Source organism: Orcinus orca, chromosome 1, assembly GCF_937001465.1.
Source record: "Orcinus orca chromosome 1, mOrcOrc1.1, whole genome shotgun sequence".
In the NCBI taxonomy this organism is placed as follows: Eukaryota; Metazoa; Chordata; class Mammalia; order Artiodactyla; family Delphinidae; genus Orcinus; species Orcinus orca.
In genome coordinates this window covers 23,275,913-23,420,091 of record NC_064559.1, presented here as the reverse complement: position 1 = coordinate 23,420,091, position 144,179 = coordinate 23,275,913, and the positions used below count along the sequence as shown (strand labels likewise).

General features: G+C 36.2%; 1 protein-coding gene and 1 pseudogene across 1 annotated transcript; both read right to left on the bottom strand.

The window, feature by feature from the left end:
• Positions 1-33,502: 33,502 nt before the first annotated feature.
• On the bottom strand, positions 33,503-60,790 carry RGS18 (regulator of G protein signaling 18). Its single transcript, XM_004275846.3, has 5 exons — positions 60,443-60,790; positions 59,851-59,952; positions 58,760-58,821; positions 36,853-37,019; positions 33,503-34,893 (listed from the first exon to the last, which is right to left on the bottom strand). Exons 1-5 carry the CDS (start codon positions 60,559-60,561, stop codon positions 34,636-34,638), a joined length of 708 nt encoding a protein of 235 aa, XP_004275894.1. The 5' UTR covers positions 60,562-60,790; the 3' UTR covers positions 33,503-34,635.
• Positions 60,791-73,666: 12,876 nt separating this feature from the next.
• Positions 73,667-138,243, bottom strand: LOC101284934 (BCL2/adenovirus E1B 19 kDa protein-interacting protein 3-like; annotated as a pseudogene).
• Between the last annotated feature and the right edge of the window lie 5,936 nt (positions 138,244-144,179).

The window sequence follows — 144,179 nt, the reverse complement described above, 5'->3', positions numbered from 1 at the left end:
TAGTGGATGTCCCCTTCCTCCCTAAAATCATTAGACCGCTATCATTGGACCGCTGTCATTGGACTCTGATTATTGTATAGTTTCTCTCTCACCCTCTGGCATATGTGTGTCTTACCAGGGGATCCATTATGTTCTTGATACTTCTGTTCACTAGGTTCACTTAGCATAAAGTCATCAACATGGTAGACCAGTGAGCTATTTTACAAAGGGTCAAGATTGTTAATTTTTCTAATAGAGAGTACGGGAGTTAAAATAGCCCTGGGAAAGTCAGTGAATATGATTTGATTTCTTTCTCAAGCGAATATGAACATCTTTCCTGATGAGGAAACCACATTCTCTGCATCAGGGTTTGGCAAACTATGGCCCATGGGCCAAATCTGACCTATAATCCATTTTTATAAGTAAAGTTGTATTGGAACACAGTCTCATCCACTCATCCACTTATTTATGTAATTGTCTATGCCTGATTTTGTGCTGCAATGAGATATATGAATAACTGAAACACAGAATATACGACCTGCAAGTCTAAAGTATTTCCTAAGTGGCCCTTTACAAAAAAAGATTGCTAACTCCAGCTGTAGTTGAAAAACTGCATTAACAAGTGCCAGAAGCAGTGTTGACCTCTGACAAAAGATACCATCATATGTAGCACAACAGCTGCTGCTGGTCCACTGTTTGCTTAAGTTCATGATAACTTATTATCACCCTCATGATCGATTTTTTGGAAGCCATATTGATGTGATGAATGAGGATCTGGTGGGGACATCACTCCTACTACTTTTAAAACTAATATTTATAACTCCACCATGATGCAGTATTGTCTCTTATTTACTATCATGGTTAATGGGGATGGTTCTAGAAACTTTGGCTCGACTTTTTGTATCATAATGACTGTTTTTCCACTGACCAGAGAGGTTTAGCTATCTGATAAGTTTATCGAGTTCAATGGCATGCTCTGAGAACAGGGAAGCAAATGCAGCATGGATCCACAGACTCATAGTACCCCTTGCCAGCTGGACAGGAGCTAGGACTTCATTTCTCACTGGCATCCCTAAGTCCCCACACTAATAGGAGTGGTGATGACATCTGTGTTGACGTTTGTCTTAGCTTAGAGCTATGTCCATTAACTCTCAAAACACTAGGTAATTCCCTTTCCCACTGTTCTGTTTCTCTATTAAATAGTAAATATTGGGGATACATTTACCGTATATACTTGTGATGGAATTTCATGGCCCTCCCTCAGTGGAGCTCAGTTTTTGATTTAATTGTGGACTCTGGATCTGAGGTTTGACTCGGTTTTGGAAACTGGTAGAGGGTTTGTGTTTTTCTGTTGTGGGGTCTGACTTCAGTCTTCTGCTCACCCATTCTTGGTTTATTTTGTGCTTGTTAAAAACCAAACAATATCCTTACTGAATGGCTCCTGAATTATGTTGCCCTTAGGAGCATCATATTCTATAAGTCATTGATGTAGATCCTTCAAGTTTAGGATCCTAATTGCTGCTTAGACACTGTTGCTTATTAGGGTACTAAAGCCCACGTTACCTCTGACACGACCTGGTCCCTGCTATTCTAGAATACTGTCATGCATAGAAATACTATAGAGCCCAGTTCCACGGCAGCATCTCATAGCATTGAGCCTTCCTACACAGAACCACCACCATTTTCTAAACTATGTCGCCATCTACCTCGTTAGCACATTCTTTGCTGCTTTAGTGGAGGAAGTGTCTTGGGCCCTCCCAGGGGACACAGCTACCTAGTGGGATCTCTAGTAACAGGTAATAAATCCACTAAGACGTGCTCATCTCTCCGGGCCTCCTGGTCTCTACCTGAGTAATTTCTCAAGGCTGTTCCAGCATCTCCAACAAATTTACCACAGGCAACCATCATGCCCAAGATTCTGAGAACCATCTCAGCAAACTGATAAAACTGTCTACAGATATCTTTGCCAGGAAATTAAATATTGAGTCATTGGAGACTCAGGAGAGACCCCTCCCATATCGATCATTTCTTCCTGTGTCCAGTCTTATACTTTACCACCCTGCTGGCTGAGAGGGCTCAGGGGAAACAGGATCCATCTGAGCTTCTCAAGCATTCAACTAAATGCTCCCAGCCTTGGTCTCACTCCTTCTCCATCAGGGCCTTCACTTTAGCGTAGGTGACCTGCCAAAGTGTGTATTCAGTCTCCTTTGTTCCTCCAAGATCTTTAAGATCTAATTCTAGACAAACTTAATCAGTTCAACGTGTCCTCAAGCTGCTCAAGAAAAAAATCTTTTCAAATGTTGCTACTTGATCATTGGCTGCCTTGAGCCTCTCGTTGTTCTGTAATGAAGGTTTCTAGAGCAGGGAACTTCACAAGTCTTAGAGTAACCTTTGCCCTCACATCATGAAGTGCTACCTCTACCTCATCCCCATCCAGAAGAAATGAGAGTTTAAAGAAGTGTGATGCTACAGCATGCCAGGCCTTGCTATGTCCCCAGTAATGTGGTCTCTGTTGTTGTCTGACAGCAAGAGGACTGATTCCAGAATATTTTCTTTAGGGGCCAGTTCAAGAACTAACTTTCTTAGATTTGTTCCCTCAAAAGCAGACCTAAGAGAAAGACATGCTTGTAAGTATTTCATATGGGAGATGATCCCAGGAAACACACCTGAAGAAGTAAGGACTGTGAATTAAGGGTGGAAAGCCGGGCTTCCCTGGTGGCGCAGTGGTTGAGAGTCCGCCTGCCGATGCAGGGGACACGGGTTCGTGCCCCGGTCCGGGAAGATCCCACATGCCGCGGAGCGGCTGGGCCCGTGAGCCATGGCCGCTGAGCCTGCGCGTCTGGAGCCTGTGCTCCATGAGTGGAAAGCCAATAATGGAGTTGCTATTAAGTGCGTTACCTTTGTGGGAAGCTGGGGTTCAATACCACTGGGAACTTTCTGAGCAGTACTGGTCCCCCCTGTCCCACCAGAGGATGAGGAGGCTGAGTCGTTTATTCATTGTCCCACTTTCTCCATTGTTTGAAGATCACCCCCAGGAGATAATTCCTGGATGAAGTGCAACAATTTTCTCCAGTGCCAGGGAAAGCCCTAAGTCAGAGAAGGGTGAGGCAGACACTTAAGGTGAGAAGCTGTCACTGTGTCTGGAGTTGCAGCAAGAGATAAACATAAAGAGGATGTCCTGAAATGAGGTGGGACTTCACCAATGTTCTGTGTATTTATTGAAATGATGTTGCCACTGCTCAAAGCTTTTTGCAAATCTTCATTTACACCTGCCCTTAGTGTCTTTGGAATGGGCTGTGCTCAAGGGACCAGAAAGTGCCTCTCATCCGCTGGGAAGAATGGATCTCATTATACCTGAGTTACGAACTTTTACTTGTATAAAAAGTAAAGGTTTTCCTCCCAAAGCCTCTTCCTAAGTCCATTTGTTTAAAGTGGCCAAGTGACTATTGTCAGGAATATGTAACTCACTTTTACACTGGTGTATGATTGTGTTTTTCACTCTGGAAGCTTTTAAGTTGAAAGTTTACAAGCAGAGAAGTCTGTCTACCTATTTTTTTTAATGTGCTTTTCATGTGTGAAGTGGGCTTTCAAGGGATCAACTTGAATCAAAAAGAAAAAAATGGGAACCCTAAAGTCCCTGGAATATTTCTTACCTTTTAAAAAGGGTTAACTGAGAAAAGTAGGAAAAAGGAAAAATCACAGATATTGATCAATATTCTGTATAAAAAAGTAAAAGAAATAATAAGCCAATTAAAATATAAAACCTATCTTTTCTGATTTTTAAAAATTTCCTCCTAACATGAAAAAAATAAGTTTGCCCACCTTTTTAAGCTCACAGCCTTGTACCCATCACTGAAGTGTTTATTATAGGTAGAGAAAACTACACTTTTGAAAGCTTCTTCCTGTCTCTTAAAATGTCACTCCCTAGAAATACAGTTTCAGGAGTTGCTTTGAGGAGGGAATAGGTGTGCAAGAGCATTACCATCCCGAGTATTTACCGCCATGTTGCCACTTGCAATAATCTCCCAGCTAGATGCTCTGTTGTGACTTCTGAACTGAATATAGCCTCTTCACAACAGCAAAAATTATATTCCTCAAATAACTCCCATGTTGGAAGCCTGTTTTAACATCCTGTTGCTTCTTCCTTTCAGTATAAAACTGTAACATGGGCACATTAATATTTTCTATTATCAGTGCATCTTTGATTTCATTGTGAGTTTTTAATTAATAGGTCATTAAAATCAATGCTTCTCTGCCTTAGATTGCCATAAACTTTTTAAAGCAATGAGTCTTATCTCTCACTAGAGTTCATAATGATATCTCTATTCTAGATAAGTTAATCTTCCTACGTTTTCGTTATGGCTCTCAGTCAGGCAAACTTTCCTCCCACTGGCAATGTCTTTTTCCCTTCTCTCTGTTTATTTAAGCCCTATATATCCTTTAATATCCAATTAAAGTGCCATTTTTTTAAAGAAAGTCTTCCCAAATGAAGGGCGTCATCTGGTAACATGGCCTTTACCTGAAGTCAAAGCTTTTGGAAATACCCCTCGGAGATTAACTCTATGGCTGCCTTGTTTTACTCTTAAACTCTTGCATTATTTAATGCCACAGTCAAAAAATTCAACAAGCACACATATGAATATATGCCTGGTAGTTTCATGTATATTTTATTTAGTCCTCACAAAATACACACAAGAAATGTGTGATTATTTTTATCTTTCAAGGGAATAAATTATTCATTAATAGAATAAATAATGTCCCCAAGCCACACAACTGATTGATTTCAGAGAGTTTAAGAGATTCCCAGATCTCTGACTCTAACTATAATGTGCTCTTTTTATATGAAGGCTACCATTTTTTTCCCAATAGATTCTAAGTTACTAAAAAACAGGCCTATGTCTGATGCATTTTTATGATCCACTACACTTTCCCCGAGTACCTTGCAAACAACAGAAACAAAGTACATACTTGTTGACTGAAATTCATCAGGCAGCCCTCTCTCCTAGAATATCCACCTTTCTGAATAACCCTTAACTAGCTCCTATGCGCCAGCCAGAAGAGTTGGCTGAGAAGAGGGGCTGGAGTTGGGTGTTTTTCTACACCCAGGTCAGTGGGTTAGACTCTGGTAAAATACCTTCCTTTCACAACAGGCCTTGTGAAGGAGAACAGAAAGGAGGAGAACAGAAAGCTCTGGGCATATTTCAAAATGGTTACATTTCCCCACTCCCTGCTGGAAGTGCTAGGGAATTATTCTGTGATCTTCACAGTAAGAACCTTGTAAGGCAAGGTTCAATTTGGGAGCTCCTCTAAGACTGGTCTCCTTTGGAGTTTTTAACTCTCGAGCTAGTCTACACTGAGCCTCCAGCCATCAGTCAATTATGGTTTAAAATGTTCTTATTGGTATTGGCTCCAGCTATGGGCTTCTGCTTCTGGGCTTCTGCTCCTGGTAAGCTGTGATTGTCTGTATACATCTGTCTGTCTAGTTTTCAGGGCAGCAGTTTGCCCTGTCACCTCAATTCTGATGGATCTAAGAATAGTTGTTGACTTCAGTTTGCTCAGTTTTTTTATTGTTATGAGTGGAAGTGATGACTTGCAGGCTCTTTGTATGTCAGACTGGAAACCAGAAGTCATATTTATAAATATTTTGCCAAGTTATTGGATCTTCATTGCTTTCTCATTCACCTCCTATGGCTCTGGAGCAACCAAGACTAAAATGATATGAGTCACATAATCTCAAAAAAAAAAAAAAAAGGTGGTGGGGGGGAGAGGGGAATTTCTGAGAACTAAAGAGGGAAGAAAAAGAGGTGAAATTTGAAAAAGTTAACCTCCTCATTATTCTACTTGAATTGTTAAATTCTATTTTCAGGGCGATAAGTTTAAGATATGGCGTCTGACATCATGCAATTTGTCCAGTACACCCCAAAACTTAGAGGCCTTGCTCTCAAGAAATGTGTTTAAAAGTTATTTCGTAGAATAGAACAGTGGATACTCTTCTGCCCCTTGAATGAAGGGAATCTACATTTTTTTTATCATTAACGTTATCTTCTTTACTTAATCACACAATTACTCATAAAAATAATCTCACAATTTATTGTACTTTTTTATATTTCTGATACTTTTTTAGTAACAACAACTAGTAGATAAATAAATGAAATTATTTTTATTGAGCAAAGAGAATAATATGTAAATTTTGATTTTCCATTTTACTGGTGCAAAACAAAATATCAGAACAGTCGGGGTAAATGTCACCATGCTTTTGGCTTTAGTATCTCTTTCCCCTACATCATCTTTAGGAATGACAGTCTGCTTCCAGTGAATTCCCCCTTATATCTGTAAATATGATCACTGTTTTTGAAATTGAAAAAGGAGAGTAAAATCAACCAGAGAACTGACATATAACCTTCCACTAGGGAGAAGTTAGTAGCTATATCTGGGAAATTTTTCTTCAGAAAAAAAAAAATTACACCACAAGAGATGATTTATATAACTAAATTAGATTAAACACAAATATACCATAATGAAAAGAAAAATGTGTAAACATATCTGAATGAGGGAAAAGAAATTTTTATTTAACCCAGATGGTCTGGGGGATTTTCTGAACCAATTGAGAAGCTCCTATAAGCAGTTTAGCCTTTCTTATAACATGTATTTTATGCCCTAGCACTGCTGTTCACATTCTCCAAACACACCCTGACTCTATTCTAGGTGATAAATGCTGCTCATTGTATTTGCAGTGTTTGACATTGTGAACATTTTTCTCCTCTTTGCTTCAGTCCCTTGAGGACCAGGCAAAGACTCCACTATTTCTATATATCATATTCTTTTCACCTTCATGTGACAACTGAGTTTTGTTCCACACATATCCTACCAAATGGGAAGGTCGTTACAGTTATGGAATGGCACTTTTAAAGTCTGTTTCCACTAGATGCAAAGACATCTACCTACTTATTTTTCCAATCGAGGTTTTCATTTATCACATTTTTTTTGTTTTGCTTGGATGGAATTTAGATCTCTATAAATGAAGTTAAAAAAATGTTCCCAAAGGAGTAATTATTTTAACCTGTGAGAAGAAACATATCCTATTAGATACAACTCGATCAATTTCTTGAGCCAAAGAGAATCTAGAATGAACTGTAACTAGCTAACTATATTTATCTAATAGAGTGATGAGTGTGATAACCCCATTATTTTAATGGGGTTAGAGCTTTTTTAAAAATAAAAAAATCTAAATAGTTTCTTAACATTTGGGAAAAGATAATATGTGTAATATTTGAATTTGTAGACTTCACTGCTGGAGGAAATTAGAAACCAGAAATCTTATCTGTCCACTTAATATTTTCCTGGGTTTCTGGGGAATATTAAACATAATAAAATGCATCTTTTTGAAATGTACTTAGGTAATTTACGTTTTAAGTTGTTAACAAGTTAAGACAATCTGATGACTTTTTCCAAATAGTATATAATGCACAAAAGGACATTTAAAATGAAAGAAAAAGAAACAGAAAGAAGGAAGGGTGAAGAAAAAACCTTCTACTGGAATAAACCTAAGGGTTACGATTGGGAGACATACTTCTGGTTGTATTTCCGCACTAAATTGACCTATCAGTTTCAAATTTTTTGTAATAAACCAAAGGCATCTTGAGAGACGTTGAAAGTAAAGCTTGAAAAAGTATGGAGGAAAGAAAATATATTTTAAAAACTATAAATAACATTTTAAAAGCTATAAATGACAAATGGCAGTTAAGTGTCAAACATGGCTATCTTTTTGATTAATTTGAACTTAGGAACTTATTTATCAAAGCTAAATGTATAAATTATTCCTTCTTTCATAACTGCTGTAGCCACAAATTATAGACAATGCCAATGACAGAGATATTCAAGTTAGTGATGGTATTTGAACTAAGTTGTCCAAATAGGGTGAAGGTATCAGAAGGTGTGATTTATTTGCTACCAAACTTGTTCTTCAAGCACCTTTATCCTGGGTGAAAGAGAAAGAAAACAAAACAAAACAAAAACAAAAACAGTACATAAAATAGCAATAATAATAATTTTTTAAAAAGAAAGAAGACATTCAAATCCACTGAAAACAAAGAATAAGAAGTATCTATGAGATAGAAACCAGAGGCAACTATTCCTATATCAGAGCTCTTTGGCATAGCTGTAGGAAATACAATGACCACCAATAGTGGTCATTATATTCGCTGCCAATCTGAAATAAAACACCCTAACTGGAGGTCCACCACTGGAGGCTTACCCCCATTCACCAGTGGTGTGGCATGGCTGAAATGAATACTGCACTAACCAACATTTGATAAGCCAGATTGATTTATCCATGGAAATTTCTTTCTGAAATGGTGCTTCTCTGTTCATTTGGCACCTCTATTTCTGTGTTTGTTAGCAGACTACAAATACAAGGTGTACTTTTACCAGCACTGTGTGAAATTTCCCGTTGTTCTTTACCTACACAGTTTGTTGAGTCTTTATTTTTAGCCTTATTTCAAGGGATGCACACATGTATATGGCATTGCATTTTTAATTTGCATTTTGCTGATGACAAATGACCTTGAACTTTTCTTATATGTTTACTGATCATTTGGGTACCGTCTACCGTGTTTGTATGTTCATGATGCTTGTCTTTTTTTTTTTTGGTATTGGGTTTTTAATCATATAGACCTATAGAGTTCTTCTTTTCTTTTTTTTAAAAAAAGTATATTCTGGATGTTAGCACATTAGTCTTTATGTATGAAAAGTGTTTTCCCTACACGTTGGCTTGCCTTTTCACTCTCATATAGGTTCTTAGGATGATCAGAATTTTAATTTTAATTTCCACCAATATATCAATATTTATTTTGATTAATCCTGCTTCTGTCATGCTTAAAGTATATTTCCTTATCCCAAGGCCATGAGGATATTCTCCTTCCTATATTATGTCTAGGAGCTTTATGGTTTTACCTGTCACATTTAGATGTACAATGAAGCTGGCATTGATTTTTGTTTATAGTTGAATGTTGAACTTTTTTTGGAAATTGATATTCAATAAAAAGGACTTTTTATCGTCTTTTTAGTCTGTAACTTTAGACTACTTGTGTCTGTGTTAATACTATGATATTTTATTTATTATAGCTCTTTAATAAGTTAATATCTGGTAGATATTTTCCACCTAACTTGTTTTCTTTCGGAGTGTCTTGACTCTTGGCTTTTCATATTTCCATACAAAGGTTACGAGCTCCTTGTTAATTATCATAAAAATATTTCTCTGGGGCTTCAGTTGTGAGTGTTTGTTTGTTTTTTTGCGGTACGCGGGCCTCCCACTGTTGTGGCCCCTCCCGTTGCGGACCACAGGCTCCGGACGCGCAGGCTCAGCAGCCATGGCTCACGGGCCCAGCCGCTCCGCGGCATGTGGGATCTTCCCGGACCGGGGCACGAACCCGTGTCCCCTGCATCGGCAGGCGGACTCTCAACCACTGCGCCACCAGGGAAGCCCTGTGAGTGTTTTTTTAACCTTTGGACTAATTTGGGGAAAAATTATATTTTCAGGATAGTAAATCTTATAATCCATAAACATGATGTGTCTCTATTCATTTAGGATTTTTCAATTTCTCACTGCAGTGTTTTGTAGTCTTTGGTGTGTAAGTCCTGAACTTTTTTCAATTGATTTATAGCTAGATATTTGATATATTGATGTATTATTAAATTGTACCTTTGAAATTTTTATGTTCCTAATGATTGATTCTAAAAAATACAAAAATTTATCTTTATAAATTGAAGTTATATCAAGAACACTCCTGAACCCTCTTATAAATAATAATTAATCCTTATTTGGAAGGTATATTACAGTATTTCACTGTGATTGTGTTTTGTCTGTAGCTCTTTTATTCAGTCTCTATTTCTTTATACTTTCTGAGGCTGAGTTATTAACAGCATAAGAAGTTAGGATTTTCATAATACACTGGTGAATTAAAACTCTCACCCACCACTATAAAATATCTCTCTGTATTCTGTGTTTTCTTTGAAGTCTGTTTTATGAAATAGTAATATAGCTACTGCATCTTTATTTTGGTTAGTTTTTGTCAGTTGTTTTTTTCTCATCCTTTTACACTTTACATTTCTCTGCTTTATATTTAAGGTGTATCTCTTCAAAGCAGCATATATTTGGTTTTTTTAAAAATTCCAATCTAGCATTCTTAATTGCAATATTTAATTTGTTCTCATTTATTTACATTTAATATAATTATTGATATATTTGGATTTAAATTTACCATGTTACTATTTTTTTCTATTTGTATTGCCTTTTTTATATTTTCTTTTTTTCTTTTCAGCTTTTTGTTTAAACTATGTATTTTTAACAATTTTGTTTTCCCCTTCCATTACCATAGTTATTACATATTTCTTTACCATGTTAATAGTGAGTAGACTTGAATCATATTTCATATCCAATAGCACCTATGCTACTATAGTATAGTGAGGCTTTGATCTCAGTATGGGGAGGAGTGTCTCTTACTTGCTACTCTATAGTGGCTGCTCCTTATATCTGCTCTGTCTTTTTAAAAATTCTCTTTACTTCTTCTTAGCCAACTTCTCGTTTCCCCAATCCCCATTGCCATTAATTATTACTTATATTTAATGTTCTCTATTCAAATTATTATGTAGTTTCTGTGTCTCCAAACTGATTTATAACTGACTTTCTGTGATCTTTCTTTAAAATATTTTTAAAAACAAGAGTTTTGGTTTTTAGAGCAGTTTTAGGTTCACAGCAAAATTGAGCAGTAAGTACAGAGCTTTCCCATGCACTGCCCCCTCTCACACATGCATAGCCTTCCACATTAATCTCCCACACTAGTACATTTGTTACAGTGGATGAACTGACATTGACACACTGTTATCACCTGAAGTCAACAGTTTACATCTGGGTTCACTCTTGATGTTGTACATTCTGTGGGTTTTGACAAACACGTGAGGACATGTATCTGACTCTGTAGAGTCACACAGGATAGTTTAACTGTCCTAAAAATTTCCTGTGCTCTGCCTATTTATTCTTACCTTCCCCCAAATCCCTGGTAACCACTGATCTCTTTACTGTCTCCATAGTTTTGCCTTTTCCAGAATGTCATATAGTTGGAATCATACTGTATGTAGCCTTCTCAGATTGGCTTCTTCCACTTGGCCATATAAATTTAAGATTCCTCCACATCTTTTTGTAGTTTGATAGCTCATTTCTTTTTAGTACTAAATACAATTCCATGTCTGGATTTACCATAGTTTATTTATCCTTACCTACTCTCCTATAAACATCTGTATATAGGTTTTTGTGTGAACATAAGTTTTCAGTTCCTTTGGGTAAATACCAAGGAGATGATTGCTGAATAGTAGGTAAGAGAATGTTTAGTTTTGTAAGATAATGGCAAACTGTGTCTTCCAAAGTGGGAGTACCATTTTTCATTCCCACCAAAAGTTACTGATGGTTTCTCTTGCTCCACATCCTCGCTAACATTTGGTGTCATCAATGTTTTGGATTTTATTTAGCCTTTGTAATAGGTGTGTAGTAGTATCTTGTATTTTGCAAATCCTTGATGACATATGATGTTGAATATCTTTCCATATGCTTATTTGTCATCTGTATTTGGTGAGTTGTCTGTTGAGAACTTTTGCTCATTTTTTAATTGGGTTGTTCTTTTTTTTTTTTTTTTTTTTTTTTGCGGTACGCGGGCCTCTCACTGTTGTGGCTTCTCCCGTTGAGGAGCACAAGCTCCGGACGCACAGGCTCAGCGGCCATGGCTTACAGGCCCAGCCGCTCCGCAGCATGTGGGATCTTCCCGGACCGGGGCACGAACCCATGTCCCCTGCATCGGCAGGCGGACCCTCAACCACTGCGCCACCAGGGAAGCCCTCCTTTTTTTTATTGTTGAATTTTGTGAGTTATTTGCATGGTTTGGGTAACAATCTTTTATCAGACATGTCTTTTGCAAACATTTCCTCTCAGTCAGTGCCTTTTCTTCTCATTCTTTTGATAGTGCCTTACAGAGCAGAAATTCTAAATTTTAATGAAGTCCAACTTAATTATTTCTTTCATGGATTATGCCTTTGGGGTTCTATCTGAAAGTCATAGCCAATCTTAATATCGTCTAGTTTTTCCCTGTGTTATCTTTTAAGCTTTAATATTTCTGCATTTTATGTTTAATTCTGTGATCCATTTTGATCTACTTTTTGTGAAAGGAATATTTGAGATCATTTTTCATCTCTCTGAAGAATATTTATTAGTTTTTATATTACATTTGATTTGCTACTGTTGGTTTGTCTCAGTTTTTGTTTGCCCAAATATGTTTGTATCTCAATTTTATCCTTGATGGATCTATTTCCTGAGGATAGCTTTCTATATACAGTTATTTAACGTTAAGACTTTGAGAATATTGCTCCTCTTTAACTTCTGGTTTCCCTTATTTCTGTTTAGTAGTTAGCTGCCAGTCTGATGCTTTACTGAAGGAAATGTGGGGTTTCTTTTCAACTTAGTTTTTTTTAGACTTTTTTTTTCTTTGTCTTTGATTTTCAACTGTTCTACTATGACACAATTAGATTGACTTTTCAAATGATTCTGGCTTGAGATGTACAGAACTATCAGCTTTTCCTTAGCTTTGGAAAATTCTCAGTTATTATTGCTTCACATATTTTGTATCTCCTGTTTTCTCTCTCCCCTGCTTTTGGTCCTTCAATTAAAATAAGCATTAGAACATGTTACTGTATTCTTTACTCTCAAGTTTTTTAAAAAAATTTCCATTATTTTTATCTCTTCAACTTTCAATCTGGGTATTTTCTTCTGATTCAACTTTCAGGTTAATAATTTTGTCTTCATCTCTGTTTAATCTGCTGTTAAATCTACCCATGAATGTTTACTTTTTTCCATTTTTTTTCAGTCCTAGAATTTCCATTTGATATCTGTAATTTTCAGTTTTCTGCCAATACAATTTTTTATCTTTTGGAGCATGTTGAATATAATTAGTAAAGTTTATGTCCAGTATTGTAATTTTCTGTGTCATTTGTTTGTTTATTTCTATTGACTTTTTTTCTGCTATCTATTGATCCTATTATTATCATAACTTTTCAAGTGTCTAGTTATTTTTAATTGAGTTATGGAAAGTTTATATCAAAAATTGTCAAGATAATTTGAGAGTTAAGATACTGTTTTCTGCTCCTAGGGAGGGTTTATTTTTCCTCTAATCTGAGGCTAAAGAGCTGGTAATTTCAGATGTTCTTAGTTCAGTTTCTGGGATTGAGATATCTAGAAGCTAGGGTTCACTTTATTTCTAGCTCACCCTTACCCCTTACTACTGGATATATGCCTTCAGAGTGCAAACTGTGAGATTGGTTTATCAAGCATCTCCTCCATTACTGTCCTACATTCCATTTCTGTCCCTACAGCTCCTTAAAGGTATGACAAATGCTACTTAGTATTTGAGCAAAGCCAGGCTTGAAGTTCAAACAGGAAGAGACCCCAAAATGTCAAATTTCTCTCTCTAGGATTTCTTTTTTTTATGAATCTTAGTCACATAATATTTTACTGCCTTGTAGCCTTTTCCATGACTTCAGGCAGATGATTTCTATACTATTTATGTCTTTTCTAAATGTTCTCAGAGGTTTTCTGAATTACCTAGTCCATCATTATTGCATAATGGACCTATTTTTCTTCCTAAGAATAAACAAACAAACAAAAACTCTAGAAGTAAAAAGAAAAAAAAAACCAAAATAAGATTGACCTTGGATTTCTCTTTTACAACATTAAAATCCAGCAGATAAGCAAGCAACATCTCCACAGAATTAAATATAAGATTAAATAAATGTAAATAAGCTTATGACAATTTTAAAAGAAAAAAGCTTTAGAAAACATTAAAAGACAGTTATTTTTTAAAAATTTATTTATTTTATTGACGTATAGTTGATTTACAATGTTGTGTTAATTTCTCCTGTACACCCAAGTGATTCAGTTATATATATATATATATATATATATATATACATATATACATTTTTTTTCATATTCTTTTCCATTATGGTTTATCACAGGATATTGAATATAGTTCCCTATGCTATACAATGGGAACTTGTTGTTTATCCATTCTATATACACTAGTTTGCATCTTTTGGCACTTAAATTTATATTGTCTTAATTTTAGCAAATCACTATCTAATATAATTAATCGTGTTTTTAAAATATAATCTTTTGTATAGTTTTATTTGAATGTCAATCATCTAATAAAAAAATCCCATTCTTAAAATTTTATTTTTATTCAAAGACTCTTTTCTTTTCTAAAACACCATATTCCATAGTGATTATACATAACTATCAGGAGAGTAGAATCAATATTTCAATGTCAAATGCACTGGCTCTGAGATCAAGTACAACTTACTGATTTAAATCTAAACATGGAAAAATTTTCCACTATTATTTTGTTATTTATAAAATTGGCCAAGATCTTAATGAGACAGGATTTTATCATTATGTCTCACTAAAATTTTACACTCAATATTTTACTTGAGTAAGTGGAAATAAACAAGGTTTTCATATTATTTTAGGTGACTAAAAAGCTTGACAGACATATGTTAGATTTATAGAAAAACGAATGGTATTAAAAATGCATATGGGTATCAAATATTGAATATTTACTTCTGCCTTATTTGTACATGTTGATGTTAACTTGTGATGTGATTTACAGCATATTGTATACCCAACAAAAATAATTTTTAAATTTTCATTTACAATATGCTTTCAAACCAGAAGAAAAAGTTTTACTGATTCTATGATTTATCTGTAAAGAATAATACAAGATGCTATTGAGAACTGTAAAAGAAAACTTTAATACATTTGTTCTTGTGAAAAGTGAAATTGTAAAGACATGATTTTTTATAAGTATTTTATAAGTTTAATGCACTTTGAATCAATATGCTCTGGATCCATACAGAGCATACATTTCTCACTCCACCTATACACTTGCCTAGCTAATGGGCGTTTGAAAGTTAGTATGTGCAATGTTGTAGCTTCCTTTTACCTAGCCTCACAAAACCTTAACCTTCTCAATTTATTATATTAATATCTATCCAACTAGCCACACCAACTCCCAAAGCACAGTCTGTATCTGTTTTGTGTTCCTCACTGTGCCTTCTAAGGAATCACCAAGTTTCATTGTATCTGATTCTAAGTTATTCTCCAACGCATCCATTTCTTTCTGTCTGCACTGCCAATACACCATCATTTTTCCTGGATTACTGCTACAGCATTTTGATGATCTCTTTGCCTCTTGTCTTATTTTTCTCTAATTTCTTTTCTTTAATGCCAGCCTTAATGACCTCTCTAGAAAAAGAAGATGATTGTGTCATTCTCCTAGTTCATAAAACTTTGTTTTCTTTGAGTGTTAAAATAAAACCCAAAGTTCTTAACATGTTTTGTAAGTCTAGAAATATCTGACCCTTGTTTACATCTCTAGTATAATCACTTAGATTCTTCTCTATATAGTCTAGTTTTAACTCTACAGGGTTTTTCTGTTTCTTGGAGGACTAATGCTTTTTCCTGCACCCTAGGCTTTGCAATAGTTTCAGTACTTTACTGAGATATAATTCACATATCATACAATTCACCCATTTAAATTGTACAATTCAATGGCTTTTAGTGTATTCACCGAATTGTGCAATCATCAACATAATTAATTTAAGAACATTTTCATCACTCTTAAAAGAAACCCCATAGCCATTAGCAGCCATTCCCTACCTCAGTCTGGTCCTCTCCTCTCCACCCTACCCTCCTGCAACCCTAGGCAACCACTAATCTACTTTCTGTCAACTTGGATTTGCCTCCTGTGGCCATGTCATAATGGGATCTTACACTTATGATTTGTGTCTGTGTTCTTTTACCTAACATAATAGTTTCAATACTCATCTATGTTGTAGCATGAATAAGTACTTCATTTCTTTTTGTTGCCAAATAATAATCCATTGTATGGATATTACAGCAATTTTATTTATCTGTTTATCAGTTGATGGACTTCTGGATTGTTTCTACTTTTTCACTGTTACAAGTAGTGCTCCTATGAACATCTGTGCATATGTTTTTGTGTGGACATACATTTTCAGTTCTCTTGAATGTATAATTTTCAGTGGAACTACTGAGTCATATGGTAACTATTTCACCTTTTAAAAAACTGCCAGGCGCTTTTCCAAAGCCGCTGCACCATTTTACATTTCCACCAGTAGTGTAGAAGTGTTCCAGTTTCTCCATATCCTTGTCAGTACTGATTATTTTTTATCTTTGCAATAGTTTCTTTTTATGTTTTCCTGGAACACATCTCCTTTTATGCTAGCCTCCTTCTCTCTTTTCCAGAGGGCAGCGATTCATCCTTTAATTCTTAGTTTAATGTTACTTCCTCAGGAATTTGTCCCTGACACCCTCAAACATTAGGTGTCTTTATATTGCTGATTGGCATGGCACCATATATTTATCAAAACTTATTATAATTAATAGTCTGATCATCTGTCATGCCAGTCACACTCTAGCCTCTTTGAAGCACTATGACTTTTTTTGCCATTAATCCGAGCATCTTGAACAATACCTAATACCTAATAGAAGCCCCAAATATTTGTTAAATGATTGACGATATGAAAATCTGACTCTAAAATCTACTTTTCAAAAAAACGTTTTTTAACCAAACTTTTAAGCTTTAGTTTATTAAAGAGGATCACAATTCCTTCCCCCAGTTACTAACACCCAGATTATTTTAAATTCCCTAAAGGGAGGTCCAAAATACCATGCTGTAGAATTTCTTATGCATTAGCTTCTACAGTATTTTTCTGCAAAGGAGCCAGGATAACCCCAACATTCCTCTCTTCACTCTCGGAGCTATACAAAGTATGCTTTTCGATATATTCTTGGACAAGATCTGGTACCAAGTAGCGAATGCTCTGGTCCCTACTGAGGGCTCACCAGATCTTTGTGCTTGAAATGTCATTGGTGATTCATTCCTTCACCAGGTGAATGTTGTTCTGGTGTTTCCACAGCACATTGGCTTCATAGATGAAACCATTGAATCCATTTACAATCTGTCCCTGAGTCCCTTTCCAGCCACATTGTCTTCAAAGCGCCCCTCATAAATTCACATCTCCATCTCCTGCTTCATGTGCCATTATCATCCAAAGTACTAGCTAGCCATTTTCAGAAGAGGAGAAGCATTTTCATACATCTAGACTTTGGCTGTCTTTTCCTTACATGTCTGAAATGCCCCTTTCCATTTCTCTTATATTCTGCTCATTATACAAGGTGTGTCTCAATGCCACCTTGCTTTTGAAACAGACTTGAAAGGAAATTTCTTATACCTCCAGTATTCAAGCAATGTTGCTGTTGACGGTGTACCGTAATATCCAGAGGCTGTTCAAGATAGATTTTAAAATATCACTTTGTACAAGCATATTATAGAGGATTTTCACGTTACTGTGTCAAGGATTAGTTGTGATTACCATAATAAAGAGAGATTCCAAGGGCAGATACTGTGAACCTAGAATAAGGAAGGCAGGAGACGTAACGATGATCTGCATCCGCCCAATAATAACTTGTACCTTTATTTTTTGTTGTTGTCACAAAGCCTTATATCCATGATGATTATCTAAAAACTGAAGGTAGTAGCCTGTCTTCATCAGTTTTCCTTGACTCTCCTCTGTTATGCATCCTATTATCCTCTTGGTAGTTTTCATTTATAATGGTTTTCCACATTTACCTTGGTTTGGAATATTGAAACTTTTATGGTAGAAATAGAATATAATTGTTCTCAATGCACATAGTAAACAGTAAGAATAGAGAATGATACAAAATAGTCCATAGATGAAAGAAGACAGAAACAAAACGAAGACTGCCACCTCAAATCCCGAGGGCAGATACGGTCCTACCTTTGTAATATATGCTACCCAATACCTTGAGCATGTTTCGTGAATTTTGTTATGACAATAACCTCCTAAGTGCACAGGGCCTATGTTTTATGTATTCTTTGTTTAGTTATTCTTATCATATTTTATGGCTAAACTCACTTCCTCTTATATTAAAAATAAATCTTCTTCAAGTGAAAGAGTATTAAATCTTTATTTTTCAGCAGTTTGTACCTATTAGCATATTTGAAATGAAAGAAAACAGTGAGTTCCTTCCTTAGCTTATGTAAAAGGTAATTAGATTATTTGCTAAGAAATTACTTTTCAGAATTAACTCTCTTCATGGTTATTATTTTTCTCTTCGGCAGGACTTAAGTGATTTAATGCACTTCCCGATACCTTTGGCAACCATATAAAAATTCCATGGTGGGATGAGTCAATGTTTGCACAAGTAGAACTTTGGAAACTACAGAGACAGAATAGATGAATTACTGAAAATTGAAATTCTAGGAAAAATCTTCCTCTTAACTTATCTTTCTTATTCATATAAGAAAGTGCTACAATTTTCTGCTGCAGTGCAACAGGAAGTAGATTTCCATTAGCTTTCTAAACTGCAAGTGTGTTGCCCTGTGTATGCGGACAGTGACAGAACGGTATCGGTGTGTTTGTAGTGAAGCTGAATCAGGGCAGCCACTGTGTGCTGCACCATCTTGCTCTTCCCCTGCTGCCAAAGTGTGAATATAAGTATAAAATTTATTCTTATAAAAATAAAATTCTTATAAAATTTATTCTTATAAAAATCTCAAACTTATGTACACTGTGTGTGTGTGTGTGTGTGTGTGTGTGTGTGTGTGGTTGTTAAAATAAATTGCCACTGTGTCTTTCACACGGAGCCTTTTTGACCCGGCCATCTTTTGTCCTTTTTGTCTCCCAGACATATAAGTCCCTTGAAGAGGTGCCAGTGTCATAAGCACTGGCACCTCTTTGTTTGAATCTGACTCTTAATCCCGTTTCAACCACTATCCCCTTAAAGTAGTTAAAACAGGAGTGGATGGGCTTCCCTGGAGGCGCAGTGGTTGAGAGTCCACCTGCCGATGCAGGGGACACGGGTTCGTGCCCTGGTCCGGGAAGATCCCACATGCCGCCGAGCGGCTGGGCCCGTGAGCCATGGCCGCTGAGCCTGCGCGTCCGGAGCCTGTGCTCCACAACAGGAGAGGCCACAACAGTGAGAGGCCTGCATACCGCAAAAAAACAAACAAAAAAAAAAAACAGGAGTGGATGTTTAAAATAATTTTTAGTGTAAAATTGACTTGAAAAAGTCAATTTCTGCTTTTCAGCTCAGACATTCATTGAAACTTTTTTCAATTTCTACTGTGTATAAGACCCTATGTTGGATACAAAGGTAAATAAACCATAGTTAGAATCTTCAATGAGACTCTTACGAAGGGAGGATAACAGAATGTAATATAACTAATCATAAATTTGTACAGAGGATAATTGCATCAAAATGTGATCTATGTGTTTTTAGAATTTAGAGCATTTCCAACATTCAAGATTTGAAATGTGAGAAGTGGAGAGATCACTGTATTTACCTTGACAAATGTCTAATATTTCTACAAAAGAAAAGAGATTGGGAGGCTCGAAGAGGACTACACAATTTTCAGTTCAGAGTCAGGGAGTATTTAGCAAAGAGTAGTGTTGAGATATGGCTGGAAAAGAATTCTGCCACTACACAGAAAGACAAAAATCAAGAGGTGTTGAGTACGCCAGACAAAAAAATTTTCTTGGCAATAAAATAAAAGAGCCTCCCTGTTCTAAGTAAGTACTAGGAACCTTGAGCATAGTGGATTTTAAGCAAATATTGTATTAATTGGATAAATGTCTTATTTAGTTTCCCAAGCAATTAAATCAATTAAGAATATTCCTCGGGCTTCCCTGGTGGCACAGTGGTTGAGAGTCTGCCTGCCGATGCAGGGGACACGGGTTCGTGCCCCGGTCCGGGAAGATCCCACATGCCGCCGAGTGGCTAGGCCCGTGAGCCATGGCCGCTGAGCCTGCATGTCCGGAGCCTGTGCTCCGCAACGGGAGGGGCCACAACAGTGAGAGGCCCGCGTACAGCAAAAAAAAAAAAAAAGAATATTCCTCAAAAACTAAAAAATAGAACTATCATATGACCCAGCGACTCCACTCCTGGGTGTATATTAGAAGAAAACAAAAACAGTAATACAAAAAGATACATGTACCCTAATGTTCATAACAGCATTATTTACAATTGCCAAGGTATGGAAGCAACCTAAGTGTCCCATCAACAGATGAATGGATAAAGAAGATGTGGTATGTGTGTGTGTGTGTGTATACACAGACACACACAGACACATACACACAATGGAATATTAGCCATAAAAAAGAATAAAATTTTGCCATTTGCAACAACATGGACGGAATGGGATGGTTTTATGCTTAGTGAAATAAGTCAGACAGAGAAAGACAAATACTCTATGTTATCACCTATATGTGCAATCTAAAAAAATGACACCAAGAATGTATCTAACAAAACAGAAACAGACTCACAAATACAGAGAACAAACTAGTGGTTATCGGTAGGGGGAGGGATGGGAGGAGGAGAAATATAGGGGTAAGGAATTAAGAGGTACAACTACTAGGTATAAAATAAATAAGATACAAGGACATATTGTATAGCACAGGGAGTATAGCCAATATTTTATAATAACTTTAAATGGAGTATAATGTATAAAAATACTAAATCACTATGTTGTATATCTGAAACTAATGTAGTATTGTAAATCAACTATGCTTGAAATTTTAAAATCTAAAAAATAAATGAAGTAGGAATAACTATTTTCATTTTACAAATGAGATTTATTTGTAAATAAATAAATTTATTTGTAAATAAATAAAAAAACGCACAGCAACGAAGACCCAACGCAGCCAAAAATAAATTAAAAAAAACAAAAAACAAAAAAAAACGATACTTCAGTAAATAATATTTTTTAAATTTCTAAATAAATATATTCTATGTATTCATTCATGCAATTGATATTCACTTAGTGTGAGTCAGGCAGTATGACAGGCTTTTCATGTATATTATATCATTTAAATGTCATTCACTTTAAAATTATAAAATTGAAATTGCAGTATCCCCACACTACCTGTGGCCAGGGAACACAGCTGATGTGATTAGTCCTTGGGGAGGGTGTCCTTCCAGAAAGGAGGTGGTATTTCATTGGGAGGGAGCCCTTTGCACTCTTCCCTTCATCCTCTTCTTTCGGTTGGGCAAGTAGACATCAGGCCTATGGTGGCGGCAGTACGTTGCAACCATGGGGACAAAGGCATACGAGAAGAAAATCAAGCAAAAAGATAAAAGGAGCCTAGCCTACAGATGTCCTGTTCAGCCTCCAGACCAGCCCTCGCCTGCTTATTAAGACAGAAAAAGGAAGTTGACTTAGCCACTGCTGATTTTTGACAAATAAGATTACACAGAGAGAAGGTGAAAGGCTAGGACAAAACATAGGGGTGAGCAACTCCCAACACTAGTTATGTTTTTCCATTTTGCCAAACTGTGTTCATATCCTTCAGGAACTCAGATTTCATGGAAAGAGAGGCAAGTAAACAGCTAGAGTGATGGTGGCTAGGATATTACTACTAGAATTACTATAAGCAGAGTTTCATAAACACTCTTTTCCGACATATGATTCTTCTTTACAGGCTCCTGGATTTTGCAGAACTAACCTTAGAAGAATTCCTTTACTCTTCCACCATCTCTTAACCCCTTACTTATCCTCCTAGAATGTGTGTCTCATACTGGATGAGACCAAATTTTGGTCACAGGGTAAAGAAAGAAAATGTTCAAAAAGGTCAGAAAAAACATAGGCCTTTACATGAAAGATATTTGCTTACTAAGTTCATGTTTGTTTGTTTTTTATATTTGTTTTCAGAGATCATAGAATTATTTTAAAAGTTAATAATTTTAGTGTACATTAAGTAGTTCAGAAGTTCAGATAGTATCATGAAGCTGCTTATAAAACAGTTTTTACTATGTGTTAATCTCCAAATGACAGTTACAGTAGATGTTTCTAGAAATGTCCACTGCTTTCTGGTTTAGGTTCATTCCATAGCACCAACAGTAGCTTCTAATTGACATTTTACTTTTCTGCTTCAAGCTAAAGATGGGTGTGTATATGTGTGATATGAAAAGCAAGTGTTTTCCCAGTATTATTTTTCAAATCAAATCAGAGTTGGGTTCCACCCTGAAAAGGTGTGTGTCTATTCTTTATTTGTGGTGGTTTTGTTCTGTCTCTAACTGCAACCTGACCTAAAGGTTTTGCATCCTGGAGTCATTAAGCATGGCAGCAGGCAATTGGCAATTGGAATTTCAATATATCAGTGGTCTTGTCTGGAGGCTTACAGGAATTGTTGGTAAAAAAATAGTAAAGTGATTAGGTTAGACAGCACTTTACACTGACATCTGTCTTGGGAATTCTAAATGTAAATATTAAAATGAGGGTCACATATAAGATTGTATTTTAATTTACTGTACTACTTGAAATTATGAAACCATAATCAACTGTGAGTCTGATGCCTGTTGAAATTATGGTTTAAAAGATGCTTATAAAAATGCCCTTTAATATTCATTTCTAGCACTAATCATTGCCTAACAGATTTTAAAACATGGCGGAAGATACTTGATCTGATGAAGTAACTAAAAATTAAGTCTGTTCTTAAATAAATAGGACACTATGGCAATATATTTGGATAAGGGTGATTCTATAGATAAGATCATTAAACTGTCTTTTATTAATAGTAAACTTCTTTAGCATTTGCAAAGTATGCTTCCTTCAAGAGGCTTAAAATGCTTTTTAAAAATCTTTGTAGTGTTTCACAGTAACTCCGTGAAAAATGAAACAGATCTCCTCTCTAAAAATGTCATTGCCAAAAAGAATTTTCTCTTTGGGAATAAATGACCTAACATTGAATAAATAGCCCCCAAAAATCTATTGCTTCCTTTGTCTGCAGCAAAGTGTACAGTCAGATCAATGTCCCATTGAACTTTGCACTGGTGTGAAATCATCTGATGTATTTGGTCAATTTGGGGCATAACATTTTAAAAATAAGTAGTCGATCATGTCTAATTTATCAGTTTATGTATCCCCAACACTTCTTATATGTTCATGATATATAATAGTTGTTCAATAAATATTTAATAGCTGGATTAGTATCAGCTGATGACTATATAAATATCATGAAAGGTGTGCACATAAAGGGGTTTAGAGGTTTAAAGACATTTATTCGTGTTTTCATTGTTGTGTAACAAACTACCACAAACTTATCAGTGGGTCTGGATTCTGGGTAGGGTTCACCTGAGTTCTCTGCTGAGGGTCTCATGGCTGAAATCAAGGTATTGGCCTGGTTGTGTAATACTGGAGTGACTATTCCATCATAGTTTGCTATATAACATAACCCAACCAAGGGAGTGAGTACCCATCATATGCACAGGTTACACCCACGTTCAAGGGTTCATGGTTTTATAAGACGTGTACACCAGGGGCAAGCGTCTTGGGGGCCATCTTAGAATTCTGGCTTCCTCAATAAATAAGGACACACACACATACACACACCACACACACGGAGGAAAAATCAAGGAAAACCGTCATTTAAATATTACGCTTTCTTCACTGTTATCTGCTTTTAGGAATGGGAGTAAGGAAAGAGGATGGACGGTTCTTTTCTACCTATAGTTCAGCTATTTGGAAGTCGGCCTGTTTCATGGATCAAGAGCTAACATGTATTGAGTGCTTTTCTTTTGTTTGTTTGTTTTGTTTTTTTTTTGCGGTACGCGGGCCTCTCAACTGCTGCGGCCTCTCCCGTTGTGGAGCACAGGCTCCGGACGCGCAGGCTCAGCGGCCATGGCTCACGGGCCCAGCCGCTCCGCGGCATGTGGGATCTTCCCGGACCGGGGCACGAACCCGTGTCCCCTGCATCGGCAGGCGGACTCTCAACCACTGCGCCACCAGGGAAGCCCTACTGAGTGCTTATTGTGTATCAAACATTTGTCTAAATTCTTTTGATTCATTAGCTCATTTAGTCCTCCAGAAACTGTAAGGGAGGGACATTATTATCGCCTCCTATATAGTTGGAAAACAGTCACGAAGCGGTTGTCAGAGTCAAAACACCGGTAAGTGGCAAGGATAGAATACTATGCTTAACACATATTATACCCTCAATAAATGTAGTTAGTGGGACTTCCCCGGCGTCCAGTGGTTAGAACTTCGTGCTTCCACTGCAGGGAGCCCTGGTTGGGGAACTAAGATCCCCACAAGCCGCATAGCACAGCCAAAAAAAAATGTAGTTAGTAATTTGATTATTATTTAGGATTATTAGAGAAGAAAATAGTATAGAAAAACCAAAAGGACATGAATACATATATTTACTTAACTAGCATTGTTACCTTTTTCTGTTAGAACCTCTTTGGAAGAGTACCCATCCTAGAGAAGTGTAAAATCAAATTAGGAAAGAACTTCTAATTCACAGTAACTTCTGTTTAGCAGTTCTTGCAGTAGTGCTGTCCAACTTCTCAGTATATTGACTAAGAAAACCCAGGAAAGAAAAAAAGACAAAATCTTAAAATGACCATACAAACTAAAACAGAAGCAAACTACCACTGGGTAAAATCTCCACAACAAACTACCAAGAATCTGGACTCCATGTTGGGATTGCTCTCTCAGGTCAGGGTGGCTGTGAAAGAGAGGAAGCTTCGGGAGACATAGAGGGATTGTAAGAGGTTTCACACCCAAATGCTCCAGGAAGAAATCTGGGAGCAGGATATGCCATGCAATGTGCTTTTTTTTTAGGCATTATAGCAACTCAGCTCAGCAGAGAAACAAGATCATGTCTCTGAATTAATATTTTGCAGGATCCATCATAAAATTTCAAAAAACTCTCTTACATGCTCAATAGGGTTCAGGAAAAGCAGACTTCCTTATCAAGAAATGTAGAGAGTTATTAGTTATTTTGATTTAAAGGGAACAGGGTAGGGATCAGTTGATTGACCCTGAGAGAGATCATAATTCTATGACACTTTTATTTAAAAAATTTGATTTTTAGATAAACAACAGATCAACAGATGTCTGCCACACTATTGTGAATAAGAGTACAATTTGAATAAGAATCCTGTTCAAATTGATAAACATGGAGCATAGCCAATGAATAAACACGTGTTGGTTGCCATGGTTAAAAAAATGCTAGTGTAAGTTTGGTGAGATGCAAAGAGGTAATCAGCGTAAAGATAAAACTGGCTTAGAATTACTTGACTAGTAGAACTGCACAGAGAATTGTATTAAGAGTTGACAAACTTAGCACTAATAAGCATATTCTAAAGCCAATGAACAGATGAAGGAGGCAATACAAAGTATTGCTAATTCTAAGAATTTGTTACTCTACAGGATTGTCTCTTTCTGTCTCTCAGGATGAGAGTGTGTTAGTTGACATCATCAAAAAAAGTGTGTTGTAATTGTTGAGCTATTTTCTCTGATAATTACTCTTTTAGCCCTGAGGTTGGTTTTAAAAGCTTGATTTAGGAATATTTCATGTTGTATTATTTTCATATTCCTTATGCATACCTCATGCAAATTAACTTTCTTATAGCCTCATACTGACCTTTACCTCACTGAAGGAAATTAAATTGTAAAATGAATCTGCTTAGGAAAATCATTTTCAGAAAGTATTTCTTCCTCTATATTGTTGAAGTTTGAGACGCTTTTAGCATGCCAAGTCATCGATCTTATTATATAATGAAATAAAAATCTAGACAATTGGCAAAAAATTAAAATATTTTGTCTCAGGATGAAAATGAAATAACAACTCTTAAAATATTGGAATATAGTAGAAAAGAAAAAAGTGCTGGCAACAATTAGCTCTGAATATTCTCAGAATTTGAGGGTGCTTTTCATACCATATATTGGCATATTTGACATTTTTCTCAGGCTGCTTGAAATCGGTGAAACACATATAAAGACAAAGACATTTTGATTCTGTAAATATCTGAAAATCCTCAATTTGTACTTCCAAAATATATTCACATATTAAGAAACAAAAATACCTTAAATACCTAGAAATGAAAGATGTGCTTTTGCATGTAGTAGTTACAAATAATAAACTATTTTCAGTTTTATCTAAGAGTGCTTTTGGATTAGTTTTTTAATCTCTGATGATTTCTGAGAAAAATAAAACTGCAAGTTGTGTATTTTCTGTTCACAAAGTCTCAGCTGCCTCCTAAAATTCACAAATATAACCTTATGATGCCTAGTGGCACTAATGTCTTGTATACTAAAGAAGAAGGAGAAAAACTTTGGGTTTCCCATGACCATTTATTTTAAATTCACATTGCATCTTATTTTCAAACTCTGAAATCATATTACATGGACTTTACTTCCTTTATCTAAACATCCTGATTCAATTTTCAATTTAAAGTGCTTTTGAATGTAATGTCATGCATGGAATCAAAAATAGAATTATTGGTGTTTTATTTTCATACCCAGGAATAGTTTTGTTTTTAAGCCAGGTTTAAAGGAAACAGACCTATAAAGAGAGCTTATAGATTTCAGAATAATCTCAATAACCAATTACTTAGTTGAAGAAGATGAAATCTAGGAGATAAAATAGCCAATCTATAAAACCCCGTGAGTCCCAATTTTTTTTTTTTAGAAATTTTAATTTTAAAAAAGTAGAAGAAAGAATCATAACATATAAAGTAGTAAGATTGTCAAGCTGTTGACCTCGGTGTTTGTAAAACAAAAACTATAAGTAGATTCGATGGTTGTTTAATAAAGTCTATGATTCAGTTACATATAACACGTTAACACATGCACAAAAGTCTTTCCTGTTTGAGAATGTTTTCATGGAGATTAATTATCTGGTTCTCCCAGAACCTCCTTCTTTCCCATTTCTGTCTAAGCCTACTTTTCCTTCGGTGTGATTCATTGTTTTTCTATGATGTTAAACATTCCTTTACTTTATGTAACATGATTAGAAGTTTTAAAAGGATATATTCATCAAAAACTTACAAATGTATGATTGTGATTTTACATTTGGTATCTTGAGACTTTTATTTTTTTTTCTTGTTAATGTGAAGTCTGGTCTGAAGCATCCTTTGAAGAGAGTTGAACAAACAACTCATTTTATATCTTTGCTAAAGACTCAGTCTTATGACATGGAAGAGAAAAATTAATCTCTGTGATCAAAGTTTATAATTTAAATTTTTACTTTTTATACTATTAATTTTAACCAGTAGTAGTCATTCCAGCATTTATTCTATAGATCTATTGGAATCTTGGAAGCAAACCTGCATGGCATATATAAAGTAGTAAAAAGAAACAATGGACATTTAAAAATAAAACACAAGAATAAACCAGTAGCTCTAATTAGGTTTTATAAAAATTACTCAACCAAATATCTAAAAATTAAGTTAGTTCTATTTAAAAGTGAATTTAAGAGATCAACTCATTTACTACATGACACATATCCTAAGTATTAAAGCCAAAGACAGAAGTACGTAAACTTAGTATTTTACAATTGAGTAGTTATTAGATTAAATATGCAATTTTAATATGAAAATTATTAAGTATCTCAATACTTCCAAAAATCAGGAAGTCAAGAAATGACTAGAATTTAAATACTGATAAGAAATATCACTAACAAATTCAGATACTATGCCAATAAACATAATTAATTTACTTCATTTCTTCCATAAAATAAAATTCTTTGAATTTTTATTGCTTTGAAAATTATCATTCAATTAAATTGTAATATCTTTAGCATTTTACAAGTAAAATTAAATAAAAAATAATTGAATTTAATATAATTTGCATTTCTTTGAACAATTATGGCTGTGTATATGTATATTCACTAACACATATTTATAATATCAGCAAAAATAAATTTGAAGGAAAGAATCTAGTTTCATGTTGAGTTCTGATTAAGGTTTAATCTCCAGTAAAACAAACAAGATGACTTTTTGACAGTTTGTGTTTTATCAGAAGAGAATCCTGATACTTAGGAGGCATTAAGGAATTATTATTGATGAGATGAATAAATAAACAATAATGGTTGATATCTGAGTCATTTTTCACTCAAATTCTTTATTATTGCTCTAAATTATTCTAGAGATGACTTCATTATTCTGACTTTTAAAATGTGAAAGGTTGATGGAACATGATCTCTAAATCTCCTTTCAGCACTAGTGTTCAGTGATGAACTAAAATTTAAGAAATCTGCTGTCTAAAGCAGGTTCCCAGTAATGAACTGGATTCCCCTTTTCAGAACAATGTCATGCTTTGAATAGAAAATTTCAAATCTTGCTAATTTTTTCTTATTCAAGAGAATCCCACAGTGTTTTACTTGTAATAAAATACTGTCTTTTAGGAGCCATTATTACATTCATCGTGTCTTTGTCTTAATGCAGGTTAAATGATATCTTTTATTTTTTTAGGGAGATACAGTTGCTGGGATAAACAATCAGTATTTGCAATATTCAGGGATTAAAAATTCTTTTCACACACTTTTTTAAAGCCCTCAAATTACTATTTTATTGATTTTTCTCTAATACTTTTTATTTGATGTTTATAACCTTAATTTTTTAATCAAAATCCTTTGCAAAGTGTAAATATTGTCATACTATATTACCCCAAACATTTGCCTAAGGACTTTCTTCAGTGAGGGAAAAATAGTGAAACTGAGTGACAGAGAAAATACACTTAACCCAGTAGACTGAAGAATAATTATAATTATTATTTATCTTTTAAAATATCTTTAAAATTTATCTTTTAAAAATCAAACTATGTGTGTATATATCTATATATCTATACACATATCTATCTATATATTTATCTATCTATATCACCCTGAAATCTTATTTTACAAATTCTTGGCAAAATAGCCACCTAGAGGAAAAAAACAAAGAAAAAACAGAATAGAAGAAAATATACCTGAAATTGGCTAGCAAAAATAAGTTAATGGATCAAGTTGCAAAGTTACTGTTTCCTTCATGATCCTATGATTTTTTAGAGAATGTGTATATTACATTTCATAATAGATATGCTTATGAATAATATAGATAAATAAAATTTTATGGATTGAACCATGATTTTTCAATGAATTTACTTCATAGTTTGAGGTATCATATATCTGGTTTTGGGGTGATATTCATTTATCTGTGTCTTTTAACACTCTGCTTTTCAGTTTTCTACCAAAAATTTACTTCCAAAGACTCTATGTGAAATAGTTTTCTGTGAATAATGCCTAAATACATTTCTGGGAGCTCCTACTTAAAGGGAGCCTGTAATGAATCACATTATGATGTGAATAATGCCCATTTATCTATTCTATGAGATCAGTTCAGGTTTCCAGAGATTGGCATTTTAAAGTAAAGTAAAGCATTTTAAAGTATTTCATTGGAAAGAGCAATTCAGTACATAACCTTATACCATAAAATATACTCAGACATATTGTGAAGACACAAAGGTATAACTCTGGTATTTTACTACATCATTGTGAAACTGTCTTGCCATTTTTTAGAGATAGGTGAAGCAAGATATATGTGAATGTTTTGCATGTTATATTGAAATGACTGATTTATGTGTTTGCCTACACGGGAACACCATGGGGTGTAATATCCTCAGTGATAAACTTTATACTGTGTTATTCATCTTTGCCTTCCTACCATACAGTACAGTGACTTGAACTGAGGTGAAGCTGTAGCAAATGTTTATTGAACTGCAGCAGCTCTGTATGATTAAATAAGGATAAATTAGGCATGAGGTATTCCAAACTATGGGTTATTAAATACATGTATCACTGGTATCATTAATACAGATATCCCTCATTCGAGTTCATGTTTAAATATTCCATTTTCTCTGCGGGTCACAATAGTTTAATGTTCAGAAAATAATTTGGAGATTTCACATACTGATGGCAATCTTTTCAAATGTTTTTACTCAGTTCTTTGCTCTAGTAAATAGGGTCTATTACGCACAATTTTGATATTTTTAGTAGCTCCAGATTTAACAGTTTTAATCATCATCTTCCCCACAATTATTACTTATTTCCTCCCAGTAGGTAAAGATACCAGAGATGAGACTGTAAACAGACTATCTAAAGATAATGCTGTTGTTTTTATGAAATCTATGATAAAGAATTTCCCTTGGTTATTAATTCTAAAAGTTGCATTTCTACTATAGAAAACTTAATTAGAAGGCTAAATTCCACATGTGATTTTCTGTAGAATGATTATATTCTTTAAAATCACAGTTAATACTGTCTTTTAATTTGTTTGTTTGTTTTGTTTTTTTGTTTGTTTTTGTGGTACGCGGGCCTCTCACTGTTGTGGCCTCTCCCGTTGCGGAGCACAGGCTCCGGACGCGCAGGCTCAGCGGCCATGGCTCACGGGCCCAGCCGCTCCGCGGCATGTGGGATCTTCCCGGACCGGGGCACGAACTCGTGTCCCCTGCATTGGCAGGCGGACTCTCAACCACTGCGCTACCAGGGAAGCCCTGTCTTTTAATTTTATTAAATGCAATATTTTACCACTTATGCTGTTAATTTCTCTCTACTGTTTCTCAAGTGATACTACTTTTTTAAATGTAGCTTACAGTTATGTGGGTGTTTTTTTTTTCTTTAACCGTTTGAAGGACCTTTTTTTACTCTTTGGAGGCCCTTTCTACAATTTGTTGACTTATAAGGCAAAAACAGTGAAATGAAGTTAACAACAAAAAAAACCTTAAATATAATGTGTTTATATATGTGTGTATGCTTTTGGTTAGTTTTGCATTCGTTTTATAAGATAAGCAAAGTTTGTGCAAGTTAGTGGGTCTACTGTTTTTCTCTTAAATGAAATTAGCTACTCAACTCCTAGCTTCAAAAGATAAATGATACCTGCATCATCAGTCACAGATGGATTTGCGATTTGGGATAAATTTGAAGGATTGTCTTGTTTAAGTGTGGCTTTCAGCTGCATATTGTAGCATGCAAAATTTATCAGAGAACATCCAGGAAGAAAGTTTCTTTCTTTCTCCCTGCCTTTCACTCCTGTTTGATTCATATCTGCATGTCCAACAGCTAACAGTACCAATCAAATACACAGTGTTCAATAAATATTTGTTCATTCAACCAACATGTTACAGAAAATGGATTTGGATGTGTTATCTTACCTTTTATTTTCATTGTTGAAAATACTTTAGGTGATGTAGATGAACAAATTTGTCAAATTATCAAGGGTTTTCAGTTTTGTTTTCATTTTAAGACAGATGATAATTAAAGAGCGAGACAATCAAATATAAGGCCAGTTAATATGACACAGTGAAAGTAAATTTAATGTGTTTAAATTTAGTTAATGCTATATAGTTAAGTCTGTGAGCATTTCAGCGTTTGTGTATCTTCAATATTCTTTGTCCCCTTTTTTTCTCTTAAAGAAGGGCTACACTGCACATAACCAAAAAGTTAAGCTTTTTCAGCTTTGTCTTTAAAAACAATTTAAGGTTTTAATGTTCCAGTATTTTTCATTTAGCTAAAAGTCATTATTTACTCTTGTTTGCAGTGCAAAATTATAAAAGATTTCATGAGAGTAATAGCTGCCTGCATATGTTATTCTGGAAATCTCATTTTTCTCAAAGGGTATTTGTTTGATTTGTAACCTAGACATTATTAGAAATTTTATATTATAATTAAAATATGGTACTTAAGGGACTTCCCTGGTGGTGCAGTGGTTAAGAATCTGCCTGCCAATGCAGGGGACACGAGTTCAAGCCCTGGTCCAGGAAGATCCCACATGCCGTGGAGCAACTAAGCCTGTTTGCCACAACTACTGAGCCTGCGCTCTAGAGCCTGCGAGCCACAATTACTGAGCCCATGTGCCACAACTACTGAAGCCCACGCGCCTAGAGCCCGTGCTCCGCAGTAAGAGAAGCCACCTCAGTGAAAAGCCCGCGCACCGCAATGAAGAGTAGCCCCCGCTTGCCGTAATTAGAGAAAGCCCACGTGCAGCAACAAAGACCCAACGCAGCCAAAAATAAATAACTTTATAACAACACCAAAAAAAAATCAGAAAAGTATTTTAAAAATAAATAAATAAAATGTGGTACTTAAATACAGGGAATACTTTTCATAATCCTGTCCATGCACTAAAGTAAATTAATCTATACTTGGCACTTCACAAATATTTTAAAATTTAATCGTCTTAAGAACACTGTAAATGTTTTATTCCAATATTACAAATGAAAAAGTGAAGTTCAGAATATTTAAGTAGTTTTCCCAACATATTGCTTTTGATAAGTGGCAGAGCCAGGATTTAAATAAAAATATGCCACATTGGAAAGCCTTTACCTTTTGCTGAAATATGTACTACTTTCCTCATAGGGCCTCCTATTGCTTCCATTTAATTCCAAGGTCATTTATTGAGCTTCTGTTATGTACAAAATATGACAGTCTGGGTATTGACTTTTGTCTGTGGGCTTTATGACACCTCAGATGATTTAATTCAACCCAAGTCTCTCTTTAAAGACATTCTGTATTTATACACGTGACTGGTCAAAAAAATGTAAGCTATATTTCCTGTGATTTTTTTTTTTCCTTTCATGTACTTCTAATTTTTTTTACAGAATTGCTCCCTATTCTTGGACCAATATCCCATATTAACGTTTAGTCTGAAAATTTCCTTCATTAACCATAATTATTTGCCTCTTTTTCTTGTTCGGGCATCAACCAAGAGGTGCTTTGGAGAATATCAGGTCAATACATCAATAGAATCCATAAATGTCAGGGCCATAAAGAAAATTAGAAATTAGAAATCATGAGTCCTCATCTTGAAAAGAATGTGTGGAGGAAGGATGCTTAGAAATTAAATGAATTTCTGAGAATCGGGCATCTGATAAGGAGCCCAGACGTTAAGACTCTCAGGCTTTCATTGTATATTTCTGCAATTCCTTCAGCCAGCGTTCAGTACTGTCTGCACATTTTTACTTGATTTCTTTCACTTCTACAATTGTTTATTTTGTTTTCTGTATTTGACTCCTTATCCCCCCTACAGACACAAACTCCTTGAAGTCAAGGTTTAACTTCATCAAGAAGTCCTGTTATGTTTTTGAAGGGTCTCATGGAATATTTCATAATTTAAACAAGATATTGGGTGCTTCTAAAGAGTATTAACAAGTGAAAAAGCTATTATACTAGCTATCTGCGGTCCTAGAAAAATGCTGTTAAAATCAGTCCATGATTTTTTTCTGATGAGATCAGACAGCTTGTATAAAGTCTTAACTCTGTGTATAAAGCTATCAAACTCTTTGAAAAGAGACTACCACAAAAAAAGAAAATACAAATCAGCCAAAGAAAAAAGAAAAATAATTTTCTTAGTTGATCTTTGAAATGCATAATGCCTTGTTTTCATATTCACAACAGTATTGGGAGTTGATTTAGCATTAAGATCAGTGACAAAATAACTCGATTAATACTTTCTACTCCAATATCATTCTAAAATAAGAAAATATGTCTGTCTCATTTGATGACAGGAAGGATAATCAATAATCGGTGAGAGCATTAAGTGGTCAGATAAACATTAACTGTATGAATGAAGAAATTAAAAATATTTATTACTATAGGTGATCTACAGTTTTATACTTTACAGTTCAACTAAAATAACATTTGCCAAAGCCAAACGTATGACATTTTAAATACAGACATTTACATATAATGCAACACACATCTAAAAGTAAATATTTCCCTATAGTTAGAGACATACATACTTATTAGCATCATCATATTTGAATAATATAGTATTAAATGATTCAGTGAGATTTGGAATAAGAACATGATCCATGGAGGAACACTATCTGAATATGAGCCAGTGTGGCATGTGCCTGAGTTTCCAGGGCCTTGGACTCCTTGCCTCTTTATTTCCTCTCATTCCAAAAATAAAGGTTTATGACTCTGGGGATAAACCTCCTCTGGTCATCATTCAGATGACTGACTGCCCACTCTTTTAGTGGAAAGTTTTTCTCACAGATGAGAAGATGCTCCACTCAGTCCCAACCTGGAGCTATTGCAGCATCTGGTCATGTTTCTTTGACCAGCAGAAGTGGTTCCGTATAACTGAGTAAGTCCATGCTCACTTAGGAATGAGCACAAATGTGGATCCCATTCTTGGTTATCAACCTAGGTTCTGTATGACCTGGAAGTTCTGTAGAGATGAATGTGTCCTCCCAAAAGTTCCTGTTGCTGGCTTATAACTAGAAGTGATATATTGCTATTCTTGAGCCAGGGTTCTATACTCTCTATAACTGAACCAGAGAAAAGCTTCATCATTATAGAAAATGTTGTCCAAATACATGGCTATCTGAGCATCATATAGTTTACATCTAGAAAAAAAAGTCCAAACTAGGTATTTGGCCAAACTGTTGAAATTTTGCAAAAGTTTAACCTTTACAATCTTATACAACATAATTATTACTTCTTTTCTGCCTTTTAATTAAGCAATAAGTTTTTCTGACTGAATGAAATGAAGTCAGATGGAAGCTTTTACAGAATATCTTGGCAGATAGAGTATATATTGTCAGAATAAAAATTTTGATTTGCATTTTTTAAATCATTTTGAATGATGCACTTTATTTTAAAAGACTTACCAATTTGTTAACATAAACACGCTATATCTTAGAAGCAGATATACAAACTTGCCAGCAAAATGAGCAAAATTAATTTTCTTTATAACCAAATGGCAACATCTGACTTTACATCCTGGAATTCATTGTAGGTAAATGAACGTGATCGTCTTCTAAGATTTGTTGGTCTCTGAGGTCTTCCTTCTATCAAGTCTAAATAGATGTCAGATTTCAGAAAACGTGTGTAACTGTCTTGCTCCATGAGCTGATACACTCTGCTTTGTGCAGCATCAAAACTGTGGAGGGTGGGTTGGGTGATGCTCCTGGTGATGATTTCTTTGGTGTGAAAATCAAGGTTAACCTGGATAATAAAAACAATAATAAAAGTGTAATTATCGTCAATCTACTTAAGTAAACACCTTTGAGAAACAGAAGTAAAGGACTGACTCCACGTTGGAGGGGGCATACGGCACTCGGATGCTTGGTGCTTTTCCTGTTGTGGGTCCAGGGATCCAGTGATTCACTCTGGGCTGGCATGTTACCTGGCTCTTCTCTCCCTTTGCACCCGGTCCTTATCAGTCTCTGCCAGTGTAGGATCATGGAACAATGTAATGTTAGGTGTCCTAGAGATCATTAAATTCAACTCATTTTCAAAGTGAAAACTAAACTTTGTAGAAATTCAGTTATTTTGAGTGAGGGCAAGCAGTGTGTTTGGGGCATATTTGGGATTTCAATGTGAGGCTTTTGCTATATCCCAGTGCTCTTTTCAGTATATTATGATGTTTTCCTACAAGCAAACATGTGCTGAAAATGCCTATATGCATATATACGTGTGTGTGTATATATATATAAAGATGTAAAATCCTTTAACGCTTTTTATCAAAACATTGATGATATATTCGGCTTTGATGGTGCTCAGTTTTCAGTTTTCACGTAGGTTTCTTTTCCTTTGTGGGTAACACCACATAACCAGCTGCCTTTGTTTACTTGTGTGTAAGGGGAAGACAGGATAATACGTTGAAACACAAAACAGATTGAGACATACTGAAACAAGGAAAATAACTGTCATTTCATGTGCGACAGTATCTACATAAGCAGTGCTACCTCGTGGACAGCAACAATTTATAGTCAAACAGAACTCTTAACAGTGACAGATTATCAGTTCTACACTTCAGTGAAAAGACACTATTTATTGAGCACGTACTAAAAATACAGAAACTGTAATTCATATTCAAGGATAGTGAAGTAATATTTGCTGGTTTAATAGCCATTTTAGCAGTTGTTTCATACAGTTACCTCATACTGAGCTTGCAGTAAAAAAAAAATCACAATTGTTTTTTCACTTGAACCGTTGCCAAATTAGGTTTTCCTCATCTTTCTATTATGAAATTTTCTTTTAGTCCATCTTAATGTGTAGGGATAATAATTACAGGGCAAATGAAACTTTGTACAGGTAGATGAGCTAACATTAAAATAGTACATAATACAAACTTCTTGATTTCTCTTACCTTCATCACATACAAAAATCTTTAGTTTCTACAAGCAGTTACTTGTGCTAAGGTGATTAACATGATAATGAATCTAAATGTTGCAATTAATTGTGTTCACTCTTAGTCTAGAATAAAATACCCTGAGGAGTAACTTCAGTTATACCTTTCCATAGCAATATCTTATAATGCATTCTGTTTGTAAATAGAAATCTATATACAGGCAGACCTCGGAGATACTGCGGGTTCCCTTCCAGACCACCTCAGTAAAGGGGATATCGCAATAAAGTGAGTCACACAAAGTTTTTGGTTTCCCAGTGCATAAAAATGTTATGTTTACATGATAATCCATTAAGTGTGTGATAGCATTATGACTAAAAAAACAACATACATCCCTTAATTAAAAAATACTTCATTGCGAAAAAAGGCTAACCATCATCTGAGCCTTCAATGAGTCACAGTAGAAACATCAAAGATCACTGATCACAGATCACCATAGCAAGTATAATAATAATGGAAAAAGTAAGAATTATTGTGAGAACTACCTAAATGTTACATAGAGATATGAAGTGAACCAATGCTGTTGGGAGAATGGCACCGATAGACTTGTTCAAGGCAGGGCTGTCACAAACCTTCAATTTGTAAAAAACAAAATATATGTGAAGTGCAATAAAGTGAAGGGAATAACATGAGGCATGCTTGTAAATAACCACCATTTTTGTTTCAACAAAATTCTGACCTTTCTGTTAGAATGTATGGCAGTACCGATTTGATGAAGACATATTCTCTCAAAAAATTTTCAAACAGATGTAAATTTTTACAATCATCTTTACCTCTTGTGGAGCATCATTCTGTATAAATTTCTCATATATTGCTTTTGCTTTATGAATTATTTGTTGAGGGTCTTTGCTTTTCTTGAAATCTTCACAGGCTATCCAAAATTCAATGTTTTCCTCACTGAATTCAGTTTTAAGAAATCTGGTAAAAGTCTCCAGTCCATCTACCAAGGAAAGAAGTGATATATTTTAACTAAAAAATATTGATACTGAGAATATATGCTACTTGATATTGAAGTACAACTGAGTGTTAGCAGAAGCGTCTTCCCTCTAATTCAGGGCAGTAGCACACATCTTGCTCATGAGGAACCATGTTAACAATTAGCTGAAATCTTCACAACTATGAAAGATAAGTACCATTTCTGTTGAAATGAGGCTGGTATCATACTTAGACCTGAGTAACAGGGACCTTAAATCTGGACCTCACTTTGGGTCTCTCTCAGCTGTGCCTTTCCTTGGGGTGAGTGTCGTAGGGTTATTCTACAGAGCCAAAGAGCCATTCCAGCTGGAGATCATCTCTCAACTTCTAGACCATGCTTCTTGGACTCAGGACCCTGAAATTCCCTTTAAAAGGCTTTGTGGGGCTTCCCTGGTGGCACAGTGGTTGAGAATCTGCCTGCTAATGCAGGGGACACGGGTTCGAGCCCTGGTCTGGGAGGATCCCACATGCCATGGAGCAACTAGGCCTGTGAACCACAACTACTGAGCCTGCGCGTCTGGAGCCTGTGCTCCGCAACAAGAGAGGCTGCGATAGTGAGAGGCCTGTGCACCGCGATGAAGAGTGGCCCCTGCTTGCCACAACTAGAGAAAACCCCCGCACAGAAACGAAGACCCAACACAGCAAAAATAAATAAATTAATTAATAAACTCCTACCCCCAACATCTTCAAAGAAAAAAAAAAAGGCTTTGTGTTTCCAGGATTGGCACAGTCCTCTTCCCCAGATACATCCACCAAAGGCACCTGTCTCAGTGGAATGCACACCCCAAGGCTTGAGTGTGGACAGGACTTGAATTTGCACGCTGGAGTGTCCACCGAAATGTGCAAAGAGGCCTCTCACAGTGTGGAACCAAACCATGGGTGTAAAGTGAAGGGAGGTGGGCTATGCTTATAGGGTAGAACTGGGAAGAGTCTGAGAATTTTATATTCAAACGTAATCTACCATGTGTCACAATAGAAGGATAAAATGTTTTTTTTTTGTTTGTTTTTTGTTTTTTGTTTTTTGCGGTATGCGGGCCTCTCACTGTTGTGGCCTCTCCCATTGCGGAGCACAGGCTCCGGACGCGCAGGCTCAGCGGCCATGGCTCACGGGCTCAGCCGCTCCGTGGCATGTGGGATCTTCCCGGACCGGGGCACGAACCCGTGTCCCCTGCATCGGCAGGCGGACTCTCAACCACTGCGCCACCAGGGAAGCCCAAAATGTCTATTTTTAACAGTTTATTAGCCTGATCTGTAACTCTTAAGCATTTAGAAATATAGTATGGGGCCTCCATTTTTACTTTTTTCCTGAGGCCCATAAATGTTAGGGGCAGGTATCAAGTCTTATGGAAGTCTGCCAAGGTTCAAGTTCTTGTTCAGCTAGTTACTATGTGGTCGTGAGTGAATTACTTTTCCTTTCTGTGTCTCAGTTTCTCAATATTTAAAATTAAGATAATGATAAAACCGACCTGATAGAGCTGTTTAGAGAATTAAATGTGCCAAAATGTGCAGGACGCTTAAAACAGAAACTGGCGTATAGCAAGTACTCTATCTGGGTTTTGATGGGGGGTGTGATGGTTATGATGATGTTGATGATTTTGATGACTATCGTTTTTTTTAGGCTCAGTGAGGTAAAGTTTCATAGCTAAAACTGTGGCAGACTCAGGATTCAACACTAAGACAATCTGACTTTAATACTAGGGTTCTTTCAACTATTTATGATATTCTACTTTTTTGGGCTAATAGGTTTTTGTTTTTTTTTCATTTATTTTTGGTCGTGTTGGGTCTTTGTTGACGCGCTTGGGTTTTCTCTAGTTGCGCGAGCGGGGTCTACTGTTTGTTGCGGTGTGCAGGCTTCTCATTGTGGTGGCTTCTATTGTTGTGCAGCACCGGCTCTAGGCACGCGGGCTTCAGTAGTTGTGGCTCGAGGGCTCTAGAGCGCAGGCTCAGTAGTTGTAGCACATGAGCTTAGTTGCTCCGCGGCATGCGGGATCTTCCCAGACCAGGGCTCGAACCCGTGTCCTCTGCGTTGGTAGGCAGCTTCTTAACCACTGTGCCACCAGGGAAGCCCTGGTATTTTTTTTAAAAATTAAACTTCTTTGAGAAAATTATAGATTCACGTGTAGTTGTAGGAAATAACAGAGACAGAGCCCATGTACCCTTTATCCAGTTTCCACCAATATAACATCTTGTAAAACTGTAGTAAAAATATCACAAATAAGATAATGATATTGATATAGTTAAGATACAGAATATTTCCATGATTACAAGGTTATCTCATGTTGCCTTTTTACTGTTATACTCACATTTTTCCCACACCCAACCCCTCCTTAAATGTTAGGAACCAATAGTCTGTTCTCCATTGCTGTAATTTGGTCAACTCAATAATATGGTATAAGTGGAATCATGTAGTATATATTGTTTGGGGTGGCTTTTTTCATCTACCATGATCCGCTGGAGATTCATCAGTATATCAGTAATTTGTGCCTTTTCATTGCCGTGTTGTATTCCATGGTATGGATTTGTTTAACCATTCCTGTTGAAGGTTTTGGGGAGCAATTATCAATAAGGATGCTATAAATATTTATGTATAGATTTTGTGTGTGTGTGTGTAGACGTAAGTTTTCATTTCTGTGGGATAAGAGAAGTGAAGCTGTTCAGTTATATGGTATTTGAAATAGAGAAGAGAGCATTATAGAAGCATTGAGAAAAGGTAAAAATGTTCCTTCTAGATTTTTCAGATAAATTTTCTCAGGGACTTCCCTGGCAGTCCAGTGGTTAAGACTCTGTGCTCCTAACGTGGGGAGCACATGTTTGACCCCTGGTTGGGGAACTAAGATCTCACATGCTGCACAGCACAACCAATAAATAAATAAATAAATAAATAAATAAATAAATAAATTTTCTCAGAGAAATTCACATTTGAGTTGGATACAAACGATTTTTAGCAATCTTTCTTTAGATTTGTTCTCTACTCATAGTTATGACCTAATTTCTCTTTCTGCTATCACAGGTGAGTTATTACACAAGGAAATTTCATGAGTCCTGTCTAGATTTCTCACCTAGCAGCATTTGATAATAATGATCCCCTCCTTTTTGAAATATTCTTCTTCCTAGGATTCTAGGACACCATACCTCCTAATTTATACCATCCGATTACTTTAAGCCTGGCTTAATGTCTTCTGTTCCCTGGTTAAATGTGATGTTCGCTGGGATTCTGTTCTTTACATTCTTCTCCTTTTCTTGCCTCTTCTACCTCCCTTTTCTTTCTCTATCCTCCTGTATCCTTGTCTTCTAACATTTTTCCTGAAACTCCTTTCCCCCTTATTTCCCTCTGTACTTTATGCATACTGTTGGCACCTACAGGCAAAATAAGGCATTACAAACAATCTTGCAAAACAAAGTTTCTCTGAGTTAAATTTTGATCTAATTAAAAGATTTTAATCTCATTACAAGAAATCATTAGAAGAAAATTTTTCTCTTCACCTCAGATATTCCTCCAGCTACTGATCTATATCTTTCTCCTTACAAAGTCTTTTGAGTAAGCTTTCTGCAGTTGGTCTCTTAATCCCCTTCACTCATTGGCCTCCCCATACACTAAAATGTGGTTTCTACTCAACGCTTGACTTAAATAATTTTTACCAAAATGACTTACTGTAATATTCCATGGAAAAATTTTTTTTCCAATCCATATATTACTTCATCTCTCTATGACAGCAGGCAAAGATGAAATATGTCTGTAATTCTTTTCTATGGCACATACACTCTTGAGTTTCTTCTTATATCTCTGACTACTGCTTTTCTAAATACTTCTCAGTTTATCCTTCTTCCTTCTTCCCTTTAATTCCAATTCCAGGGCAATCACTTCAACACTTTAACACAATGAATATGCTGATGATTTTCAGAAATGATCTCCGGCTCAGATCTCTTTCCTGAGCTCCAAGCTCATATCACCCAACATTTGGTAAACATCTCCACTGAATTTCCCACCAAAATAATCACATCACAGCTGAATTCAATATCTTCACCCAAAAGCTTCCCAGAATGTTTCCCAAGCAATGACACCATCCACTCAACAACTTAACCCACAACCCTGGCATCCTTAGGGATCCCCAATTTTCTTCTCAACTCAATTGATAATCAAATCTTCTCAACTTTATCTTTTTTATGTAGCATGCATCTGTCTTTTTATTTTTATTCAATCTGGAATTACCCTTATTCAAACCAGGATCATATTTTACATAGATTATTATAAAAACCTTCTAAATGGTGACTCTGACTCCAGGCTTCACTTGCTTCCCTCCCCTGCTAACCCCCCCCCCAACACTTTCCAAGTTATTATTCACATTCTAGTCAGTAATATCTTTCTAGAGTACAAACTTAATTATGTTTCTTCACTGTTGAAAATTTTCCAACAATGCCCTTAATCTCTTTCCACTCTCTTTCTCACACTCTAAGCTCCAAGCACAGTGAAATAACTTAGAGTTCCATTCATGTGCCATGCTCCCACATCTCTTTAGCTTCTATTGGAAAGATTTTCTCTTCCTACTCCAATTTTATCAATCTGATTTCATCAGGCTAATCTGTATCACCCACTGAAGTTTAAATTAGAGATCACTTTATCTGGAAAGATTTCACTGATCTCTCAAGAATAAGTTGGGTGTCCTTCATATATGACTTCCTGCACTGGGTAACATTTAAACTATTGTGCTGCAGTTGCTTCCTTATTTTTGTTTCTCATGCTATATTGTGAGATTCATGAGATGAAGGCCCTTGTCTAATTTGCCACAAAAATCCCCAGCGTGAAGAAATCACTCAATATTTACTTACTGAAAGAAATAAGTAATAATTGAAAACATGAGAAAAAGTACAAATTTTCATTAAAAATACAAAAGTTCTAGCAAAAAAATCTTGTTGAGGAGGCAGAGATGAGTCTGAGGATCATGATATGTTTGGGATTTGTGGGTCAGGGTACAGAGGAAAAAAGAGAAGAAAGAAACATGCAGAGGCTGCCTGGAAGTCTACATGCAGGTTACCTGTAGATCCTTGGCTGAGGGTCAGGCTGTACACGGGCAGGGCAAACTCTGTGAAGCCCAGAAGAGTATAGCTACAGTGGTGCTGAGAGGTAAATGGAGATCAGGGAGTTTGCATGGGTCTGGGAGACTTTGGATTTCTGGCCCAGCTATAGTGGAGATACCCAAGAAAGGCTATATTTTTGGTATAAATACTACAGGCAAGGTCTTTGTCCTCAAACTAAGATAAATTGGAAAGAGATTGGTTTTAAATATCAAACTGATCAGAAAGAATCAAGAGGATCCACCCGTGATTTAACTGACTGCCAGAAAAATAGTCTAATGCTGTTTAAAGGAAGACAGCATAATCTAGACTCCTATATCTTCCTCCTTGCACACATACAATAAAAATTTATTAGGCATGCAAGAAATGTCTAATGTGACCCATTATCAATAACAAAAGTGGTCAATAGAAACAGATACCTGAAACACAAGATACCTGAAATGTTGGAAATAGCACAATGTTGAAGAATGAAAAGGTTAAAAACATAAGGAGTGAATAGATGCAAAAACTCAGAAAAGAAATTGAAACTATAGCAAACAATCAAATGGAACTTCTAGAACTAAAATGGAAAATACCTGAAGCAAAAAAAATTCATTGGATCATCATGACAGCAGATTAACAACTGCCTAAGAAAAGATGAGTAGACTAGAAGACGGGAAAATAGAAATTATTTAATTTAGGATAGTAGAGGACTTCCCTGGTGGCACAGTAGTTAGGAATCTGCCTGCCAGTGCAGGGGACATGGGTTTGAGCCCTGGTCTGAGAAGATCCCAAATGCCGCAGAGCAACTAAACCCATGTGCCACAACTACTGAACCTGAGCTCTAGAGCCCACAAGCCACAGATACTGAACCCACCGTGTGCCACAACTACTGAAGCCCGCGTGCCTAGAGCCTATGCTTGGCAACAGGAGAAGCCACCACAATGAGAAGCCCACACACTGCAACAAAGAGTAGCCCCCGCTCACCACAACTAGAGAAATCCCGCGCACAGCAATGAAGACATAACACAGCCAAAAATTTTAAAAAATTTTAAAAAAAAGGATAGCACGAAACGAGGGGGGAAATTTCACAATTATACTTCCAGATTTTAATTCTGTTCACTCATACATTTATAGAACAAATAGACAGAATGTCAATCAGAATATGTAAAACTTGAACATTATCAACTAAATTGACCTAATTGACAATTATATGACATTCTACCAAATACATATTTTCAAGTGCACAAGCAAGATTATCTAAGATGGATCACATGCTAGGATGTAAAATGAATATAAATAAATGTCAAAAGATTGAAGTCTTACACAGTATGTCCTTTGCCCATAAGGGTTTTAATCAAAAATCAACTAGTCATTTTCACAGTGTTGATTCTTCCAATCCAACAACATGGTATATCTCTCCATCTGTTTGTATGATCTTTAATTTCTTTCATCAGTATCTTACAGTTTTCTGCATACAGGTCTTTTGTCTCCTTACGTAGGTTTATTCCTAGGTATTTTTTCTTTTTGTTGCAATGGTAAATGGGAGTGTTTCCTTAATTTCTCTTTCAGATTTTTCATCATTAGTGTATAGGAATGCAAGAGATTTCTGTGTATTAATTTTGTATCCTGCTACTTTACCAAATTCATTGATTAGCTCTACTAGTTTTCTGGTAGTGTCTTTAGGATTCTCTGTGTATAGTATCATGTCATCTGCAAACAGGGACAGCTTTACTTCTTCTTTTACAATTTGGATTCCTTTTATTTCTTTTTCTTCTCTGATTGCTGTGGCTAAAACTTCCAAAACTATGTTGAATAAGAGTGGTGAGATTGGACAACCTTGTCTTATTCCTGATCTTAGAGGAAGTGGTTTCAGTTTTTCACCATTGAGAACGATGTTGGCTGTGGGTTTGTCATATATGGCCTTTATTATGTTGAGGTAAATTCCCTCTATGCCTATTTTCTGGAGGGTTTTTTATCATAAATTGGTGTTGAATTTTGTCAAAAGCTTTCTCTGCATCTATTGAGCTGATCATATGGTTTTTCTCCTTCAGTTTGTTAATATGGTTTATCACACTGATTGATTTGCGTATATTGAAGAATCCTTGCATTCCTGGTATAAACCCCACTTGATCATGGTGTATGATCCTTTTAATGTGCTGTTGGATTCTGTTTGCCAGTATTTTGTTGAGGATTTTTACATCTGTGTCCATCGGTGATATTGGCCTGTAGTTTTCTTTCTTTGTGACATCCTTGTCTGGTTTTGGTAGCAAGGTGATGGTGGCCTCATAGAATGATTTTGGGAGTGTTCCTCCCTCTGCTATATTTTGGAAGAGTTTGAGAAGGATAGGTGTTAGCTCTTCTCTAAGTGTTTGATACAATTTGCCTGTGAGGCCATCTGGTCCTGGGCTTTTGTTTGTTGGAAGATTTTTAATCACAGTCTCAGTTTCAGTGCTTGTGATTGGCCAGTTTATATTTTCTATTTCTTCCTGGTTAGTCTTGGAAGGTTGTGCTTTTCTAAGAATTTGTCCATGTTTTCCAGGTTGTCCATTTTATTAACATATAGTTGCTTGTAGTAATCTCTCATGATCCTTTGTATTTCTGCAGTGTCAGTTGTTACTTCTCCTTTTTCATTTCCAATTCTATTGATTTGAGTCTTCTCCCTTTTTTTCTTGATGTGTCTGGCTAATGGTTTATCAATTTTGTTTATCTTCTCAAAGAACAAGCTTTTAGTTTTATTGATCTTTGCTATTGTTTCCTTTATTTCTTTTTCATGTATTTCTGGTCTGATCTTTATGATTTCTTTCCTTCTGCTAACATTGGGGTTTTTTGTTCTTCTTTCTCTAATTGCTTTAGGTGTAAGGTTAGATTGGTTATTTGAGATGTTTCTTGTTTTTTGAGGTAGGATTGTATTGCTATAAACTTCCCTCTTAGAACTGCTTTTGCTGCATCCCACAGGTTTTGGGTCATTGTGTTTTCATTGTCATTTGTTTCTAGGTATTTTTTGATTTCCCCTTTGATTTCTTTAGTGATCTCTTGGTTATTAAGTAGTGTATTGTTTAGCCTCCATGTATTGTATTTTTTACAGATTTTTTCCTGTAATTTATATCTAGTCTCATAGCATTGTGGTCAGAAAAGAGACTTGATATGATTTCATTTTTTAAAAATTTACCAAGGCTTGATTTGTGCCCCAAGATATGAACTATACTACCCAAAGCAATCTACAGATTCAATGCAATCCCTATCAAACTACCAATGGCATTTTTCACAGAACTAGAACAAAAAATTGCACAGTTGTATAGAAACACAAAAGACCCTGAATAACCAAAGTAATCTTGAGAAAGAAAAATGGAGCTGGAGAAATCAGGCTCCTGGACTTCAGACAATACTACAAAGCTACAGTCATCAAGACAGTATGGTACTGGCACAAAAATAGAAATATAGATCAATGTAACAGGATAGAAAGCCCAGAGACAAACCCACGCACATATGGTCACCTTATCTTTGATAAAGGAGGCAAGAGTATACAGTGGAGAAAAGACAGCCTCTTCAATAAGTGGTGCTGGGAAAACTGGACACCTACACGTAAAAGAATGAAATTAGAACACTTCCTAACACCATACACAAAAATAAACTCAAAATGGATTAAAGACCTAAATGTAGGGTCAGACACTATAAAATTCTTAGCGGAAAACATAGGCAGAACACTCTGTGACATAAATCACAGCAAGATCCTTTTTGCCCAATGGAAATAAAAACAAAAATAAACAAATGGGACCTAATGAAACTTAAAAGCCTTTCACAGCAAAGGAAGCCATAAACAAGATGAAAAGACAACCCTCAGAATGGGAGAAAATATTCACAAACGAAGCAACTGACAAAGGATTAATCTCCAAAATATACAAGCAGCTAATGCAGCTGAATATCAAAAAAACAAACAACCCAATCCATTAATGGACAGAAGACCTAAATAGACATTTCTCCAAAGAAGATATACAGGTAGCTAACAAACACATGGAAGAATGCTCAACATCACTAATCATTAGAGTAATGCAAATCAAAACTACAATGAGGTATCACCTCAAACCAGTCAGAATGGCCATCATCAAAAAATCTAGAAACAATAAATGCTGGAGAGGGTGTGGAGAAAAGGGAACCCTCTTGCATTGTTGGTGGGAATGTAAATTGATACAGCCACTATGGAGAACAGTATGGAGGTTCCTTACAAAACTAAAAATAGAGCTAACATATGACCCAGCAATCCTACTACTGGGGATATACCCTGAGAAAAACATAATTCAAAAACAGACATGTACCAGAATATTCATTGTAACTCTATTTACAAGAGCCAGGATATGGAAGTAACCTGAGTCCCTTGACAGATGAATGGATAAAGGAGATGTGGCACATATATACAGTGGAATATTACTCAGCCGTATAAGGAAACGAAATGGAGTTATTTGTAGTGAGGTGGATGGACATAGAGTCTGTCTTACAGAGTGAAGTAAGTCAGAAAAACAAATACCATATGCTAACACATATATATGGAATCTAAAAAAAAAAAAAGGTTCTGAAGAACCTAGGGGAAGGACATGAATAAAGATAGAGACGTAGAGAATGGACTTGAGGACACGGGGAGGGGAAAGGGTAAGCTGGGACAAAATGAGAGAATGGCATGGACTTATATATACTACCAAATGTAAAATAGCTAGTCGGAAGCAGCCGCATAGCACAGGGAGATCAGTTCCGTGCTTTGTGACCATCTAGAGTGGTGGGATAGGGTGGGTGGGAGGGAGATGCAAGAGGGAGGAGATATGGGGATATATGTATATGCATAGCTGATTCACTTTGTTATAAAGCAGAAACTAACACACCATTGTAAAGCAATTATACTCCAATAAAGGTGTTAAAAAAAATCAACTAGTAACATAGCTTTAAAAGCCCCCAAATATTTGGAAATAAAACAACACATATAAATAATTTATTGATCAAAGAAGGAATCAAAAGAGAAATTAGAAAGTATTTACAATTGAATTATAATAAAAATACAGCGCATCAAATTTTGTAGGTTGCAGTTTAAACCACATTTAGAGGGAAATTTACCACATGAAATGCTATACTAGTAAAAAATAAAATCTGAGTTTCTACTTTAAGAAGCTTTAAAAACAAGAGAAAATTAAAGCCACAGTAAGTTGAAGGAAAAAAAATTATAAAAGAAGTCTACATAAAAGAAAACAAACCATAGAGAAAATTTACAAAGCCAAAAGTTGGTTCTTCAAAAACATTAATAAAGTAGAACTCCTAGTGAGGCTGTTTCATAGTAGTAGGAAGCAAATCAGTGATATTTCCACAGATCTTAGGCATATTACAAAGATAGTAAATATTATGAATGATTTTATGCCAATAAATATAATTTAAATAAAATGGGAAAATTGTGTAAAGAAAGCCTACCCAAACTGACACTGAAGTGAAAAATCTGAAACTATTAAATTAATAGATTTTTATAATAAAAATACCACCCCCCCAAAATAAAATCTTGGGCCCTGATTTGGTGAATTTCATCAAACATTTGAGAAAAAAGTATTCTAATCTTATACAACTTACAGAAAACAGTGGAGGGATGAATAATTTCCTTCTCATTTTAAGAGGCTAGGATAATTCTAATACCAAAACCTGACAAATGTAACACCAACAGCACCCCCAGAAATAACGATTAAGAAAGGAAAAGAAAATTATAGACCAATGATCACAGATGTAAAGATTCTGAACAAAATATTAGAGACTTAAATTCAGGAATTTAAAGAGGGAGAAGCATACATTCTAGCATTAAGGCAAAAAAATTATGAAGTAAATGATAGCTTTCTTTGTCTACTCAACTTATTTTCACTTATATTCATTTCTTCTATTCACTGTTCTCTAGAACTATTCCTCATGGTCCATGATTATTTGTAATATAATAAGTTCCATATAGAATGAAGCAAGAAGAATGAATATGGTAGAACTATGGTGATAACTAAGAGGGTTTGCATTTTTAACATGTTTAAAGGTTTTGAGGGCTAAGTGCTGTTCATACACATTACTACATTTAATACTACAACATATGTCTGGAATATGTCCTATATTAATTTTCGTAGCTGAGAAAACTGAGATTCATATAAATTCAATTGTCCCAGATCTCAGTTTTCAAACAAACAAGTTGTAGAAGTATATCTTTCTCAAGAAGGCAGCACTTTCTGTCATAGGTAGAGTAACAGTCCTTCAAAGATGTCCATGCCCTAACCCTCAGAACCTGTGACTACATTACCTGACATGGAGCAAAAGCTTTGCTGATGTGATTAAGGTTAAGAACCTTGAGAGGGGCAAATTATCCTGGATTATCCAGGTGGACCCAATCTCATCACATGAATGCTTAAAAGTGAAGGAGGAAAGCAGAGAAGTGGGTCAGGGGAATGCGATGTGAGAAGCACTCTTGCTGCCCTTCAAGATGGCAGAAGATGGTCAAGAGCCAGAGTGTGGTGGCTTCCAGAGGGTGAGAGTGGCCTTAGTTTACAGCCAGCAAGAGAATGGAGACCTTGGTCCAAAAGTGCAAAGAGCTGACTTCTGTCAAGAACCCAAATGGATAGGAAAGGGATTCTCCCCAAGACCTTCCACAGAGGACAACAGCCTGCTGACACCTTGATTTTTTTTCCAGTGAGATCCGTGCTACACCTCTGACCTACAGAACTGTAAGATAATATATTTGTGTTGTAAGTCCCTAAAGTTATCATAGCTTGTTACACAGCCACAGGAAACTACTATAGTCCTCAAATCATGTGTTACATGTCACCATTTACTTCTCCTATATCTAGAACTTGTCCTGTTTGTCATGAAGCATTGTGTTTTCATTTTTGTTTTTAATGCTGAAAGCAACTGTTTGATTATATTAGAGATCCAGGAACTTAATGTAAGAGAACAACAGCCAGAAATGGCATAACCTACAGACATTCCCTAAGTGGTAGGTATGGGATCTCTCCAAACACTACCATGATAGAGGAGCCCTGTGGGCGTCTTCTACTCCACTGCTCCTTCCATTGGTGTTTTCATTGGGGTGAGGGGAGAGTCTGCCATTTCTTTTCCTTGGTAAATTGATCCTGAGCACCAGATGTTAGTGGTTAAACCTTAGTGAAGAAACTAGGAAGACAAGCAAAGGTCAGTCTCAACAAGAATTTGAGAAGGCATCATAGGACTGACATGCCACCCAGAAATTGTCCACAGTGATTAGATGCTGGTAAGATAATTCCTATTCAAACACATCTGTCTTAAGGAGGCCTTAAGGAGTTCTAAGCGCTTCCTGCTTAAGTCAACAAATTCTAGTCTCTGAGGAGAAGGAAGAATGATCAATGTGAGTGATATTGAACCACTCTTGTTCTTATTTCTCTAGCACAGTTAGTGTTTGATTTTCAAGATTTATTTCTCATGCTGTGTAGTGTGCTTTGCTCAGAATGTAGCAGAAAAATATAAATGGATAATGATTCCTTGAAGCTTTTTGATAGAAGATTTTCCCCAAATACCTACAAATGTATATATTCTCAGAGTAAAGTTAATGATCTATCTCTGTTTTTATTATTTTTAAGCCAAAATAGCTATCAAAGTGAAAAACAGGGAGTCAGACAAGTGGGTTTTACCCTGACTTGTTAACCCACCAGCACTCTTAGGGATTACTGTTCCTCAGTGCGGTCTGTTTGACTTTCCTTTCCACAACTCTTTTACCCTCTGTAGCTCAGTACCCGAACTTGTAAAAAAGCAGTTTGAGTCATTACTATTGTCGAAGGTTACATTCCTCTAATTTTGGAAAACTACATCGCAGCAGCAACCTTTCAGACTTCAGGTAAAGCTGGAGCCCCAGGCTGATGACTTTAGAAAATAGGCTGAATAAGCATCATTTGGCTATTGATTGGCAACAGCTTGAAAACTTCTTCCTTTTCCATTTATGCGACTAGAAAGATCGTTTTGTTGCCTAATCTCTGCTTTTACTTTTGATCTTTTTTTTTTCCTTCTTCTTCTTGTGTAATGATCCCAGAAGGAAACAAGGAGACTAAGGCAAAACATGCCTTTCAACCCCTCAATCAAAATTGAAGTAGAATTTGAAATGTGGGCAATGTTTAGGTGTGTGAAAGAAAAGCCACAACAAAAACAACCATCTGTAGACCAATTGGCTTAAACCAAACTTTAGGTAGTTACGTAGTCATGCCCCAGCCTCTGGCCAGAACTTTAAAAAAAATATATTGAGAATTCCCCCTTGATGAATTTTTAGTGTAATCAAAAACCGCTGCTTAGCACCCATACTTCCTTCCTCTTTAAAATTTCTAAAACGTTTGCCCTTTTTTCCTCCAATTAACATCCACTTTTTGCTGGATTGAATCCTAACTATATGTATATTCTCTTAAGTTATCTCTCATAATTATCTTCACAACTGATAGATTCTTTGTATTTTTTAATTGAATTCTGAAATTTCTTATTTGCTCGGTAGCTGCTATAAAGTAGTCTGAGGAGGATTCCTTGACTAGATATTAGGAAACAATTGGAAGCAAGACAGCAAAATGATGGTGAGAACATCTTCAGGTGATCCTAATTAAAAAAAGCAAAAGTGGTCGTATGGAAATGTGCACTTTGATATTGAAAAGCCTGTCATTGGGTGGTATTGCCCTGTGTGTTCATGATGTGGGTCCTGCCTCTTCCTCTCCCACAATGAGAGACATCTGTCTTGTTCTAACTTGCTCCTCCGTTACTATTTAAATGGAAATTAAAGCAAAGTTAGCAAATAAAATGCCTGCTATCTTACAACAGAACAGTCTGTTCCAGGTCAGACCTAGACGGGAAAGAGGAAATTAAGAATATGCTTTAGTGGACTTATGAATAAAGTTACTTTGACCCCAGTGAAGGGAAATGCTTTTTGGATTTCATTTTATTTTATCTATATGTCATATATAAGCATGATTGATCAGTTTTTAAATACCAAATTGTTCCTAAAGCAAGTTGATAAATTGCTGTGACAATTTTAGGAGGATATGGTCATCACTTTTCCTATTAATAAATCTCAATTATAAGAAACTTTTTGTATTGACACCTAGAAGGGATCATCCATATGCCAGACAACTGAAATTGTTACTTATTAAAAATAACTTCCTTTGTCTATCTTTTAATTATTTGTGAAACACTTAGTATGAACCTGAGGACTGTATTATAAACTGAAAATGCAATGATATTAATTACAATAGTTGAAGTTTTGAGTCTTTGCTAAGGCCTTGGCACACTGCTATATGCCTTTTATTGGGGCAGTTCCATTTAATTTTCACACCAGCCCTAAGGAGTTAAGTCCTGTTCTACCCATTTATACAGATGAAGAAGCTGAGGTTCAGAGTGTTGAGTTGCCCTGAATCTTACCGCTGGGAAAAGACAGCACAGGGGTTTGAATCCAGGTTTATTTTGTTTATAATTATAGAACGTTTGTCTTTCAACTGCCATGAAACAACAAAGTCTTTACTGTTGAGGAATATGGAGATTAATAGGCAAGACAGGCATGTATAGACCAAGGACTAAGAAATGAGAATTGCAGGGGTGACTAATTCTGTTTGGAGCAGCAGAGAAAAATCAGCTTACTTAAGATGACTATAGAAGCCTTCCAGAAAATAACATGAATGCTACTTAAATAGTCCTTCACTAATTCACAAAGCATGAGTGAGTGTCAGCTCTGTACCAGCCGTTGGGCTTTGGAGTACCACCGTGCTTAGTCTTGAGTTTGATACAGACATTCAAAATGAAGTCACAGCATTAACGTAAGGAAAAGCGCTGTGTGTTAAAAGTGCTCATGGTGAGTTAAAGTGAATGAATCTTGTTGCCATAATATGAATATAATAGGGGAGAATAAATACTGATTCAAGAAACAAATTAATGATGAATGAGAAGGTAGTTCATCTATTTAAAAGTTTAAGTAAATGACTTTTAAAACAAATAATACGTAATATCGTGCAGGATTATCCCAGCACACTTGTTACTTCCTGTTTCTCTTACTCACTTGGGGCAGCTGCATGAAGTCAGGTCACAATGGAACCGTTTCTCACACAGAGGCAGTAACTTACTAAACAGTCCTTTAGAAGAAAGCAGTGGTGAAGACATCTGCCAAAAGCGCTTGATAGAACCCGGGATTAGAATTCACACTGGAAGAAGCTGGCTCAATGTGTCATACAAATATGAAATGCTTGTAATTGCATGTTTCTAAATTGAAACTCTGACATCTGTTGGAGTATTTTTCTGATGCCAAGAAACCAAATGAAACAAAAAGTCAAGGAACTCAGAAGTTGGAAACCCAAATACAGTGTGGTATCTTAAGTACTAGGTTGCCTTGCTTCTCCTTTGATATTTGACTTTGGACCTGCCACAGAATGTGGTGGTTACTTGTGCAATAATGATTTGTTTGTGTGGCCCATTTATAATCTAGACTGGATTTTACTTACTTTTATTTTTTAGATAGATAAAGTAATTGCGTGTTTGTTACGGGTCAGCTTGATTCAGAAAGTTAAATTTGCAGAACCCTGGAATCCCTTATCTTGCAGAAAACTGGTAACTGAAAATTGGAAAGGGCAACTTAAAAAGCCACAAGGTGAAAAGTGTAAGGAGAAGTGCTAATTTCCTTCCCCAAAAGAGAAGTACGCACTTCCTTGCAGCCTTTCGTCAAAGTCAGTAATATGTACTTCCCACAGTATCATCAGTTCATGTTTTTAAATCAAGGGGGTGAAATGACTCACATATTCCTTTTATCCTACCTTATCATGAATTAATCTCAAAATTAAGCTTAGTATATATAATCACAATTTAAAGTGCAAAAAGTCCAAGCAAATAGCTGTTAATAAAAAGACTAAAAATACTGGAATTATTTGCAGTGACTGGAAAAAAGGATGTACAGGAAAATAAACAGGTAGTAGTTGGAAGTTTTTTTTTTATTGACAGACTCCCTTCATAGGAAATAACCTTCTCTTTCAAATCTTTACTTATCAAGTATGTGAGATGGTTAGAAAATGTTTCTATAATCAATCATGCTTCTATATTCTAAGTGTGTGCCTATAAAACCCTTCAAAACTGCTGATAAAGTTTACCAGCAACTAAAAAAGTTCAAAGTCTCACCTGTTATCTTCTCCAAATCTATTTTTTCCACCTCTATTTCTGATCTATAAAAGGCACTCTTACCTTCCTATTAATATGGAACAAAATCTAGAGATCTTTGGCTCCTTTTTCTTCATCTCCTATTTCTTCACCACCTCACTTTACAACATAAGTACACATTCATTCAGTCACCAAGTTCTTCCATTTTCTTTCCAAAATAGCCCTTACGTTGAGGTTAACTTTGATATTTGTAACAACCTTGTAGGCAGTCCTATTATATGCATAGAATTCTACCTTTCTATCCATCAGTTAGCTTTCTAACAAACAAACTCTTCTTGAGTTTGTCCCCAACTTGATTTTCCAATGTGATTTTTCACTACTCTTTACCTCAGTGAATGCGACCTGCTTGCTTTCCTAGGTTATAAGCCCAGTAAGCGCAAATCGCTTATTTCTCTAGCCCTTTTCCTGCCTTTTTCTCTACTCAGGAATAACCTTTTCCTCTGCCTGTTGAAATCTTGCACGCATCGACATAATTTCATGTAATGATTTTCTAAAGCCTACATGAAACATTGCAAGTTCTACAGGCATATTTTAAACTATTTATCCAATTGTTTTCAAAATTATGTATTATCAGCAGCATTGTTTTACTTTCAAAGCTGTCTTACACAGAACCATATAAATATATGCATACAAACACTCACGAATATGTGAGTGTAATATACATATATATGTAATTTTATTGGAATTAATTGATTTGCTAAGTTCATATTGGTAACATTTATTTTCATAAAGTCAATTGGTAAGAAGACTGATAACTAAATTTGAAATTGATGATTATGAATGACAGTCTGATACTGGTTTTTGGTTTATTCCTTTTGTTTTTCTTAAACAACATTTAGAGATTATTGTTATATATGGTTTTAAATCATAGATTTTTATGATTCATTTTTCAGTTTCAGGCAAATTTGTCAATAAACAGGGAAGGCAGGAAAAAAATTACCTTAATATCTGCAGAGAAACAAATGAGGAATGGAGGTTAAATTATTGATGGACTGCAGTGTATTAAATTTACTGTATAACATATTTGAGTTCATTTTTTAAAATAACATTTACTTTTAGAATAGATTAGATTTACAGAAGAGTTATGAAGATAGGACAGAGCTTCCACACACCCCACACCTCCAGATCCCTGCTATTATTAACATCTTACATTGGTAAGGTACATATGTTATAATTTTTTTTATATATAAATTTATTTATTTATTTGTTTTTGGCTGCATTGAGTCTTCGTTTCTTCACACGGGCTTTCTTGCAGCGAGCGGGGGCTACTCTTCGTTGTGGTGCGTGGGCTTCTCATTGCAGTGGCTTCTCTTGTTGCGGAGCACAGGCTCTAGGAGTGTGGGCTTCAGTAGTTGTGGCATGTGGGCTCAGTAGTTGTGGCTCGCGGACTCTAGAGCGCAGGCTCGGTAGCTGTGGCGCACGGGCTTAGTTGCTCCGCGGCATGTGGGATCTTTCCGGGCCAGGGCTCAAACCCGTGTCCCCTGCATTGGTAGGCAGATTCTTAACCACTGCGCCACCAGGGAAGCCTCTACATATGTTATAATTAATAAACAAATACTAATACATTATTATTAACTAAAGTCCCTACTTTGGTTATATTTCCTTGGATTTTACCTTCTGTGCTTTTTTTAATTTTAAAAGAGTTAAGCTACATTTTAGGAACGAAATTTGAATACAATAGTGGAATTATCAAAACACTCCATGGATTCCTTGGTTTCTGTGGAACACAGCAAAAACACTGTTCTTTCTGCTTGAGTTTCATCTATTACCTGTTACCCTAAGCCATGCTTTTTCAAATTATGTTTCTCAATAAAGAATTACTTTCTCTCTAGTTCGCTAAATAAATTGCACTGTTTAATGCCCCATGCCTATGTTGGCTTTCTGCTTGGATGATCTCTTTCTCTTTGTCCAGCTAGTGAATTTTTTATTAATCCCCTAAAATCTAGCATAAGAACCATCTACTCTGCTCCTTTCCTAAAGATGCTAATAATTATTCTGCAGTGGTTTTAGTATCAGGCATTTTTTTGTCAAATAAATACTCAAATTTTCTGATGTATTTTGTTTGACTTATCACTTCACTTCCCATTTGAATAAATTTAATACATTTTCCATTTCCTTTATATAGATATGGCATACAGAATTTGAGAAACTTACACATTTAACGAAACGGAAATTCTATAAAATCTGATAGCGCAAGGTCTTGAAGTGTGTGTGTGTTTGTGTGTGCATGAGTATAAAACTTTCCTTTTTTTTTTCTTTTTGGCCTACAGTCAAGTCAATAGAAATGAGCTGAATTTGACCATTGCAACCATGAGACTTTCTTAGGTGATTATTTTAAGCTTTATAATTTAATAGTACAATAAGATTTGCAATTTAGAATAACTGAATTTTTGGGATTGATTAAAAGAATACCATTAACATAATTTTTTGTGAATCCAGTATAATTTAATTAGCACTTTGATCATGAGCAATGATAATAATGTCTAAGTGGGTCAGTGCTGATTTTTGTTATTCATGCTACCCCCTCTAGGTTCCAACTGCTGCTGTTTTACAGAACTTTAATATTTCCACCAGTAGAGAACAGAGAGGAGCAGATTTTTTTCCATTTGGTTTTGACTACTTGTAAAGCAACATGATTAGAGAATGCCAGGGGAGGATTTTCTGTAGGACTAATTGCCTAGAGAGAACCTTTATTCTCTCTAATGGGTCGTGAGAGTATGATGAAATTATTATATACCAATGTATTAAGTTAAAGAAAAGTCCAGCTTATATATTTCTTTCCATTGAAATTTAACCCTGTAAGTGATGTTTATACAGCTGGGAGCAGGTTGCAAAACAGAAAAAGATTATTAAATTTATTGTTGATAATTATTTTTCATGATAGCAGAAGCCATTTACATTTGTGTAGTGTCAAACAGTTATTGGCTTGTTGCAACCTAAGTGTCCATCGACAGATGAATGGATAAAGAAGATGTGGCACATATATACAATGGGATATTACTCAGCCATAAAAGGAAACGAAATTGAGTTATTTGTAGTGAGGTGGATGGACCTAGAGACTGCCATACAGAGTGAAGTAAGTCAGGAAGAGAAAAATAAGTACCGTATGCTAACACATATGTATGGAATCTAAAAATAATAATAATAATGGTTCTAAAGAACCTAGGGGCAGGACAGGAATAAAGACTCAGATGTAGAGCATGAACTTGAGGACATGGGGAGGGGGAAGGGTAAGCTGAGATGAAATGAGAGAGTGGCATGGACATACATACACTACCAAACGTAAAATAGATAGCTAGTGGGAAGCAGCCACATAGCACAAGGAGATCAGCTCGGTGCTTTGTGAACACCTAGAGGGGTGGGATAGGGAGGGTGGGAGGGAGATGCAAGAGGAAGGGGATATGAGGATATATGTATATGTATAGCTGATTCACTTTGTTACAGAGCAGAAACTAACACACCATTGTAAAGCAATTACACTCCAGTAAAGATGTTAAAAAAAAAACAACAAAAAAACAGTTATTGGCTTCTTACTCATCTCATGTAATCCTGACAGAAATTTATTTCTATTGGAGCTAAAGACATTGTGATCTCCATTTACAGTTGAGGAAGCTGAATATGAAAGTGATTAGGAAAGTGATTGTGAGGCAGAAGAGAACCAGAGCTCAAATCTCGAAAGGGACCCAGGACTAAGTTTTTCCTAGCAACAAATTTGGTTATATTATTCGAACACTTAATATTTACCAGGTGATGTGCTGGGTTTGGAGATCCACAGATGAAAAGACATGTTTCCTTATAATAAACATTCAAACTGGAAAAAAAAATGAATTCCACTTCTTTTTTCCTTGCTCTGACTAGTGAAGAGGCTCAAGGGCTGAGTTGTGCCCAAATGGTGGAAATAATAGGAGATTAAAAGAAGAAATAAGTTTGGGGGGCATGAATTAGGGAGGAAAGTTTTACACAGGTTGTAATTAGATAAATACCTGAACCAAGAGAGTGACAGAGGAGATAATGAGAATGGGAGATAGGTTTTACATATATTTGGCAAGAATTTTAACAAAAGCCAAGAAATGGGTGGATACTGGGAATGAAGAAAAGTTGAAGAAAGCTGTTCACATTATTTTTCTCCAAAATAGGGAGTTATAGAGCATTAAGGTGAAATGAGGATGGAGTAACCCATTAAACTTTTTTCAGCATGAACTTCCTTTCTTACCACTACCCTCCATTTTCACTACATCCTTGCCTAAATTTAAGCCTTGATTTCTCTACCTATACTTTTCTTTCTCTGAGTCAATATTACAATTCAGAGGCAGAATCTGTTTTCATTGGAAGAGGGAAGGTCTTCAGGGAGAGTCTGCAGAAATAGGATTCTCTGTCAGTAAATCTAGGGGAACATGAACTGGTCACCAAAACCTTATAGATGGATGGACAATTAGGAGAAAATTAAAGGACATGAAGACAGATTAGAAAAGTTGGTTTCATCAAAGAGTGCACAGTACTTGAGGCTGAATTGCAAGTACTGCACTCCCAGCAACAGGAGCTCCTGCTTCCAGTAGACACCTTAGGATGAGAAAACCACTGGCAATGCTGTAAACAGTAGTTAGCCTCAGGCTAACCCAAAGAAATGCGGTAAGGAATAGAAGAACTTGGAGATACAAATAAAAGCTGTGGGCTAGAGGAAGTGTGTGGCTATTTGGTAGTGATAAAGTGTTGCTTCTTAAGCAGACTCTGCCTGGTTTAACGTGGAAAGCAATGAACCCTGTGGTTGCTTAGCCTCATCGCCTACTCGGTTCAGTCTGTCAGTTTTGCTCCCTGAAAGAAACTGTGGATTGAATAAAGGCCAGGAAAAAATGCTCAGCTGTTTCCTTATGCAGCTGACTCTAAGGATTAGCAATCCAGGCAGCCTGTCCTCTGACCTGTGCTTGGACAAACTCAGTATTTGTCCTCACTTTCCATCTCATCTACAAAGCTCCACCTTAAATGCCCACCTGATTCTCAGTTACTCTGCAAAATTCTGATGACTGATGCAAAGAGTGAAGCATTTATAAAATTAAAACAATATATATTTTCACGAAGGTTTCCTAAATATCCATGAACAGAGCTACTTTAGATTTTTGATCACTTAACAGTAAAAATAACACAGATAATCTGGGATTTAATAAAACCAAGGATCTCATTCACAAACTAAAAACACTGAAAATATGGAACTATTCATCTAGCACCAAGAAATATTTCATCCACCATAAGTAATTCTTAATAAAATAAGAGTATTTTTAAAATACTCTTATTAGTTGACTGTTCTATTATTTAGTTATTTCTGTGGATCAAAAACTCATATTGCTGTAAATTATCAATCAGACTAAATTTTTATGACAGCCTGCTTTGTATAGTTACATACATATTTTGTATACTTTTCCATTAAAGAATAAAGTATTTGGGAAAAGTAGCACTAACCTTTATGGGAAAGCAGTTTGTCAAATGATTCACCCCATATCACTGCTTCTTCAGGAGAGATTCTGTTCAAGAAACAATGTTTTATAATGGAGTATGCAGAAACTCTACTTATGAATCTGCTCTAACATGTGCTATCATACTGCTCTTTTCAGTCATATTTCACAGGATTTCTCCTTTGATTATTATACAATGGAAATTGTATTTATATTGGAAAGTTCAAATACATTGGGTTTTGCCTATAAAACAATGTGTTAAAATAACATTATTTTCTCATGAATTATTTTATTTTCTAGGGAAAAATAATCATGTGTTAGGTTAAAAACAAAGAAATCAGGTCAATTATCTTTCTTAATTTGGCAAATAGGAGAACCTAATCTAACAGTGTCTTTCAGTCAAACTTTTTTAAAACTGCAATTTCCTTGAAACTCTTACCAAAATATGCAACAATTTTTTTTTAACAGATACAGGAAGTTTGACTAATGAAGTTTTAAAAGGGTAAGAAATAGGAAACATTCTTAATACAACAAATATTTTAGAAATGTTGATAATTGAGAATTGAATATATTTGTCTTGGATCTTTTATTGGTCATATTTCATATTTGGAAAAATTTATATTATCCTAGTGTATAAGGTTATTCCATTTTCTGTTTGAACTAAAGAAATGGCTAAAAGTTACAAAACATCCCTTTTTGTGCTTTACTTGATACTGTACCTAGGGCATTTTTTCCAAACTACTGAAGAAAGAGATGAATAGCACTTCTCAATGACATTGTGCAAACTCTTAAATTAATGAGTATTTCATCAGTTTAAAATACAAAGTGATGAAGGAGTAAAATATATCATTTAAAATTGGCAGGCATATAATTTTAAAAGAGCATCTTTAAATTTTTATGAGATTACTTAATTCAAGCTATTAAAATGGTTTAATTTTATGGAATAGATCTAGTTTTTTTGAAATGAGATCGCTAACCCTTCCTTATATTACTGTGTAATATTCAATAAAATGGTAATCCCTAATTTCCTCTTTCTTAAATCTTTAATGATAGAATCAGCAAAATGTCCCCCCCCCCAGATAATTACAAGTTATTCACCTTGTTTCTTTGGCCAATTGCCCAGATCTGCTGGAAAGAGTATCTTCGTGAAACTCAGGTTTCTGCACAAGAAGACTTAGCCTATTTCTTTTTTCCTTAGCTCTGTAATGAAAAGGCATTAGCTTCAGGACAACTTGGATGACAATTGAAATCTCTCCTTCTGACTGACAAACAGATTTGGGATTGGTAATCACCTGGACACCCCTTCTCACCCACCTCCCTCACTCTGGACACGCTCAGTGGTTTTCTTAAGAATTTCATTTAAATACTGTTTATGGAGGAATTAGGATAGCATATGTGAAATATACTTGTTTTTTTTCCCCTCAGTGACTTTAAAGTATTTGAGATTATATTTCAATAAATATTATTACAAGTTCTCCTGTGTGGTTAAAATTGTTGCACTTTAAAAAATAAAATAAAAATACTTTTAGATTTAACAGTTATTTACTCCTAATAAATAGATTTTTTTCAGTTGTAATATTACAATCAATATATTTTCAACCAGATATTTTAAAAACAAGTGCTAACAAATATTCAATGTCGATCATGTTTTTAAAAGTATAAGGCTAACTTAAAAAATTATGATTTTTACCTGATTTTGGCTTCTTTGCTTGTTTCTTCTTTTCCTGAACCATATATTAACTTGAAAAAAGTTTTTTCTTTTGGTTCACACATATTTAATTGAGAAAAGAAAAACAATGATGTTTCCATCTTCTCTGTCTAAAATGTAGAGATGTCTAATTTATTACATCTTTCACTTGTTAATGCTATTCCATGGTTATACATAATGGAGTAAAAAGTTATCTCAACCCGTCAGCAACACTTTAAAAAAAAAATCAAGAGCTTGGGTTTCTGCCTCTGCAAAAATATAGAACTGAGGAACTAAAGTACAATTCAGTCTGGAGTTGTTTAGGGAAATGAGACTACAATTTTGCAAAATGACTCTTGGTCTCTGAGATAAAGACTAGTATTACCACAGCACAACTTCTCTTTCTAGTTTGTGCAACCAGAATGATGCTAGACCCAAATGACACTGTCATTTCCCACAGGAACTTTTTAAAAAGGTCTTTAACGTGTGTAGTACGCGTTAAAATGTGTGTGGCAAAGTGCTACACCAATCATATTTTCCCTTGTTCTTAAAATTAAGTATTTTTACTTATTTAAATACATTGAATTAGGTAAATTACATTTAACTGACATAATGCTATGTAATGTTAATCACATTTGCTTAACATATTGTATCAAAATAAGAAGATAGATCATAGAGTTTCACAGTTGAAGGGGATAGTAAGAAGCATTTAATTCAATGATTTTTAAGCACAGGTCCATGGAATGACTTCAGACATTTGTAAAATTTTTACCAGTCCATGATGAAAATGGGAATAAAAGATCATATGTAATTTTTTCCTTAAACTATTTTTAATAGTATCTATTTTTAATATGAAGCACTTATTCTGAATTTGTCCTTTTGCCTTTTTTAATGTTAAAATGTTTTTAATGAAATATTGTAACTAGAGCCGGCAGTTTGTAGGATTGTTTATTTTATGTTCTTATTAAAAAAGAAACGGCAACTCAAAGTTGGTTCAGCTTCCACCTTCTTTTTTTTCATGAAACCCAAATATCTAAGAAATGCTGATCTAGACCATAACTCACAGTAAAAAAAAAAAAAAAGGCAGGGATGATAGATATTAAGTGATTTATTCTTACAAATTCCCAGAGGTCAGTAGAAAAGAAGATCCGGAATTATCAGAGCCTTTGATCACCAGTAGCATGTGCTTTAGTCTTTCCAAGTCTTTGATCTCCAGTAGTTAATGCTTTAATTCCTCTAAAATTGTATATATTAAAAAAGAAAAGTTAACAAATCTAAAAGAAAATTTATTTTCAATCTTTCTGAATTATTGATTTTAAGAAAATAGTTATTCTTAAAGATTCACAGGGATCCCTTTTAGGGATACCAGCTAGGAGCTCAAAACATTTGCAGAAATGAAATTAAAGAATATTTAGTATATATTTATACTATATGCCCCTGATTCTATAAGTTTTACTTTGAACATATTTTTAAGTTCACCTTGGCTGAAAATTGACTGTTAAAAATATTGTACAGGAGGGCATTTTATGGCAAGTCTAGCTGGAAACAGATGTTGATAATGCAGATTACACTTCCACCACAAACTCCTTTAGTCTCTAGTGTTTATTAGCACTCTCTCTCTCTCTCTCTCTCTATATATATATATATGAGGTTTAGTTTTGTAAAGGTGAATGAGGGCAAGGGCTGGTGAGCAAGGACATATTCTAGTCCCTAAGACTATATTTGAATTACTATATTCAGAGGAGTATGAGACAGGAATTTACTATTTTTCATAAGATTTGCTGAAATTGCGTGTAAGATGTGCTCTTCACAGGCTGATAGAACTGTGGAGAGAGAGACTGTGAAAACATGGACACAAGTAAATTACATTAAAGACCTGTCCAGAGGTCTGAAAGAGAATTGGAAGATGTGTGGGCTAACTCTGTGTGTGTGTGCAGACAGGTGGAAGTAGGAGAAGAAAAACAGGGTGGATGCTACATGATGACTTGAGCTGATAATCATTCTTTGGGGCACAATTATCCTTTAGCTTGAAGAGTATTCTCATAGGATAGAATTCTAGGTTTACAGTCACTTTTTTTGTTCTTTTTTTCCAATGCTTTTAAGATGTTGCATTTTTGTCTTCTGGCCTCCATTATTCCTGATGAGAACGTCAGTGATAATTTGTATCATAGTTCTTATGCTCTAATGTGTCTTTTTTTCTGTCGCTACTTTTCAGATTTTTTTTTTGTCTCTGATTTTTTAAAATTTGATTATGATATGAAAGATATTCATTCTACTTGGGATTTGTTTAGTTTCTTGGATGTGTGGTTTTATAGTTTTCATCAAATTGGAAACTTTTAGGCGTTGATTCTCCTATTTGTTTTTCTCTTTCTTCCATTTTCAGAAAACTCCAATTACAGGTATGTTTGACCCCTTGACATTGTCCCCCTGGTCACTTAGGAACTATCCAGTTTTTTCAGCCTCTTTTCTCTCTGTTCCTCAGATATTTTTCATTGCTATGTCTTGATAGAAATTTTCACTGATCTTTTCTTCCTCAGTGCCTAATCTGTTTTAGGTTTATTCTGTAATTTTTTAAATTTCAGTTCCAGAAATTCCATTTTTTTATAGTTTGCATTTTTCTTTATTATGTTCTTTTTCTTTGAAGTACTTGAACATATTTAAAATACCTGTATTGAAGTCCTTTTTTGAAAATTCCTCACTGTGGTTCTGGGTCTGCTTTTATACCAATTTTTCTCCGGCTAATAGCACGTTTTCCTACTCTTTCAGATGTCTAATAATTATATATTGATGCTAAACATTTTGAATTTTGTGATGTTAAATATCAGGACTTTATTAGTCTTCATTTAATGATGATAGAGTTGGTCTTGGTCAGGCAGTTATCTGAGTATCAGGTTTGTCCATAAAGACTTTTATTTGAACTTTGTTATGGTGAGCCTAGAATAGCCTTAATTACTAAGATAGAAAGATTCTTAAATTTCTAATGAATTCTCAGAGTGTTTATTAAAGCTTTGCTATTCTGGATGTTAAGTACTTGAATGTCCCTTAGCCCTGTGTAAGCTCTGAAGGTTAACGTATATCTCACAGTAGGTGTCCTCTGTCAATGCTCGTGGAGTTTTATCCTGCGTGAGAGCTGCTTGGTGTTCAGCCAGACTCCAAGGTACCCTCGTACAAACTTCTTGAGCTCTTTCTAGTACTTTGTCTTGCAAATTTCAGCCCTCTTGCTCTCCCTGAATGCAGATCACTATTTCCTCATCTTAAAATAGTACTTTTTGCTCTATTTAAGGAGTACCCCTGTAAACTTCTCAGTCTCTAAATGAGCCTTACATTTCTTCCCTGCACTGAAGTGTTCAAAGAAGGCAGTTGAAGTTGTATGGCTCACTTCATCTGTCTCTCTTCTGTTAAGTATCGCATGTCTATGTTGCCTGTTTTCAGTGTCTGAAAACAGTTGTGTTATATATTTGTTATATGTGTTATATCGGTCATGGTCATGGTCATGGCCGTCTTTTACCACACACACACGCGCACACACACACACATATCCTGTTACCTTAATGAATTCCATTACTGCTATTATTGCTCATGGAATTACTCATAGCTTTTCAATTAGTTTTCTTAAGTTTCTCAAGAAACAGATACTTTATAAATATTACTAGTTTCAACAACCCATTTCCAACCATTACACTCTCATTTATATTCTAACCTAATATTATTGTTTTATAACTTCAGTACAGAAAGTTGATAGTTGGAATCGTTGTTGTCTTTGCCTTGGCATTAGGAGAAATTAAGACCTACTAAAATGAGGCTCAGTTTCATACTTACCTTTTGTGAGTGTGTGCATTTATATGATTATGTTCCTTGTTCTTTTCTTTTCTTATGATAACTTTGCATGGAATTTGAATTTGATACATTTCTGTTGTTTATTTTCACATGAAATTAGTTTTCTTATACTTTTAGAATGAGCCAGGATTCAAGAAAACTTTCCTAGCTTTAATTTCAATAATTACATTGGTGGTAGTATTAGTATTCTGAGAATAATTTTCAAAATGAATAATTAGTGGATATTCTTATTTATCATCTCCTGTGTCCTTGAGAAGCAGAATTTTTAGGGTGGAATAAGGGACATATAGATGCAATAAGGAAGCATTTAATTTAAATCTCCTTAGTCTTGAAGTTTGACTGTATCAGGATAAATTTGGGAAGTTGTTACTGGGTTGGTTATTGTTTCCAGTCTTTTATGTTGGATGGAGCTAGGCTGTATATTTTTCCTACTTATAAATATTCCCTTCCTCTTTTCACTATTAAGACCTAGATACAATGACTAATGCTTTCGTGCTGAGACTCATATTGTGGCCTTGAAGTGTCACTTCTCACTAAAAGCGACCTAGGTTTAGTGGAGACATTGCTGAGGTCTGAGACAGGAAATGCATGAGCTGAGCCTGGCAAATCTTGCCATATCGGTTAGAAGGGAAGCTATCAAAGACTAATGGAGTCAATTCAAATTATTCAAGGGCCAACTTACTAGTCTTCCACTAACCACAAAGGGACGATCAGACTTTCAGTACTTTTAATAACGAGAGTGGATTGAATACATCAAACTTATTTTCATCTGTGGGTGCATAGCAATATTTAAAAAGAATTGCCTACCTGCAGAGGATTATAGAAATTAACACATTAAAATGAAAACTGGTTAATAAAGGGAACAATTAAGCAGTTATCCTATATTTCTTATTAACTCTACCATGGGAAACCAAAGAGTGAATGAGAGAAAGTATTGCTTTAATAAGATATATTCTGACAAACAAATAAAAGTGAAATAATATTAAAATCCCAGCTTTTTAAACCAACAACAAATGATCAGATACAGGTGTTAAACTTCAACGGTGGCTAAGATCACAAAAAGAGACAAGCAGACATTATGTGCTTCCTATAGCCATACCACATTCTACTTACAGTTTTCCAAAGAGATCAAATCTGATATCCAGTCTCTGGACCCAGCTGCCAATCTGCAGAAATGACAGAGGACAGAGAAACATGTTTAACTGCACCATGAAGGTGCAAGCAGTGAGATCCCGGCTGTGGGGGCAACTACAGCCCAGTTCTGCAGCTGCTAAATTGTAGGGGAACAAAGGAGATTGAAGTAAGGGGGGATAGAACTGTCTCTTTCATTCAGCTGTGCATTGAATGAAAAATATAACTCTATAATGCCAAATAAGTCTTTTCAAATAAAGGGCTAATTGCCTAATTAGTTCTACCTGAAAGTCTGAGCGTTTGATGTTATCTAAGAAATACCCATGTTCTATGACCAATCAAGTAGTCAAAATCAGTACTATTTTACCAGCCATTTGGAGAGTAAACTGTATAACCAGCATGAGGTAAGGGAACTCTTAAAGAACTTACATTCCAGAAAACTCATCAAGTCTCCCTTTCCATAATTCTTCCCAATCTGCTTTCAATCAGAGCAATTTGGTTATTTTTCTTTTTTTTTTTCATCTTTATTGGCGTATAATTGCTTTACAATGGTGTGTTAGTTTCTAATTTGGTTATTTTTCAACACAGCAACACAGTGTGAATACTGGCTCACACTAGTTCTTCCAAAATTCTGATTATGTTAATTTGAAAATCAAAATATTACTACTGCTACTTGTAACAGTAAAACAAAATTAAATGGAAAACAGATTCATTGACTACCTCTAATGCAAAAGGGGGAAAAGATACTAACATTCCTAAAAAATATTACATTTGGTTTATTGAGGAAGCTGACAGGCAGAGAAGCAAAAGCACACAAAATCTTCCACACTTGCCTTATTCCGCGTAAAAGCATGCCTGCCATGGGCATAGCTGCACTGGACATTTCACAGAAGGGTGCCAAGAGTAAAGCTTCCCCTCAGTCACTCAAAATACAAGGAAAGGAGGACAGATAGCATCTGTGTATCAACGGGAGAGTCTTAGTTAAGGAAATGCCAGAGTTTACTACTTTTCCACTGATCTAACTCACAACTCCTATATTAAATCATTCCTAAGCTACAGAAGAAGAGAAAACGACCCCCAGGGCCACTCAGAATTGTCTCTGCTTATTCCCTAGTGCCATACAAAATAAAAAGCTTCACTCAGCTTCATGATATGGCCCCTGTCCACCTTTTCAGCCTCTTTTCTCACCCCATCCCTTCTGTCTAGTTCACCCTTTGGAGTTATCTTCCCTTCTCATTGTCTTTGAGGTATTTGACAGTTCTATAAATTGTTGAACACTGATAGTAATGCCCATGCTTCTGGTTCACATAAACACAGATTAGCCCAGTGGAGATGCATTTGATTACTGCCCTATGGATATTGATGAATTTTGTACCTATTTGTAAAGTCATTTTAGCATTCCTGTTGACCAATACGTGTGTGCGTCTTGAATTCTTCTGTGAACCACCTATAACATCTTACTAATTCCTTCATTAACTAGTGAGTTAAATAAAATCTTAGATACATATTTATTTTACATTTGTATGAGTCATGATTTTACCTGTTAAAAAATATGTTTTGGTAAAATAATCATCCCCTTCTTTCTGGATGGCTCCATCCTATTGTCCATTTGAAAACAGTGATTAACCTTTAAATATTAAGCTTAAGCGTTGCATTATCTCTCCTTCAAAAACACTTATAACTTAACTAGGCAAAACTACACCCCATCCACTGGACTTCACTCTATCTAATATGTAATTTCATAATAAGAATTGCAAGCTTCTGTTGCTCATTTTGTCACCTTTTTTTTTTCTACTTGATTCTAGCCTTTGATTATAGGAAAAGTTTCTTATTCATTTTTGTAAATGGAGTACACAGCATTCTGCCAGCAACACATGAAGATTTTATTACATATTGTAATAAAATAAAGGGTGAAAACTACACAAAACAAATGTATACTGTAAAGAATTATTAAAATGCTAACACCCTTGGAACTACTACTCAGGTCAAAAAATAGTACTTTGCCTGTCACCTAGAAGCCCCATCCATGTGTCCCACCACAATTACAAATTCTCTGTCTCCCCATGAGTAACTGTTATCCTGGAGTTCATAATGATCACTTCATTTTTAGTTTTATAACCCAGATATGCATGCTTTTATATTTATCCGTTCCCTTTTTAAACTTAATATGACTTTTAAGTCTCTTTTAATAAGTCCCTAATCAATCCTCTTCTTTCCTTACAATTCGTCTACTGAAAAACTGGGCTGTAGTTTTTCTCATCATCTGGACCTTGCTGACTGCACATTCATGGTGCAGTCCAACAGGTTCCTGTGCTTCTGAATGATACTTGCAGGTAATATTATAGCAAGTATGATGAATACTTCAGGAATTAAAGGCATGACTCTCTATGGTCAAACCTATATACATTGTAATTGTATGATAAATTACCTCCTGCCATAACCAAGGACTTGCCAGAATGAGAATTTAGAGCTTTATATGCTGACCAAAACTATTTTTATATCCCTCTCATATTGCAATATATTTAAATTTTTATGTCATTGTCAAATATAAAGCTTCATTCAAATATCCAAAGGGATTAAAAAACTTGCCTTTATAAATTCATAGACTCAAAGCTGTGGATGAATTTCAACCCATAGTTGAGAGAATCAAGAATGAGAAAAATCACATGACTTGTTCACTGTCAGCATATTACTGGCAGAGCTGAAACTGGAATCTGGTTTTTATAATTCCTAGGCCTTCCTCAAGCTCATCTGTGAGTGGCTAAAAGCTTTGAGCTGGGAAAATGCTCTGCTTATGTTCTATGTATAGCATCCCTCTCTTTAGTTATGACTTGACTCCTACAAGATTCCTTTTCCTCTCCCACAGAGGCTTTAATCTGCAAGTGGATAAAAGCTCCCATTAGCCTGCCTCTCTTCCAGGCTTTAGTCCCAGGACAATTCACCCACTTTCTCTAGTATTATGCAGTTCAATGGTGTCCTTTCCCACCTGCAGTCCTGTAAAGGCCTCTTTTCTAATGCCTAATTGCTATTTTTGCTAGGACTCAAATAATATATTGTTAAGTTTTTAAATTTGATCAGAAATTTATTTTTAATAAGTTTTAATTTTGGAAGGTTTATAGATTTATAGAAATGTTACAAAGATAATACAGGAGTTGTCACATACTCTTTCCCTAGCTGTTGCCATTGCTAACATCTTACATAATCCTGGTGCATTTGTCAAAACTAAGAAATCAGCATTAGTCCATTACTATGAACTAAACTAGACTTTATTTGGATTTCTATTCTTTCTACTAATGCCATTTTTCTGTCCCAGGACCCAGTCGTGAATTCTATATGGTATTTCCTAATCGTATCTCATTTGTTGCCTCTGTCCATGACAGTGTCTCGGTCTTTCCCTGTTTTTCATGACCTTGGCAGTTTTGAGGAGAACTGATCAGGTATTTTGTAAAATATCTCTCAGTTTGGGTTTGTCTGATGTTTTTATCATGACTTGACTGGGGTTATGGATTTGGGAGAAGGTACCAAAGAAGTGAATCACATCACATCAGTGGGAACGCACTATCAACATGACTTACCATTGGTGGTGCTGACCTGATCTCCTGGCTAAGGTAGAGTTTGCCAGCTTTCTCCACTGAAAAGTTCTTTTTCTAACCTTTTCGTGTGCTATTCTTGGGAAGCAACTCACTAAGTTCAGCCCACAATTAAGGAGGAGGAGGAAGTATCTATATAAATTATTTTTAATTCTTTTGTAAGGAAGATTTATCTCTTTCCTTCTATTTATCCAGTAATTTATCAGTATGGACTTGGGTATATTTATATTTTGAGTTACAATCTAGTACCATAGTATTTATTTTGCTGTTCAGTTGTTCCTTCTTTTGTCATTCAAATTAGTTCCTCATTGCAGGCTTTTTAAGAGATAAAATGCACTTAATTTCTCAAATATCACTATGAGAAGCAAAAAAATTGTTAAGTATCAACAAAAAGAAATTTTTGAATTACTGTGATGGATTTTGTCCCCCCCCCCAAAAAATTTTTTAAAAACTTTGGAAAATATCATACAATTTTCACTGTAGTTTGAAAGTAGATAGAATATCATAAGTCCCCATACGTTTAACACTCATTTTTAAAATTAACACTGTTTTGCCACACTTTCTTTATCCTTTTTGTCCTTATTTTTGAAATTTGATTAAACATTTTAAATCAAATCCCAGACATTAATATTTCCCTTTTAAATATTTCAGCATGTCTTTATAAAGAATAGTTTCTAGATAACCACAATGCCATTATCATACCTAAAAAATACCTTGATATCTTTACTAAACCCAGTCCATATTCAAATTTCTTTTGTTGCTCAAAAATGTCTTTGTATAGTTTGTTCTAATCAGCATCCAAAAATATGTCCACACTTTGCAATTGTTAGTTATGCCTCTTAAACTGCTTATAGTATAAAACAATATTATGTTCTGACGCCCCCCAATTTTTCATGTTATTTACTAGTTGAAATAAATGGGTCACATATGGATTTGTGTCTACTGGCTGTATCCTAAGATAGTTCAGTGGGTTCAGGTGGTAACAAAATGACTCCTGCATTGTGTCATTGTGCTTTTTCCCTAGTGATGAGCTTGGGATACATTGATACCATGTAAATATTCAGTTCTTTATCCATTATTCACCAAATGTCTGTAGTATATATTCATTATCATTGCCCAAACCTGTCATTTAAGCAGCAGTACAAAATGATGTTTTCTAATTCTATAATTCCTTCCACTCAATTTCCATGGAATTTTTCTGTAAAGAATAACATTTCCTTATTGATCAGGACTTTTTGGTTATTCCAAAATACAAGTCATTTGAAGTTACCTGACCAATATTTAATTTTTCCTCTATTATTACTCTAAGTTGTTTTATAGTAATGAATTGTTCCCCTAGCACCTATGATGTTTTGTGTATACTTATTTGTTCTCTCTTTTTTTTTGTTGTTTTGTTTGCTTGCTTTTTTGGCGGTACGCGGGCCTCTCACTGTTGTGGCCTCTCCCGTTGCGGAGCACAGGCTCCAGACGCGCAGGCTCGGTGGCCATGGCTCACGGGTCCAGCCGCTCCGCGGCATGTGGGATCTTCCCAGACCGGAGCAGGAGCCCGTGTCCCCTGCATCGGCAGGCGGACTCTCAACCACTGCGCCACCAGGGAAGCCCCAAAGACACCTTTATATCTCTCCTCAGTTAGGAAATTCCAAGGGTTTGGGGAGCTGTGAGTCTGGAACCCTGGACAAAGACCCACTAATATATGAGAAATGGTCATTGGGATAACCAAATATATATTTCTTATAAATCACTATACTGCACATGGCTTTGCTGAATTTAATGGTAAACACTGTGTTGAAAGTGTCCCTCTGTTAAGGCTATACTATTTTGTATTCTCACCAAGAATGAAGGTGAGTGCCTGTTACCTCACAACCTTACCAACAAGTTGCATTTTCAAGCTTTTGGATTTTTACTGAGAGATAAATATAAAGTGGTCATTCATTATTTTTAAAAATGTTTTGTTTTCGTGTGTGTAGCTTAATTTTTTAATTAACTCTTTATTTTGAAATAATTATAGACACACGGAAAAGTTGCAACATAAATATATACCCTTCACCTTGCTATACCTAAGGTTAGTATCATACGTAACACATAACGATGGTAAAATTACCAATACAAGGAAATTAACATTGGTATAGTATTATATTTTAAACAACTTCACTGAGATAGCTTTTTTTTTTTTTTTTGCGGTATGCGGGCCTCTCACTGTTGTGGCCTCTCCCGCTGCGGAGCACAGGCTCCGGACGCGCAGGCTCAGCGGCCGTGGCTCACGGGCCTAGCCGCTCCGCGGCATGTGGGATCTTCCTGGACTGGGGCACGAACCCGTGTCCCCTGCATCAGCAGGCGGACTCTCAACCACTGCGCCACCAGGGAAGCCCCTCTCTCAGGTTTTAATGAAATTTACTCATGGTTCCTGTTAACACTGGCATAGTTTCATTTTTAATATTTAAATCTTTGGGGCATTTGGAATTTCTCATCTTGTAAGTAGCAAGGTGAGAATGTACATTTATCTTTTTTGTAATGGTTATACATCTGTCCCAACATAACTGCTTTAAAAATGCCATCTTTTCCCCACTGATTGGAGATGCTAATCTTCTAGTATATTAAATTTCTCTAAGATTTAAGTCTATTTCTAAACTCTGGATTTTGTCCTAGTTGGCCTATCGAAAAGTGCAGCAATCATATTTTTTTAAACTGTGCATTTTATTATATTTTTTACAGTGTGTTAAATATTTTAGAGACTTAGTCTTCTTCCCTTTTTTACATGGTTTTCTTGGTTCCTCTTGTTTATTCTTTTTTTCTGTGTTATTGTTTAAATTAATTTGTCTGGTACTGTGTTGGGGGGCATGGGGCATTGTATATTTAGGGGATTTTATTAATATTGTGTCTCATTTTTAAATTAAAAGTTGAAGTCTCTATATATATTTAAGTTTTGCCCTAGATGTGTTTTACATATTTTTGTCACTTTATGTTACATTTTCAAAGGGTGGAAATAAGGATCTAGGATATTTTTCTTGCAGATCATCCCTAAATAGGAATGTTAGAAATTGTATCACAGTGGTAATTCATGTATTCAATATTATACATCAAAAATGAATTGTGGCTTCTAGTTTCAGACCAAACATGTAAAGAGCTTGGAAGTCAGAACTCCCATATTTACGATAAGAAAAAACTGGACAATGATATCTTGGATGCATCAGAGAACTAGGTTACAGGGTAAACCAGCAACCCAACACCTAGAGAGATAAGTGCACCCAGAGAGATACAGCAATAGAAGCTGTTGGAACCATAAACTGGTAGTAACACTTAAGTGGTAATTTTGGTGAATTCTGGGAGGTTGAGTGGAGACTAGTGTGAGGGTGAAAAACTGCTGGGAACCACAACCTTAGAGAGAACCCACATTTTTATGGGCTTTCCTTCCAGGAACCCCATCACGTGTCTATGGTGAAAGTCCAAGAAAGATCCCCTCTTGGCTCTGGGAGGGGGAAGGGAAGAGTAACCATTTAGAAACATGTTCAGAGCCTTCTCCATATCAGAGGTCTACTTTCCAGTAGAAAGGACTTCGCCCAATTCTTAAACTTTATCCAGATGAAGGAAGAGAACTCACTTCAGCCTTCCTGTCTTACTTAAGGGGTGGAAAAACAGGCATCTAGAATCAGGGCTTCAAATAAATCGATTTGGGAATGTTGCAGCCAGAGAAAGGCATAGGAGGCTGAAGGTAAAAAGGCTGGATTAACACTTGTGAAGGTCATACCTCCGAGACACAGACACATCAAATGATTGAGATTTAATCAGAAGATCATAGAATGTTCTTCCCCCCCACCTTACCACCACATCGACAGAGCTCAGGTATAATAAAAGTGGATTATAGCAGAAAGAACTAAAATACAGACTCTATGAGCAGGGATACGTAGTGAAGCCCAAAGCCAAGTGAGGACATCAAAACAAGGACACTGGAAAAATTTCAATTAGAATATCCCATTGTCCCCTTGTGTGAGAAGTTGCATGTGCCTTTCTCCTCTACAGAATAAAAGCTCTTGGTGGGTAGAGACCACATTGTATCATCTTGGCATGGTCTGCTTTGGTAATGAACAGGTTGTCAGCAAGGTTTTTCAAGTCTTCACTTGGTAAGCATGCATGTTTTCATATTATGAGAATTTATAAGGGAATGACAAGAAATCCAGAGGCTTAAAATCTTTATTTTAATATATTTATTATTTCATTGAAAATACCCACTTACAAAAGTTGATATTTCTCCCACTTCACATTGTTTCCATTTACTATACATGAGTGGCTAAATCAGGGAGGCCAGTAATGATTAAATATATATTATAGTTGTAGGCACCTCTGTTGGAAATTTCCACATAATTTTGTTTTTAATTTCATGAACATTTCACCCAGAGTCCTGGAGTGTTTTAGTGTTTTTATAATGAAATTCCCTCTCAACTCCACATGCTCCATATTCACTCACACCACTCTTTTTTTTTAAGTGTCTTATTTTTATTTTACTGAATTCGGAATGTGGCATTTACCTAAGAAATGACACAAGTGGTGCAGCCACCCAAGGACCAAGATGATAGTAAGCTGCGTTGCAAACCCCAATGTAAATTCCCACTAAATGAAAAAGCTGGATTCCAATTCTTCATTAAAAGGTTATGGTGGATATTTTCAGTAACCTTCAGATATAGATACCCAACCCCATGGCTAGCAGATGAGAGAGAAGAGACGGAAGAAAAACTTTAGAAACTCTGCAGAGAAGATGCCCCCTTTCTCCCTAACACTCGTGTTCCTCAAGCTGAGCGCGATCGTGCGCTGAGGGGGTTTGAAGAGGAACTGGGGGTGGGGGTGAGGAGTGATGTTTTCTGGCCGACTTGACCAGTCCCATATCCAGTCTGAGTTTTTCTTCAAGAGTCTTTCTCTGTCTTTCTTTGTTTCCACGTAATCTTCCTCCGACTGAGAGCTGTTTTTCTCATCAATATTAGTGTGTCTGCTTTGGAAGCTCCATTGGTATCTTGCGAGGTCTGTGAGCGAGGTGGGCGGTCACAGAAGTCTTGGGGCTACTCCGTCCAGACTCATGCTGCACACCCAGCAGTATTTCTTCCACGTCGCCATTATAAACAGAAACAGAGTCTGAACAACGCTGGCGTTCCCATTATTGCCAAAGTGTAATTCCACCCAAGAGCCATGCAACCACTTCTCCTGCAGTGCGGGTGGCTTACTCTGAGACACGGCACCTGGGCGAGGGAGCTGCGGGAGGCGAGACGGCGTCGGGGTCGACGTGGGGTCAACGGCGGCGGCGGCGGCGGGGTCGACGTGGGGTCAGCAGGCGCTCTGAGGCGGGAGTGCGAGCGGCGGTGGCGTCGGCGTCGGGCCAAGGAGGTGGAGGCCAGACTCACCACACACACCGCTCTCTTTTGAAAGGTAATGGCAGCCACCATTTAGGTAATGTGTTTACATTTCTTTTGTGGTCTTGACTGACCAAGCTGACGTTTAGCAGTGATTACCTCTGACCCGCGTTTACTTCTGCGATGAGGATCTCATCATTGCTCGCAACTGTGTAAAAGAAATGACCTCTGAGAAACAGTCTCAGTGAAAACCTTCTTTGGTCATAGTTGTCCTCTGCTCTTTGAATCTAGCAGCATTCATACCCATATTCCCTGAGCATCGGTCAGAAAAGGTGGTTGGTTTGGTTTATTTTGTTAAATACTGGAACACAGATGCTAAAATGAGGTATGTCTAGGATCTAGTGTTGATGGAAAAATTGGGAAGGAAACTAATAATAAACAAAATACCTCTGTATCTAGGGGGCGACAGAGAAAGTGAGAGAGACTGTCTTCAGAAATCCAACTTAAGATACTGCTTATTGGATTCCTAATGAAGGAAGGAGACCCTTAAATTCTAGGTGATCAGGTTTTAACCTTAGGATAGAACTAAAACTAGAAATAATACGTATAATACATAAATTATGTATCTTGTATTTTCAGTCACTTTTTCATAACGTGTTTAAATATGGTTCACGTGAAGTTCATAAACATGATTTAAATACCAGCATTTGACATTTTCCCTCCAGCTTTGTCCAAGTCCAAGAAACTGAGAGAAATAGTATTTCAAGTGACATTAGTGTTCAGCTCACTGGAAAGTTAGGTTTTTGAACAAGGATGGTTCATCAGGCTTTTTCATTGACCGGATAAAATATTCTTTCAGGCCTTCTAAAGCCTTCGCTCTTTTTCTTTGCCCATCTCGCAAACTCGAGCTGTTAAGCGCCTCGGTTGCCTTGACACTGAGAATGAGGTGCTCTTGAGGGCAGACACAGGGAGGAAGTGCCCTGGTTTTGAGCACAAAAGCTATATTCCTGTTTTATTATCAGTCTCTTTTAAGTTTGATTGTAGAAGTCCATCCTCTAGGGTCCAACCTACTGGGACTGTACTGTCAGACTTGGGCTCCTGGCAAAATGGGTATCAGACCTGAGACTAAAGTTTCCCTGTCACCTTGAGAGGCTCTCTTTCAGAGTGACCAGCTGACTTCCCTCTGAGCTGGCTCTTTATTTCACAACAGGGGTTTCTTTTGTGTTTTTGTCCTCCTTGATTGATCCATTAAGAGAGACAAATTCAAATGTGGATGAAATGACTAGCCCTTGAGTGTGTGTATTCTTTTTTCTAACCTTGAGTGTGTGGATTTTTTTAAAAATTATTTTTAAAACTTTTATTGTAGTATAGTAGATGTACAATGTTGTGTTACTTTCCGGCGTACAGCAAAGTGAATCAGTTATACATATACATATATCCACTCTTTTTTAATATTCTTTTCCCATATAGGCCATTACAGAGTATTGAATAGAGTTCCCTGTGCTATACAACAGGTTCTTATAAGTTAACTATTTTATATATAGTAGTGTGTACATGTCAATCCCAATCTCCCAATTTATCCCTCCTCCCCTTATCCCCCAGTAACCATAAGTTTGTTTTCTATATCTGTGACTGGGTCTTTTTAATAGCAAAATTATATTTGCTTAGAGCTTCTACTGCCTTTCCCAGAATAAATTCTTCATTTCCTTTCTAACGTTACACCATCCCCCAGGGATTTCTTCTCCCACAGAGCCCCCAAATCTCCTATGGGTTACTCACACTTGCTCATGAGTCATGTGGTCTCATTAGTTGCTCTGCCCACCTGTGCAGAATCAGTGCTGCGATGAGCAAGTCAGAGACCAGGTGGTCCTGAAATGGCCTGGACTGAACCCTCGTGGCCCAGTGCTTTACTCACCACCATCGGTCTGATGCACCTGTCCAGATTTCTGCCTCATTCCTACTGGTGCAAATGTTCTCTCCTGAGGAAAAGCAGGAATCTCTTCCCATTATATCATGTTTAGCTCCACAGCAAAAGTCCTTTTACTTCAGCAGTTATGTTGGGAAAGGGCTAACCTAATTCATCGTTACTTCACTTGAATTCTTTCGGTGTTCATGAAAATTTACATAGTCATCAAGTGCATACACCTTAGCAAACTGTTTCCTATTGCTGCTGTACCAAATTACCACAGACTTAGTGGCTTAAATCAACACAAATTTATTCTCTTACAGTTCTGGAGGTCAGAAGTCCAGGATGTGTCTCACTGGTTAAAATTAGTGTCAACAGCTTCCCTTCTGGAAGCTCTAGGGATAAATACATTTTCTTGCTTTTTTCAGCTTCTAGAAGCTGCTCATCGTCCCCCTCCAAAGCCTGCAATGTCTGGTTGAGTTTTTCTCCCATGGTATCACTTTAACACTGACTTTTCTGCCTCCCTCTTTCATGTTTAAGGACCCTTGTGATTATGTTGGTCCCACCTGAATAATCCATATTACTCTCCCTATTTTGAGGTCAGTTGCCTAGTAATTTTAATTCCTTCTGTTATCTTAATTCCTCTTTGCTATGTGACATAGTATACCCACAAGTTCTGGAGAACAGGGCCTGGATCTTTGAAAGGCCATTCTTCTGCCTACCACATATACATTCATAATAACTAAAGTCCAGAAAACAGGATGAGGGGAAAATTAAATCACTCTGATAGTTGAGAGTTTGGTTCAATGACAATACGTAATTTTGAAGGTAAATGTGATTTGAGTTCACATATATTTATTGTTCAAATAGTTTTCCTCTAGATCTCTCTGATGCCTAAATTTTAGAGTTCAGATCTTTAATAAAAATGTAAATGTGGAAAGAAGCAGATTTTTTGGCCTCTACAATCCATTCATGTCCTTCATCTCCTCACTTCTGGTTAAAAAAAAAAAGTGGTTCTTTCAATATAATGACATATTATTTTCTAAGTCACAGTTAAAATGAATGGTAAATACTCTGAAATTGAAAATATAAATAATTTTCACTTTAGTAGCAAGTCTTCCAAACAGTGTTTTCCAAGTATTTTGAACACAAAGGTTTTTTTATTATATCAATATAATCTGACACAAACTAGTTGTGTTAACTTTCAGCATCTGTGGATTGAGAAATATAACAAAAACTACTGTGACTCTACTAATGTTTAAAATAAGTATGCACATTATTCTTTATGACACACAGATATGTTTCTGACAATGGCACATATAAGTGTATGATATTCTACGTATTTATTTTATATATACAGCTTTGTACACATAGATAATCAGTTCACAGGCCCCTTGTAGTAACTCTGCACTTCAGAAATCTATGTTAAACCCAGATTGCAAACTATTTCCTAAAAGTCAAAAAACGTCTCAAATCTATCTTCTTAATCTCCATCAAGAACACAATTTTTTTTTCAAGTATTTCAGAGCACTGCAAAATGCAGTTACCTCACTTTTGAACAAACAACTTAAAAAAAGAACCTAGAGTCTACAAGGAAACGTGTTGAAAATTCTGACACAGAAATGTGCAAATAAATAGATTTTTTATCCCTGTCTCTAGTAGTTGTCTAGTATAAAACATGTAATTTAAAGTCACTTAATTTACAGAATTGATATGCTCATTAAATACTACTTGATAATTTAACCCACAGTCTCTCAGAACAGATTCTAAGAACTCTTGAGCCAAATGCATATTCAAATTTTACTTCTGATTTAAGACTTTAAGAAATAGGATGCCTGTATATGATAAACCCAGTTTCATACAAGTGAAGAATATTTTGTAGGCATTTATAGTAATATTAAGCTCTCTACCTAAAACCTGAAGTACATTGTTTCATTGAGTAGTTGTCTGTGCTGGAGAGATCACTGTGTTTTATGGAAACATAATTGGAAAATAACTTTTAGAAAAATAAAAAGAAAACATTTGATGAGATACATAAATACTATTTACTAGAATATTTATTAGAAAAAAAAGAGAAGTTTAAAATTTTAAACAATCATTACATTTAAAAATATTCCCTGTTTGCTTATTGAGAATTATTAGAATAATGTGGAGAATAAATCACGTACCTAAAATAATGGCTTAAATGAGATTGTGGAAAATTTAGGTTAGTAAAATGAAAAGGGCAGTGTTAAATTATATGGTTTGGCTAACAAAATAAATCTCTTCATCTTGTCCCATTCATTTTATTAGATAATGTTTTTAGAAGTTTTATCTCTCAGTTAAGCTTTGACCAAGGACTCCTAAATTTTTAAATAGTTCCCCAAGTTTACTTAGATGATGTATTTAAAGTTGTTTTTAATGGAATATATATTGGATGTTTACTGCAGTCTTTTCTGTTCAGTTGACTGGGGTATGAATTTACTCTAAAATAATTCTTGATCTGGATTTAAGATTATCAGGAGCCTATCAATGCAGAAATGACATTAAGAATTTATAATTCCATGCTAGTTAAAATTTCCTCAAATCTGATGGAGAAGAGAGATCATATAAGAGCAAATTACTGGCATATTTCCATTGCTAAAGGCTAAGGACACAGAACTTTTACAGATTCAAAAGGTTATAAATTTTAGTTTATGTGCCCGTTATAGCCACTGTTGACAGGAAACAGGATGAACACAGTGTGAAATGTGACTTGCAGAGTCACTTGAGGCTGGTTCTCTGAAATTTACCAAGTCTACTGCCATTAACAGCCTGTGTAAGTAGGACCCTAGACAGTGTATTTTGGTTTTATTTACATAGCTAAAGAATGTATTAAGAATTAATCATTTATCATTCACTTTTTATAAATAATCTTTGACTCTTTTCTCAAAAGAATATTAATTTCTAAAAACTGGTACTACCTAGGCTGAGCATATTATTTTCCATGGGGTGTTAAATAAATTTTTAAAGTAAATTTCTGGTACATAAGGAAATCTACATTGGTAAGTTAGAAATCATATGATATTTAGGAATGCTGCGATGGAAATATTTTTTTTTACTGTTGCTTTTGTAAATGATATTGTTGGAGAGAGACTTTTAAGCTCTTCCTTCGAAAACTAGATATAGATAAGAACGTGGGTTAGCATAGATTAGATACCAAGGTCTGTAACAAAATGATAACAAATCGTGTTTTCTATTGGTTAGATGTTACTGTTTGATTTTTTTTTTTTTTTTGGCGGTACGCGGGCCTCTCACTGTTGTGGCCTCTCCCGTTGCGGAGCACAGGCTCCGGACGCGCAGGCTCAACGGCCATGGCTCACGGGCCTAGCTGCTCCGCGGCGTGTGGGATCTTCCCAGACCGGGGCACGAACCCGTGTCTCCTGCATCGGCAGGTGGACTCTCAACCACTGCGCCACCAGGGAAGCCCTACTGTTTGATATTTAATTCAAAAGAAGCAATGATGGGTAGCTGTAAAGAACATAGATTATAGTCTAAACCTGTTCTGGGCTCATTCATTGCTAGCTGTGTCACCTGCAGGTCAGTCAGTTCGCCTCACTCTGTCTGCTTCAGTTTGCTCATTTTACAAATGATGGTAATAATAGTACATTCCTCAAGAGGTTGTCTTGAGGATTAAATGGGTTAATACAGGTAAAGCACTTAAAACATTTCCTGACATCTTCTAAGTGTTTTTTGAAAAATAAGGTATTTACTCATTTATTATTATAAGTGCCTGTACATACCAGGCCCTGTGTTGGAGTCTAGAAGGGAAGTAAGTTTTGGGCCCTGTTCTCAAAGAGCTTATGAGTCTTACACAGATCATCTCCATGTAATGTGTTCAGGTTTATATGTGAAATACATGTCGGTTGCTATGACAGAAGCTTGACTCTGAGTTTTTCAAACAGAATATCTGAGCTGCTTCTTGAAGATAAGAAATTGTGCAAGTGAGGAAGCTGGGGAAGGGCATTTCGTTTAGAAAATAGCATGAAAGCAGACACAGAATGGTGAAATAAAATGAATATGCAGGGAGCTTCTAGTAATTCAGTATCAGAAAGCTTAAATCACAGGGGTGTATGCGTCTGGATGTCCCTCTCCCCCTGCTTTGGTTTATTCAAAAGGAATCAAATGTTTTTACGTTGGTCATAGATTCTGCAGATCAGCACAGTGCTTACCACTCCTTTTAAGTTAAGCAGACCTGGGAACTAGGATTTGGGAACAAGTATTTTACTTGAGAAATGATCCCAGGAAGCACAAATGAAAAAGTGCTGAAAAAGAAACAGAAAGAAAGAAATGCAAATGAGATGTGTGTTAATAAGTGGGTTTCTATTTTGGGCAACTGGGCCTCAGTCCTACTGGTGATCCTCTGAGAAAACACGTAGAACATATTTCTGAATTGTTCCAGGGGAAGATGGACAGACTGGGGTGTTTATTCACCCACTTTCACCCCTGCACACATACCATTGGTTGAAGGTTTCACCTTGAAGCAGTCACTCCCCTGATCTTCAGTTGCTCCTGCCTTTAGTCAGCAGGCTCTTGTGGGGCTAGAATTAGCTCTCATGCAGTGAAGGAGAGAGATGCAATGTTTAGAGTAGAATGCTATCAACATACCAAAAACTGTCTTCTACAGCCACAGGTGCGTTCAGAGGGAGACTTAGAAGTTAGGAAGGAGGGAGCGACTGAGGGCACAGATTCAGGTGAGCTGTCAGGCCTCCGAAGACCTGATTCTGCGGCCCCTGGTAAGAAGAATGAGGTAGGGGCTGACTGGAGACTTGAGATAAGGCTGGAGAAATAGGGAGAGGAAAAATCATTCAGCACCTCACAGACCAGGTAATGCTGGCAATTTATCTTTTATTATTAAGTCCTTTAAAATGGTTTTCATAGAATGTGAAATATTTCAATTTGCATTTTGGATCATTGTCTTAGACTGTAAACATTATCCTTAACTGGAAAATAACATAAATTTAGCTAGTTTGTTGAACATGGTTTAAAAATGGGTCTTGGCCCACACATGGAGATCTGGGACTTAGCAAGAGAAAAATCAATTAGATTCCGTAGTATAATTTAATTCAAACTAAACTTACTTTTGAACATGTTTTAAATTGGTGAAAGTCTAAGTAAATCACAGTATTTTTTATAGTACAAGTATAGAGTAAAATGTACGTATTTTTACATATTTACAGAATTTTATCAGTCTATAATGATGTCATATACTGAATAAGAATGTAAAGGTGCATCACCATATTAAGGAATGTTATGCATAATAACTGATGAATGCAAGCAATTTACCTTTTAAATTTTATTATGACCATATGCTATTTTATTTATGTTTTTCCAGCTTTATTGAAATAAAATTGACATATAACATTGTGTAAGTGTAAGATGTACAACGTATTGGTGTAACACACTTATATACTGTGAAATGAATACCACTCTTGCATTAACTAACATTTCCATCACCTCATAAAATTACCATTTCTTTTCTGTGGTAAGAACATTTAAGATCTACTGTCTTGGCAACTTTCAAGTGTATAATACAGTATTGTTAACTATAATCACCCTGTTGTACGTTAGATACCCACAACTTATTCATCTTATAACTGAATGTTTGTACCATTTGACCAACACCTCTCCATTTCTCCAACCCCCTAGCCCTTGCTAACCACCATTCTACTCTGTTTCTATGAGTTTAGCTTTTTTTAGATTCCACATATAAGTGATATCATACAGTATTTGTCTTTCTCTGTGTAACTTGTCTCACTTAGCATAATGCCTTCAGGGTCCATCCATGTTGTTGCAAACAGCACGATTTCCTTCTTTCTCGTGGTTGAATAATATTCCATTGTTCCATATTATCTTTGGAGTAATATTCCAAAGATACGCTGCGTCTTCTTTCTCCATTCATCCATTGACAGACACTGCTGTTGTTTCCATATCTTTGCTGTTGTGAGTAACGCTGCAGTGAACATAGGAGTGCAGCTATTTCTTCAAGATACTGATTTTGTTTTCTTTGGCTATATACCCAGAAGTGGGATTACTGGATCATAACCATATGCTATTTTAGGTTTAAGTATTAGGATCAGACAGTTCCATAATATTCATTCTAGGTGTATTACTGTTTGTCTCCACTTAGTGGGCACACTCCAGAGAAATGAGTGAGAGAATATAAATTCCTTATTTCTAGATAGTATAGCATCAGTTACAGAGTTTAATATTGATTTATGCTAACAATTTTGTAGAATTAATGAATAATTGCTTTGAAAATGATTTTTAAACAAAGGAATAATTTGTAGAGTATGACCAAGTTACTTTAATTCAGTATTCTGAACTTCTGTTGACATCCCTTTAACAACATTATATTGTGACTATTTTATGAAAGTTCTGATAATGCTTTGAGATCTTAAATGCAAATCCTTTGACAGAGATCACTTTCTCTGTATTCCCCATCAGCATTTTTTAACATGCACATTAACCACATTGAATAATTTTGTAGGGTGGAGATAATTTCCATGGGGAATTCATACATAAATCAATTAGACCGAGGCTGAACATGTTTGCTAAAATATGTTTAGCTATATCAGAATGGTTATCTATTTGATTTATTATGTTTAATATCTAAAATAGCTGTTGTTGACTTCCTAGAAAACGTGTTAGTACACTTAAATGTGCATGTGCGGCGTGTGTACACGTATGCTTTTGGAGTACTTGGTAAGGTGTATATCTACAGAGAGATACACACTATTATTACTTTGGAAGATACTTCACTTTTTGGCTACTTCTCATAGTTTTAAAAAATTCCAAGTAGGTATTATTTTCACTGATTAATTCTTGAGAGCCAGCTAAATATTAGACTTTGTGCATGAAAGACATTTTCTAAATTCCTATAATGTGGAGGAAGAAGCTGCTGAGTTTGCCAATGTAGAGACACTCCATGTTGTTAAGGTGTAGAATGGAGAACTGCCAAAATGTCAGGACCCAGGTAGCTTAGCATGGTCTCAGATGTAGTTTTTACGGGAAGGAAAAGGAGCTTCCTTATAAAGATTCCTTTTTCAGGAATCTCAGGGCAGTTAACCACATAGGCAAAGTTCAAGTATAGTTTCTTTACACATATAAAATAATGTAAAGGCCTTTGTTACACAAACAGCACACAGATACAAGTACAGATTGCAATGGCAGTGTGTTATGTGACATTTAAAAAAAAAGGAATCTCACTAAGCTGTAGTGTTTCCGAGGCATATAATTTATCATCTGAACAGTGCTACCCTGATGACAAACAAAAGCATCTTACCTACCTTAAATTGTTCGAGTAATTGTTCAAGTATTGTTTTTTTAAACAATACAACTGCTTGTCTATACTTTGTCATTGTTGAACAAGTTAAAACGTGTTATGGAGCAGAATTTTTCTATAATATATTCCTTAGTGTTTACATTTAGATTCAAAGAGGAAAGCTACTGCACAACCAATGATTCTATTCCACTCGGTTTCCTCTGACTCGTTCAGGCTTTCTTAATTATTTTTGCAAGAGGCCTTACTGGTTTTAGTCTGATATTCTAGTAGAAGTAATTGGTACTTTGAGTGGGAAGTTGGGAGCCTATGAAGATTTCACTTGTGTGTATTCTGTGTCTATTTTCACTCCAATCAATATTTATAGAGCTTGCTTTGTTCTGTTCATCTTCCTGCAGTAAAACCATCCAAACCGTTCAGAAAAGTCCTTTTATCCATTAAATGTTCAAGATGTATCTCACCTATCTTCTAATTGATTATATGAAATATACTCTATATATACACCTTTATCCATATACTTTTTTTCTATAATTCCTGACACCCAGGATTATCTTTTTCTCAGAGCAGGGTGCCACCATGTTACCTTCTAGCCACGGCCCAATGCATCTGGGAGAGCAGAATGGAGCATCTGGGATGGTTGGAAAAGGAAAACAGGGACTCTTGTTAGCATATTCACATACCAAAGTTAACACAAAATGATAGACCATCTTGGATGTGTTGAGATATGTTTACCTTGTAGTTGTTACATTTCAAGGTTGCACAGGGAAGAGATCATCTTTGTTCTTTCCTCTCCCACCTGGAATTTTTAAAGCTCTTTGTACCCTTCCAGTACCTGACGGAACCTAACTGACCTAGGCCTGAGGCTGAGAAACGGAACAAGTCAGATCCTGGGGGAAGATGAGAGGAATTAAGAGACTTAGGGTATCCTGAAAATGGAAAGTTGAGAGAGGGAGAGACATACCCTGGGTTCTCTTTTACATAAGTTGAAAAGACAGATTAAAAAAAACTGATAGGCAAAGATTTATACATGTGGCATATGTGTATATTATTTAAAAAAAATAGAGATCAAAGAGATGTTGCATCTGTTGTGCATCAACGATATGCCAGTCATTTTGCATATATTTTCACATTTAATCTTCAAATAAATTTGAAACAAAAGCACTACAGTCAGCTCCAGTTTGCAGATTGAGCAGTGGGCTGAGAGGTTATGTAATGCACCCTATGTGGGCTCCTCACTAAAGGAGTGAGAATTCCCACACCAGTCTCTCCAGCTTAACTAATTGCTTGAATTCAAACTCTTAGAAAGAAATTTTTTGGTAGATAAACTTAAAGTTATTAAAATTTTCTTATGTTATAAAAGTGTTATTTTCCTAAAGGCAATAATTTTAATTTTCTTCCTTTTCCCCAAATCCCAGTCCATTCAGATCTGTTTTATTTGTACCAATGAAATTACCAGTATGATTTTGCTAGACTAGCATGTTTAAATGCAAGTTAAATGACTTGGAATTAAAAGATATTCATGAACACTTCCTGAGGTATTTTAAAATTGCATAAACTTTCAGTTCTTTATGGATTTGTGAGAAGGTATCATATTCACCAAGCTGTGCTGTTCTAGGAAAACAAAAATCTCTTCCCTTTCACCTTCTGCTCACATTTAAAAAAAAAAAAAAAAAAGAGGCAGCACTCCTTAAAGACTACCATTGTCAGGTTGTGTCCTGCCTTTACAAAGATTTTGTGAAAAATGCTGAAGAAAGCAAGAATGATACTTGGGCAAATCCTATATGTAATGAATAAGTGTAAAATTGTTCAGTTGCGTCTTACCCACAAGATCCAAGGGCTGCTTCTAATTGCCATCTTCTGATGGTCACAAATCCTGACATAGAAAAAGTCATGCTCAAATAACCCATCCAATTCAAGAAATTCTACTTTATTTCCTGATTTGTTATTTAAATCTTATGTAAAAGAGTTTTTTTAGCAGGAATTAATTAAAGCAAAGTTAATCAAAACAAAGCTAATTCAAAACAAAGTTAACCATAAATGTGCACACAGCTTTGATACTTGGCTGTATACAAATCTTAAGCAATAACATTTACGTTCCCAGACAACTGAACTTTCCTTTTTCAAACTAAACTTCCCAGTCTCTTTCAAACTAATACTCACTTTAGTCAGTACCCAAATAGGCATTTTGCTCTATTTGTAACATGTGTATATTTGACATCAAATGAATTAGTCTTTTGGGGTTGGTGGTGTGACTTTTTCCAACTCATCCCAGAACAGTAAAGATTCCAAGTTATAACATACTATAAGCAGGATCAGCTATGAAATTAGTGGAGCCCAGTGCAAAATAAAATTAAGTGTTTTGTGTTAAAAAATTATTAAGAATTTCAAGACGGCAACATCAGACCATTAAACCAAGTGTGAGGACCTTCTCAGCACTGGACCCTGTGTGACTACAGAAGTCACACACCCAGGGAACCAGTTCTGGCTGTGAAATTTCATCTAATTGTCACCATGCTCTTTCCTGGTAATAGTCTAGATTCCGGGTACCCTATAGATAGTCATATTGGGAAAAAAAAGGTGGATATACTATTTCTGCCTACAGGTAAAGATTAAGTAGATAAAAACAGGATTTTAAAACCTTTTTTTTTTTTGGATTTTGAGGACATCTATGAAACATACCTCACAGTAAGTAAACTCTCTCAGAATTGGTAGTATGAAGAACTAAAACAAATATTATTATCTGTCAAACTTACTTTGAGCTTTAATACTTGAAAGAAATGACTAGGTGCTGAATGCCTTTAGGAAAATGTCTTCTTTTTTGTCATTATACTAACGAATCTTTCTAGGATTCTCTACAAAATGAGTATCTCACTTTCTTATAGCTCAGGCTGGCCACATAGATATTCTTTTCTATCAGAGTATACCTGACGCCTGCAGTGAGGGTTATTACTCTTTATCTTGAATTGCCCCTCTTATCTGGTGTGTCTCAGTGTATATTTTTCATATGCAAAAATCATATGACTAGATCATTTGAATAATTTATTCCAAACTAGTGTGGTTCTTGGTATGTGATTACTTCTATTACATAATTAATAAATTTAATCTAAAGCAAAATAGAAAATTCAGACATGAAAAGTGAATAAATTACCCATATATTTTCTACTTCTAGTTACCAAGTTTTAATATTGGAATATTCTCCATATTTTTTCTCTAGCATTTAAAAAAGAGTATACGATATATGTTTCTATAAATGTTTTCTATTAACAATGTACCAGAGACATCTTTTTAGGCCAATAAATACAGTTTCATATAATTTTTAATATTTATATTACAGTCTATTATGTAATTGTAGTAGAATTCATACACCTCACCTCTTTTGCTGGAGAGTAGGGACCGTGATCCTTTTCCAAGTCTTTTTTTTCTCAGGCTTTCTGATCAGGGTGCCATTATATCTGCTTTCTGATCAGGGTGCCATTATATCTTATCATCCAGCTCTAGCATGGCCTTTTCAACCATCATTTAATTTGTTAGAAAGTTAGAAATTTGTTTTTTAACAAATGGATATAATGGATATAATTATATTATATTATATATTTATATATTTATATATATTATATAAATATATATAATATATTATATATATAATAATTATATATATATAATTATATATATATAATATATATATATAATTATATATATAATATATATATAATATATATATTATATATATTATATATATTATATATAATATATTATATATATATATAAATATATAATATATATTATATATTATATTATATATTAATGGATATAATGCCATTTCTCCCTCTTGGCTCTTGGCTCAACTGTGACTCAGTCCTGCCCGGACTCCTGTTCCTTGTCACTGGCCCTGTGGGCAGGTTCCAAGCTGGTGTATGCTGACTTTGTGAAGGGGGTCTTGTTACCTAAGGGGTCATATTGCTGCTGCACATAATATTAGTATTTTTATGAAAATCTAAATACACAATCATTTTTTTATTTAGTGTTACCTATTCTTTCATGCTCTAGCCCATCAGTAGCTGTCATTACATACATCCCTGCTGCTTCTCATTTGTGAACTTCTATGTAGATTGTCAGTGTAGATGAGTTCAATTAACATTGCTGCCTGCTATGAGGAGAATTTGCCCCATGCCTTCAGATTTGGAGTTTCTGCTCGAAACCACTGTTTCCTGTTTTGTCCACAGCTTCTGAACTTGTCCAGTTCATCTATCTAACCATCAGTCACAAAAGTCTCTCTTTGTGTCTCCAAGTCAGCTGCTCTGGATGATCTCTTTGCAAAGCCCTCAGTAAGCCCTATGGTGATTTGGATGTATGCTATGTGGTCTATATTTCATGGTATTCCACCCCAACATACCCTCATTATTTGATGAAAAAGCCAAACTCACCGTTATTTTTATATGGCAGATGATTGCCTATCAATTTTCTGTCACTTTGTGGTATTTCTCAGGTCTGTGCAAAATGAATTTGTATATGCAACAAAGTATACCATGCAAAATACACTCTCAGATTTGATAAAACTACAAACAGAAATTGTTATGTAATAAGTAAAAAACTCATGTTGATAAAGACATTCTTCTTTAATAAATACCTTACATGTAATGCTTAAAATTTTTTTTAACATTAGTAAAAGTTTCGTCCTTAAATTTTTACAAAATTTTGCTATAATATATCAAAAAGGAGTGCCTCCCACTTCCTCACCTCATTGATCCAAATCATTTCACTACTAATTCATTCATTAATTCATTTAACAATTTTCCAGCACGGCTCTTTTCTATAGATACATTATAAAACCATACAATAATGTATTTGTTTGATAAGTATTCAGTTCCTACTTATAAGGCACCATTCTCCATCCTTGGTATATATCAGTGGAAAAAATGGCAGACCAAAAACCCCTCCTTATGTTAAAGAAGAAGAGAAATGGGAAGTCAACACGTAAATAATTTTAGATCATGAAAACTGTTAAGGAATTTAATCAGGGAGATGGGGCACTTGATCTCAGATAGGCAGGGAATGCATTTTGTAAAAAGTGATATTTAAGCCCAGAAGAAGCCAGCCATGCACAGGTCTAGAGAAAAGCACCTAGGCAGAGGGGACAGCAAGTGTAAAGGCCCAGTGAGCATGGCAGGTCATTAGCTGAGAGTAAGGTACAGGGAGGAAGTAATGTGACATTTTAACACTAAGTGAAAAAAGCTTAATAAATAAACTCATGCTATGAATCAAGATAGAGATGTGGATGACAGGGTGGGTTAAGTAGAAAACACAGATCTTTGGGGTTGATAAGACTAAGAAATTGAGAAACCAGGATATTGGACACATCATCTTCATGGATACTGTATTCTGTAAGAATGGTGACAAGGGCATTGGTAGAGAGATGTATCAGAATTATATCTGACTGTTAAACTAGAGATTCCAAGGCTTCCACTTACATCTCACAGGCAGAACATAGTCGTGTTGCTGCAGTACAGAACAACGGAGTTCTTGTACTAAGAAGGAAGGGGAGCACAGTGTTTGGGAGGTTATGAAAAGTCCTTGTCTCATTGTCTTTACTATTAAGTATGAAACTTCAGAAGAGTCTTCTACACATTTATCTTTAGGCCTAAGGAAAAAAAAGTACTGGCTTGTGTCTTAATATAGTTTTCTTTCTACTTAAGAGCTAATGACTGAAATGTAGTAAATGGCACAATACCTGTTTGATAAATAAATGAATCAATGAAAAAATAACTAGATGATTATTACTTATCAAGCATAAAAAATCTTTTTTTTTGTTTGTTTGTTTTTTCAAGATAATGATTTATTTCCTTTGGAAACCCAAATATCTAGAAGTGGGAGTGCTAGATTATATGATAGTTCTATTTAAAAATTTTTGAGGAACCTGCATACTGTTTTCTATAGTGGTTGTAACAGTTTACATTCCATACTAAAAGTGTACAAGGGTTCCCTTTCTTTTTCTTTCTTTCTTTCTTTTTTAAAATAAAATTTTATTGGAGTATAGTTGCTTTACACTGCTGTGTCAAGCACCACCCCCTTTCCCCCTTGGTATCCATATGTTTGTTTCTCTATGTCTGTGTTTCTATCTCTGCTTTGCAAATAAGACCATCTATACCAGTTTTCTAGATTCCACATATATGTGTTAATGTACGATATTTGTTTTTCTCTTTCTGACTTACTTTACTTTGTATGACAGTCTCTAGGTCCATCCATGTCTCTGCAAATAACACAGTTTCATTCCTTTTTATGGCTGAGTAATATTCCACTGTGTATATGTACCATATCTTCATGCGTTCCTCTGTTGATGGACATTTAGGCTGTGAAGCATAAAAAAATCTTTACTTCAAACTTCCAGTACTCTGGCAATTCATATTACAGTGTTTCTACACAGTCCACATACACAGAAGATAGCTTGGTGCAGTGGACAGAGCATAGACAAACTAGGTTAAATGCTAGCTCTGTTACTAACCCCCTGTATGACCAAAGGGATGTTCTTCAACCTCAGAGAGGTTGAGTTTCCTTTCCTTCCATATTCCAGATCTGTGCTTTACACCCAAACTAATATGTAAGATCAATAAAAAACCTAAAATGTTGCCTTCTCCCATCACTGGTTTTGAAGCTGTGTTATAGATATCTCAAATATTTATTTCCTTCAAGGTAGTGGATAGTGATTTCTACACATTTTTCTAGCTGTAGGCTATGTGGGGGCCAACAATTGGATGACTTAATATTCTCAGAAATATGGCAGGATTGCAGTTCATTGCCTTCTGTGGTTCAGCAGAGCCATGAGGCTGGTTCTAGTTAGTTGGTTATTAGAAGTCAGCTATGGGCTGGGTATTGAGTGGCAGGGTAAAATCCTCAAAAATTCTCTACTGAGAATTTTTTTTTTCTTCTTATAATATGTGACAGAAATCTCAGATGGCCCTCAAAATTCCTCCTTAGTGTACCTTCCATATATAACCCTCTCTCCCTTGAAGTGGACAAAATTTGTGAACAAGATATCATTCCTGTCATTAGGTTACATTATATGTCAAAGTTGAAAGGATTTTGCAGCTGTAATTAAGGTCCCTAATCAGTTGGTTTTGAATTACTCAAATTATTCTGCATGGGTTTGATAATCATTTGATTCCTTAAAAGAGGAATTCTCCTGCTCACCTACTGAAGTGAGCTGCCAAGTTGTCTGTAAGAGGGGCATGTGGCAAAGGACTATGAGTGGTGCTTAGGACCTGAGATCAGACCCTGGCTAGCAGTTACCAGGCAAAAGGAGACCTCTGTCATACATCCACAAAGAGCTGAATTCTGCAGACAACCATGTGATTTTGGAAGAGTATTGTGAGTTCTGTAAGCAATGTAGGCCAGCTAACACCAAGATTGCCATCTTGTGATACCCCAAGCAAAAGACCAAGCTAAATTGTACCCAGGCCCTGACCCACAATAACTATGCGATAATAAATGTGCATTGTTTTAAGTGATGCTTTACACCATTGAGTTTGTGGTGTTTTTTTTTTTTTGTGTGTGGTACGCGGGCCTCTCACTGTTCTGGCCTCTCCCGTTGCGGAGCACAGGCTCCAGACGCGCAGGCTCAGCGGTCATGGCTCATGGGCCCAGCCACTCCACGGCATGTGGGATCTTCCTGGACCAGGGCACGAACCCGTGTCCCCTGCATCGGCAGGCGGACTCTCAACCACTGCGCCACCAGGGAAGCCCTGTGGTGGTTTTTTTTACAAAGGAATAGAAAACCAATACATAAGGAATGATACATAAGCATCAATATTTAAGAGGTTTCCCTGGCAAATTAGTTCCCTGCATGAAGATTATGTGTAAAGATCTGTTGCCAAATTACTATGTACGTACAAGGAGAGCAAAAACTAAAACTCTTTTTTTTTTAGAAGTATTGAGATTTATAAGTTCCCTTCCCTTCCCCTCCCTTCCCTTCCTTTTTCTTCCATAACCTAAACTAGCCTATCTTCACTGATACAAATTTGGCACCAGAAGTCAAATGCAATAATAACCAAACAATGCATTTTACGTTGCTTTAAGAAGTTTTCTTAGGCGTAAACTATTATTAGAGACTAGAAGGAGAGTCATCCTTGTTAGGTAGTGGAGAAACACATGATAAAACTGTCAAATGTCATCATTTGCAATGTAGATAATTTATCTTCTGACCTTGTAACTTTAAGGAAAGTGTTTGGGAAATAGAATGTTAGTAATGTGTGTTGGTTACTGTTGGCTGAGTTTGGAAAATGAAAAGATGAATAGATGAAGAGATGGATCCAGAAATAATTGGCCAGCTTAGAAGCAGAAATGAAAGAGCCTGGAGAGACTCCAAAAATGTGAGAAATTGTACAACTGGAAAAAGCAATTTCTTCTCAATCCTGACCAGTAGGAGATAATTTTGGGAAATTTCTTGAATAAGGGTTGATTAAAATTCAGCCATGCAGCAAGAATGCAGTCAGAGGTTTGACCATTGTTAAAACCTCTTGATGAGTTAAGGTTATAGGATAACAGGATAACAGAAGAGAGGAGATATCTTTGGAGGCAGAGCTAAGGATCAAAGAGATCAAAGACCAACACTTCCTGAGCATGGAACCAGGGCCTAATTGAGATACGTTTACCACAGCCAGTATGGGGTCTTCTTGTAGCTGAAATGCCCATGGGATTTCAGAATTGCTGCGGACCAATGACATCTGTGTACTTTCCTTTCTCCCCATTTGTGAATGGGAGTGCTTATTTTGATTGTCCTGTTTTTGTTCAACCACTGCAGATTTTTTGGAGGTCGAGCACACAATTTTCTGATAGATCTATCCATCAAGAAAGGGTCCTATCTAGACCTGCTGTAGTGCCTACTGCTCATCACTTAGAGATCATGGACTTTGAAGTTTGGGTCTTGACTTTATGGGACTTTGGAGTTATTTCCTTTTGGGAGTGGGGAAGATGTCTATGGACTTGGAAGTGAAAGTAGCTGATCAGAGAGTGGACTGTCTAATGTTAATTACATTCACTAAATATTTCTGACTCTCTGCATTCCAGGCCTATAGTAGTATTATATTTACTAAGTCACTGTTGTTGGATGCAGTCAAATGACTAGTTACGGCCAGTGAGCTATGGGCCAGTGAGCTAGGACTGAGTGTTTAATTGATGGTGCAACAACTTCAGAACTCTCTGTATCCTCCCAGATTTAGACATAATTATGGTGTACTTCTGTTCTCAATAGCAATTGGAAACTTCTAAAAGGAGAGATCACAAATAAACCAAGAAATTCTAATTGGAGATGATGGACTATGAATTTAGAGATAGGGAGAAAGATTGGGAATGAGAAAGAACAAAGAAAATAAAACAGAAAATCGTGAAAAAAATATTGAATTCACATGGTGGTTGGGGAGGACAGGTGGGCAGTGGTCAGGCAGTATTTCCAGATACTGGGACCAGTTGTGATGAGGGTGGCTCTATTGGTATGGGACCTAGAGTGACTGTGATGAGCTGAGTCCCATATTGTGCCCCTCGATAAACATGTAATGGAAGCTAAAAAATGTATCATTTTAGGTTTCAATCACTGAGATTTGGGAGTTAACTTATTACCACAACTTAACCTTACCTATCCTGCATGACACAAAAAGGAAGCCCCAATTACTTATTCAAATACATCTTATAGGGAAGTTAGAATCCTTCAAAATTCAGAATGGAATTTTGATATTTAATTTTAAATTTGTTTTCACAAGAAATTATTATCATCCTGTTAAAAGTTCTGCAGTGAAATACCTCTTAAATATTATTACATTTAAATGAAAGGGAAGTTGGCAGTGCTGGAATTAACATAGAAACTGCTTGTTGATGTAAGTGATTCTATTTATAATGTTAAGAAAGATTAGCTTAAATATTCCACTTTACCTGCAATGTAAGTTGAAGTGCTGAAAGTTAAAATTACATGTTTTGAATGAATTTACCTGTGAATTAAGTCTACTACTCATAGGAAATGTTTCAGTAATTTATCAAAATCACATGAATATCCATTGTAAGTTTACTTCTACTAAAAACCTTAATTGTGCCAACACTTTTATGATGATATAATTGTGATGAAGAACCAACATAGCATCATTTTATTTGTCACCAGAGAAAACCTATGTTTGTCTCATCAAGAAATTCCAAGGCAAAACTAATTTTTAGAATCTTTATATAAAGGAAAGATCATGATAATTGAGTTGAAATAAATCATCTTGCAAAAAATAGCATTTTTCTCAGTTAAATCCTTATAAAAATCATATTTTGGTGATTTGATTTTTAAATAAGTGTTGTATATTTTAAAACTACATATAACATTTATTATGATATATTAATATAGTGTGTTAGTATATACTATATTAATATAATGTACTATATATTAATATATATCGGCTTTGTTATAATTAATATTATAATAAGTTTTATACTAATATTGATATAATATTAAGTTAATATAATATAACATTTATTATATTACAACTTACAAATAATGAGGTTCCCTAAATAAGGGACTTAATTTGCAAGAACTGTCTGTCATTTTCTGGCTTAGTGACCTTGAGAAGTTAACCACTTTTTCTTCTTTAAACCTTTGTAAATGGGATAATAACTTACTGAGTTAAAAATTAAAATTTTTATCTAGGTATGTAAGTAGAATTTCCTTAAAGAAAAAAGGAAGAAGAACCAGTTAAACTAGATGTTACATTAGTTCAAAGAAGTGGATTTACAGTAAAGAATAATAATGGCTGCTTTTATAAGTGATGAAGAACCAGGTTGAAGAAATAAATGTAAAGTGACAGACAGCAACAGAAGCAAATCCGCCAAAATGGGGAGACTCACATTCTGAACTCTAACCATACCTACAGCTGCAGATAAAAACACCAAGAACGTGTCTTCTCAGATACATTTGGAAACCTATAAGTGGAGAGATAACAGAGAGAGTTAAAAGAATGTGGGTGGGCATAACAGAATGGAAACGATAAAGGAAAAAATAAAACAGGGAAAGGGCAAGGAAGAGAATGCAGTTGAACAGGAGGTAGGGAAGGTGCCTAGACATAATTTTGGAGCCCTTTTGAGGGGAGATTTATTGTGAGTACTCATGCTGCCAGACAGTTCTTTCCACTTTTTATTTCCTTTAGTGTAGAGCCAGTGACAATGTATTATGTTTGAAATCACTGGAAATAAGGAGATCTGTTAGTACTTAAGATCTACTGAAAGGATGGATTTGTTTTGGAGATTATGTAAATAAAAAGGAGAAGGAGAACGTGACTATTAAAAGTATTTCATGGTGTTTTGTCTCTGAAAGTTGATTATCATTGAAAATAACTGTGGAGCGGGGGGAAAGGTAATAGAATTTCTTCAAAGACTCCTGTGATTATTTTTATGCTTTCAGTGAAAGTCTTTCAGTGAAAGATATATTTGGATAAGGAAATACGGTGATATAAACTGCGACAAGGGAAAATGGGGAAAACCACCTAAAAGATGCTTTACACATAGAAAGAGAAACTGTTGGTGATGTAGGAAATAGCCAAAGGTATATTACGGAGGATATATTATATACTATTGAGTATAGTGTGCAGTGGGTAGAGTATACTAAGCAAGGAGGATAAAAATTAAGAGTACCTTAGGTTTTGTACTTAAAGGAGGAGTAATGGTCTATAACTCTGTATTTTTGTGAGAAGGAAGCTCTCATAGCCATGCAAATTGTAGAAGACTTTGCCATAAAATATGGAAGGCACTGCTAAGAAAGTCCAGTGCCCAGAATTAGATAAAATAAAAATCTTTAAAAAGTAAATTTTACCTAGATGAATGAATTTCATTCCCAATAAATTCAGGTATATAGGAGAAGGGACTGAAAATGATTATAATGTAATACTTGTAAGACAGATACATACTTCCCTTTTATTGAGTGTACAGCTTAGCAGTCAGGGGAAGACTGTCCAGAGTCACACTTGGATTTGTGCCTTGGCTGTGCCACATACTCTCTCTGTATGACTTGTCAAATTGTTTAACGTCTTTGAGCCTCAGTTTCCACACCTATAAAATTAGGACATGAATACTAATAAGATCATGAAACTTAAAATTGCAGTACCTAGCACATAGAAAATTCTCAAAATATGTTAGTCAAGTACTATAGCAAAATCTTTACATAGATCTAAAAAAATTTTTTGAAATAACCACCCACTGTGTTTTCCTTTCTCATTAAGTTTTTTTTTTTTTTTTTTTTTTTTTGGTGTGGGGTGTTAGGTTAGAGAGGTGAGGAGTATTTTAGTTATTTGGCCATTTAAGCATTAAGGCTAAGCCAAACGGAAAGATGAAAGAGATAGAAGAAACTACCTAGAGCAAAATCCTTGGTCAGTACAGTAAAGAATTTACCCTTGCTCAGTGAGAGGTCTGGCCTTTGCCCTTGGATTGGGGAATATTATGTCAAAGCTCTGGTGATGTCTTATCTGATAAAAGTGTTTACTGGGGGATCTTGAGTCTTGCCACGTAGTACAAAGATGTGATTTATGGTGGGAACTTTGCATTATCTGTTGTCAGCTCAAACTCCAGAGTTGCCTAGGAAGTGAGGTCAGCTATGTGAGCAGTTGACAATTCTATATGACCAAACCCTAGTAAAGACTCTGAACACCATGGCTTGGGTGAACTTCCCTGGTTGGCAATGTGTATCATCACACGTCACTGCTGGAAAAGTTAGCACTGTCTGTGACTCCACTGGGAGAGGACAACTGGAAACTCCATGCTTGGACTTTCCTGGACTCTGTCCCATGTGTTTCTTCCCTTGGTTGATTTTAATCTGTATGTCTGCACTGTAGTAAACTGTAACTATGAGTATACACATAACAGCTTTCAGTGAGTTCTGTGAGTCTAATGGGTTATCAGAGGGGGTAAGGGGTCTTAAGGACCCCCAAACTTGTAATTGGTGTCAAAAGTAAACATGGTCTTGGGACCTACTGAATTTGCAACTGGTCTCGGAAGTGAGGGTGGTCTTGGGAAACCCCAAACTTGCAATTGATACCAGAAGTGAGGGTGATATGAGGACTGTTCTCTAATGTTACCCTTCTTCATTAAGGTTTTTTGGTGGGGGATCATGAAGTTAGGAGGTGTTTTATTTATCTGGTTATTTCCCCATGACAAACGAAGTAAACAGGAAAGATGAAGGAGGTAGGAGAAAATGCCTAGAACAAAAATTTTGTTCCGTTTCTGGTTTTAAATTAGACACTAGACTTTATAGATCTAGAGAAGAAAAGCTGAGTTTTCAAGGATATGGAAAGGGGGTCCGTGGAACTCCCATAGTTAAGCTTTTCATCTTCTCTCTCCAAATCTGTCCCTGCCCATCTTCTTCATCTTAATAATGGAGATTCTCTGTTTGCTGAGGGCAAAATCTTGGAGTTATCATTGATTCTTCTCTTTCTTCATTCTCATAACACATCCAACAGTAAGTTCTGTTGATTCTGTCACCAAAACATATCCTGAATTTGTTTACTTCTTTATAGTTTCATTACTTGCATGTTGAATGTAAACTCCATGTTTTTTTTCTTCCAAAACTACAAAAAACTTCCCAGCTGCTTCTGTTTTCACCCTCCTCCCCAGTTGTTCTCTAGACCAGTGGTTCTTAAAGTCAGGTCCACAGACTTCAGGGGATCCCTGGGACTGTTAGACTCAGAGAATCCTTAGGTCAAAAGTATTTTTATAGTAATACTAATATGTTAGTTGCCTTTTTGACTGTGTGAACATTTGCATAGATGATGCAAAAGTTACGGTGGGTAAACAGCTGGTGCCTTAGTACAAATGAAGCAGTGACACAAAACCACTACTAGTCATTATATTTGTCACCCCCACACACTCACAGTTGAAAAGAAGTAAGTTTAATTTATGAATGTCCGTGATAAACTGAAAAAAATGTTAAATTTATTGATCTCCAACTAATAAGCATATGTCTTTAAAGTATTTTGTGTGACCAAATGGGAAGTACACACGAAGCACTTCTGCTGCATACAAAGGTATGATGTTTGTGTAAGGCAAAACACTGTTCAGTTGTTTGTGTTGTGGGGTGAATTAGCAGCTTCTTATTCATGGAACACCATTTTTTACTTGAAAGATTTGCAGACAGAAAAACTGAAGTTATTCAGACATAGGAAGATATTCGGACATTGTCTAAAATGAGTGAAGCAACATTGTCGCGTCAAGGAGAAAAACTGACAGTGTTTATTGCCAATGATAAAATTTGAGCTACCGAGAGAAAAATCAGAAGTTTGGAAAACTGGATTCGCTACTGTGAGATTGACATGTTTCCAAAACTTAAACACTTGTCTGGTGAGGTCACTGGTGATAATAAGAAATGTGATTTTAAAAAAATTGTTTAATGAAATTTGTTAACATGAGGAAGAGATGCATAACTCATGCAACTAATATTTTTCTAATGAATAATGTTTGTTTTACCAAATCATGTAGGGGTAAAGTACTTCCTCCTAAATGTGAGATTCAACAAGAGATTTTACAATAACAAGGTGTAAGAAACTCAGCAATAGTTTCAAATTACACATTACAACTAAGTTTTAAGAAACCATCACTTGTAAAGTTTTGGTGTAGTATCATAGAAGAATATCCAGAGTTATCTAAAAGATTATTAACAATTCTCCTCCTTTTTCCAACTATATATCTGTGGGAGGCCAAATTTTTTCAGATACTTCAACCCAAGAGCATATTGCAATAGATTTAATGCAGAACCAGATATAAGGATATAGCTCTCTTTTATTCAGACAGACATTGAAGTGATTTGCAAGAATATAAAGCAATGCCAATATTCTCATTCTTTTTATGTTTTGAAAAATAGTTACTTTCAACAAAAATCTGTTATTTTTGTTGACATGTAATGAGTTTATTGTTTTTAAGTGAATTAATTAAAAACATTATCATATTTCTTAGCTTTAATTTCTAATACCATAAATATCAATGGATACACACTACATAAACAAAAGCTCTTTGAGGTCTTTAAAGCTTTCAGGAATTTAAAAGAATACTGAGACTAAAATGTTAAAGAATCACTCCTCTAGGCACTAGCCAGATGGGTATTTTAAGATGTCAGTCCCACCAGTGATTTCCCATTGCACTTAGAATGAGGTCAGGCACTTTTCCTTAGCAGTCTTTTATGTTCTGACTGTTGCAAAATTTCAATAAACTTTCCTCTTTACTGATTGCACTTCAGCCATCTTGGTCTTGTTTACTGCCTGGATTGTTCCTCTTCATTATCTTTACCTGGTTAGCTCCTTATGATTAAAATCTCAGGTTAATGTCATCATTATAAGAAATCTTCCCTGATTCCTCAGTATAATTACTGTATATGTATTTAACACTCTGTTACTCTATATGTTTTTACCCTGGTTTAAATATGTGCAGAGCACTTAGCAATCTGTGATATTTTTAAATTTATATTATATTAAAATTGTATATTATCTGTCTTCACCCTCTAGCAAGTAAGCTATATCAGAGCACGGATTTTGTCTTTCTCATTTATCACACAGTCCTTCAGTCCTTAGGGTCTAAAATAGTCCTGGCTGATGGTAGATGCTTAATATATTTTTGATAAATGAGTAGAATGATGACTTGTAAGGTTGGCTACATCCAATCAGAGAGCAAGGAACGTTTCACAGAAGCTCATGACAGAAAGAAACTCAGGGTTGGGCTGAGGGATGTTTAAGAGAGAGCATGAAGATAAGAACAAGTTGGGCAACATCAGAAGAGAGAGAACCAGAAAGAAATTTTGAGACACAGTTCTCTCATTCCCATCTTGAAATCTAAACCTGAGGTACAGGGTGGCTGGAAGGATCCAGATAGATTTGGGGAAATATAAAAATTGTGAGCAATTTTTAACCCTTTTCCTTCCTTCTTTCCTTCCTCCCTCCCTCCCTCCCTCTGTTCCTTCTTTCTTCCTGCAAGCTTCTCAGAAAATTATCATGTTTGGCATGGTACCAAGTTCAAATGACATGGGATTAGTAGAGTAGCCGTTGTTGAGAAAGGTGACTGGGCCCAACTTCACAGATTCCTGTACCTCTGTTAGATGGTATGGAGAAGCCAGCTGGGAATTCTTCATAAATACCAAGGCAATTAATGGAATGGAAAAACCTGGTGTTGGGACAAGAAAGCTGCGGATATGAGGTTTCAGCAGCAGGGACAGTGGAAAGGCTTGTGATTATCCTCAGACAGTGTCAGGATTACAACAAAATAGACAGCCCTGACCAAGAGCAACTAAGCAGATACTCTGTAGAGCTTACTTAGCAAGCAGGTAGATTCCTACATACTGCATTTCCTTAAGGTGAAAAGCTGACATTAGCACTTTGCTTAATGTATTCCTGTCTTCATATAGTTTTTGGCTATAACCATTTAGGTCTTCTAGATCTCACATATGATATGAAGCATTTAAAATTTTATTTAATATTTTTTGTTGTTTTCATTGGGATGATCGGTCCAGTACATAGTCACTATAGTAATGGAAATGAAAGAGAAGACAACCTTTTCATGATGTTTGTGAAAGGAGGGTCATGTCATAATAGCTGAAGGGGGAATTATGCAGGTGAATGTCAGGCAACAAGGAATAAAGAAACACATTTATTAGAGAAGAACTGAAGCTTAACTCAAGCTCTTAAATGAGTAAAAATGCATCTTCATCTGATGGTATTGTTTATGAATAAAGACTTTTAGGGCTTTTGGGAAAAAAATTTCCCTGCTGATTTTAGTGATGTATGAGAAGATGAAATGACCAGCATAGTGATACAAAGCGTGTTAACGGTGGCATTTACAGGATGAGAGGGAGGCCATCCAGACTGCAGCCTCTGACATTATTCAACATTGATTTAGGAAATTTTTACAAAAGTACCGCTACGCAGGTTGACAAGAATGTCAGAGGTCAAGATGCACTAAGCACAGTGGTATATCACAAAGAGCCAGAAAATGGCAGACGATTTGTTGAACTTTGGGGAAATAAGTAAAAATATGAAGGAAGTTTAGAATAATTTTTCTGATCTTTGAAGAAAGAATGTATTGTTGGTCATGTAAGTCAAGATTATTTTTCTTAAAATTATGCAAAAGTAGGCATTTCCAAAAATAAACTGCTGGGAAAAAGGCAATATATTATGCTTAAAGTACTATTCACAGGTTTAGAAAGGGGAATGAGGAAAGAACTTAAAATAGTGAGATAGATAAAGATGGGATGTCAACATAATTCTTTACGGTGCCTAGTGCCAAAAGCCTCTCCTCACAAAGATCTAACACTGTGTGTACAGTATTAGTTGAAGATAAAAATGGTTCAGCAGTGAATTTCAAACACATCTGAGTAGTTCAGATATATATTTACGTGTCAGAGAATCTGGAAAGAGTTAAAAAAAGAACGTTTAAACGGGAGAAAAATTAAAATTCAAGAACATGGAGGGAGTAAGCATAGTAATTTGAGTCATAAAAACTTTTACACACATTTTGGCAAAGAATAATGTATTTTTTAAAGTGGGAAACAAACACTACAAGATGATATGCAGAGATTGAGTTGGGAAGTTTTCACCAGAATCCTGGATAAGATATCATACATTTATTATTCCTAACTTTATTTTGCAACAGTTGAAGAGTAGTTTCCAGAGAAAGCATTGATTATTTAACTGACAAATCCCTTTGATTAGCCTATGGACTAGGGAAAAAAAAAAGCTTAATGTGAGATAACTTATATTTCCTATAAAAAAGAAGACTGACTATAGGTTACTGACAAAGACTCTCTCCTTAACCAAACTTTAGTCAGCCTCCTCTGAGCCCTCTTTTCAACTAGGCCTTGTCTTTGGGCCTTCTCTTCAGCCTGCCTACCCCAGTTTTAGCAAAAATCCTATGTCAGTTTAGTGAGAATCATCTTCACCTTTGATATCTGATCACCCTTGATACCTGATCAGATTTTTCTTCTCCCACCCTTGATCACTCTGGCTGGCCTTCAGCAAGAATCCTGTTAAGTTGGTTTAGCAAGAATTCCCCTACATTTGACATCTTCTCTTAATAGTTTTCCATTTTTCATTATCCTCTTTATCCTGTTCACTGGTTATAAATCCCCACTTATCCTTGTATTTGGAATTGAGCCCCATCTCTCTCCTCTATTTTAATAGTACTGACACCCATTGCAATAGTTGTGAATAAAATCTTCCTTACTATTTTAACAAGCATCAGAAAAAAAATTTTCTTTAATATTATATACAACTCTTTTATTGTATAATACTTTTTCATTAAATTAAAGAAGACAGATGATGAAGTAAGTTGATAAGTTGACAGAATAGGAAACTTTCAAGTTTCACCGCCCATATGAAGAAACTATGAGGAATGGAGTGTTTTACTAAACAGAGATTTTCTGTATTATGCAGGACGACCTATGAAAAGGACATTTCTGGTTGGAGGATAAAGGTCAAAAGCCTGGGAGGGATAACCTAGAAATAATATTAGACAAATGTCAGCTTTCTGTTGAAATAAATGAAGTGAGGATGAACCCATGGATGAGGATATAAAAAAGCAGCACCAGGATATTTCAGGCCTCTTGTGGAATGCTTTCTCTACAAAACTCCTAGTTAAATCCAGAAGTAAAGACTCAACTAGCAGCATTTCACTTATGAGGAATAAAGTAGTGCCATAAATATTTTAAAGGCATAGATGTTAACCTCCATAGTTTGATTCAGTGTCTGAATTTGAGTTTATTGTTTATCAGGCGGTGTAATATGATAGTGTCTTCCAAATGAATTGAGACCATTTTCATTTAAAAGAAATTTAATAAAGCATTTAAGAATTTCCCTCAGTTAATTATGTCTTCACTTGACCTTTAAAACTAAGAATTATATGACATATTTTAAGTAACATATCTGTTTTCAGTGTCTTCTTCTTGTTTATGAAAATGTAATCATTTAACTCAGATCCCTCTAGTGTACATGTTACATTGCTGAATAATTTTATATGCATTGTAATCCATCCCATATTGAGAGCACCTACATAAAATATTTTCGTAAACTTAAAGCTTTAAGAATATTATGATGACAGTGAGTACCTGTGACTTCTGTTGTTCCATAACTCCCAAGAGGCAGATACTCTGAATAATGGATCATTTATGAAAGAAGTAAAACAAATTTTCCTTTAAAAAGAAAACAGCAACAGAGGAAAAACTTTCAGAATAAACTTGAAATTCTTCAGCTTCATGTTCCAAGTCCTTTGTAACTTACTTCCCCTTCTTTCTGCTTCTGCCACCAGACATACCTTCCCTAAACTGCTTTCATACCAAATACTGTTGTTCTTTGTCAGCCATCTCCTCTCTATGCTTGTACTCTTGTAGCTCCCATTCTTTGCATAGAATGTACCTGCCACTGTCTTCAGCTGTATATGAATTGTGTGCATACAGGGGGTTGGCCCCAACAGAGATTAAGTATGTGATTTTCTTTCCTTTAATGAGAGTCGGTAACTCTATCACAGAATAAGCAGCCACAGAAAATCACCTTACGATTATGGGAGATCATTTTTTGGAGAATTGTATCCTTTGGCATTAGAGAAGATAGAATCCCTGACTACAGGGGAAGGAGTGCCAGTTATTTTAGAAGAATGGATCATTCTGACTCAAAATAGGGTTATTGGTTTTGTAAAGAGCAGACACCCGGGCTTCCCTGGCGGCACAGTGGTTGAGAGTCCGCCTGCCGATGCAGGGGACATGGGTTCGTGCCCCGGTCCGGGAAGATCCCACATGCCGCATAGCGGCTGGGCCTGTGAGCCATGGCCGCTGAGCCTGCGCGTCCGGAGCCTGTGCTCTGCAACGGGAGAGGCCACAACAGTGAGAGGCCCGCGTACCGCCAAAAAAAAAAAAAAAAAAAAAAAAAGAGCAGGCACCCTTACTAACCATGACTTAGTGCTATTGAAGCTTTCTTGTCTCTCATATAGTGCTTGTATATAAATAATAAACTGAAATAGATGATTGTGTTCAAGATGAAGAGATGTCTTTATTGAGCCTGATTCAGGCAAATTATCCACAGTGTTCTCATTAAGCAAATGTAGCATCAGTAGCTTGACGTGTTCAGTGACCACTCTTGTTATGGACTGAATTGTGTCCCCCACTAAAGTCATATGCTAAACTCCTAATCCCCAGCACCTGAAAATAAGGTTAAATGAGGTTATATGGTGGGCCCTAATCCAACGTGACTGGACTCTTGATAAAAAGATTTTAGGACACAGACATGCACAGAGAAGACCAAGTAAAGACAGAAGAGAGAAGAAAGATCATCCACAAACCAAGGAGAGAGGCCTCAGAAGAAACCAACCCTACTAACATCTTGATCTTAGACTTCTGTCCTCCAGAACAGTGAAATAATAAATTTCTGTTGTTTGTGTCACCCAGTCTGTGGTACTTTTTTTTTTTTTGTGGTACTTTTTTATGGCAGCCCTAGCAAACCACTACACTCCTGTACCACAGGCCTAACACTTTGCTAAGACTTCATTGGTGTAGGCCGCAATTGCCTGCCTAGGAAGATGGCACAGCACCCTCCCACTTACTGAGGCACCTCACGCTTAAGACATGGTTCTTCGGCATCAGTGGCCCTGATAACCTGTTGTACAACCTGAATTTCTTCAACCTTGTACCCATGAAACAACAGAAACGTGAAAGATCTTTAATTCAGAGATCCTAATTAAATGTGAATCCTCCCAGAAAGGTTACACTGGGGAGTGAATAACTTTCCCCTACGATTTCCTAACATAAGGAGTGAATCTGCTTTAGCACATATGGACTTCCTAGGAACCGGGAACTTTGCCAGATTCTCTCCTTGCAGAATATCACTCAAGTTTCCTCTTTCTTGTAGTCAGCTCACCTATATAGAAGTGACCTGGACCAGATTGTGTTCCCTCCACAGACATGAAACTCTAGAAGACACCCAAAATGCATAATGGAAGGAATTATTGCTGCTGGATGACTGGATTTCCTACAATAACTAACTTATTGTAGGCTTAACTAGCCTTAACTAACTTATTGTAGGCTTAACTAACTTATTGTAGGCTTAACTAGCCCCAGAATGGATTGGAGCTGCACGATTCCTTCCACTCAAGCTGTGTAGAAAAACAGTCTGGTTACATACTGGAGTCCTAGCTGACCCATTAACATAGCTCTGTGAGGCCAGGAGCTGGCTCTTTTCATCTCAAGCCTTCCTCCCAAGGTCTGGATACAGACTGACACACAGTACACTTTAAATAAATACTTTTAAAGGTTATAATCTAAATTTGGGACAAAAATTATAGTCCTTGTTTTAGGTAGAATGTAGCACTTAAACATAATTTTGCACAACATCAAGTGTGCACTGGTTATAAAGGTTAACATCCGCAGAAATGCTTAAAGAAGACAAAAGAAATTACAGAGCTTTCAACTGATAAGAAATTGATTTATATTTGTTGTAAAAGAACTGTACCTGTGATATTGAAGTAAGAAGAAATGGGGAAGGGCTTTTGAAAGCATAAGGGAATTTGCTCTTCACTAAAGAACCATTGGCTCCTGGTGGGAGCTACAGACTGCAGACCTTTACTGGAACTTTTAAGGCCTTTCCACCACTTAGCCTTCAGCTAGCTTCTCAGATCCCCCTGAACTCCGTTTGTTCTTCCTTCTTGTCTTAGAATATACAGTCCTGAGTCTCATGCTGTGTCTGTGTCCTATTAAAATGGTCTCCAGAAAAGAGGTGCGATCTTCCCTTTTTCCTATTGTTATATAAATAAGCCAAAGATGGCCTCTGTGTATTGGCCCCTGTGTTGCTTACTTCTTTACTTCAAGCTGAGACTTGTTAACTCAAAAGCCTGCTAGTGCCAAACTCAAATGTTTATACATCCAATTATTTAAAAATAGCCCAAACAAGCAGATTTTTAGCCAGTTAGGGCCTGCGTGCTTTGTATACCCCCCTGCAGAATCTTACTTCCCATCTGCTGGCAATAGATAAGATAGCCCCAGGCCATAGAGACCCCAGGCCACTGTAGCTGCCCTTTTGGAGCTGTCTGACCCAGAGACTCCCAGCCATGCTGCTGAGTGACATCACCTAGACTTGCAAGCCTCCTCTCTGATCCCCCTCTCTCCTGGGAGTTCTCTTGCCTTCATACCCTTCTGGATGGTGGCATAAGCCTCTGGACCATCTCATGCTGTGAGAAACTTTGCCTCTCATTCAACACTGTCCAAGTGCCACCCAGTCACCATTGTGTGTGGTAACTGCCTCTCATGCTCCTATTTTTCTTTCCTTGATATGCCCCTAAATCCCTCAAAACCCCTGCAGCTATTCCTTTTCACTATGTTTTTTTTGTCACCTTAGTTAAGTGTTTAAAAACAAAATAGATGAGGTTTTTTTTGTTCGTCTTGTTTTGTTTTTTTACCTTTTCTAACAAGGCATTTGTTGTAGTTGCACGGCAGTATTGGATAGGTGCAGCTTATGATACTGGGAAGCTGTGATCTTTGGCATCAAGTTAGATGGTCTTCAACAACCTTCTACTAAATAGGCTATCCATGTTTCCGGGCCTCTAGTCTTCTCCTCTCTATACGTGGCCGGTTGTGGATTTCTCAGATGCCGTCCAGGCCAGTGGCCACCAGTGCACTTCTCCATGTGGGCTTATCTGACTGAGACTTTCATATTCAGCAAGGTGTCCTCAGTAACCAGTTGAAGGAGGTTCTGAGACAGTCACCAGGGCTAAGACCAGAGTGGAATTTTCCATTGATCAAATTAAATCAGTCCTTCATTAATAGAACATTTTTGATGGGCATTAGTAGGAATGAAATGGAAGGATGGCAGGAGAGTGAGAACTGAATGTCAGGACGTCAGACTTGTTGACAAATATACCTTGCTTAACTAAAAAGTTGCTTCTTTTAAAAAATTTTCAAAAGTTAAAAAAGATATACATGTGAAAGTTACAAAGTTTCCAGTGTTTTTATAACTATTTCCAGTCTTGAGTCCTGACCTAAAATTTCTTGACATATTTCTATGTTATTACCATAACCAGAGATAAGACTTATACATACTATCATTCTGAACTTTCTCCTTCACAGTTCTCACTCCAGCCTCCTCTTTTGTGAAATATATTCTAACCCTTTTCTTCATGAGTCTCCTTTATCAAGCGGTAGGTCTACTGAACTCAGAGCTTCTTTTAGGAGGACATTTAGATTGAGAAGTGCCCATTTCTCCAGGCATAGCCCAGACACAACCAGTTTGTATATTTCCCCATAAGAAGATAGCATTTATTAGAAATGGAATTTGTTGGGGATACACTTAAGATGCAATATGGAAAATCACTTGTTTATAAATTTGCTATGAAATTTCTTCTCTGACTACAGTCAGAGAAAAGCTTCACAAGGAGTTAACGTATGCAGGATTGCAACAGATCTTTCCAAGGGATAAAAGAAACTATTAGAAGGAAGGAATCAGAGTCATAGTTGAATAAAACCAAAATGATATTTAAGAAAAGGATGAGTAGCTCAGGTCACATGGAGCAAATGGTGCATGCTGGAGGTAGGTCTGGAAGTGTGGCTTTGAGAAGGTTGAGGGTTACTGACCTCAAACATACAATGATAAAATACAAAGAAATATAAATTGGCGTATACCATTTATAAAACTGGGTGAATGTTGAAAGAATTGTATGTACTTCAGCCAAATATATACATTTGGAAGTTGTATTGTTCACACAGTTTATTTTAACGAACTTTTCCAGTGCCCAGCGTTGTGCGTAACTTAATAAATATTTAATGCATGACTGAAGTATCTCCCACAGTACTTCCACACTTAAGGTCCCCAGGTATTAATTTCCCATTCACTTTTTACTCCATATTTCACTAAATAGTCCCTATGTGGAATATATGTTTATTTGGTTTATCTGTAGCCATAACCTGCTTCTCCTTGTGTCTCTGAAAGGCAGAACTCTAACCAATGGGCAGATTTGCAAAAGGCAGGTTTTGCCTAGAACTTTCTGATGAGTAAAGCTGACTGCAATGATCCTCTAACAGTTAGTTTTCATTGAAAGACTAAAAGATCCTCTCTCTCAGAAATTTAAGGAAGTTGACATAGATGGCTTCCAGGGCTTTTCCAAATATTTCTTTTGAGTCTTTTGACTGTTCTGAATACAGAATGAGAAACAGGACCTAATTCTATTGGTTTCTGTTATGCAGTCTCCCCCATTAAACCTTGTTAAACACAAAATGCCAGAGACAAGAACTAATTAGCAAATTTCTCAACATATGCATTATTCTTCATTGTAATTTTGGAGATTAAAGAGCACAAAGTCATCCTAAACAAATTTATTTCCTGTACTGTGCACTTTCTTTTTCAAGAACTATCTTGCTATGTATGAACTAAAGAACATCTACTTCATTATGTAATTTATCAATATTAAGAAAAAATAAGTTGTTTCATTAAGTTTGACTCACTGCTGCCATGTTTGCAAAGGTGTTGTCTGGTTATCTGGAAAGCAGGAAGGCACTTTAAGGGGCAAGAGGATTGTGCCAGTGGATGAGCTGCAGGGGGAAGAAGCAGGCACTGAACCAGAGATCAAAAAGTCACCCACTGCTGCTTGAGTCTTGCCTTGCAGGAAACGCTACTAATTGCTGTTCATTTATCAAGCTTGCCAAGAAGCCCTGGCTCTAGCATAGGCCTTCTCTCCCACATTCACCCAGAGATAAACATGGAAGGGCAGCATCAGAAGGAATGGCAGTAGAACTTTCTGCTTCCTGGGAGGCCTGGAGCCTTGGAACAGCTTGAGGGGAAAAAAAAAAAAAAAAAAAAAAAAGAATAAAATACTGAAGTACTTATGTAAGCAATGGCCATCCTTCTAACTTTTGCAACTTTTGTAAAAGGAATTCAAGATAAGGACATGATTCTGCACTCCTTTTTATTACGCTCATTTCCTGAATGCCAGTTATTTAAGTTGTTTTATGTTTGATTAGTTTGGGATTACGTGCCTTTTATATTTGTTGGTCAGTTTATCTTTAGGAAACTGATGTTTCCCCAAGGTCACAGCAAATATATGCTGTTTTGTTTGCAAGTATGTGTTGCTGAGAGCAAAATGTTAACATCAGTCAGTGATCACCCCATCAGGGTTTATTCCTCGAGGTCTGAATCTGCAGGCTAGCTGCACTAATGGCAATAGCAATATGTTATTTTATACAACAGCAGTATAATGCTACTTAGTACGACACTATACAAGCCTACTTAGTTTCTAGACTCTTCTGTAATATCCCCCATAGCACTGTATATTTCCAAGCTTAAGTTCTGGTCTATTGCAAATATTAATGGAAAATAATTACACACAACTCTGCCAGATAGACCATTACTTTCAATTCCCTTTGAATCATTTAAACAAAATAGAATGGATCTTTCTTGATCGTTTAATTATTGAGTATAATTACTTAAAAGTTTGTAAGAGGACTTCTTGTATTCACCTAAGAAGAGACCATAAATCAAAAAATTTTATCTTTAACATTGAATATTTTCCAAGGTTAGAATAAAGACCAGTAAAAACAGATTTTGTGGTAAGCATATTATTTGCAAAACCCCTTGTAAAAATGTACTGGACGTAAAGACAGGAACTTTGCTTTGTTAACTGCTTCATCTGCAGCACCTAGAAGACTGTGACACTTAGTAGGAATTCAGTAAATCAACGAAATTGAATTAAGCCTGCATTTAACACAATTCAGACTTTTTAATATGAAACACAGAAGTAGAGCTACAGAAGTATTTGTTTACCATTTTTGTTTTTGATTTAAGAGCCAAATGATAGGCTAAGTCATGTATCCAGAAGGATATTTTCTGAAATATCTTTGCTAGTTGTGTTATGTGTTCAAAGGGCTTAGAAGAGCCAAGCTGAACTGGGCTTCTCAGGACACTTATTATATTATCCCACCAACAAGGAGGTACTGAATACCCACTGTGCATTTATTTCTGAGAAAGCAAACAAAAAAATATAACCTTACCTCTACCTTCAAGGAAGCAGCAGTTGGAGAGAAGTGACCCATGCATGAGGGACCACAAAGCATTACAAAATAGTATAGTATGAAAAACTAAGCCATTTAATGAATTAAAATCCCTGTGTAAAAAAACCCAACACAAATTGTTTCTCTTGTTATCAAGGAGAGTAACAAGGACTTTTGTAAACCAGAGGTGGCAAACTGGCTGCCTGCAGGTAGAGCTGCAGACTTGTTTTGTTTTTGCCTGCACTGTGTTATAAAAGAATGGATCGGTATTTAAATATTGAAGATTTTTGACTAAAAATGTTTTTATTGCTTCTCTTGGAAAATAATTTCATAAAATCTGGCATCTTTGGATCGGCTTTTATTTTTATTTTTTTTTTAGAAATGACCAGTGGCTGTCACTTTTAGAGGTACTGATGCTTTCATAGTTTTATTAATTTTTGTTAACTTTCCTTGACAGCATCTGATTTTACTGCCCTGGTGCTGTAGGGGAGCAAAATTTGCCACCTCAAAATATGTCTCTTTAGTTTGAGATTTATTTTAGGCTGATTATTTTTTATGAAACAGAAGACTTAGTAAGTCTTTTTTTTAACCTCCCCCTTAGCTGCCTAACAGAATCTAGATAAAGGGTCTGTTCCTGGAATAGAGCTAACACCAGAGATATCTGCAAGGAATATGGGCTAAGAATGATGGCGGAAACTCAGCAGGTCCTAGAGATCAGAGTCCACTTTGACCGGTTGTCTCTCTCTACAAGGCCCAGCAAATATTTGTTTACCAAACATTTGCTCCATATGAATTGCCTTTCTCTCCTTTGAAGTCCCAAACCACTAGCCCTGACATCCACTTTTGTCTTTAGCTGAAGATGGTTTTGAAAGTGAGGGTTTAGGCCATTTTGGTAAGTTACTCAGTTTTGCTGGCTCTCTCCCATGTATACATGTTATTAAACTTTAGTGTGATTTTCTCATGTTAATCTGTCTCATCAGTTTACTTCTTAGACCAGCCAGAAGAACTTACAAGGGCAGAGGAAAATTCTTTCCTCTACAGCAGTGCGTACATACAAAATAAGTCTCCAGACTCTAATATTTCATTTGATATTTTTGATACAAAAGACAGGGATGTCTAAGGGTCTAATATTTTAGAACAGCTAGAGCAATGAGGTTTTTAGGAAGGTGGGTTTTTAAAAGTAGAGTGGGCATTATGTCACTGAATGCAAGTTCGAGTGCTAACACACAGTGAGGACAAACAAACCAAAACATCAGAGTTTGCAGCAGAGAATGGTTTATTGCAGGGCCAAGCAAGGAGAACAGGTGGCTCGTGCTCAAAAGACCCAAACTTCCTGATGGTTTTCAGGGACAAGTTTTTATGGGCAAAATTTGGGGTGAAGGCTGCAGGGTGTATGACTTTCTTCTGATTGGTTGGTGAGGTAACAGGGTGGTGTTCCAGGAATCTTGTGCTCAGCCTGAAGTTACCATCCTTCACCTGGGTGGGGGCCTTAGTTCCTACAGAAGAACTCAAAAATATTGTTATGTATATCCTTTGAGGAGGAACCAGATTCCTGACCCATAGATGTGCTATTGTTTCTTGATTGCTCCTCCTTTGTTTCTGCATTTATTCACTTCCCTGATTAGCAATTGTTTGAATCTGCCCTAAGGTATTCAGGAAGGTCTAGGAGGCTGAAACTTTTTTCCTACAAGCAAGAAATGGAACAGGAAAGGATTTGTACCCAGGAGGGGCCCACAGGGTCCTGCTCGATTTCACTTGTACAGCTGTGTTTTCTAAATATGTTCAGGAAGGAAGCAGAATCAGAACTAGAACCATCAATAATCTAATGTTTTGCCCTTTGTGACTTTTGTTGGTACTTCATATAACAGTTTACCATTTCATAGGAAAAGATAACATTTCTTTATATTGGATTTTGAGGAATTAAATTTTTTACACTGGCTGTATCAGCTTCCTCTCCAAAGTCATACACACCTCACCAGCATTCTGGATTTCATCATCTATTTATTGCATTCATCATTTTGAAATCGAGCAGGACCCTATGGGACCCTCCTGGGTACAAAAGCCCTTCTGTGTCCCCAATTTCTTGTTTGTAGGAAAAAGGTTTCAACCTGCTAGACCTTCCTTGAGTTCCAAAGGGTAGATTCAAACAGTTACTAGTTAGAGGAGTGAGGGAATGCAGAAACAAAGGAAAGGCAGTCAAGAAACAGTAGTGTAGCAATGGGACAGGGTCCTGGTTCTCTCTCAAGGGATACACATAACAAAATATTTTTGAGTTCTACAAGAACTAAGGCCCCCACCCTGGTGGAGGATGGTAACTTCAGGCTGAACCCAAGATTCCTGGAACACCACCCTGTTACCTCGCCACCAACCAATCAGAAGAAAATCACACACCCTACTGCCTTCACTCCAAATTTTGCTCATGAAAACTCTCCCCTGAAAACCATCAGGGAGTTCAGGTCTTTTGAGCATGAGCCACCCATTCTCCTTGCTTGGCCCTTGCAATAAATCTTTCTCTGCTCCAAACGCTGGCATTTTGGTTTGTTTGGACTCACTGTGCATCTGACCAGGGACTTGGTTTCGACAACAAGGTACATTTGTCTGTACTGGTAATTTTTTTTTTTTTAAGCTGTAGAAACCTTTGTTGAAAGAGAATCATTTGTAAAAGCCAAATTTGTTAAATGAATGTGGTGGGAAAGAAATGTTGTGAATTTCCATTTGTCTTTTTTTTCCAACATAATATCTCTACCATAAGCAACACCTAGATTTCCTTTTGGGGACTTAACTTGCCTTGTTTCCAGTAACGTACACAGATAGAGAAAGAGGAACCTAGAATATGCTTCCTTCTAAAAAGGAGGTATGCTGCAGTTCAGATTATTGCTGCTTCATATATTAAAAGAAACCCCAAGGATAAAGCAGTACACTTTTTACCTGTGTCAGTGATATTTTACTCTTTGGGGAATTCTGACATTTTGAGGAAGTAATTCAAGTTCAGTCATTTGGTGTAAAAATTCTCTCTCTCTCTCTCTCTCTCTCTCTCTCTCCCCCACCCTCCCTCCCCCTCTATCTTTAGAGATCTGATATCATTGGAAGTAACAAGTGCTTCCAAACACTCTAGTGGCCTCCAGTTATTCAACAAATGTAGTCAATCATCCTTACAATCACTGTCCTGGTTGTTGAGCCATGGAATTAAGACTTTTTACTGTGGAGGAGCTCACAACTGAGGAAATATATAGAAAGCCGAACAGAGAGTTTAAAATTCCGGTACTGTCAGTAGTGGTATACATATTAAGAGAACATACAGGAAGTACACACACTTGATCTTGAGGTAGACAAAGAAAGCTTGCTCAAAGTCAGCCTATTGAAAAATATGTTTGCTATAGCTTGGAGTATTTAGGAAAGTGTCAAATATTGCTGTATATGCTGAAGAGTATTGTGTGTTTGATAATGAAAGAGTTTTAAGTGTGTTATATTTGAAATTTTATTTGTAAAGAAAAGTTGTCTATCAGTCCTGATGGCTTGCTGGATGTGGAATGAGAAGGAAGACTCCTAGGCTTGAGGGTGGATTTTGGTAAAATTATCTGTGGAGAAGTCTGTGAGGAACAGGTGTCAACAGCAGTAAAGATGATCAGTTTAGTCTTAAATGAGATGCGTATGAACAGTCAGGTGGAGGTGTTCACCAAAACTTTGGAAATACGTATCTGCAACTCATGAGAGATGTCGAAGTTGAAGATGTAGATTCTGATGTAGTCAATATAGAGGTAGTATCTGTAAGATCATTTCCACATAGGTTCCCAGAGGAGAAGAAAAGAATAACTGTGGGTCTTCAAATCCATAAAAGCTAAATGAAATTGCTGGAGAATATATCATAGTAGCTAACAATGTAAAAAATTGATTATGATAAAATATAATAGCCAGTCATTTTTAAAAATCAATAAACCTGGAAGAGGAAACAATCAAAAAGAGTTCTGAACATCATGTAATGAATTTAAAAGTGGGAGTCACTCATGACCTTCAAGGAGGCAATATTAGTGAAGTGGTGAGTGACAAGTTAGATTGCTCTATTTTGAGGTTGTCATGAAACAAGAGTAGAGACAATAAGTACAATACATACTTCGTTGAAGTAGGTTCATCCTGAAAAGTGGGAGAAATAGAACAGTAGAAAGAAGGACATCTTAGACTAAAGAGAAGCTTCAAGGCAGCAGTGGTTATAATTGGCAGTGTGTTTGGTGAATAGGAAACAGACTCTCCTGACTTTTGCTGATCTCCCTAGAGCTCTGTATGAATTTGCTAGGTCTGCCATAACAAGAGTACCACAAACTAAGTGGCTTAAAAAGGAGAAATTTATCTCACGGTTCTGGAAGCTACAAGCCTGAGATCAAGGTGTTGGCAGAGTCGGTTCCTTTTGAGGGCTGTGAGAAAGAATCTAGCTTCTGGTGGTTTGCTGGCAATCTTTGCTTTCCTTGGTGTATAGAAGAATCACCTAGATTTCTGCCTTCTTCTCCATATGGCATTCTGTCTCTGTGTGCTTCTGTGTCCCAGTTTACCCTTTTTATAAGGACACTTGTCATATTAAAGTAGGGATCTAACCTATTTCAGTATGACCTCATCTTACCTGTTTACATCTGCAGTGACCCTGTTTTCAAATATTAGCGACATTCTGAGGTATTGGAGGATTAGGACTTTAAATTTTGGGGGGGACACAGTTCAACCCGTATGTGGAATGGTTACACCATGGTTAATCCTTAGGATTGATAGTGAAAGTTTAAGATTAATATTGATCCTATTTGTGAATTTATCTTGATCCTGTATTTCCTTAAGTAATCTTAACTTCTTGCCCTACTCCTTTCTATAGAAGTAAAGTGAGTTGTGTTTTAATCAGGTGAGTGTTCTTGACTTTGGGCATTTGCTTTTCTTTCTTCTTTCTCTTCTGTCTGGACATAGAGACTGTAGGGTGTCATTAGATCCATTTGAATCCTGCTCTAAGTGGCCTCACCTAACCTAGCTCTGTCAGTAAACTAGCTGTTGATTGCAGTTTTATGTCTCAACTTGATCTAAATTTCTAAAGCATATGGAATAGAGCAAGGTGTGGATCCAGTGGAGTTTTCTTAATGCTCCAACCCTTGTCTCTCTTCTCTTTCCTTCTCTTCAGCATGCTACTTGCTGCTCTTGGTTTATTTAAATTGTATAGTAAGGTGCTCATTGTGGATATCTTCTTACTAAAAAAAAAAAAAGTTTACTATTCATGATAGACTTTTCACATCTCTGCATTACAGTATAAATCTTTGTCTATTTGAAGTGCATTTTTTTGGTGCAAGTTGACCATTTCATTTATTCATTCCTCTATTCATTTCTGAAGCTATTCATTGGGCCCTTTTATTATTTGTAATTCTCTTGGCTGTGTACTCCTGAGAAAGTCTCTAACTTCTGTGTCTAGGAGGAAAGCCACCTATTTGCCTTTCTGTACCTTGGAACCTGAGGCACATGTGCATAATCTAAGGGTGGCTGATTAGTTGTATCTCCTGGGACTTTGAATCTGAAGAAATGGATTCAAATGAACAGAGTGAAGAGTTGCTTCCAGAAATGACTGGAGAGGCAGCGATGTCCATCTCCATGGGTGGCAGGGCCAGCAGTAACAGGGGAAGAAGCATCCTGAGGTTGGTGCCAACAGTGTCAGTGACACCAAGTTCAGGTGCCAGTTGTGCACGGTGATGGCAGCAGGCAGCCATGCCAACCCAGGACTGATTTTTTGGGGCATGATTTTGGCTCTGTTCTGGCTGCACAGCTTCCCTTTCTTGTGCCCTAACCTCCCAACTCTCCCAGAAATTCTATAAACAACTTAAAATTCAATCAGTATTTTTCATTCTGGCTTAAATTAGGCAGGGCTTGTCTTTGTTGTTTGTAATTTAGCACTATGATTAATATGTGATACTACTGATGATATGTGTGAAATGTGTTAGCTGCTGAAGAAATCAAAGAGTCATGATCATAGCAAGTTAATATCCAAAGACTCCCCTCAAGGAGAGTTTGTTAGAGTTCCCTTATTCTTAGTCAATATAAAGAAAATCTGTAATTTGTTGAGTACACATTTATAAGGTTTGGAGAGAAAATATATGTCTGCTTAACTAGATCAAGAGATTTTAACAGGATTTTGCAGATGAGGATTTTCTGAAGGGCCAGAGAGGAGTTTCTACACATCACTGAAAAAATTTCAGTGATGGATTCTTAGAGTAGAAGTGATCCCTAAGAGGCCATCTAATCCAAATTTCTTCCTGATTCGTGGAACTTAAGAAAATATTTTCATGCTCAAATTGTTGCAGGCTGGTAATTACCAGGGTTAAGGCCTATTACTCTTTGTTTTTTTTAATCAGCACAGACTTGCATCCATATATCACAATTATAGAAATATTCCAGGCTAGCCCAGCTGGCAGCAGGGCAGTGCTTCACTGGACAGACATCTGAGTGTGTAACAGAGCGACTTCAGTAGCTTAACTGCACTTTCATGCTTCATTGTTGTTTTCACATATCTGTGATTTTGATCACTGTAAGTGTAATGTATATTTATTGAAATCACGATAAAAGGAAGTTCAACTAACCACTCCTCTTCATCTCACAGTTGACATAATAAACTGAATCAAGATTTTCTTGAATAGTCACAGCATTCATATTAGTTAAAGGTTAGAGATGAAGACAGATTCAGTTGTATCGGCAAGTGAGAATGTATCTTTTCTCTTAATCTTCAAAATTTCTACATTACCTTTGGGCTGTTATAGCGAAAATATGTCTGGTTTTGATCCGTGAACTGGTTTTCTAGCAGTTACGGGTGTCAGGGAGGAAGAAATTTTCCTCTGCCTTTCTAAGTTCTTCTGGTTGGTCTAAAAATTAAATTGACATGAGGCAGATTAACAGGAGAAAGTCAAAGAAAAGTTTAATAACATATGTACATGCTTTTGGAGGAAATAGTGAATTCATCAATGGTAATATTATTTTGTTTCATTTGCAAGAAGAAACTTTTTGAACAAGAAAGTTATCCTCAGGTGATAACTGCACACCTGGGTAACTCTTGTCTCCCTTGGAATGCTCAGTGCTTTAGCATTTCTAGGCCATTAGTTTCAGAACAGTCTTTCACATTCTAATGGACACTGTAGGAATAACCTCAGTGGCTATCTTTTTAAACTAATAAAGCTACAATTGCTTGAGTGGGAGCTTATTACTGTGCGAGTTTCTCTGGTAGGCACTTTTTATACATATTACTTCCTTTAAAGATTGTTAGCTAGTTCAGGTACTTATTTTTCAAATTAGGTTTAGTCAGACTCAAATTCTATCCCTTCATCATTTCTACTAGTTTTCCTGTTTTCTGTTCTGTCCATTACCTTTATCATTGGAAATTTAAACATAAATCATGAGCAAGAATGGAAGCTACTCTTTTGAAATGTCACAAAATAAAATCAACCTTGTCACTCACATGTCTGGCATCTGAATGTGTGCTTTTTAGTTTCTAGAACAGTATTACTCCACATAGATAGAGTACAGGGCAGCACAGTATTAACATCTCTGGATATAAATACATTATATCTACCTTTCAGTCCCAGTTTGCTTGAGATTCTCAACTGAAGAAGTCACTTAACTCTCAATTTGAAGAGGTTTCCTTGAAAAATAATATGATTCGAATAAATGATTTCCAATGTCCTTTCTGCCACTAACATCCATAATGCCACGACCCCCAAAGATGTACATCCAGCCCCAACCCATCTTCCATATTCCAGTTGCATTTATCCAAGTGCCCATTTGGTGTCTTCACTTGAGAAACTCATAAGCATTTCAAGTTGCAACAAGATCTAAACCAAATAGAGCTTCTTTCTTTCAAGATCCAACCTACGATTTTGAAATTGATCTTTGATAGAACCACTTGCCTTATAAAACAAGCAAGAATTGGAAATATCCTGAGACTTCTCCCATACTTGGAGCATCAAGTCCATTACCAAACCCTCTCTAATCAGTTCCAAACTCTCCCTCAAATCTACTCCATTCACTTCTTTCCATTCTCATTTTCTATGCCTCAATTCAGGGAGTATTTCCCCACCAAGTTCACCACTAGAGTTTCCTAGTCCATCTAGTTTTCCCTATGCCATGTCTTCCTGCCCATTTCCATAGTGTCACTAAGAACAAGTCTCTCCTCTAGCATTTATACAGTCTTTATCAATCTCTCCATAAAGAGCCTGCAATTTTTCTGTGGTACATAATATTGATTCCTGTGATTTCATACATTTTTCAGCAACCTCCCTACACTAGTTAACGTATTCTTTGCTTTTGTTTGTTCGTTCTATGCCTAGGAGTTCCTCCCCACCCCTCACTTCTTCACCTGTGTGATTCCTACACAGCCTTCAAGATACAGCACAGAAATAGCCTCTCTGGGGAGAGTTAGGCTATATTAAACGTTCTTCTGAATTCTCATAGAATCCTATGCGTGTCTCCACTGTTGTCCTTGTCACACTGCATTTGTTTATTTACTAAACTGTCTTCATTCTTGATTTTCAGAGTTCTTGAGATCAGGGATTGCATCTTCATCCCTGTCATCCCAGTGCTTATTAGCACATGGTAATTTCTCAATAAAAATACACTGTTTTAAAATGACAACTCAGTGGATATGCTCAAGATCTTAAAGGAGGTGGAAATGAGAACAGCATACTATTGAGTTATTTAGCATCCAGAAAGCTGAATACAAAACCTGACCCACTCTACCACACTGATGGGCTTCAGCCCTTCCGCTCACTGATTACTATGATCAACTCTGCAAAACACAAAAACAGTTACTTGAGGGCTTAAGAACAAGAACAAAAGCAGGTGCATTGTGGAGGAAAGTTAAAAAAATGTTTTTTTAGTTTTTCTCAAGGTCACGTTTCAGAAATAGGTCCCCGTCAGGAAGCCACGCCCTGCCAGAGGTAAAATGCTGACAAAAATCATGCCATCCCTTGGGCCAGAGGAACCAGGAAAGAGAACCCCTATAGGCTGAAAAATGATGGTAGAAGGAGAGAAGCAGATAAGGAGAATCCCTAATTCTGTGTATGAAACACCCTCACAAATTCCGGACTAACCTCTGATCTACACGTGCATGGGTCAGATCAAACCAGTGTAGCAAAGGCTTGGAGAACTGAACTGAGATTGCTTCCAACCCACATAAAAGGCAACATAGAACTTCCAGTGTAAGACTAACAGGGTTGATTACCTTCTGAAACAAAAACCGCGGTATTTTGCAGAAGTTTACAGCTGAACCCAGAGTATATATAATATTATGTTTGTACAAGGTCAAATCAGAATTACTCAACTTTGAAAGAACCAGGGAAATGTAATTTATTTTCCAAAAGAAAGACAATAAAAAAGATGTCAGCTGCAAGATATCCCAGATGTTGAAATTATCAGATAAAGATTTTAAAGCAGATCTTAAAATTATGCACCATGAGGTAAACGAAGTCAACTGAAGTAAATGAAAAGATAGAAAATATAAGACTATAAAAGGCTATTTGTTTTCTCTTAAGTTCCCTAAGTTTCCAGATTTATTAGTGTGTATTTGTTCACTGTGTTCTTTTATTAAGCTATTAATCTTTTGTTGAGTTTGCAGTTATTTCTCTTTTATATTAAAAAATTTATTTGCATGCTTTCATTTATTTTATCACTCTGCAGAGATTTGGCTGAATTACTATTGTTTTTGTTTTAATTTTTGTTAGTCTTTTCTATTGACTTTTCTTCTGGTTATTATTGTTTATATTACTGACCTGTACTCTTATAGTTATTATTTTCTTCCCTCTGTCTCCCTTGGGTTTGCTCTCTTGATCTTTCATCAACTTTTAAAATCAAATATTTTGATAATTTTTATAATTTGTCTTGTTTTTGCCTAAATATATGTAAACTTATTTCCTTTTTAGTCCTACTTTATTGTCCATACCCTGTACTTTTGAAATGTAGTGTTTTCATTTTCATTTGGTCCTAAGTGTTTTTGACTAATTTTATAATTTTATTTATAAGACAAATAATATGTTTAATAGCAGGATATACATAAACATATAAGTATATATTTCTATTTTACCTTTACATAATTTATATATAATTTAAATATACACTCATATTTAATGATTTCAATTGTTATCTCATCATCAGCAAACAAAATTTCTAAGTTGTTGATTTTGTCTAATTTGTTGCAATTTCATTTTGGATATTACATGCACAATTTTGCACACACACATATATTTCAAGGTAATTGGTGGTGCTCTTCAAATTTTCTCTACCCGCAGTTATTTTTTTCTGCCAGTTTGATACGTTTCTCAAATGAATATGAGTATGTTAGAGTACGATTTACTGACATTGATTTTTCTTATAGTTCCACTGTTTTATATTTCTTTAATATGTTTATTATATCTGTTTATTTATTGTTTCTTTTACCTATTTGATGCAATCTCTCTTTTTTTTTTCCTTACTTTTTGGCCGCACTGCACGGCATGTGGGATATTAGTTCCTGGACCAGGGGTAGAACCCACGCCACCTGCAGTGGAAGCTCAGAGTCTTAACTGCTGTACTACCAGGGAAGTCCCCATCTCTCTTTTTCTTTGTTTTACACATACTGTTTAATTCCCTTCTCTCTGAAGCTTTCATTTTTTGTATTTCTTTTTTTTTCTTTTTGTTTTTTTTGCGGTACTCGCGCCTCTCACTGTTGTGGCCTCTCCCATTGCAGAGCACAGGCTCCAGACACGCAGGCTCAGCGGCCATGGCTCACGGGCCTAGCTGCTCCACGGCATGTGGGATCTTCCCGGACCGGGGCACGAACCCGTGTCCCCTGCATCGGCAGGCGGACTCTCAACCACTGTGCCACCAGGGAAGCCCTTTATTTCTTATTTTTAATGCTCATATGTTCTCTTAATTTATCTCTTCCAAGATAAAGCATTGCTGGATGGCTTTTTATAATGTGAGCATCTGTCTTTTTGATTCATGAGTTTAACTCAACTATATTGAAACTATTATTATATTAGGACTTATTTTTGCAAATTACATTTTCTATTTATCACATTTTTTCTTTTCTCTTGGCTTCCAGTAGCTGTATTAACATTTTATGCTTTTTTAAAAGTTACACATTTTACACTTATATGCAGACATACTTTGTCTTTTTCTTTTTCATTTTGATAAGCTCATAAATACCCGTATCTTCCCTGAATATAATGCTCTTTTCTCCTTATACATCATTCTCTTCTTTTTTCACCCAGTTGTGTTGATATTATTTGCAGTTTAGTTCTGATTGTAATAGATGTTTATTTTGTTTGTTGGGCTTTGTTTTATTTTTCTATATGACAGTAAACCTCATTAAACTAAATATTAAAGTATTAAAGTAAATATTAAATTTACTTTAACAGTTGATAAATATTACTTTACTTTAAAAATTAATAAGTATTACTTTAATATTTAATATTGTAATATATCTCATAGAATCCCCCTTGATTTATTTTCTTGCTTGAGTTGTTCTTCTGAGAATAAATTTGAAGATGGTCTTTCTGTGGAATGGAAGTTATGGGATTGCACATTCCAAGGTGGTCGTCAGTATCCACGTATGATTATTAAGCAAAAAGTTCTACAGACAGTGCATCCCTGGAGAACATGCCGTTTCGCTCTTCCATGTAAATGACAATTTGGGCTGAGTATAAAATTGTATCAAGTTTGAACTTCGCTATTAACACTTTAAAAAGATTCTTCTTTCATCCAGTATTAGAATGTTCAGTGTCAATTTAATTCTAGTGGGTTTTTTGGTTTGTTTTTTGTTTATAGAATGCATAGTCTTTTTAGGAAGCTTTTTTATATATAATTATTTAATTTTTTAAAATGTTAAAGTGGTTTTGAGATTATGTTGTAGTTGGGCCATTTTCTTGGTCATTATTTTTTCAATGCTTTTTTCCCTCCTCTCTACTTTTTTGTGTCTGGAACTTCAGGTATAAAGGTACTGATAAACCTACTACTAAGTTCCCCATGTCTTAATTTTTCTTTTGCATTGCCAGTTACTTTTATCCATTTTATTTTCTTTTGAGGAGTTTCTTAAGATGATTTTCTGCTATATATATTCTGCTCTTTTTCCAAGCTACTAATTTTTAAAATTCAAATATCATCTATTCCACAGATGTCGCTATCTGTTTCTGCTTATTGTTCCCATTCTTTGCCTTTAATGCTTTTAGGATATTTTAGACCTATTTATTATATTTTTTGTGTCTCATTTACACTAATTCTGTTTCATGTGGTATAAACTATTCAGTTTGTAGTTTTATATGCATTTCTGTTCATTGAATTTCTTGTTATTCCTGGCCATGAGCTCCATTTCAGCTATCTTAGGTAGCTGTGGAGGAGAGAGAGGCTAAAGTCTGGGTTTAGCTTCTGTTCCTGGCGTTCAAGGGAAGAGTTTGGAGAATATGCTTCAGGGCAAAGAGACCTCTACCACCTATTGAACATGACCTTGCAGGTGACCTTGCCCTTTAAAACATTCTCCAGGCTTCATGCTTGGGTGTTGTTCTTTTCCAGATGTCTCTAATTCTAGCCCAGCCTGTGAGGGAGTGGGGTAGGAAAAGTGTCGTTTCGTCTTTCTAGGTATATTTTGTCAGTTCTCATTCTAGACAGCTTGGTCTTTGATCCCAGCCAGACGTGAGCTGACTGTTGCTCTTCTGACTCCAGTAGCCATGTGGTGGACAGTGGCACACCCAGGGCTGTGTGGAGGTGAGAAAAGAACATGCAGGTTTTCTCCCAGCTTCAGCTCTGCACCAGGAACCAGACTCCTCTACTCAGAACCATCTACCGACCCTCTTCTTTTCTACCCAACATTCACCTCAGACTAACTCTTCTGTTTTCTTAGAGGTTTCTCAGTTTTATATTAGTTTCACAGATCCACCAGACTGTCTGATTTTCATAACCAAAAGAGGGCAGACACCCATGCATTCAGTCTTTTCAGGAATCATTAGCAAGTCACAAAAACAGATCTTACACAAAATACGTGTATACATTTTGGAAATAACATTTTCATGAAGGCTCAATGTTGCTTAAGAAAGAGTTTTAGCAATAAATTTATCAAGCATTATAACTGAGAAGAATGAGATTGTTCAATAGCTACAATAGAATTTATGAGCATCTAAGTAAAACACTTAAGGTCTGCATTTGTATCATTATTTAATGAATTTCTCCTTCTTTTATGTTTGGCTCCAAGGCAAATAGTCTACTTTAGGTAAAATCATGACTTTAGGTACAAAGGAAACTAAAAAAGATTGCTCAGTAAACTTTTCAAGTCAGTGGCTCAATGACAGTGGTGACAGCTTTTGCAATTAGTTTAGGCTCTTTGTTTCTTGAGGCAACTGTAAAACCTACAGCCATGTATTCACTTTTCAGTGAAATTGGTACACATCATAAAAATTGTAGTTGAGTTAATTGGTGCATTGGCTGACAGATTCAGCAAAGAGGCCAGGCCCTGAGCCATGCAGTTATTGCTTAAACTGCTCAGTTGTAACTATGTTGTCTAGGATCATCGAGAAGACTGTGCTTCCCCAAGGCTTATCTGAGGCACAAATTGAGGACTTTGGTATCCAGGGATGTCAATCTGACACTTTTCATAAGCAACAAACACTCCAAATTACAAAAAATAAAAAGATATGCTCTACATGAAGATATTTTATAAATACCAAGTAATGACGTTATGTTACTCAGAAACTTTCTGGTATCCGGATGGATAAAAAGTCAAGGATGATAAAAAATCTATCTATTTTTTAAGTTTAAATTTTTTGTTCTAATGTTTATTATAGCCTAATATTTTAAAGTTCAAGAAATTTGACTCTTTTTCCTCATTTGACCCCAAAGACCTTCTTATCCATTCAGTGGAAATAAACTTTGAACTCATTTTCAAAAGTTGTCTATTTTGAGTGCTCTTGTAAAAAAAGGATTCCTGGTGAGTCTGTTTAGAAAACACTTTTTCAAAGGACAACAAATGCCTTAGGATAATTATTCTTAAATGTGGATGCTTCCCCTTCAGAGAGCATGAATAGAGGCAGTGAAGAGTGACTCACTCATTTTCAGTCATCTACAGCAAGTGAAAGAGAGTATTTCTCTAAGTGTACTTGGGATATTAAACATTAAAAAAAATTAGAAGTGCCTTAGAACTAAGTAGATTTTTTTAAGTAAACCTGAACCCTCAAGTTTTTCAAACAACTGATAGCTCCATGATACAGTGTATTTTTCTATTTCAGGGCATTGGCCACTAGACATATAGGCATTTAAAATGCTGTTCTGTTAACTAACTGTATGTAGAAGAACAGTGGTAAGTCATTGAGCATAGCCTTAAGTGAATTCTAAGTCTACATCCAAGCTCTTGTGGAATAACATTACTCTCTTCCTGATTTATTAGATTGATTCAAATATACATGTTTTTAGCTGTGTAAGGACCCTAGAATTTTTAGCTTTCCTGGGAGATTTTGACCTGTCATATTTAGAAACTGGAGGTGGATGTACAGTGAAACTAATGAAGCTTAAGCTTTAATACCCTTCGCCCTTTAGTGCCTTTAGAAGAGACAGCAATGTGTTCATATGGTCTTATGTATGTTAAATTTTTGCAAAGTAAGATATTTTTACTGTATTCAGTCAGGACCACGGTATATTTCAACTTCAGCTTCTCCTCTGCCACAATTTCCCTCCTGTTGGGTGACCCTGGAATGTCTTAAGCATTTGTGGAATGTGGCTAAGGAGAAGTTGATTTGGGCATAAATCTAAGTTCACTGTTATCTCTTTTCTGATTGAAATAAGTATCTGCAATTATTCTTTATTTTTATAATGTATTTTTTTTTATTAAAGGGAATCCCCAAACTGTCAGTGCTTTGGGTCCCCAAATCCTGAATCCACTGCAGTAAAAACTCTCATAGTAACGCTGAGGACGATGTAAATCCTTTAGGCTCCTTGCAGTTTTCATTGTGACCTGGTTTCATTTCTAGTCTCTATAAACTATTAAACTTCTGCCACTAGTGAGTTGTATTTTACCTGGGCTACACAGATCTCCCTACACTGTGCTGGACACACAAGGTACATTTTCTAAAGACAATCTCATCCTGTCACTTTCAAATCTCTATTTTCCATACTCCAAGCATAATGTCCGAAGTCCTCACTATAACTTACAAGATAATGGATATTTTCTCTCTTCCTTGCTCAATCCCATTCCCTCCTCCACCCAATTGTTGTTCTCTCTGTGCTCTAGTCACAGAGGTGATCCTCTTTTAATAACCACTTCTATAGAAACGAGCCCTCAGGTCGGGCCACATTGTCCAAACTATAACCCCTTTCCAACTCACTTAGAGTAGGGTTGGATTTGGGATAGGCATCTGATCCCTTGGGAATTTTCACTTGCAGTAACCTGGATTTGGGGAAAAGGGCCTCTTGTCAAATTCTGCTGAGTCTCAGAAATATGAGTAATGGTATAGATGTGGGGCTGGGAAAGCAATGTTTCCACTACATGTGGGAAAAAAAAGAAAAAAGAGCAAAAGAGCAACCACAGGAAAGACTGAAACAGAGATGCTGAATGAAGCAGAGATAAAACACCATGTGGTCCAAAGAAATAGAGAATCAGCTCATGATGGCTTGCCTAGGATAGATTCCATTCGCTCATAGGACCTGGCTACCTTCCCCCTCTTGGATTCTGTTAGATACCTCTGGATACTTATCACATATGCCTCTTTCTTTGTTAGACCTAAGTGGGTTTCTTTTACTCATAATAAATAATTCTCACAAAATTGAACTACACTGAGTTCCCATCACACTCCCGTGTTCTCTTGCCTTCACACCTCTGCACAATCCTTTACTTATAACGTCTGCCTGGAGTTCTCTCCCTCCTCTTCAGGCACTGTCTCCACGTCTTACCAAAATAACCCCTTAATCACATTTTTGAACTTACCTTTGAAAACGTCTGTCCTGGTAAGTCTTCCCCAGATACTCTATAGACTGAGTTAAAAATCTGTCACACCCCCTTTTTTGTTGTTGTTTGTTATTCCAAATGGTGATAAATTTGAGAATAAAAACTTGTGTTGTGCACAGGCATATTTGTTAACACCCACATAGTGCTTGATATAGTGGATAGACCCTAATTAATATTGGTTAAGGAAGGAAAGAAGAAATAGGGGGTGAAGGAAGGGAGGAGAATAGGAAAGAAATAAAGAAGACCAAAAAAAAAAAAAAACAGTAAGATGAAAGTAAATGAAGTGGTTCATTAACTTTCAAAAATCACATCAAGAAATGGCCAAGTTGAGGTTTCAACTCAGCTTAATCTGATCTTCCAAATAGATTCTTTCTTATACACTAACCTGCTTCACTTTCTACCATAAGACTTAGCACGTAGAAGGTAATACATAAATGTTAGTTGACCTTAACTTGTTTGCCAGTTATTGATAAATATGGTAGCTCAGTGTAAAAATCATCTTTTATTCATCAGTTCATTCATTTATTGTAAATGTACTTTGCGCTAGGCACTGAGGAAGTGTAGGAGGATACAGAAACATATGGTCTATTGTAGTGAAGATAACAGCAATTACACAATAAGGATGGTATGTACATTTTTTATATGCTTATTTGCATCTGTATATCTTCTTTGGTGTGGTGTCTGTTTAGATATATATATATTAATAAATTTATTTATTTGGCTGCGTTGGGTCTTTGTTGCTGCACGCAGCCTTCCTCTAGTTGCGGTGAGCGGGGGCTACTCTTTGTTGCGGAGTACAGACTCTAGGCACGTGGGCTCAGTAGTTGTGGCGCACAGGCTTAGTTGCTCCACGGCATGTGGGATATTCCCGGACCAGGGCTTGAACTTGTGTCTCCTGCATTGGCCGCGGATTCTTAACCACTGCCACCACCAGGGAAGTCCCAGTGTGTACATCTTTAACTCATTTTGTAAACAGATTTTTTTTTTTTTTTTTTTGCGGTACGCGGGCCTCCCACTGCTGCGGCCTCTCCCGTTGCGGGGCACAGGCTCCGGACGCGCAGGCTCATCGGCCATGGCTCACGGGCCCAGCCTCTCCGCAGCATGTGGGATCTTCCCGGACCGGGGCACAAACCTGTGTCCCCTGCATCGGCAGGCGGACTCTCAACCACTGCGCCACCAGGGAAGCCCCTGTAAACAGATTTTTGATTATTAAATGAAAAATGTAAGTTACTTCCTGAGGGGCATTCTTGGCTCTGTAATGCACAAATTAGGTTATGTATACTTTGTACATTACAAAATAAATAAATAAATAAATAAGTAAATAAATAAATAAAACATTACCAAATAAGGCATTACCATGGTGTCACTTAACATAGATAATCGATGCAGAAAAATATGCTCCAAGGAGTGTGACGTTGGCTACACATTCCCCATTTAGTAGCAACAAGTATGCAAAAGAATGTATTTGTTTTCATGGAAAATCCTTAAATAAAGCAGATAGGCAGTATGTGAGATCTACGAGTGTTAATCAATAATAAGAAAATAAATAAATAGGGGCCGAAAACCTACTTTTTTCAACCCTCTGCTTGTTTTGTTATATAGCCTATCTCTAGTTCTCCAGATACTTTTAAGGGATTTATTAGGGTTCCCTGGAAACAGACTCTTGTGATGGAGATTTGAGTGTAAAAGGTTTACTGGGGAGACCTTTAGGAGAAATTCCCTGTAGAGGTGTGAGGGTCCAAGATTCAGCAGAGGGAGAAGCTGAACAGCAATTCATTTTAAAAGGGCATCAGTTGATCCCACAGGGAACTTTGAACCTGGATGGTCATGTAAATTAATCTTAGGTACCATAGGAAATATGTAGGAAATTGATTGAGAGACTAATAAGGACCAGACCTTTGTATGTCCTGCATCACTATAAGCAAGTTGCCCCAATGAGTGGGCATAACTGGGGGTGGGGCAATAGCCTTCCACAGAGGGCGGTTCCCAGGGAGGACATTATTTTCTGCTACGGGTATCTAAATAATTTGAAGTACAATTACTTGGATGATTCTATTAACTTTTTACTTCAGTTGGGTAATGTGACTCTCATTAAAGTACCAGCAAATGTCATTTTAAAATATGTAGATATCTGTATGAGTATTTTTGAAATACTGTAAAATGTTTTTTGCATGTTAAAGTTTCAGGGAGATAGCAACTTTAGCTCATTTCAGCACCCCCCTACACACACACACACACTTTTTTCTTCTTTTTTTCTATCAAGGCTTGCCTATCACCTCTTAACCAAAGGACACCAATTTTAATGAACTAATCAGTACAATAATTTGTTATCCTGATTTCAAAATACAGTTGACCCTTGAACAACGTGGATTTGAACATCCCAGGTCCACTTATACACAGATATTTTTCAGTAATAAATACTACAGTACTACACAGTCCTTGATTGGTTGAATCTGCGGGTGCAGAGGAACCCTGGATAAGGAAGGCCTATAAATACCCATAAATTATATGGGGATTAACACCCCCTCCCGAGTCGTTCAAGGGTCAACTGTACTGAATTTAATCTACTTAAATTAGATAAATTTGCCTAATAACTTGACTTTTAACTTGGCAGTCAGGATTGGTAACAACGGTGTCTAAATCACTCCAAATGAGAGGGTATTTTTCTGCAAAATGTCTTCTGACTGTGTTACTCTCAATTAGTTGTCTCTAGCTACAGAACTCAGGAGGCATCAGTGATAACCTAAGAAAGTAAATCTGTGTAAGAATAATTTACCAGATGACTTTCTTCTCAGATCGCTGTCAGTAGTTACGTTTGTCTGTAAAACCTCAAAATGTGCATAGAGGAGATGAAGGTCATGAATCATAAACATCTTATATATACATAGTAATGAGTGAACGCTACTTTTGGTAATTCAGAGTTTCATTATCTGCATCATTTTTGCTAATTGTGTGGTTTATATCTTGCCCATAAAATTATAAAAGATACTAGTTTTCCATTATATACCAATATGTAAAGTATACTGCACAAATGGATTTTAGATTCCTGTTTGCCAGAGGAGCTTCATTAAGCATCAAACACAAAGGAAATTGCACAGGTAAACATGAATCCATTCTTCATTTTTGCTTCTTGGAGACATTTTATTTTTGGAGACAGTCTCCTTAATTAACATTTGTTTGTCCTAAAATTTTTGTCAGGTTTTATAATGTCATGCTTCTTAAGGTCAAGCTCATGTTTGGAAATATGTACTTGGGGAAAAATATGGCACTTTTGTCATCCTTATATTTCCAGAACCTAGTGGGGTGGCTCGCTTTCAGTAGCTGTTTATTGAAGGTGAAAGAAATTAGCTAAGTGATAACAGGCCAACTAATTGAGTGTCTGTGTACCAAGTTAATTATAGTGTTTATAGTTGTGAACACTATAACGTTATACTCACCCTTGAAAAACCATATGTGGATGTAACTTATTTTATTAACTATGTGTATATAAAATAATACTTGTTTATATAATTTCTTATAAAGTGTGGATATTTAATTGCATAAATAGGATTAAATGTAGGGCCCATGCATATTATTAAAATGCTCTAGAAGAAATAAATTACCTCACAAACTTAAATTTCTAGCTGTATTACTTGGCATATGTTTCTGCATCTTTAAACATACTGATAACTAGCATGGCTGGTTGAATCTTGGAACAAAGCTCTAAAAATAGTTGACATTTTGCTGTTTCCATAGTAACAAGAAAATGGCTTCATACTCTAGCACTGCTCCCACAGAGCTTAATGTTCTCTCTAGATTGGCTATACACTATACTGCTTCGTTATTGTCGTAAAAACCATCATTACTCTTTTCTTCATGTCTTTGATGTGTCCTATAACAACCTGATCACTAGTGTTAACAATCTGAATGTTTACCTGCTATGGTAAAGCAAACATTCCAGTTATTTTTCAAGAAACTGAGTTTTACCTCAAAGAGTGCTAAAACCAGACTGAGTTTTCACATGATGTGATTTGGACTGTCCTAGAAGGCTCCAGATAATATCTCCATTAGCCTCTGTGTCTAATATTTCACCAGTGGGAGATGATTCTTTTAGCTGAAATAATTTTCCACCTCTTTTAATGAACCAACCACTGCTAACTGTGTAGGGACCCCTAGTAAATCCCATAATGTTGAGTATAACTCTTTGTAGCATTCATACCAATTCCAGTATACCTTTTCCCCTGAAGAATTATAAACTTCATCAAAGTAAGGGGTTTGTCTGTCTTGTTTTGTAAGTAATCCTGTGTTGTGGGTACAGTGGGCACCTAATAAATGTTTTGATGAGTGAGTGGTTAGATGAATAAAAATGTGTTTAATCTGGGAGAGGGAAAATTAATTTTCAACATGGCATTTATACTTTTTAAGGTTAATTAAGTTCTAAAATATCTCTCTCTATCCCCTGACAACCCAGTGGTAGTTGTATACCGGTTGGTGATTTTGGTAGGTAGAATAACAGCTCCTCAAAGATGTCCAAGTTCCAATGCTAGGAACCTGTGAATATGTTAGGTTATATGGCAAAGGGTAATTAAGGTAGCAGATGGAATTCAGGTTGCTACTCAGCTGAACTTAAGTTAGGGAGGTAATCTTGGATTATCCTGTTGGACCCTGCTATGGACTGAATGTATGTGCCTCTCACCCCCAAATTCATATGTTGAATCCTAATGCTCATTGTGATGGTGTTGAAGGGGGGCCTTTGGGAGCTGATTAAGGCATGAGGGCAGAGCCCTCATAATTGAGATTGGTGCCCTTATCAAAGAGGCCAAGAGAACTCCCTTGCCTCTTCTGCCAAGTGAAGCTATGGTGAAAGATTGCAAACTGCCAGAGCTTTGATCTTGGACTTCGCAGCATCCAGAACTGTGAGAAATAAATTACTGTTGTTTATAAGCTACCCAGTCTGTGGCATTTTGTTATAGTAGCCCAAACAGACTAGGCAGGCTCAATATAATCACAAAGGATCTTAAAAGTGAAAGAGGGAGACATAAGAGAGAACAGGGAGGTGGCAGCATGAGAAACATTTGGCCGGATGGCACTGGCTGTGATGATGGAAGAAAGAGGACATAAGCCAAGGGAAGCAGGTGTCCTTGGAGCAGGAAGAGGCAAGGAAACAGACTGTTTGCTATTGTTTCCAGAAGGAATGCTGCCCTGCTGACACCTTGTTTTTAGCTCAATAAGAGTTAATCTTCTGAGCTCTAGAATGGCAAGATGAGAAATTTGTGTTGTTCTAAACCATTAAGTCTGTGATACAATGTTACAGTAGCAAATGGAAACTAATATAATGGGGAACAAAAAGAATTTTCAATAATAAGAAGTTGACCTAGAAATAGAGGGCTAGATAACTTTGTTTATTGAGATTCTTTGATTATTCAGGGGATAACCTGATAATTTGGGAAGAAGAAACATAACTGCCTCTAGAGAAGTCAATCTCTGACATGAAACAAAATGAAAGTAAAATTTCTATTCTGTATTTAAGAAATTCTTTTTATTTATTACAATTTTTCATTAGAAAAAATCCAAGTAGAATAATTTTTATTACTAGATTTGAATGAGAAACAGGTTAAACTAATAAGGAAGCAATAAATGAGAAACCAAGTCACCAGTTTCATGCATTGTAAGCATATGTTCAAAGTATTATTGTCCTGTTGATACAACCTATATTTGATGGATTGTTTTTGTGTGTGATAATGTACCACAATTCACCAACTTTACTCCACTGATTTAAAAGATATAAGACTTTACTGCTGGTATTGAAATAATATTTTATAAATATATATGAACGATATATAAGGAATTTTTAATGTTTTTTAATTCAACTGTATTATAATTTTCATCTTCCTTTTATCAAGAATAGAATAATCACTCTATTTATAAGACTGTGTTCCACATTATTGAGAAAGAGACATTATAATATAATTGATTTTTATAGCCAACTTAATCTTTTACACTTTGAGATCTATGAATGGCTTCTTGCTCTGGTAAGTGTGATGTTGGTGCATTTATTCAACATCATCTCTTGAATATCTATCATGTATACCCAATAAGGATCACAATTTCAAAGAGGTACAATGCTTTTTCTATGGTTGTACGTCATGAAATGAGCAGTTGTGTGATACCAAAATATCATTTTGCTCAAATCTGACCCAGTCCAAACCTTCTGCACTTGTTATATTCACTTAGAATTTTCCCACCCAGATTTATTCTTTTGCAACATTTATTAAATGTCTGATTTTAAGTAGAGAAATGGCATGTTCTTTTATACACTTAAGAACCATAATGTTGGCTGATATGTGGAGAATGGTTTGTAAGGAGGACCAGGAGCCCTAGAACAAAATAAAAGATGAGGTCGCATAAGAGCCTGTAGTAATGGGCCAGGTGAGTGAGAGGTTGGTTTGATTTAGGATGATTGTAGATTAGTTGGAAAGAACTGGGTATATTCAAGAGATGTAGATATTTTTTAGAGTTAAATTTGGCATGAAGTATAAATGGATATGATGAATAAAGCACATCAGGAACATGATCTAGATTTTGGTATGAGCTACTGAATGGATGTATACTGAAAAGAAACAGATGAGTATAAAAGCAGGTTTGTTTGTGGAAGGTAGCTTATGTGGGAGTTCAGTAATTCTGTTTTGAACATGGTAAGTCTGAGATGACTCTGGGTATTGGAGAAGAAATTTGGATAGACAAATCTGGAATTTCAGGGAGAGGTCCAGGGTGGAAACATTGATTTGATAGATGTAGATTTATAGATAAATGGTAGCTAAAGCTGTGGGCCCATGAGAGATTCCCGGGAATGTGGGGGGTTATAGAGAGGACCTAGGGGACGCCAGCATTTGGAGTCTGAGCAGAAAACAGAATGACCAGCAAACAAGCCTGAGAAGAGAGTCTGCAAAGTAGAGGAAAACCAGGAGGAAGTGATAGAACAGAAGCCAAAAGAGGTAAACATTGGATTTGACATTGACAAAGACATACCCCATTGAGTGCAAACAAAATAAATAAACCAAAATATATTTCCATTAATTTGAATATTGATTAATATCATTTTTACCTTAAGCTTTCCAATACTAAAGTAAATAAGCCACTTATATTTAAATATATAAATATGTTATTATTTTTATAATATATTTTGCCATTTGGGTATCTTGGTCAGCTTTCTAAAATGTGTAATTTTTATCTAACAGATATTTACTCATTTGGCCAATTTCATGCACTTATTTTACTGCACTTACTTTATTTATTTGAAACCTAAAGTTGTCATTATCCAAACACCTATTTCAGTGGACTTAGTCTATTATAAATTATTGGACAAATGCTTCATTATCTCCTTATGAATAGAAATCAATTGCTTTTACATCTATGTTTTATTTCAATTCAGTGAACAATTACTGAGTACATAGTATTCTAGCTGTTGTTCTTGTTCCTGGTAATTGAGAAGATAGTAAGAGCTTATACTTTGTGAGAAGAATAGCAATCAGTATTGAATTTGGCTGGAGTGACCAAAATAATAGCTGTTTAAAAAGATAGACATTTATTTCCCATTTATGGGAAAAAATATATCAAGGTAGTCCAAAGATGATAAATATGGTAATTATCCAGAACACAATTCCTTCTGTTGGTCATGTCACCTTTCTCTACACATGGCTTCCACTTTATGGTACCATTTGGTTCCAGTCTGCATATTCTCACTTTAGCAAGCGAAAAGTAGGTAGAGGACAGGATCAGTGCTGAGGACACTTCTTGGAAGTCAGAGCTTAATCACATGGCATGACCACCTATGATGTAAGCTGGAAGCCATAATGGCCACCTGAATATATGGGTTCCTCTTAACAAACCCACAAGGGCAGTTTTTCAGTGTAGACATTTGCATAAATAATTTTTACAAGAAAATAAATGATTTTCCAAAAAAAATGTACAGAGTGCCAGGAGAATGCAAAAAAATGGAAGCTCACCCAACATGGATAGAACAAGAAAGATTTAATTTCACCTAATACGAGTCTTACAGTGCATTTTGCAAACAATTAGTAGAGGGAGGGAAAGGTCTTTTAAAAATGAAAATAGAGTGAGCAACGGCACCCAAGATCAGTTACTTTATAATATCAGTTACTTTAGTAAGATATACAATTAGATGAGGTTTTTAAATGGAAAAATAAGTAACTTGAGATATGTGTAAGACTAGAGAACTAGGCAGTGAAGCTCTCAGAAAGTGCTGTATGCTGCACTAAGGAACCTAGATTTCTTTGTTAAATTCAGGGCACTGTTAAAGGACTTTAAACAGGACTGACATCATGCAGATTGCATTTTAGCTAGATTACTTTGGCAGGATTGCAGAGCACAGATCTGAAGCAGAACCAAGTTGGAAGTAGAAACATAATTTAAATGAAAACAACACTTTGGAAAGATGATGAGAGTCTGACATAAGGAAAGATAGTAGGGAGTGTTGTGTAATAAAGAATTGTCTAGCCTTTGCCCCTAGTTTCTGGGAGGGAGTCTCAAAATTCTTGGAATTTCAAGAATGATCGGAGTGCCTTTGTTTTGCCTGGTAGTGCCCTCACACCAGTCCTGAGTTTATGTTAATGAGACTGGCTCAGGATAAGGGCTGACCACATTAGAAAGACCGAACCTAATTAGAGGCTTTTGAGCCACTTGATATCTGACTGACTTCAGGGAGGGAGGGGGCAGGAGACAGAATTAACTAACAGGCCAATGATTCAATCAGGTGTGCCTGTGTAATGAAATCCCAATAAAACTCTAGACTGGGAGGCTTGGGTGAGCTTCCAGTTAACAGCACTCTGTGTGTATTGTTACACATCAGTGTAACTGGATGGTGATGTATTAGCGGTTGGGACCCACCCAGACCTCGCCCTATGCATCTCTTCTTTGTCTGGTCCTGATTTGTTTCCTTTTCTGATGTAATAAAAACTGTATTTTAAGTATAGCACATTCCTGAGTTCTGTGAGTCTTTCTAGTGAATTATTGAAACTCAGGGTAGTGGAACCCCTAAGTTTGATGCCCGTTTGTCAGAAGGGCAGGCTCCAGGCTTGTGTCTGAAGTGAGGGCAGTTTTATGGAGGACTGTGCTCTTAGTTTGTGAAGTTTGACCCAGCTCTGTGTATTTAGTGTCAGACTTGCATTGCAGGGAGCAAAAAAGGAAAAGGAAAGAGACTTTAGGTATTTCAGGTGATTGTTAAAGTTCCAAACAAAAGAAATTACAATTGTAGCCTAGGTTAAACATTAGCTGGATTTTATGGAAATTGGAGTTAAATGCTCACTGCAGAATATTTAAACATGTTTACTTCCATGCTGTGAGCCATTTCCTGTTTCGAGGAATACTCCATAGACAGCAGGACTTTAGCATAACTGGTCCCTGCCCATTAAACATGCTTCTTTCTATTATTGAGACAACCAATAATGCCCCAACCAATTTTCAAAATGTACGTATTTATTGAGAGCGACCGATTGAATGACATAGAGTGAGAAAAATATCAATGTGTCCAAGGGAAAAATGCTGAAAAAATAATTAAGCAAGCAGAGAAAAAACAGGAAATGCAGATGCCTGAGAATAAACAGTGAAAATGGTAGACGAGAAACGAGAGGATAATATGGAAGCCAAGAGAATTTGTTTAATGAACAGCAAACAAATGAAAAATTCAGAATGTTTTTTAAAAGAAAGATATAAAGGATTACAGGTGTCTTTTATATAGTAAGGCAGCTTTCACTAACGGGAGGAAAATTTTCTGACTTTATAGATTACCTTGCTATCTGTTTTTCAGGACTAATATGTTTTTTTGTTTTTAATATTTATTTATGTATTTGTCTGTGCCGTGTCCTAGTTATGACACATGGGATCTTTTAGTTGCGGCATGCGGGATCTAGTTCTCTGACCAGAGATCGAACCCGGGCCCCCTGCATTGGGAGCGTGGAGTCTTAACCACTAGACTACCAGGGAAATCCTAGGACTAATAAGTTTGGACTAATGTCTACGTATTTGGATAAAACTTAGAACTTCCACCTGGAAATTTACAAATCTAGGTATCTAAAAATCAAATGTTTGATGCAGCTAGCATAAAACATCTTGATTGTTCTTATATCTACCTTGGCTTTTTTTGTTAATATCTGAACTTCCAGATATATTATGATTTATGTAACTAGAATAAATGGATGATTGGACATACTCTTTTTTACTTTTCATTCAGATGTTTTGTCTACACTTATCCAAACTGTACCTTTCCAAATAAAAGATGAGAATTCTGTTTCTTCATGTAAATGTGCAAAAATTGGGCAATATTAAGTTAAACTTTGCAATTTAATTTGTTAGCTCTGATTTAGAAATGTCTATGCATATTTCAGTGCTCCTAATAAAAGGTGATACCTCAGCAACTATTTGTGACTTTTATAAACTTTAATTTACCTGCTAATTTTTTTTTCTCAATTTTAACTAGGTGAGGAACAAATGAAAGGCAACTTTAAGCTCTCTCAGTTTTAATCAAAATTGAGGAAGATATGGCTTAGACATTAGGTTGAAAAGATTTTGGAAAGTGATACATAATATTACATATTCTTTGACTACTGCACAGTGTTCATTTAGAAAACTAGATTAACATGGCAGATTTTTTTGTAAGAGTTTGTATTTTTAAAGGATGATACTAAATAATATTATGACATGTGTTCACATGGGACAGAAGAATAATCCTTGTAATAATTGTCAGATTGATTTATCTTTAGGCTTCATAATGAATTTGATGATATTCATCTACTATATATCAGTCTTCTGCATGGTTGGTTCCAATGTAAATTTAATAATTCTTTATTCAACTTACTAATATCTTTTCCCTTTTAACTTATATCTTATAGTAATATGCTACTATCTTATGCCCATAATTCACTCTTCAAAGAACACATTTTATTATAGAAAGGATTTTGCTTGCTTTTGTAGATGTAATTTTTAGTCTATAAATGAGTTTAAATTTTACTAAGTATATTTAGTATTATGTTTAATCTGCTACATCAGAAAACATATAATCAGGTAATTTGTGTGTATCATGAAGATTTTTAAAAGTTCATCTCCCTTACTTGTTCTCTACCTGATATATCCTTCAGGAATCCTAGCCAAAAAAAACCAACAAAAATGCATTTGACGAACTCCCTGTTAGTGTAATTTATTTGTACATTCTCTCAAGAAAATTAACCTCCAGACAATAATCCAGACTTGTTCTCCTGAACAAACACATCATTTTTTTTTTAATTGAGTTAGTAGTTTGCTTTATCTTCTCATCCTACCCTTTGTACAACAACAGCAAAATGCAAACACATTCATACATAGGCACAAGCTGAGAGGGGGAGAGAGAGACAGAAAGCCAGTGGTTGTGGAAACATGCTTTCTGTAAATCTGTTGTGTAATTACTACCCAGGCCTTGTCTCCTCTTTAAAGAATTACGTGGCATAATTTAATTTTCCTTGAAAGATGAACATTTCTTCTGACTCTTGATAAATATATTTTTGCATGATAAGGAAATACTGCGTTTCTTTTTTTTTTTTTTTTTTGGTTGTGTTACGCGGGCCTCTCACTGTTGTGGCCTCTCCCGTTGCGGAGCACAGGCTCCGGACGCGCAGGCTCAGCGGCCATGGCTCACGGGCCTAGCCGCTCCGCGGCATGTGGGATCCTCCCAGACCGGGGCACGAACCCGTGTCCCCTGCATCGGCAGGCGGACTATCAACCACCGTGCCACCAGGGAAGCCCAATACTGGGTTTCTGAGAATCTAATATATAGATTTTACTTCACTGAAACCAGAATTCGGCTATCAGGAGAGTTCTTTTGAAGATCAAAATGGACTTACCATCAGAGTGAGATGGCCAATGAAAGTCCAGCCCAAATGCTCCTTATGTCCATCTTTCCCCTGAGATAACAGTTTTTTAAAAACTCATTCACAGGCACATTGGCAATTTATAATGCATGGGGGCCGTAAAGATGAAACAGGATTGGGCCCTGCTCTCAAGGAGTTGAGTTTTGGCTAGTGTTGTTTCTGATCATGCCCAGCTAGTGTTTTATCAGCATCTCGTTTTTACCCCAGATTGATTGCCATGTTCAGCTCCAGGTACTATTTTGATCTAAAGGACTTGTCAGACACCCGCTTCCCTACTGCTTCCCTGTCTGGTTGCCTGGTCATCTGAACAAATTCTAGCCTGGCTTTCTCCTCTGATCATTTGGCATTAGCACCTTTATCACTGACCACGTCCACACTCTGAATCCAGTCCTGATGAGGAGATTAAGCACCCTCTGTGCCTGGCTAGATTAAATAACATCTGACATTTTTTTATTTTAGTTTTTGATTCCAGGTTTGGATGACACTATCTACCAGTAGGGTAGTACAAAATCCTCATAATCACTGTGTACTTCCAGAGTAGATACTGACTTTATTGATTCAGCAATACTTAAGAGAAAGTTTGTACCCATAATTCCACTTGACTTCCTTGTAACTGACAGTTTTTACTCATTTTCTACTTTTTAGAATAAGGGTTTGATCAGTTTCCAAGCTAATTTTCAGAGGGTCTCAGAGAAGTTAAAGGAATTGTTCTTGGAATGAAGTTCAGCACTTCCCAACCAATTGGGTGAGAATTAGACATTACCTGTGGGCTGAATGCCATGATCTCAAGTGGCCCATGTGGTCTCTTCTTCACAGTAGTCGCCAGTTCCAGTGACCACATGACTGTATCTCTCTCTGCTGCCTTCAAAATCTGTCCACTAGATTAACAGACACTTCTCTTTCACACTAAACTTAAAACCACAAGTCACTTGTATTCTTTATCCCAAAAACTCATCTTTGTGGAATTAATGATGCAAAAGAATTTGAAAGTTATTTCATCTTACACTTCTGATTTGAATGGAGAATTATAACCCACTGAAAAGAAAGTATATAGTTCATCATAATTGACTCAGGAGTTCTCATTTGTTTTCAACCTTCTATTTTCACTACAATAAAATTTATATTATTTTCGGCAGATTTCTCAGTTAGGTGAAAGTATACGTCATTAATAGCAAATCACCAGAAATAAATTCATGATTTTCTCATATAAAATATTTGAGTGTTCTAAACATGTAGCTTGTTTCAAAAAACGATTTTATAGAGGATATTTTCAAAATTAGAAATTATTCAAAATTTTAATGAGTACATAGGTTTGAAAAAATATGTGAAAGTTCGTTAAACATAGAGGTTAATTACAATTTGGCTTCTTTAATAGGAATCAGATAATTTAACAAATGTTTATGAATGAATATGACAGAGGAATTTGTCATGCATGTGGTAGCACAAATAAGAATAGGGATTGCTGCAGTAGATATAAATATATCATTGCAGAATTTAATTTAATTTTTAGTCTTAACAGCTAAGTTCAGGATTTATCAGTAGGATTTAATATTTTTGTTTCTTCTTGGACTGAGAATTATGCTAAAGGTTTCAATTAAATAAACTGAAGTTGACTTTATCTCTGTTTCACCTGACACTACCTTGATCTTGAGATTTTTTTTTCCCAGCCACCATCACACCAAAAGCTAATACATTTTGCCCAAATATAGGACAGGAAATACTGATTTTAGCACCTTTCTAAAATCTATAAAGCAGAGCTATAAATGTTCTCTCATATCAGATTTTAATCTTCTAATGCCTCTGAACTTACCCCTTCAGCATAATGGGGTATAGAATATGTCATTGCTTTAAGAGGTTAGGTCCCAGTGAATGTGTTTTGGAAGAAAGTTTAATGAGTCATCAGAGTAAGTACTAAGCCTCTGTCTTGCCCTTAAGTAACTTCTAGTCAAGTGGTGGTTGAAAATATAATAAATGGAGTATAAAGTAATGATAACAAGTAATAATACCTACTCTATTAGTGGAGAAAGTTATCTGCCATAACAAATAAATACAGCATTTCAATGGCAAACATAATAACACTTTATTTCTTATTCCAGTAGTAGCCCAGTTTCTGATTAGGCAAGTCTTCTGGACATGAAGAGCTTATTGTCTTCAGTTTCTATTTGTCAAGTCCTTTAAGTTCCTTCCATCTTTTGATTTTGTCAAATAACCTTAGAACCCTTTGCTTGCAGCCCCTGACAGAGAAAGAGAGAAAGGGGATCTCCTGGGATATATATTTTGAGTCAGACCTAGAAGGGTACGTGTTACTTCCACCTTTATTCCATTGGTCAGAACTCAATCTCATCACTGCAGCAAGCAAAACTGTGATATACAGTCAAGCTAAGTGCCCAGGAAAAAAGAGGTAAAAGATTTAACATCTTGCCAGTCTCTGCCACTATGTGCCAGTTTGGCCACCAAATATCCGTTGCACTCCTCCTGTGTACCTATGACACATCCCCTTCTTCCTAAGTCAGGTAATTGAAAAATCCTATCCAATAGCCCTATTCAATTGCTGGCCCATGTGCTCCAGGTGATGAGCAGTTATTTCTGGCTGATCTAGCTGTTGCTTGTGGTATGAACTGAAAATACATGTTATTAAAAGTTATATGCATCTCCATACCCAGTATATCATGATAAAGTGAGGACATGATAATTACAATAAAAGTTGCCCAGAAAGGTCAGAATGGACCATCCAGAGCAGTCACTACCCTAGACTATAGCAGTTACTAGAGTCTACTGGGCACACATTATGAAAACCTCCTAACTGGGGATAAGAAAAAGGTCCTGTTAACTGTGATTTTGTTCTCTAATAACACTCCCTTAAAATTTTTCATGGTTCCTTCCTCTGCTCTTTAGAAAGTACTTTTCTGGGGCTTCCCTGGTGGCGCAGTGGTTGAGAGTCTGCCTGCCAATGCAGGGGACATAGGTTCGTGCCCCGGTCCGGGAAGATCCCACATGCCGCGGAGCGACTGGGCCCGTGAGCCATGGCCGCCGAGCCTGCGTGTCCGGAGTCTGTGCTCCGCAACGGGAGAGGCCACAACAGTGAGAGGCCCGCGTACCGAAAAAAAAAAAAAAAAAGAAAGTACTTTTCTGTTATCCTCCATGGCCAAAGCTAATATGGATGAGAGAGAGTATGTCCTCTTTGGGGAAATATAGCTGTGGCACTGCTTCTTGTCAGAGACTCATCAAATACCCTTGGGTTATTTCAGTAGAGGATTTAAGACAGCAAGCGGTCATAGACTATTTTTAGACTAGGCTTGCAGTTTCTTTGGCAATACAATTTCCTCAAAAACTTAGGAAGTTTTTATCTGTTTGCTTCTAGACAGTTCCATGTGGCAATAAACACAAATATGTACCTAAAAGGATTTCCCAAGCTTGACTTTTTCCTTTATTATCTCCATCCACATGCTCTCTGATTAACTACAGCTACCTTGAGGCTACAGACGCTAAGAGTCTTTGGTAATATTCTTAATCTGACTTTTTTCCTGCAAAACTGAGTCACTTAGTTTAATTTGAAAGCTTTCTTGGACTTTTGTTTCTCAAGTGTTTTTTTTTTTTTGGCTCTGTCTCTTACTATTTATGGTCCAGAGCAATTAGCTTTTCCATACCTATAATGCCCTTGATTGGTGGACTTTCTCCATTCCCTTTTCGCTCTCCCTGAAAATCAGCTGCTTTTTTAATTGGCATCTCCCTTTCTTGTAATGTCTTCTAAAAAGCAGCTCATAATAGCCTATGGATAGTATCACTCTGACTCCTTCCAGGCACTACCTTAAAATTATTGGCTCAGTAAGTATGTGGTCCTCATTTCAAGTTGCTGCAGGTGAATGTTTACTAAATGTTTTGCCACAAAATAATATGACTCACCAGGCTTCAAGTTGCTTTTTTAAGTTCCTTTGCCTCCTGCTTCCTAACCACTAAATCAGTAGCAGCACATGATCAGTTTTGGTTTTGTTGATAAGTAATACCATCCTTCTAGGTTGGAACTTCTGTATTAGTAAGAACAGGCCACTGTTGTAACAAAGAACTCCAAAATTTCAGTAGTTTAACTCAATACATGTGCGTTTCTCTTTCACACAAGAGCCTAATGTTTGTTTTATTGGATGACCCGCATGGAACGTTTTCATCCAAGTTGTTTTTCATGGATCTAGTTGCCTTCAAATGTCTCTGTGACATTCTAAGGCCTCAGTATACAGTGCCTCCAGCTTGGCTCAATAGGGAAGGAAAGAGAGTAGAAAATCCTGCTTCTGTTTTTAATGATCCAGGCCTGTAGGTGATGTTCAAGGCCTCTACCTACACTTCACTAGGTTGTGAGAGAAAGAGATCAATCAAATGTAACTCCACAATTGTTGGCCAGAACCACTGGGCGAATTGCAGCACCAGTTAATTAAATGAGAAACGCTGGCTGAGATCAAGTGATTTGGAAGACTGGGATCCAGGTGTTCAATTTGCACATATCAAGTGTGAGATGTTAAAAGACATTCAAGTGGAGATGTTAATTAAGTTGTTGTCTGTACAAGTCTGGATTTTAGGGGTAATGCCACTGTTGGTGGTATAAATTAAGGAGCCATCAAGAAATGGAAGATATTTAAAGTTACAGGACCAGTTAAGTTCACTTAGGCATTGTACACAGCTAGGGAACAGAAAAGGGCCAAAGACAGAACTCTGGGGCATTCCAACATTTAGAAAGATGTCTGGAGAATCTGGCAAAGAAGTTTAAAAAGGAGGTGTCAGTGAGGTAGAATGAAAACTAAGAGATTGGCAAGTTTTAAATTCCAAGTAAAGAAAATGCTTCAAGAAAAGGAATCAGTGGTCTTCTAGGTCAGATAGAATGAGAGCCAAGAGTAAAGCATTGAATTTAGTTAGATAAAGGCCATCAACAGAGGCAGTGACTTTGGAATGGTGGGGAGAAAAGCTGAATCTAATTTGGTTTTAGAGAAGATGGAGCAGGGAAATGGGGGCTGAGCTGGAGGAAGAGGAAGAGAGGAGCCATATTAAGGAGTGAAGCATGATAGCATATGTGTAAATGATCCAGTAGAGTGAGGAGAACTGAAGAGCCAAGAGACAAAGGCATCATTATAACAAAATGTGATTGAGAGGAGAAAACGGGTGGAATTTTTTTATATACAAAGAGAGTTGGCCTCAGAAAAAGTTCATCCTTTTCGAAGAGAAAAAAGGTGGGTTTGTGGATTTTTGGTGGAAAGATAAAGATGTTCTTTCCTGATTCCTTTAATTTTTTTCAGAGAAAAAGAAAAATAGGATAACCAGTTTAGAGTGAGGAGTGGGCTTTTGAGATGAGAGGTAAAAGAAAAAATAGCTTTCTCAGAAAAGGTTATGCAGTTCTCAGTACTGACCCCAGGATTTGCAAGCTTCAGCTAAATCATGAAGGTCAGTGGGGCGTCAGGAAAGGTACATTCCTTGTTGGTGGTGGTGGGTGGATCTTAGCTGGCTGCTTACTACCAGGGTGGGAGGAGTTTAGCCTAGTGCTGGCCTAAAGCAAAAGCATAGTTTTTTTGTCAGATTTGGACAGTTTCAGAGTACAAGCTGCTGCAGCTGGATCTTGAACTTTACAGGCACAGCTGAAGCAAAGAGTTGCTTTTTAGCTTCAAGGCAGCTGATTATCACATACCCTATTGAGCAGTGCTTCTCAAACTAGCTTTGGTGAAAGAGCGTATTTTTTGCTTTTGTTCTTTTTTTTTTAAGTACAAAGTCATCTTGGACTGACAGTTTTGTAAAATATAATACAAATTAAACTATTTAAAAAAATTGAATGAAAATTCATATAAAATACAAGACTCAACATTTTTATTATTCTTTACAACAGAAAAAAGTATATATGCACCCCAATTAATCTAAGCAGGCATAAAACAGTGAAAAATAAATAATTACAAATTTAAATGCATTATTCATTGAAAATATTTGTATATGTTATTAATATAGAAAATCTCTCCTATAGTCCTAACTTTGTTGTTCTTCAGTTGTGAATCAACAAAACTTACATGTGAAATAGTGATTCACGTATTAAGCACCTGAAATCACTCTTGGAGCCAATCTATGTATATCAATATTTTAAAGTCTTATAGCTACAAATGAACTTCTTTTTCTTTTTGCTTGTTAACTTATCTAATATAGGTTGAATGAATGATACTTACGGAGACAATGATATCTAAACTGGTTCTATGTTTTGTTTTTCATTCTCCTTGCTTTCAATTCTCATAGTGCAGAAACCAGTTTCACATATACTTAATATACATAAGTATATTAATAGGAACAGAAGAAGAGATTTTAAAGCAATTTCAGCAAGCTTTGATATTCATTTTAAATTTTATTCAAGAAGAAGCAAGTAATGTTATACTTTTAAAATTTATCTCCAATCCTTCCATAGTAGCCAGGTCCAAAAATTTATTCTGCAAAGTTACAGTTATATTTCAATTATCTCCTGGTAGAAGAAATGGATTCTGGATTCATTAATTTCCTATTCATGTATCTTCATTTGATAGAAAATAAAATTCCAAATATGCTATCAAATTTTTAAGGTGTTCAGTGATAGCTTCCACAGATTTGCAAAATCAAAATGATGATCTGCTTCATGGATAATTGCTGTTTATGGAACATGGCTTTAATCAGCAGAAACTCTGTTCTTTTAAGCTTCTAACTTGCATTTGAGATGGATGCTTTCGGTGCCCCATCCAGACCCCTTTTACCAGATTCCCTTGCTCCTGAGAGTATCTGCCGCTGTAG

Coding starts and splice junctions, on each gene's coding strand:
- RGS18 (XM_004275846.3), bottom strand. CDS start 60,561: ATGGAAACATCATTGTTTTTCTTTTCTCAATTAAATATGTGTGAACCA. Junction 58,822..59,850: donor CAATTGGCCAAAGAAACAAG/GTGAATAACTTG, acceptor TTTCTTGAACAG/AATCTCTCCTGAAGAAGCAG. Junction 34,894..36,852: donor AGAATGATGCTCCACAAGAG/GTAAAGATGATT, acceptor TTTATTATCCAG/GTTAACCTTGATTTTCACAC.